This window comes from Archocentrus centrarchus, chromosome 11 (assembly GCF_007364275.1).
Source record: "Archocentrus centrarchus isolate MPI-CPG fArcCen1 chromosome 11, fArcCen1, whole genome shotgun sequence".
NCBI lineage: Eukaryota > Metazoa > Chordata > Actinopteri > Cichliformes > Cichlidae > Archocentrus > Archocentrus centrarchus.
Window position 1 is genome coordinate 3,383,759 of NC_044356.1, and position 140,531 is coordinate 3,524,289.

A 140,531-nucleotide genomic window follows, 5' to 3' on the forward strand; every position below is an offset into this window, starting at 1 on the left:
TGTCTCAAAGCTGTCGCAGTCCAACACCTCCACATAAATGATGTATGGAGCCTAAAGGAGGAGGAGCAGTTAGAGACTGGACAGATGTTCTCTGGCACATCTGGCAGGTTTACTGACAGTCACCTTATCCTTGGAGTTGAGAACCACGGCTTGGGTGTGGGGGACCCTGCAGACGTGGTGCTGGTGCTCGGCGGTGGGCAGCCACACTCGGGCCGGCAGCTTGTGGTTGAGCAGCGACAGCTCCGAGATCAGCCGCTGAGTCTTCTGCTCTTTGGTCGGCAGCGTGGCCAAACGCTTCCCGATGCAGAGCAGAGACTTGATGAACTCCCTCTGAGGACGGAGGCGCTCGGGCTGCAGACGCAGGAAGTAAAACCCGTTTGAAACAATGAGAAACGATGCCGCTATGATGTCCTTCTGTCCACTAAACTCATGATGTATCCTTGACCTGAACTGAACACAGGGCATACTTAAGAATGTAGAAAGCTGTAATGCACAGTTTTCATCTTTTAGGCTAAAAAAACATTTCTTAGTTCATTTCTGTTGATTCTGTTTTCCTTCAATTATTTTAGGATTTACATATTTTCAAATGTAGATCAGTGACTGCAGCACATGAGCTGAACTCCCTTTAAAAAAAAAAAAACGAGTAAGTTCTGTTTCTGAGCTGCCACTCAGCCTGTAATCAGCCACTGTGAACATAAACACATTCAAACACACGAGACTGATGGGTCCCGCCTCGGCACGTCACATGACCGCGCCGCTGCTTCAGCCTGGCGTTGGTTAAACGCTCCTCCAGAGGCTCCACACATGGAAACGTTTAGAGAGAAAATCAAAGGCAGGGAAGACGGTTTAACAACGACCCAGATTCTGACTCATCGAGAGAGAAAACGGGAACAAAGGCAGGAAATGCTCGAGTGATCATCTGACTCTGATTTTTCTCAGGAGCAGCGCAAACATGAGCTGTGACAGAGAAAATAACGACGCTTTAAATTATAAATATTTTAAACAGGAGAGCACTTGTTTTCTCCCTGTTGGTATCTGGCTGTAAACCGACACTCATCCCTCCTCCTTTTCCTCAATTCCTGTCCTCCTCTCCATCCATGAGGAGGAGTCAGGTTTTCATTTTGCCACCTCATCTCGTGTGTCATCTGTTGTTTTTCTGGGTGAAAACCAGACTGATGAAGATCTCCTCCTCTCAGTTTAGGTTCAGGTTTTATTGATCACCTTTAAATGAGCCAGTTTACAGCCTTTAAACTGCAGGTGGGTCAAGAATTCAATCTGAAAACACCCGAGCTGTGGCCATCAGCTCAAAGCTCAGGTTAGACCACAACAATCATTTAAAAAGAGTCCAAAAAGACCAAAAGAAAGTTACAAACAATGAAGGAACTCTTTCTGCTCACAAAATCTGGAAACTAGACCTAAACACCAAAGGCTGATGTGCAGAGCTGAGTTTTTAGTGAGGAAGATGAGTTGATCTGTACATGAAGGCTATAAGGCAATCAGGAGTACCACCAACTGATGGTGGACCCATCTAAGTGAGCAGTGTGGTTTTAGGGAAATGTACACATCATATTTTTCTTTAATCCGACTGTTAACGTTGATTTTTTTTCCACTGTAAATTAAAGCTTGAATTAAAGTGAAAAAATACACGTCTGCTCTATCAGCGTCCTTGTCTGCTCTTACATTCCTGTCAAAGGTGAGAACACGAACAAAGGTAAGGATCTCTGAGGGGAGCGCCTCTATAGAGAAGCAGCTGCGTGACCAGGTGAGCTGCTTCATTCATCGGCTGTTCAAACACAGGCAGAAAAGCACAGAGAGCCTCTCAGAGCGGCGCTTTGACGGGGGTCACCTGTCAGAAATATTTTACGAGCACCAACCAGAAGCCACGGAGGACTCGCTCTGACGTTTCAAACTAAAAATAAAGAAAATATGATTTTTATAAGGTTAACAATCTAAACTCTGATAATTTACATTTACTTACTAAAGCCTTTCATGTGACAATAAATTCTCTGCAGGAATCGTCCACACCTTCGCTCTGAGATTGGTTCAAAATGTTACATCAGTAGCAGCTCACATGGCTTAGGGCAGGGGTCGGCAACCCGCGGCTCATCCAGGCTTAACCTGCGGCTCTGTGCGGCTCACGGAAGTAAATTATAAGTATCCAATTGAAGTGCATTTTATTTTTGTCAGTTTGGTTTTTGTTGTAGTTTTAAATTGTGACATCAGTGTGATCTTGAAATACTAAAATAAAATCATTTTATTTATCTATTTATTTATTTTCGTTTCTCAATATATGCGTCACTCGCGGTAGCCGCTACCGGCTTCCTCGAGTATTTGCGGCTCTCACTGTTTTGTTTTCCGTGGAAACCGGGTTCAAATGGCTCTTTCCAGATTACAGGTTGCCGACCCCTGGCTTAGGTGTTGTGTGCTTGCAGTATTTCATGTAAACAACAGGGGTCAGTAACCTTTGACCCCCCCAGAAGACCAATAGCACCTGAGAGAATCTGCACCTCACCTCCTCGTGCACCACCTCCACCTTTGGGTTACTGCCAGTTCGTCGGAGACCGGCACCAGGCCCGCTGCTCGCCGTGGTGGCGTCTGACTTGGATCTCTGGTGGGTCCTCCTGGACGGGGAAACAAACACCTCCGGCTCCCCAGGCCCGGGGCTCTCAGGTGCGGGGCCGACCACAGAGGCAGAGGGGGCCTCGGAGTTGCTGCTGTTGTGTCTGCGGTGACGGCGGTGGGACGGCGATGACAAGGGGCTCTCAGAAACAGATGCAGACAATGGCCGAGGAGCGTCAGATGCAGGAGGGTTGAGCTCGTTGGACAGGATAAGCTTCCGGAGTTTGGTGCCTCTGGAGTGACGCTGGGTGGAGATGTGCATGTCGGAAGAGTAGGCGCCAAGCAGCCAGGCGGAGAGCAGCGAGAAGGTGATGCTCGCTCTGCAGCGATGGATCTGATGGAGACATGAAGATTTAAATGAGACCTTCCTGAATCCGACAGTCTCTGAACTGGTCTCTATGAAGTGACCCAATTCCAATTTTGTGAAATCCAATTTTTTTTGCGTGGTCGTTCACATTTCCAAATATATGCAATTTGTATGTGATCTGTGTGTGAACTGCAAACGAGCCTAAATGTGTCCCACAGTAGAGGACGCAATAATGTCACACGTAGCGAGCGCGCTCAGTGTTTACGGAAGTAAGTTTGTTTTCCTTCCCGCTTCCGCGTAACGGGACGCAGAATAGTGACGTTTGTCGAGTATCGATGAACCAGATCAGATGAATGCGACCTGGCCGTACACACACAGGTCGCATTTGAAAAGTGTGAACATAGCCTATGTGAAGGACTCCAATGTGTCACTAAGGGTTGTCACATGCTCACCTGAGGACCTCCTTTGGCATACTTAGGTAACATTAGCTTAGAAATGGGCTCCAGCTGGCTATAACTTAGCGACTTAGCAGACCAGCTGTAACCAGGTGTAAGAGGACTCACCAGGTATGGTCTGATGGCGTCGCCCACCTCGGTGTCCATGTGCACGTACATGTTTAGCAGCTGCGGCAGGTAGAAGTCGACCTCGTTGTCGGGGAAGCTGAAGAGGCGATTCCCGATGTACGCCTGCACGCCCGGCTCCTTCGACTTGTACAGATAGGAAATCGCCATGGACACGTCGAACAGCTTTGACTCAAACAGGCGCAGCAGCCACGACTGTTTCGATGACGATGACGGTGAGGAAGACTTCAGCTGAGCTGACGGAGTCGGTTCAGACAGGGATGATGTTTCACCATCTTTCTGCCCTTCCTCCTGTTCCTCATCTTCCTCTTTGATGGAGCTGGTGTCGGGGTTGATGTGCCACGTCCCAGCGCCACGCTCAGCCACATCTGTTGAGTGCTGCTGTTGATCGTCCTGCTGCTTGTTGTCCAGCAGCTTCACTTTGAGGAGCACTTCCTGGCACGCCTTCAGCGCCACCTCTGGGTCAATGACTGGAAGCAGAACAGAGAGGTTAGAAACAATAGAGATGAGAACCAGAAGCCAAAAGAGCAGGAGGTCAAAATCCTCCAAACAAAACCCAAAATGTTCCCTAACATTCAGTCATGGCCCCGCCCACACCTCACTCCAAACTCCGGGACTTAGCCTAAATAGATTTCCCTGAACTGAATATTTTGTACATTTCTCATTGTTAAACTGTTTCTGTCCTCATTACCTTGGTCGACGACCAGGTCCATCTCCATGGCGTCCTCTGAGATGACATCCAGTGGGGGGCTCGGTCCTCGCGGGTCGCCCCCGCTCGATGTGCCGCTGCTGCCGATGCCCTCACTGGCGCTGCTGCTGCCGAGGCTGCCGGTGCTGCCGATGCTCCCGCTGGGGGAGGAGCTGCGGGGGCTGGCGCTAGGTGAGGAAGTCTGCTCGCCGTGGGGGGGCGGGGGCAGCTGCAGCTGTGGCCGAGGGTGACGGTAATGAGGGTGGTGGTGGTGGTGATGATGGTGGTGGTGATGATGGTGAGTGGGGAAGTCTGAGGAGCTCTCAGAGCAAGAGGAAGTGGATGAAGTAGAGGAGGAAGAGGAGGCACTGGAGGGTGAGGAGGGGCAGGAGAAGGTTGTCGGGGAGGAGGATGAGGCAGGAGGAGGGGGAGGAACAGAGTGCGAAAGGCGGAGCGAATGGAGAGCCGGGGACGGGGACACATCGGCATCGGCCATTTTGGAAGAGGAGTCCTACAGAAAGACAAAGAGAAAACATTATGGAACCTGAAGAACATCTGGAGAACCTCAGCAGATCCAGCGACACCTGACAGGGTTAAAGCACCATTTACCAGTTAAACCATCATTCATCGATGAAACTCCACTAAGCTGAAGGATGTGAGAAGTTCTTACAGCTCTGAGACGAGGTCACGCATCAGAACAAATCATTCCAGTAATTTCTGATCAACTGATAACCATGGTAACAGATAAATACATGCTGACAAACAACACGTGAACTTCCTGTTCTCAGTGTTAGCAAGTAACATGCTGGGAGCAGAAACAATGAGCCAGAAACAAGAAGTAATGGGAGATTTAGCAAAGTACGTTTAACGACTTACTCAGCAAATCACATGACTTCTGAAGCCGCCATTTGTATGCAACTGCTGGAGACAAAAGGCAACTGCTGAATTTTGTGAGGTGAACCATATTTTGATTTCAGATAGTTTTGTGAATTTCTGCCAGTATGGCCACCAAAGACACTCGATTTTGCTGTGCCATAAACTGCAGTAATAAAAAGACTTCCACTGACCTCAGGACGGGTCAGAGGTACAGACTCCATCAACAAAGAGAGGTCACAAATGCTGAGTCACTGAGTGTGAACAGCGAGAAGCTGAGTTCAATCTGATGATGAATGGAGAAAAATAAGGGTCAGTGTATCAGAATGGGCGTTGGACCGCCGGGAGACAGGTTAATTTTACCCTCCTGTAGGGGTGTGCGATATATATTGTCTACAATAATATCTTAATTGCCATGTTAACGATGTGAGAGCTGACATTATTCAGTATGCTAATGAGTGGGGAAAAAAAAAAAAAAACACAATCAAAACGCCTCGGCTCCACGCGTTCACTACTTTATGCTTTAGTATCCACAGGTTTCTGTAAGAGCACACGGCTACTTCCGCTGTTCGGTTTTATACTTCCGGTTACCCAAAGTCAGAGCCAGAGTTAATGACAAAATTCGGTTACTTTGTGCTGTAACAGGCGGCTTTATTAGTTGGAACATGAGCTCAGCTTGTGCTGTTGTCTGTTGTCATTACATCAGTCTGTACATTTTTTCAAATTATTTTATTGTGTAAATTTGTTCTTTTTCCCCAAAATTATACTACCCAGTTGCACATCCTATATCGACAACTAACCTGTTCCATCATCAAGTATGAGGAACATGAAAAGTTGTCCAAGACAAACCTAAATCAGGTAAGGTGTCTGGCCAAACACACACTCAGCAAACTTTAGCCCCCCCGTGACCACAACTAGCGGGATAAAGAGGAAGATAATGGATGTATGGATGTTAATATCCTTTGAGTTAAAGTAGGTATGTTACAATCACTGGTCATAACCTAGCGACATTCTCGGAGCTCACCTGTTTGGAGCCTCGGATAATACTGTAACGGACTGGATCAGGACAAGCGCAGGAGGCAAGCGTGAGCTACAAACTCACACTTACAAGCAAAAGTATGAGATTATAAAATTTGTAGAAGCAAATCCAGAGATGAAGCAGAAGCAATTGCAGCGAAATTCGATATTTAGACCCCAAACTGTTGAATATTTTGAAGAATCGGATTTTATCCGTCTTAAGACGGATTTTTTACAAATCAGATGAAATTCCATGGGACATTTGAATCTGACTGAGGCGACTTCTACTGTATTTGTTTTTGTGGTGTATCTTATTTTGAAGGCATGTTTAAATGTTACCATGGTGACCAGAGAGCATTGTGGGCAGAGAGGATGTTATTTATGCTGTGGTGCAATGTTAGAAGGACGCTGCTGATAGAGTTGTATAAGAATACACAGTGGATTCACATTTATTATTATACTTAGAAAATATCTCACTTTTGATTACGGTTGTATTATTTACTTTGACGTATTTATCCGCCACACCTTAAAGGCCGGTCTGTGGAAATATTTTCTAACACTAAACCGATCCGCAGAACAAAAAAGGTTGGGAACCAGTGATTTACTCCACTTGTGGGCACTGTACAGAAAACCCAATGTGCTTGCTCCCTAGGTGGACCTCAGAGCATTTCCATCCTTCCAAAGGAAAGAAGATAAAATTTTTGTTGCTGTACAGGTGTTCTTCCACTTGGTGGCTGCAGCCATAAAGACTAATGTGGAGAATGGTATGCTTCCCCCTGAAGCCAGGGGCACTGCCCTGTTCCTGGAAACTTTTGATGCCATGTGGACTTTGTCAGTTCCAGCTGGCAGCCAACTGCCCTCCTTCCAAGACTGCGGTGACCAGGAGAGACTTCGAAGATGGTATGGCAAAGTTATCCTTTTCAGACCTCGTGGAATCCTGGACATCCTAGACTGCCAAAAGAGGGTCCGCAGGAATCTCCTTTCAGACAAGGACTGGCACTTGCACCTGAGTGTTTTCCGTTACCTGAGTGAAGAGCTCCTGATTTGGCGAAAGGTCACATCTGTCTTGTGCCTTTGAGAGCTTAACCAAGATCATATTGAGAACCTGCATTGCCTCATTTGAGGATACAATGGTTTTAAGGACCCTCCCACCCTGCGTGGCTACGTGGTAGCCCTGAGGTCCCTGGCATCGGCAGCATCAACATCAGAGCTGCTGGATTACATTTCACCCGGAGCAAACTGAGAAACATTGTCCTGGGCGACTGAAGAAAATCCCCTCACTCCTACTGCAGCACCACCTGCTCCAGCCCCCTGCCCCAACAAAAAAAACCCTTTTGCAAAAACCCAAGAGGCCTCCGGTGCACCTGAGAGAGAGAACCCCACCTGGGAGGAGTCCCTGTGCTCATACATGAACAGTATGGAGACTGAAGCTGGAGCTGCTGTTCATAAGATCATAACCCTCAGAGACACAAGCTGTGGATCAGTGAGGATTCCCCACTGCCCTCTCTACTGCCCTGAAGAACTTCCAGCAGGAGCTACACTTTGTCTCTGAACCATCGGTCATCCTTGCCTTGAAATTTGAAAGTTATTTTAAGTGTCAGATTGAATCCATCATGTACACCCCCCAACCTGACCTGGTATTGTGTCTGCATTAATGAAAGCATTTGTTGTAGATCCCGTGCTGAGTGATTCACATGAACCAGCACATTCATGTGTTTTTGGCATTGTAAGAATTTTTCACCTGTGAAAGAGTTTAACAGGAAACCTTTAAAAAGCAAACGAGGAGTAAAACTAAACAAGGACAAAAACCAAAATCTCTCATTTACAATAATATGCCCCTCCCCCTTTCCCTTGTTTACTACAGAGCAGACGCATTTTTCATGATTGCATTTTTTCCTAAATTGTTTTTGCTCCATTTCATTTTGTCTTAATGGATATGAATTTCAGGTTTGTGAGTAATGGCTAATGTTCTGGTTAATATTTCATATTCATATGCATTGATATTGTTTTGGATAATAAAATAATTCTGTCATTTACCATTCTTATCTTTTCAGTTTATTTCTCCCTGATCTGAATCAACCTCTCCTTCGTGATGTCACTGTGTCACAACTGAATATTCATGCAGTCTTCACATGTAATAGTAATCTAATTACTCTTATATTATCATCTACATCATCTCCCATCAATTGAACCAGCCACAAAAGTAGTGATCTGAATGGCAGGTACATGCCTATACATGTCACAGTGCTTCAGTTCAGCGTGTTATACTACAGGTACATAGTAATTGTATTGTGTTGATTTCATTTGCACATATGCATAAACACACAGTCAATATCAGCAGTATGTTTTAGTTTAGGGGTGCCAGCCAGGCATCAAGGATGTAAGGAACCTCAGCACCCTCAGACATAAAATGGAAACAACCCAGTTTAGCTGCAGGTAAAAAATATAAAGATCCAACACAGAAAAAAGCACAACAAAGCAACCAGTCAACACAAGGCATAACACAAATCCACGTATCTCTCTGGCAGGGAAGTCTTTCAGTTCATTCCTCAGAAAAAGAAACAAACACACAATATTTCAGTTCCACAAAGCCTTTCAGTCCATTTACCAAAACAAATCCACTCCGAGATTTTCCTCTCTGTGCTCAGTTCAACATAACAAGGCCAAACAAAAACTCCACCCTGGGTTTTCCAATTTCCAAACAAAACAAAACAAGCGTGCTCCCCACTTCCAACAACGTATGCCAGCTGTCAACAGTTCCAAACAACTCAAATCCACCGAGTTCAACTAGCTGGAGGACTTGCATCAGGTTGTCCAATCCAGGGTCATTCCCTTCAGTGAATCCCGGCAGTTCGTCGCCGATGGGTCCCATCCTGAGGCTAAGTTACCTGCGGAACTACTGAGCGTGGAGCTTAAACTTGGTGCGTGTTTGGCCAAGATCGCACGGATAACGCTACTACACTAACCACTGGTCCATAAGTAAAACAGTATGGGCTGGTTGAACACTGCAGCGCCAAATCTGTGGCATCCCATTGGTCAGCAGCCGGAGGGTGTGAAGGTAAGCTCAAGGGAAATAAACAATCACAGGTGGCCATATTTTAAAGGACAGCCATCCGGCTGTCACAGTAAGAACCCATGATTATGGGACTGCCGAACGCAGCGTGGTTGTCAATCAACTTCTTCGGTTATCGATTTCAGATCGCTGTTAAAAATCTTTTTTCCTTTTTGGAAGTTTCCCCGAGTCCTCTCTCAATTGAGAGGGGCCTTTTCAGTTTTTAGGTTTAGGTCGAAGAGAGTGGGGCTCTGTGTGTAAACACTGTGTTTGGCAGCTTTCAGCCTTTGAACAACGATGGCGGACGCTGGTCATCCGTCGGGAGTGCATTTGATGACGTCACACGTCCAGTGGTTTAATCTCTGTAATCCACTTCCTGTTCAGCTGGGCCAACCGGCTGGTGTGCAGCAGGAGGTTATCTCTCTCTCTCTCTCTCTCTCTCTCTCTCACACACACACACACACACACACACACACACACACACACACACACACACACACACACACACACACACACCAGCTGATACCGATCACTTTCAGATTATCTCCTCAACAGTGAGGAAGTCACATGACATGTAACATCATCATCCTCCTGGGTTCAGCCTCAGCTCATCACTTCACTCAGACACACGGCTTGGCTCATTACTTTCTGTTGCATAAACTAAAGGTGATCCACACGTGAGAGGACAAAACAGAAGCTTCCTGTTTTACAGGAAATGTGCAACACGTTTTTCCTCACAAAGCATCATAGTCAGAAATAATATGGCTACTGGCAGGCGGGGTCAGTGTGGCTTTTATTGTCTGTTACTGATCAGCATCTATCTGTGTGTGTGTGTGTGTGTGTGTGTGTGTGTGTGTGTGTGTGTGTGTGTGTGTGTGTGTGTGTGTGTGTGTGTGTGTTGCTCCCATACAGCCTGTGGATGCAGCCTGATAGCTCTGCCCTCTCATCCAAATATGGTCACTTCTAGTTACAAAAAGCCAACATGGCAGCAGCTAAAAATGTGGCTTCAGAAATCAACAGGTATGGCCATCTTTTAAATACAGTTTTTGAACATGATGTCATCACACTGCAGAGACTCAGTGTGTGCGTGTGTGATGGTTTCCAGATGTGGAGGCCAACACCCGCCCACACATCTGCTGTGTTTGTGTGTGCAACTGTGGTTTGAATCCTCCAGTGTGACTAAAGGCGTCGGCTATTCATGCAAACACATCGGCCAATCAGAGAATAGACATGGCCATGTGCTTAAACTCATCTCACGTACCTGTGACTAGAGGGTTTACAGTCCATCCTCCCACCTGACAAGACCTTATGGTCCACACTGAACTCCTCGATCTGAAACTAGCCGATTTAGCTCCGCCCCCTTTAAAAGACAGCTTCCTGCTCATTCTGACAGTTTGAACGGCGAGTAGGCGGGGCTTATATCCCATTCTATGACTTCACAGAGATCCAAAGTAGAAAAACTGATCTTTAGATCAATCTGACCCCATTATTAGAAATATTAACCCACCCTTGTGAGCTGTGATTGGTCGGTTTGATTGGACTAAACATGGCGTTTCAGCATCTGTGGTCGGTGGCGGCGCCGGGGGGGGGGGGGGGGGGGCTAGGGGGGGCTATAGCTCCCCCTGGAAAAGTCATAGCACCCCTGTAGCACCCCCAAGAAAATAGCTTGTGTCCTGTGTGTGGAGAACTGAAAGAACAAATGATCCTTTATGGCACCCTCAGTAAAATGCTTAGCCCCCCTTAGCACCTACAGAAAAATATTTCTGGAGCCGCCACTGCAAGAAGTGAGTCATCACTTCTTTAGCAGAAGTTAATTAAGGCTAATGCTAACAACTTGATCACGTGACTGATGGAGGTTTTGTTTCTGCTTCAGATTAAAGTAAATCTGCTGTCATGGATTCATCCAAACAACCCATCAGAGCTTCAGTCTGAAGCCTCAGCCCTGACCTCTAACCCCGTAACCCCTCCCCAACCTCCAATCCAGCAGTCACATGACCCCTGGCTGCAAGTGTTTAAAGCTGCTCTGGTTCTTCTTCAGTTTCATTCAGCTCATGTTGGTCCATCAAACACCTGCAGCATCACGGAGGTCTCCTCTGCGCTACTGCCGTCCGTACTCTCGAATACTGCGTGTCACAGACATTTAAATAAGACGCTGTTAATGCTGACCGAATACACGCCCTCACGGTGCACATGCGCATATTAAAAACACGGTTTGTTTCGAATCGATTAATCGGCCTCTGATGCAGAACTACAACCGTGTGTGTCGAGGAGGAGGAGGAGGAGGAGGAGAGCCGCTCCCTCCTGATGAAAACAAACCGGAGGAAGGAGCAGGAGAGGCTCAGCCCGACCCGAGATTAAACCCGGGCCAGCCGAGCCTCTCACGCTATTCACAGCTAGCAGCTAACCCGAACCGAGGCGGAAAAACGGACCGAAGGAAGGAGCACCTACCCGTATACCGAGGCGCTTTCAGCACGCTTTAAAGCTCCGAAACTCGGTCTTCAGTCCGCTCCGTCTACGGCCCTTTGGTCCACGTCCCGGTGCGGCTCTCAGTCCACGACTTCAGGTTCGGACTCGATCCATCCGCTCCGGATTTGTGGCCTGGCTCGGATCGGCTCTGTCTGCTTTAAAGCAGTGGTGACGCAACATCCGTCAAGACAGCAGCAGTACGTAATGACAGGATCTTCCGGCGGGGCTTTACACAATAAAAGCACGTAGAGATAAGAACAAAATCTTAAAAACAAACATCTGAAGGTCAAAAACACCAAAAACATGAAAATAAAACACAGGACATATTAAAAATCTTCCTGTGTTATAAATATTGTGACGCCAGTGACAAAAAGCAGAGGGTTTTATTCATTGCCAATGAAGCTGAGAACAAATAACATGCAGATTCATTTTCCAACAGATTCTGAAATATGGGGTGTTTCACTTTGGATTTCTTTCGAGCTGAAACTGATTTATTAACCTTATTTTTTTTATCTGAACTTTGTCCACATATATAGTAATAATTGTTTGACTTTGAGATTATTGATCGCAGAAAAAGGGTTCGTAGCGGACATATTTATCAATGTTATTGATTAATAACCAGCAGGTTGATTAAACACTTCTCCTTACTCGGGTTCGGGCTGATGAAGCTTTTATTTTGAAGTGAGGCTCGCGTCAGTTCCGGGCTGGGTCTTCTTACCATAGACATACATACGTACGTATACATACGTATACGTTTGTGTCTATGTTTTTTTTAATTTGGTTCTGTTTCCGGAAGGACCAAAAACGTTTCCTTCCTTTCCTCTCCACACAGAAACCCTTTCACAGTAAAAGCCGCATCTGACCACGAGCTGCCATCATCATAACATGATGACGTCTGTCTCTGAGAACACCTCCAAGCAGCTGAGGTCAGCTACAGCTGTTTCTACATTCAAAAACAGACTCAAAACCTTTTTGTTCACACAGGTCTGCACTCACTAACTCTGTGTGTCTGTGAGTGTTAACGTGTTTTATTTCTTTGTAAAGTTTTCCTGTTTTGTCTTCAGGTGTGGTATCTTTCAGCATGTTGACTTTGCGTGTACTGAAACGTGCTGTATGAATAAAACTGACATTGCCAGAACCTTTAATCACATTTCCACGTCACAAGAGCAGAAAATAAAGGGATTCCTTTGTGTTTTCACTGATTCATTTTGATCTTCTGATGATTTGTTGAACTTGATTTTCCATCAGCAGCTTTACTTTCCAAAGTTACTTTCCAAACATAAAATGAGCTCAGGATCAAAAAGAATAAGAAAAATCAGATTTTAGAACCTAAAAATGTGATCCTGTACAATCAGACACAGAGGATTATTCATTGTAAAGTTTCTCTAAGTTTATTCTGTTAACGTGTTTGAGTATATTTAAAAAGTACCTCTTACAGCCCACCAGGGGGCGCAGCTCACTGACGTCACCTTAAATATACTTCCTTGTGTGACCTGAACAGCTTCATAAAAACCATCTGCACCATGAAGTAAGTTCCAACAGATCCAGGATTTCTTTGAGCTCGAGTTTGAGCTCGTTAAGTCAGGATTGGATTCTCTAAGAATCTACACTTCTTACTGAGGCTCCTCAGATACGAACTTCAGACCCTCTGACCATCTAAGCTCTGAGGGACCTTCAGGAGACGCCTTTTTCCAGAGATCTGATTGGTTGGCAGGTGGTGATTTCAAACCTGCTGGTCGCTAATCTGAAGAATTACCTGATCCTCCAGGTTAGAAGTGAACCACCTTCATAACCCTGAAGTTACCTGAGATTCCTGTTAAAATAAAAAACAGACACCAGAGAGCGAGTGAACATCACGTCTTTATTCCATCAACGTAGGAAAATAGATTCACATTAATGTTCTGGCTTCTGTCCTCCATCACGCTTCAGTTTCTGTTCACAACAAAAACAACCAAAACCAACAGGGCAAAGTAAAGGTGCATCTCACTGATCGCTGCCTTCTCCAAACACACCAGGAGGTTCATCCTCCAATCTCAACAACTTCAGGAGTAAAGTGCAAAAAAAAAACCAAAAAAAAAAACAGAAAGAAAGGCGGGGTTACGGAGAAACAAACATTTAAAGGAGAGACCAACGGCCACAGGAAAGCATGCAGGAAGCCGACGGCGTCTTCCTCACAGCAACATCAGGAAGAAGAAAATCTGCACATCAAAAAGCTATACAACAGACAGCACAAAGGAGAAGAACAGATTCATGGAAACGCTGACAAAGCAGGAAGCTCCAGTGCCACTGCTTGCCGGCACAATCGCACCCAGGTCCCGTTGAATCCTGCAAGGCTCCACCCAGGGCCAAAAAATCCACAGGACCTCCTTTAAGGAGTAAACCTGAGCTCCTTCCATTCAGACCACCATCACATCAACTGCAGGGTCGACCTGGACCAGCTCGCTCCGAACAGGACCTCGTCATCTCGTCACGTGCTTTGTAAATAAAGTTTATTGACCGTATGAGGTCCATTTTCTACCTCTGACAATTAGCTGTTCAGACCTCAGAGGGTTCCTGAGAGCCACTCTGTGTGAGCTCCAGTACATTTAAACTGAAGTCAAAACCACATGCACACCACATTTAAACAAGAAGTGACATCAGAAGGCACTGTGTCGTGAGTCTGGCCCTTCAGAGTCGACGCCCGCTACCCGGATCCCGATCCTTTTAATCTTTGATTATGTGACCCGTTTCTGGTTTTGTTTGTTTGAGCATTGCAGCTCCACAGTGAAAGATACCCACAGCCACCTTCAAACCCGGGTTCCCAGGGCAGAACCAAAACTGGGCCAAACTGAGCCAAAACTAGAAGCGTGGTCATACCAATCTGGTTCCTCCTGTGTTCAATACTTGGGTAAAATCCATTCCTGCTGAACTTCCAGACTTTCCAAACTCATTACACAAACTTCTACAGGACACCCTATCTGACCAGTTTGCCCAGTCAGCCCAACATCTTTGCCAAATTGGGGCTTTAGCCATTTCTGACTTCCTGTTTCTGAGTTTGTCTGGGTGTCGACTCAGAGTTCTGCCAGCCTTTCAGGTATCTTCTAAACAACATAAAGTCCAGTTAATGAACTGAACCAATCACTGGGTTTCATATGTAAACCTTCATAATACTGCTAGACATCTGGTCATTTTATTGGGGCTGGTTCCATTTCCTCAAACCTTTTCCTGAAGGAACTCCTACATGTCCAACGATTCAATGAACAAAGTGAGACTTCTTGTGAGACTTGCTCTGAACCATTTCTCAAAGTCCTTTAGGACTTTGACTCCCAACTACAACTGCTAGACCTCTAGTTCTGCAGGGCACTTATCCCAGTTACAAAGTCAGGTGCCAAAGTCCCATCTCTGATTTTACATCACCCCTTTATTCAATCTCTTTTGAATACTGATTTCTTCTACATTGTCAATCTTTTAAATTTTGGCAGAAAACATCCATTGAGTCAGCAACGACATACCTATGATTAGGGTCAGGGTTAGCGTTTGTCTGAGCCAAGCTTCCAGAAAGTAAAAGATGCTACCTCATATGAACAGTAATAATGACAGTTTTAGTTTTTCTGATTCTCCAAAAAGGAGTGGTGTTAACCGAATCCTAACCCTAGATATGCCCCCAGACACCTGCTGGATATTAAGATTTTCCAGACTTTCTGAATCAAAATCCCAAAGCTGCTCATTACTCAGCCAAAACTGGGTATTCACCATTGGTCCTAACTGCAGCTCCCTGCCACCAACCTTCAGCTCCTTTCAGACCAGTGTTAGGTTTCCCAGTTTGGCCCAGCAGTTCCTGCACAGGAAATCATCTTCTTGGGATTCAGTCTGAACTTTTTACACCAACTTTAGATTCCCAAAAGCAACATTTCACTTTAACATCATGTCTGCGATAAAGTGACAAGGACAGAGTTAACAGTGATTGATGACAGAGCGACTTGTTGGTCAACTCAGCAGCAACTTTTCCTAAAGAGTTGCTTTTTTTCAGATCAACAGTTTTCTTGAAGCATCCAGGCCTCAGTCTGCCTCAAAAGAAGCCCCATCAGAAAACAAGTACCAGTTCAGGACCAGCAGGTCAACTCAGTCCTACTCAGTCCTTTATAAAGTATCAACTGAAGTGCAACAAGTCCCATGTCAATACAAGTGAGTCCCCAACTGCGTAATAAGTTTAGTCAAAAAGCTATCCAATGTCAGAAGGTCTGAGTGACCAAGTCAGCATCAGGTCCAAGTCCTACACCTTTCTGACAAACATGAACGTGACTCGAAGCTGCTGGATTGGCTATATCTAAAACCCAGGTCAGGTGACTCCTATGGGGTTTGTGCTACGGACTTCATCTGAGGCAATCTGAGGCCTTTGGAGAAGCAACTTATCTTCCTGTTGATGTAAATGAAGCCCAACCCAGGAAATGTTGCTTTAAACACCCTCCGAATCCCTGCGTTACTGCAGCTCCGATAAACACTCGTATTTTCCTCCTTATTCACACTGCTCGACACATAATAAACAAAGCTGCCGCAGCTCGGTTGGCCTTTCACCAAGTGCAAGCATGAAGCAGAACATTACTCATAAATACTCGTAGATGTATTTTCTGAATGCATATAACAATAAATTCATAACATACACAGACTCTTTAAACAGTGCAACGCTTGTGTCGGGACAGGGCCAAAGCGCGGTGGCTAAACGGGACGCCGAGACATTTCAGTCGGCTGATTTTACACCATGTGGATGTATTTACACGTTGGCACTTCACTTTTAGTGATAAAAACAGGATTTCAGCATCATTAGAAAGCAGCGCTGCAGTGACGAGCGCCAACAATCACCCTCCCATCATACAATAGGCATAAATTTAACAGTCAGGATTTTTTCGGCGTCCCTTTAACCAACCAAAATGAGGACACACTTGGAACATGCCGCACTCACACCTCGAGACGCGAGCGTCGACAAACGGGGGTGGGGTGGGGGGTGTGGCACAGGAGGCTGAGATCATAGGATGGAAAATGGCGAGGACTGCGGCGGCACCGAGGACTGCGGTTTTTAGCACCAGCAATGAAGAAGATGCCCTCGCATGGAGCGAGAGGCTGTTTGGCAGAGGTGAAGAACAGCAATGACTCAGCAATGTGACACTTCCAAAGTCCTCCTGAAGGAACCACAGAAGAAGAGGAGGAGCCACTTCCTGTTCTTCTTCAAGTTCAGGGTATGTTCTGGGGCTGAAATGTTTATTTTTAATTCCTGTCTCAACCATCACGACTAAAAAAATAGATAAAACACATGCAAGAGTCCAACCAGAGCGAAAAATTCTCACATTAACTTTTCCCCTTTAAATTATTTGATGACCAGGTCATTTAATTAGCAATCAATGAACTTGGTCTCTCCTCTGCTAACAAACTGCTTAATGACTGCATAGAAATTTGTGAGATTCATGTTAAAATGGTCATCTTTCATGGACCAAACATTTTTTAAAACAATTAAAAATATTCTGCCTTTAGGCTCAGGCAACAAACTGAAAATGCTGCATCACTGTTTCCTAGAGTGCACTGCACGATAAAGCCACCAGAGGGCAGTATGCACGCGACAAACAGGGTGTCAAGATCAGACAGTGCTTGAGTGAACGGTTCAATATTGCTGATGAGTGCCTGAGCCAAACGTCACATCTTTAAGAACCAAAAACACAAACTTCATTAACCACAGATTTTCTTTGTTTTTTTCTGGTAATTCTATAAACTAATTGGTTAACACACTGGGACTTCCAGCTCTGCTGCTAATCCAGAGTAACGGCCTGAAAACTAAACAATCTTTTCCACTGAACCAGTAAAGCTCCATTTGAGGATTTTTCACATTTTCCCTCCTTTTCTGGAGCTCAAACCCGAGCTGATGTCGGCGTGGTGGTGTCACACTGCTGATCCAGACAGAGCTGTGGTGGCGCTCGCGAGGAGGCGGTCAAAGTTAGTGCAAAGGGCGCATGGCAACAGCGTCTGAAGGAATCAAATCCACGTGGAGAAATTTTTCATACTGCATGTGAGCATTTGTGGAGGGTGACTTTGTGCTTTGCTCTTTGTGCCTGAGCCCACGCTTCAAACCGACGACGCTGATCGGTCAGGGCCGGATATCACGCCATCGCAGCGCTCTGTAGCTGAACCAGAGCCGGACGCGACTCGAAGTCATTTATCAGTTAAAAATTATTCACAGCTGAGGTTCGTTCTTCTTTAACGTACAGTCAGTGTTACTGATGTCTGTGCAGGGGTCACGCTTTCACCTGATTGGCTGGTGATGTGCAGGTTGTCACCGACGGTTTCTCACACTGAACGCTTTAAAAGTGCTATACATATAAAACTATTATCATTAATGATAACATAGGGCCCTTTGTGCTCGCATCCAGCTCAGTGTTTTTATTTCTGGACCTCACAAGATTGAAATACGCCGTGGTGCAGCCCCTCACTTCATCCTGAGCCGTTTCTGCTCCTCCACTTTAATTTCCCTTTGTAACAATGATAGGCCAACATTTTATTTTTCTTATATTTTATACTGTCTCATTTTTAATGACACAACAGTAAGCTTTAGATCTGAATGCTCTTTAACCCTTCTCTCGTTGGCTGCCAGTCGAGGAAGCTGCTTCTAGGACGACTTTTTTCACCACAATATGATCTGCTGACATGTGCTCAGACTCTGCTGTAATACCACTGTGAACCACACGGTGGAGCAAAGTAGTGTCTGCACAAATTCGTTCTATCAGAGGACTGCTGATCGCCAACTTAACAAAAAAAAAAAGAATGAGCAGAAGCAGGTTTGATGTGATTGGTGGATATCCGGCCCTGCTGATCAGTAAACAGCTGACACGAGGAGTTTTAGAGTCTTTGATCGACTAGAAATAATTTAATGAGCAAACTCTCAGAATTTTACTGTAATCAAATAACCTGAAGTAATAAATAAAGTTTCATTCAAACGCACTGTGTAGATCACACCGCACGATTATGGGGGTAATCTGAATTTTTCTCTCAAACACATAAAAAAAAAAAATCACAAACCAGCACGATAAAAACACAAAGCTGTTCAGAACAGGAACGCCGAGCCTCGGCTCACCTGCAGTCTAAACGAGACCTCCTGGTGGGGGCAGGCTGCAGGTGAGCCGAGGCTGAGCTCGTTACAGAGGTCATTTCTCAGGTTTGGCACAGAGAACCTTTTCAAGGCTCTGACCCGTAAGTACCAGACCACGCCTCCTCCTCCTCATCCTTCCTTTCTATGTTTTTGTACGTGGAGCGAAGCAGCAGACGAACAAACGCCAGCACGGAAAATATTCGGAGGAAATGCAGCGGTGAGGGAGGAGCAACACAGACGTGCAGCCGATGGAGGGATTTCATGTTGGCATTCTGGCTTCATGTATCCTCCTGATTGGCTGTCTGCTGCAGCCAATCTGGGATTTCCACCATTGAGGAAGAGGACAGGAGAAGGGTGGGGTTTGTAGCAGGTGAGGTAACAGGGTTAGTGTCCTTCCCTCTGTGAGGAAGTGCTGCTCTCCGCTTGCTCCTCATTCTTCATCACTGTGGCGGGGGAGGAAGAGACAGCAGAGGAGGTGGGAGGAGGCGGTGGCGAGCTGACGTGCAGTTCCACCGGCGTCAGCGTGATCTCCACCTCGCCCTGCTCCTCGTGCAGCGTGGGCAGGGGGAGGCAGGACGGTGAGAGGTGCGTGGCGGGTGGGGCGGCAGCGCTGTTGTTGTTATTGCTTGGTCTTGGAGCTTTCTGGATGACCTCCACCATCGGGGTGCGTCCCGGTGCTGCCAGCTCCCAGCTGGGGTTCCCCGGGCTCTGGAACAGCAGCAGTGGCCTGCCGTGGCGGTCCGGCTCAGGCACCGCGCCCGGCTGGCATTGCACCACCACGCCGCGCTGCTCCACTGCCGGCAGCTGACTAAGAACCATCCCTGGCTGCTCTTGAATCACCAGCTCTAACAAAGGCTGGGAGGATGAGGAAGAGGAGGCCTTCTGGATGACACCGCCGGTCACAGAGGTGATAATCGGGGGGTGGGGGGGAGGCGCAGGAGGTGGCGGTGGAGGAGGAAGAGCAGCTGGCGGAGCAGGGAGGGACTCCTCAGGGCGAGGTTTTCTCGGTCGTCCTCGTTTTCGTTTCACCTGTGGAGTGTTGGAGGCAGAGCTGCCACCGGCGGCACCACCTCCTGACGCCATCGCCTCCAGAGGGCGCTTGACGGTGCTGACTCGAGCCTTCTGGACCACAGAGGTGGGGGTTGAGGGGGTGTGCTGCTGCTGAGGAGGAGGCGGAGGAGGCGGGGCGACCTTCTCCCTATCGTAGGACAGACAGCTCTGAGGCAGGATCATCACGGGGAGAGGCCCGCCTTGCTGCTGTGGCAGTGTTGCCATGGCAATGACCTTCACGCCACCGCCACTGGCAGCAGCAGCAGCAGCAGGGCCTCCAGGTCCAGACGCCCCCCCGACACCGGAGGCATCTTTAGGAGCCAGCGAGGGTGGGGAGGAGCGGACAGAGAGGGTCTTATCCGGGATAGAGCTCCGAGGGAGGATTCTGGGTAACTGCTTCATGAACGCCTCGACCTGCGGGACAGCGAGAGATTGGCCATTCAGGTGAGCGGTAAACAGCTCTGGTCTAGGTGTTGTTTTGGTTACATCCTCTGACCACCACGTGGCATCTTGCTACAGTTCTCTGAACAGTGGCAGCTTTCATTAAGATGTGTTGACCTACCGCAGGACGTATAGATGAAGAAGAGGTGGAGGGAGGCGGAGCATCCAGGGAGGAAGGTTTTCCAGCTGCAGCTGATTTGTCTCCTGGTGGCAGCTTCAGTGAGGATGAGGAGGACGAGTCTCCAAGTTCCTTCTACGGGCAGAAAGACAGGAAGCCGTGAGCAGCGGGACGGCTGGATCAGTGAGATCGGTGATTGTTCAACAAACCTTCTGATCAGAAGCTCCGTCTCCATCAGCTTTGGAGATCACAGGCGTTTTCTTGATGACTTTGTGGGTTTTAGCTGGACCGCCTGCACAAATACGACAGCTGTGAGTGACTTCCTTACAAACAGCAGGTGCAACCGCATTTGTAACATCGTCATCATCAGACCTTATCGTACCTCATCCAAACTTTCCAAAAATGTGTTCTTAGCCACCAAAAACAGATCCTCAATTTCAACAGTATTCCACAAAAATATGTTCCTACTTAAAATATGTAAAAACAGAACCTCTAACAACTGTCCTCCATCTTCACAAGTTGTACCTCTAACCCTGGTCCCCACTGGGCGAGTCTCTCACACACACACACACACACACACACCGGCGAGCGCGGCGGAGGACACGAGTTCGGCCTGGCTGCAGCGAGGGTTCACGATGTGCTCCTGGATCAGGTAGCGAGCGATCTCCACCACCGTGTCAAACGAGCGCTTCAGGATCTTCTGCGCCCAGTCGCAAATCAGCTCACACGCAGCCTCCGTCACTTCCTGTTTGTACGTCTGGACCAGCTCGGTGAGCTCCGCCTGGAGATAAAGAGGAACAAACAGTCTTCCTCATGAACAAACCACAGACTCGTTTATTTAGAGCTACATTTATATTATATGAATTATATCGTGTTTATCTTTGGTAAAAGATAGTTACGTTAAAATAATAAAGATATTTGGATATTCTAAGATTAGATGCTAAATTTACACTGAAAAAAACTGATCAGCAACACAGACAAGTTGATAAAATTTGAATACAAAGAGAGAAACATTTTTAACTTATTAAATCTTTAAGTGAGTCACTGAATAAATTTGGATTTTAAAGAGCAGTTTTTCTAAAATCATTTGTTCAGTTTAGCTTAAGTCAGAGTTCAGACAGAGGGAAATGAAGGGTGCTGCTTATATTAGCACAGTTTGAGTACCGGGTCGTTCTTTAGGTCGAGGTTGGGCAGCAGAGGCATGTTGAGGACCGTCTTCCTCCTGATGCCGCTGTAACAGTACGTGTCAGCCGGAAAGGTTAAGGAACAGTAAATGTCATTCCCGGTATTTCCGACCTGTTACTGTCTGCTCGTCGCATTTAAGATTCATGCTGTTTTAATCTGAAAGGATATTTGGACTGCCCTCTGCCTCCGAGCCGTCTCGCCTTGATGTTGGGAAAAATGTCTCTGATGATCTTCCCAAAGTTGGCGGCGCTCAGAGGACGCTGCTGCAGGTTCTCGCAGTACCGCCTGCAGGACAGAGAGACGGATGGACAGTCAGGCGTCTGCAGGAGAAAAAACACTGACAGACTCTCGGATAACCCGATCTTTATCTATTCAGACTGTAGGCTTCTACTTCAGGGCAAATGTGTGTGAAATGAGCGTGTGTTGGTGTGATTTCTGACTTGTAGGTTTCGTAAACATCCTGTTTGGGAAGGCAGGTGTCTGAATGCTCCTCCAGGTGACTGCGGATCCAGTTACAGGTGTGAAGCTGGTCAGCCGTGTTGAATGAACTCGAGTCACCGCCACTAAGAACAAACACACAAATTCATAATTTACATAACAGACTTCTGCCTTCCTGTCAAAACGATTAATGAATCATAAATAAATATTATTAAAAATTAAAGGAGGAGGGAAATATGTGGAGAAACAACTCCAACTTTTGAGCTGAGAGATGAGAGAAAACACCACAAGTGTGAGATTAAAATGGTAAATTTACAAGAACAAAAAGTGGTGTACTATCTGAGAACAGCATGGTTAATTTATGAGGAAAACACGATATATTCTCAGAGGTTTTCCTGATAACCAACCCTGACTTTGGCACAGGCAAAAAAATCAGCTTTAAATCAGGCAGGTGTGTTTAACCTGAACTTGTCTGACCTCTTGTCTCCAGAGCTCGGTCCAGAGGGCAGTTGGAGGTACAGGTACAGCTTGTCGTTATCAGAGAAACGCTGAACATCTTGCTGTTTAAGAAAAACATAATAAATAGATCACACCTGAACTCAGCAACACTAAATTCTGCAGGTCTGGACTTTAAATTCACAGCACGCTTCTTACCAGGATCTGCTCCACTTTGGTCTGAACATTTTTCCTGAAAGAGGAGAGAGGACGCACCGATCACAAGCATCCAGCAGACAGTCAGAGACTAAAACCAACCTTTCACACTCAAATACATCTTCCTGTTTAATGGACTTCACTCAGACTTACGAGATGTTGCTCTTCAGTTTCTGCAGCAACATGCTGGGCTCTGTGTCGCCCTCCCCTGCCTCCAGGCTGCTCTCCCCCCGCCGGGAGGCCTCGGCCCGTTGGTGATGCTGGTCCTCTGACATCTGGACCAACTAACTGGTGCTGAGAACCACCATCTGAGGGAGACACGGGAAAACACAAGCTGTGAGGACAAAACCAGCAACATCTGGCTGAAGCTCCAAACCTGCAGTTCCTCTGCCGTCCAGCAGAGGCGCCAGCAGTGGCTCAGTCCCCATAGACTCCCATGTTAAACAGCAGAAATAAACATGTTTAATAAAATGTGCTGACGAAATAGTGTAAAAAATAATTTTATCGGTTTGGGGTTGATAATCAATAATAAGTTACTGTGGCACCTCTGGACTCTTTAAAGCTGACTGCACCCTTGCGAACATCTGGAGGCAGCTGTGCACCTGTGGACCTCACAGGCCCCCTGCTGTCCTGCGGGTCCAAACTGGGGCTGGGGGGCTCCAAAGTGCTATTTTTGCCCAGCTTTACTGAACAGGTGTGCGGGGCCGATGGGGGCCCAGAAAGACCCGAAACAGCCAGAAAACGCCCACAAACAGGGCCAATGACCCCCCAGTGTCCCCCTCCTTCGGGAGGCTAATCGGCTGGGACGATTTCATTTTACTGTCCAAATCTGGATGTAAACAGCTGGAATCAGCCTACGTTTAGAGCCATTGGTGTGAGCTGCGGGCCGCTCACTCTCAGCCCGGTAACAGAGTGACTCATGCCGGCTGCGGCAGAGCCGCTCCTGCGAGCGCCGGAGCGGAGGAGGAGTAGCGCGCAGCCCGCTGCCGTTAGCTGGGGCGCCGGTGTGTCCGCCGTGTTTACAGCGCCGATGGTCATGTGCCCAACACACACACACACTCACTCACTCACTCACTTACACACACACACACGCCCAGCGCAACATGTTACAGTGGCGCTAGCAGGCTAATGCCGCCATCCACGTTAGCTACCGGAGGCGGCCCCGGCACGGTGGCTGTGTCGTTCTGAGCAGATGTGAGAACCGGGTCATGACCGAAGCGCCCGCGGGCACCGGTTCCCGGTGAGGAGCCCGGGGTTATCCCGGATAACGGACGTTTACGGGATAGCTGCATGCTAATCGTCATAGGCTAGCTCACAAGCTAAGCTAGTAGCTAACAGATAAGCATTAGCTAGCAAGCACAGAATAACCCATAAAATCGTTTCCACGCGATGTTTTTAATTTCCAAATAATTCCTGATAATCATTAATAAATTCTGTTATTAATGTACGACCCAATAAGCAAGCTCTGTTTTACTATTTATTTTAAAAAAGAAAAAGAAAATACCTGAACCAAGATACAGCAAAAATCCCCTTTCAGATTTTTTTGTGATTGGACGACTTTGTTATGTCTGCCTGACTACAAAGCCAGCGTCTATTCCCATTGGTTAGCTCTCAAGAATCTACCTAGATACCAAAAGCGCGCTTAATCCCATTCGTCGAGCAGAATTGTTTTTTCGTCAGAGATTATTCTGATTGGACGTGTTTTCCTGGTCTCCCCAGTTACAAAACAGATGAATTTATCTGGCGAAATCTGCATAGCAACAGTAAAAGCGAAACCATCTCAAACAAAACGTATTACTACTCCGCCGAGGTTACGCTTTGGTAGGGTTTGCGTCTGTCTGTAAATAGAAAATCCAGATAACACTCTGTAGGGGTACAGAGGTCAGAGGTCAAGTTAACAATCCATTAAAATCTGGCTCATAACCACTTTCAAGGTCAGCGTCATCATTTATTGGTCCAAAATGGACAAAACTATGATTCTTACAGGTGTGGTGTGTATTGTCAACATATAGAAAGCACAAAGATTTAAAATGTCACCACTGACCTCTCCTTAAAGGTCAACAGATTGATCTGAAGGTCAGCATGATAACAATGCTGTATAGAGCTGTTTAAAATGGTTTCTCACTGCTGTCGTTTGTGTTGACAACATATTGGCCGGTAGGGAACAATATATGGGGCTCCTAAATATCATGTCACATTTGACCTCTGGCCTAATTTTTACAGTTCACATCTGCCTTTCAAGTTGACCCCTAAATGAGAGGGAACAAGCTGATAAACTGGTTCTGTTTACAGTTTGAAACTATGTACATGTTCCTGAATCAGTTCTTTCTGCTCAAAAACTTTTTTCACTTCATTAGCACACATTTAAATGTTACGAATGCTGCACGTGTACTTTAGCCACAGAAATGAAAACTATTCTGTCAGATATATTTAAATTGGTTTCAGAAGGGCAAATAAAAGCCTGCATTTTGGTTTTACTGCACGACAAATGTTCAAAAAGAACAAAGAAAATGAGAATAAAGATATCTCGTTCCCTCACAGGAAACGCTGCCCGAGCGCGCGGCCTGGATGAGGTCGGAGTGCTGCAGAGAGACGCAGCGTGCCCGTGCTCTCCACACGGTGCACATATTAAAAAACAGAATTATGTGTTTTCTCATTAACCACACGAATGATTTGGCTAAGATACCCTAATGATCTTAAATAATAATATGAACACGAATGTCCTGGTTTATTAAAAGCTGTGGAAACATGATATAAAATACTCCATCAGTGTGATTGTGGTTTCACTGAGGAACCATCTAAGACAATCAATCTGCAGACCACACAAACAAACCAAGAAAAACGGCACTTTTTATTTAGCACATTTATTTTCCATCATACAAAAGAGACAGCAAACCGAGGACAGGTGAGCAGACGGGATGAGCAGGTTTCATTTTCTGCCGCAGACGCAGATCATCTTCATTCAAACCCGCTGCAGAGAAACAGGAAGGCAAACATCAGATCTACAGAGTTTAAATAAAGCTTTGTTTGTATCTGGCGCGTCATCACCGGCTCAGACCAACAAACATTCAGATTCTCTCCTTGGTTACTTTGTCATCACAGCAGCTGCGATTACTCTCAAAAAAAACTGGGGTGGAGGCCTACAGGACGACCTTTGACCTCCACCCCAGTTTTAATGTGTTTTTCACTTGAGTTATGCTGCTCAGAAATGAGGAAACCTGCAATCATTGTGAAACCACTGTGGATCCATTTCACCTGCACAGGTGCAAATCAAAGACAACAGGTGACCTGGAGAGAGTTATCGCCTCCGTGTTTTTGATTTTAACCTCAGTGAGGAGGTGACGTTTCTATTCAGCCTGCAGTCAGATCTGACATGATCTTTGTGTAGTCCATCTTCAGGACATTGTAGTTATTGATCCACATCATAACATCGAGGAAAAAGCTAATCCTCCTCGTGACCTTTGAGCCTACCTGACCATGTGGGCTATGTCCCAGTTGGTTTCAGACGACAGAGGCCCGAGGATCTCCACGCCCTCCTTGGTGACGATGGCGATTTCGTGCTGAAATGCAAACACGACAGGATTAAAAAAAACGTGTTTTCTCCTCTGAACGACACCCTGCAGGGCGTCTGTTACACCTGAGCGGGTATGGTGTCTGTGTGGCTGAACTCACTCTGTTGTAGGAGCGGGCATCTCTGTAGTACAGCACCTTGAGGCAGCGCTCCACCAGATCCCGCGCCTCCTGCTTGGTGATTTCCACCTTGTTCTCCACCACCTCCCTCATCAGAGGCTGCACACACAGAGTCAACACAACTTATTCACACAAACTCAGCAGAACGCACACGCCACCCTGTAGCTGAGGGTCCGTCTCTGGTTGCCTAGGTAACGCTCCATCAGTCAGCTGTGTCAGTCAAATGTGTAAAAACATTTGCACCCTGACTTTATAAAGTCAACAGAATCAGGAATCAAAGGTGAGCGTTACACCTGAAAATCACACTCACCTGAGCCAGGTATGCTCCAAAGCCTGTGGCCACAGTGGGAGCCTCATAAGCCACGCCCAGTTTGTCAACATAACCTAGGAAACTGGAGAGAAGAAAGACGGCCACCTGGTGAGACACGAGCTCATCCCTGTTTCAGGTTCGACACCTGATTCACTAACACAGGTAAATGCATCCTGGGAGATTTTTTGTTTTTATAAAAGAGAAATTTTTCTGAAACAGCCACAAAAAAACCCTAAAAACAGACTTTTATAGAAGTTATGAAAATTATAACAGGTTATAAAACAACAACAGGGACACAGCTCGCAGGTTGGAAACACCTCAAACTCATTGTTGTGCTGCTCAAACTGTTCCTAAATTTTTTTTACTTTGTGGCAGCACCCATCAACAGCCATCAGGGAACACCGCACTAATCAAAGGGTGTAGATGGTCTGCAGCAAAGCTTAGGCGGGTGGTGCCTGTCAAAGTAACATCCACACGGATGGCAGCACCCATCCATGTGGTCCAGTTCTGATTCTCACGTACCCACTGTTAGTGTTTTCAGTCACCCCGACTGGTCTGCAGCTATACAACCCCATACACAACAAACTGTGATGCTCTGTGTATTTTTGAGGTCTTTTAACTTTCGGGGCAAATACGGTAAAATTAAATTTCACCAAGAAATATTAACAAATAAATGTGCAATAAAGAAAGTTTGACAGAGGCTGAAAATGACAAATTAAAAGTTATTTAAAGACGACTCTCCCAACAAATACATGAGATAATATAAAAAGAATGCATTGTCAAATATGTTTGTATTAGATACTAATAGAAAGTGTAATTAATAAAAAGTACTGTGATAAATTAAATGAGCAAGTTTTAAATTTCACACAAATCTAAAAGAATAAACAAACAAAAAGTGAACGAATAAATTTCTGGATGATTGAATTAATAAATAAAATGTGTTACAGGTGAGAAAAAAAAGAACAACACTCTAGATGAAGTTCTAAAATATCCCTGCAACAAGAAAATGAATAAATCCAAACTTGTTTCTTACTACAAGTGAAAAATGCAGACGAGCAAAGGAGGAGACGGAGAGGCGGAGTTTTCCCTGCGGATGTGCTGATGGACGTCAGGATTCCCGCCTCATCTGTGTTTGTGTTGTGATGTGTGTGTAGTTATGTTGTAAACTGGTATGATGTGCTTGAGAAAAGAAAGACTTGACTAACCGGGACTTAAATGACACCTTAATGTTACATAAAACAGAGCCGACAGCATCAGCTGCTCTGCCAGCTGATTGGTCCACTCGGTCTGTACGCCAACTCGATGAGGCGTCAGACACAGCGGCGACATCATTGCCTTCAGCTTGTCGCCGCTGTCCTCCAGCAGGCTCTCCCCCGCACAGTCCTCATTTATAAAGTGCTCCCCAAACCCGAACATTACGGCTAACAGCCGGATTTCCTATTTCACTGCAGCTAGCCAACAACGAAGAACCACTTCCTGTGAACTCACTGCTGCAGCCAGAGGCAGAGCAAAGTTTTTAGTTTCTTTATTTTCCAGAGTTGCTGCTTTTGTCACTAGCAGGACTGCTAGCAGCAACCAACCAATCAGTGACATCACGCTCTGCACTCGGACAGGACGGCGCTTCCGACACTCCAAAAACTGAAGCTACAGACATGCAGTGTTTAAGCCTGGCTTCATGGACAGAGTTAAATCTGTGACCTTTTCCTAGAGAAGTAACAAGATGTGCGTTTCATGTCCCCTTTAAGCTGCGGCAGGAAGTCTCACCTCTCGTCGTTGTAGAAGCCACCGATGACCACGGTGTTCCACAGCGGGTTCATGCGGCTGCGGCGGTTGTACATGACGCGGGTGAGCCACGAGTGGACGGCCTTCGGGCTGTAGCTGTGCCCGTCACCCAGCAGCTCCTCATCGATCCTGGTGGGAGAACAAAGGCGGTTAGACGCAGCACGAAGGGGTGGCGGCATACATGTTTGTGTGCGTGTGCTGCTTACACCATCTGCTCGATGACCTGTTTGAGGTGCTGGTAGTCGGCGTAGTCACCCGACGCCCCCAGGATGGTGCTGTTGTTCACCTGCAGAGGAAACAATCTTGTTAAATTCATTGAAGCACGCCATCACCTGACTTCTATTGACGGCTGCGTCACCTTCATGAGGCGGGAAATGTTCCTGAAGCGAGCCAGAGAGCCATACGAGCCAAGCATGTCTGCGGCAATCACCACGCCACCAGTGAACTTCACGCCGAGCACCGACGTTCCTGTGACCATCGGGTTCCTGTGGAGGGAGGAAGGAAGGGGCGGATTAAATGAACTCTGTGATGGAAGCTGTGTTAGTAAAGTTTTTTTGACGTGCTCTACAAATCCTAACCAGAGATCTCCGTGAGCTCCAGGCTCAGAGTGCGCTCACACTGAAGGAGTCGTCTAACGCATCATTCACACCTCCTCCAATCAGAGGCACGGGTGATGAAGCAGAATTCAGGTGTGACTCCGCCCACTGCCTGGCAGGTGGGAACAGTGGTGAAGTGGTCCGGAGAAACCACACCATCAGCATCATCGGAAGACAAATGCCTTTTAGTAACTATGTCATTGAAAAGCACTACACTACCCACAATCCTCAACTGATGATGAACGTATTAAATTTCCATCATGTGTGTGTCTGCCTTAGTCTCTCACACACACACACACAGTCCAAACAGAGAATCAGCTGATCACCATGACCAGGTGATCAGTTACCATGGTGAGCTAAGCAGACTCACCTTCAGTCGCCTGTGTCTCACACGGTGCAGTGACAGATCACTGACCCCTGACCTCTAGCTCTCTGTTGCCCAGAGGCCCAGCCCAGAGTCTGACATGTTTTTAATATCAAACACGCGACTAACCGGTCCGCCTGGACCACCTGAGACTCAGATGGACTCTGAGGTCACTGTGAGCAAAAAGCTGCGGATGTTTCCGTGTCGGAGGAGGTGAAGCATCCGCTGGAGCTGCCCTTACTCAGCAGGAGCCGCAGCGCAGTTTAAACCGAAGACGGACACGGACTAAAGGCGTGACCCGTCCGTGATCCAGTTATAAGCAACTGTGAGCCAGCAGAGCAGCTGTTACTCTACGCTAAAAAACATCAATATAAACCAACAGTTAGCTTAGCATCAACTAGCCTCCTCCATGATGATGCAGCACTCAAACCGAAACCCCCCCCACCACGCCGGCTCTGGCTCCGGGGAGCGGCTCACTCACAATGTGTGTCGGACTGGCCCACAGGAGGTGCCCGGCCCACCGCTGCTGCTCCCGGGGAAAGAGTAGAATTGTCCCGGCTTCGGCCCGTCCTCCCACAGACTCAGCTTTGGTCCATACGACTCCATGTTTGATACTGCCGGAAATGACCACAGCGCACTTTCCTGTTGGTGATGAGCAGGTGTGACGTCACTAGGCGGAGCTTGAAAATGGCGTTTGGCCGATAAATCAAAATAAACTCAAACTAATTAATTAAAATATGGAGGTCTATGTCAGGCAGTTTTAACATAAAATCCGTTTCACCACACTTACAGTCCAGATATCTGAAATTTATTCATGACTAGACATATTAGTAAATTATGATATCTCTAATTACATTCTGACTAATCGAAATAACGTCGGATTTACCACTGAACTGAATGGAGGCTTCAATTCAAGATATCTACAATGAATTACTGACTATCTGAAACACATATTTCAGATATCTACAATTAAATTATGACTAGTTATAAAATGAATTCGAGATATCTCACTTTTTGTTCTGACTAGTCATAATTCTAATTAAAGATATCTTGAATGACACCGTAATACAAGATATCTTAAATGTATTTTTAAATAGGAAACATATAGTTTTGACTAGTGCAAATTAAATTCTAGATATCTTGAAAGCAAATAACGACTAGGCAAAGCTAAATTAGAAACATCTAGAACTGTAATTTTGACTAGTAAAAATACAATTTTTCCCAGAACAGCCAGCGCCATTATAGCCACCTGAAATTCTACACTACAGGCAATTACAGCACAAGGGGGCTTACACGCAATCGTTAAATTCAGATATCTAAAAATGTAATTTGAGTAGTCATAATTACGTTTGAGATATCTTGAATTGTAATTACAGATGAGTGACCTTTCAAATGACGAATCCAGCGATGTCATTTGAGATATCTTGATGCAGAAATGTATAAATGTTCTACTTTATTCTAATCTGCTGCCCAGTCTCTCCTACACTGCTAGAAACACTGACACACACCAAGAATAGCTGTTCATACCTGTTCAGTCAGTCACAGTAATCTCACTCTGATCTGCGACAAGCTGAATCCACGTGTCCTTCATCAGACTGTGGTCCAGGAAGCTTTATTGTGTTTAAAGATTTAGAGCTCTAAGGTGCAGCCGTCACCTTAGAAATACACAGCAGCACTGAGAGAGACTCAGCCACAAAATCATTCACTGCAATTCAAATCTTTATTTTACCGCTCTGTGCCCAGAAACCAGCACATTAACATTCATCTCAGCATTCATCTTGCAGATGATTTCACTGTGAGATTTTCTAATGATGTATCAGAAAAGCACCAGGTGACACGTGGCTCCAGGACACAGTCAGTAAGTTCCTGAGGCCCCTAGAAAATAGAGAGCCTGCTCACATGTTTAATTTAGCACCCCTTGAACTTAAAGAGCTCAGTGTTTCTTTAAGATCATGTTCAAACCTTCTGTGATGGCTTAAAGGAATTATGAGCATCTCAAACATGAGTCTGACTGAAAACGAGAAGCTCTCGTTAGAAAACCAACACATCTAAACCCAAAAAACAAGCAACAAAAACCATTCACACACTTCTTTTTTCCTTCTCTTGTCCCAATCTGTGGCTCCTCCAGTCGAGCCCCTCCTGCATCCTCCTCTCTGAAACCTCCTTCAAGATGGAGCTCTGAGACTGATATCAGGACTCAGGCAGGAAGATGGTGTGATTTTTTAGTTTGTCTTCATCAAATGTTAAAAATCTGATCTCATACAAGTCTTAATGTCACTTCTTATCATCTGGCTCATTAGAAACAAACAAACTCTAAAAACTGATGTAAACAGCTTGGGGTCTGCATGTTTAATTCTGTTTAGACTATTAAACCGGTTCATCACTGATCGATACTGATGCTCAGCTCCACAGAGAGAAATGGAGGGGGAGCCACAGATCAGACAGACTGAAGCCAACTGCATCGGATTAAAGGAGTCGTTTCTTCTTCTGCTTCATCATCAGAGGCGTGATTGTAATCTGCAGAGGAAGCAGACTGTCAGATAGCACAAACAGACACGAGGAAGAGAAGAAGACAACATAAACAGGAAACAAAGTCTTCCTCTGACCTCTGACGCAGAGCCTCAGACTCTTCCTCTTCACAATTCGCCCATCCTCTTTGACGGTGCAGATGTACTCGCCGCTGTCCAGCAGCACGGGCTGGTTCAGGACCAGACTGAGGTTTCTGGCCTTGTGAGGGTCCTCCTCTTCCATGTTTGTGCGGCCACGATAAAACCAGGTCTGCTTCTCCAGGCAGTTCGAGCCGCTCTGGTACACGTGGACCATCATAGGCCACGGCTCATGACGGCTCCACTCTATTGTGGCTTTTTTAGGGGGAGGAAACAAGGTTTTCCAGGGCAGCACAGCACACTCAGCCCCTTCTGAGACCTTTACCTGTGGGACTGAGACGACAGCCAATCAAAACATCAGATGGTACATTTGACTACAGACTATGTACAAAAAATAGACATAGCCGCCATTAAGTCACTCACTGATTTGTTGAATTCAGTTTTATTTATATATACAGCATAAGGTAAAGACCCTACAATAATACAGAGAAAACCCAACAGTCAAAACGACCCCCTATGAGCAGCACTTGGTGACAGTGGGAAAGAAAAACTCCCTTTAACAGGAAGAAACCTCCAGCAGAACCAGGCTCAGGGAGGGGGGGTCATCTGCTGAGAGGGGGGAGAGATTAATTATAACTAATGATTAAATGCAGAGTGGAGTATAAACAGAGTAAAAAAGAGGTAGATGAAGAAGAAACACTCAGTGCATTATGGGAACCCCCCAGCAGACTAGGCCAATAGCAGCATAACTAAGGGAGGGTTCAGGGTCACCTGATCCAGCCCTAACTATAAGCTTGATCATAAAGGAAAGTTTTAAGCCTAATCTTAAAAATAGAGAGGGTGTCTGTCTCCTGAATCCAAGCTGGAAGCTGGTTCCACAGAAGAGGGGCCTGAAAGCTGAAGGCTCTGCCTCCCATTCTACTCTTAAGTATCCTAGGAACCACAAGTAAGCCAGCAGTCTGAGAGCCAAGTGCTCTGTTGGGGTGATATGGGACTATGAGGTCTTTGAGATAAGATGGGGCCTGATTATTCAAGACCTTGATGTGAGGAGAAGGATTTTAAATTCTATCCAGGAGCCAATGAAGAGAAGCCAATATGGGAGAAATCTGCTTCCGGACTCCTCCATCCTGGTCTGACTCCAGGACACCCCTGGTCCCACATCGCAGTTGATTTTCTATATGTCACCACCTGCTGGTACAACTGTCATTCTCACTGTAATTGAATAGAATAGAATCATCAATCAACCTAACCCCACATCTTTGGACTGTGGGAGGATACTGGAGAACCCACGCAAACACAGTGAGAACATGCAAACTCCACACAGAAAGGCCTGTGCTAAGGTGGATTCAAACCCAGACCTTCCAGCTGTGAGGCAACAGTGCTAACCACCACACCACCATGCTGCCTGTACATAATAATATATCTGTGAGATGGTTATGATTTTTTTTCTCTAAAGGTTAAAATTTTATCTGTAAAGAAATCCATGAAGTCTCTACTAGTTAAAGTGAAAGGAATACTCGGCTCTACAGAGCATCTTCTAATTTAGTGAGACGCCATTCCCTCTCCAGCTTTCGGGTTATCTGCTTTAAGCTGTGCGGTTGTGAATTATACCACGGAGTCAGGCACTTCTGATTTGAAGCTTTCCTTTTCAGAGGAGCCACAGTATCCAAAGTTATACGCAGTGAGGATGTAAAACTATTGACGAGATAATCGACCTCACTGGGAGCAGAGTTTAGGTAGCTGCTCTGCACTGTGTTGGCACTGAAGAGCATAACAATGAAGGAATTAGATCCTTAAACTTAGTTACAGCACTTTCAGAAAGACTTCTACTGTAATAAAACTTATTCCCCACTGCTGTGTAATCCATTAAAGTAAATGTAAATGTTACTAAGAAATGATCAGACAGAAGGGGGCTTTCAGGGAATACTGTTAAGTCTTCAGTTTCTATGCCATATGTTAGGACAAGATCCAGAGTATGATTAAAGTGGTGGGTGGGCTTAGATGACCTGCTCTGCCTCCTGAGCTACAGCCACCCCTTAATGAGTCTATGGGACAGACTCTCTGCTGGAGCCTCTGCTGGACTGCAGAGGAACTGCAGATTCTGGTATTTAGCTTCATATTTCAGCCCTATAGGTAGGTTCTTACCTCTGACCATTAGCCTCAGTCGTTTCTGATTCAGGACGAGCTTTCTCCTGCTGATGGTGCAGATGTAGATCCCACTGTCTCGGCTTCGGGGTTTTCTCAGGGTCAGACTGAGGTCTCCAGATGTCAGGGGGTCCTCACTCATCTTTGTGCGATCATTGTATGTCACACCTGATTGCTCCTTGCTGTTCGAGTACACGTGGACTGTGTTGGATTTGAGGCCATGGCTGAAGCACGTCCACTTCACTGTGGAGTTTTCTGGCAGGTTAGGTGTGGTTCTAAATCGCAGCTGAACAGACTCCACCCCTTCATCCACTTCCAAGGTGGAGACTGAGAAGAAGAAAAGCCAAAAGTTCAAATGTGAAAAGTAAATGGGAAAGAACCAAAACATAAAAGAAAAAGAAAACATACCCATCTTAAAATAATACCAGAAAAATGCAGCAAAACCTCCGCCAAGGACAAGACTGATGACCATGATGCTCAGGACAGCTGCGGCCCAGGCGGGAATTTGTCCTGTGGGTTAAAGTGCGAACATGACAGTCTGAAGATGAGTGCACAAACACGAGTGTGTGAACAGTGGCCCTCCCTCTCACCTATATCCCCAGCACTGACCTTTGACATGAACCAGGACTACTCTCTGCCTCAGCACGTCAGTGCCTGCGTGGACAGTGCAGATGTAGTGCCCGTTGTCTCTCTCTGAGGGGTACTTCAGGCTCAAACTCAGATCTCCAGTCTTCAGTGAGTCCTCCTGCATCCTCGTGCGTCCACAGAAGAACTCGTCCTGTTTTTTCGGCAGCTCGGTGCTGCTGTTCGGGAATATGTAGACGATCATGGGGATGGGTTCAGAGCGGGTCCACTCTACTGTGGCGTCATCAGACAGTGGAGATGTGGTTTGGCAGGGCAGCTGGACGAACTCTGACCCTTCCTTCGCCTCCACCTCCAACATGTCAACTGAGAGGACAAAAAAAGGTCAGTTTTTCACATATTGCACATTTATTACTTCCAACAGATCACCGTTTTCAGATTACTTCATCAGGAACCCATCAGCAGATTCACCCAGCATAAGTTACTTAAAAATTTAGTTTTATGTCAGTTTTTATACTTCAGTTTGGCACAGATTCAACAAGCTGCTCCATATTTTTATCCTTGGACTCTAAAGCAGCTTTGCATGAGTTCAAAATCATCTTTCTTTATCTGACACTGGGCCTCAGTGTAGCCTGAAACAAGCTGTTTTAGCTCCTCCCCCTTTAACACAAACAAAACCTGGAGCTTGTTAGCTTCGCCTGCTCCTCCTCTGGCTGGTAAACCTACAGAAAAAAATTGGTGATTCTTGATTAGAAATAAATCAGATCTGAAGCTTCATGCTGAGCTCATTTCATTAGAGTCCTGCAAAAAGAAGCCGTTTCCACGGTGGGTGGAGCTTCTGTGTGCTAAGACATGAGGATATCCCTCATCTATGATGTCATTCAGAGCTAGAAAAAGTTGAGTGAAACTGAGTGCCTTTGTGTCTCAACAATGAAACGTGTTTAATGTCCACCTCTGGAACAGGACATAAAGGAAAGCAGAGCATCTAATCTAATGTGTGCAATGATGTTATAAATTAATATTTTTATGTAACTCCTCAACTTGAGCTTTTTTAATTCAATCAAAAAATCATGAGAGCAGATGAATGGTTGCTGCCCGGTGCTGACCTTTGACCTCCAGCTGTACGTTGGTCAGCGTCAGCTGGTCTTTCTCCTTGCTGATGATGCAGTAATAACTGCCGCTGTCCGACACCTGCGGCTTCCTCAGAGTGAGGCTCAGGTCTTTGGGATCCGCCTCGTTTGCCATCATCGACGTGCGCCCGCTGTAACGCTGGTTCTGACCTTCCAGTTCATCTCGGTCTTCGTGCCGCCTGTGGACGGTCATGTGGTTGAGGTCGGGGTCGGGGTGGCTCCACGTCACCGTGGTGTCCTCCAGTAAAAAACTGACCTGGCAGGGCAGCAGCACAGATTCTGCTCCCTCATACACTTCCACCTTTGCAGCCAAGGCATGCTGGGAAACTAGGAGGACACAGTCAGACAGACATCAGTCAGAGAGAGAGTTTCTAAGCTTTTCTGTCACCTTTCTGGTCAGACTGTTGAATGTTTGGTCTTTATGTTTACAGGATGTAAATGAGCCTGAATTAACAGAATAGCTTCTTATTCCTTTTTGCCATCTTTAGCATCAGTTCCTGTTTCTCAGTAAAACAAACTCTCAGAGGAGCAGTTCAGTTTGGCAGCTTTGTACTTCTGTATTTATGTCTGTACCAAACCTTCAACCTGCTGCTAGAAATGCCTTTGCAAAGTAAGAAAACCGCTGCAAAGGAGGGCTTCATATTTTTATTCTCTATTATTTTGTTTTTATTTATTTTTTTGGATTCTCCCTCAGCAGCGCCGCATTATTCATAATTCAAAACAATCCTTCTTTATCTGATACTGGAGCTCAGTGCAGCCCCTCAATTCATTTTCTTTCTGAAATAAGCTGTTTTAACTCCTCCCCCTTTAAGATAGCTTTCATCTGACTGGCTGCCTCCTGCAAGCCAGCTGAAGGGCAGCACCCAGTGTCTGTGTACAGGTGTTAAAACACGACTTCTGCTCCTTTACATTTATGGAAACATCTCTGCTTAATGAAGATGATCTCATTTTCTGCATAACAATTGATTTAGTCTTTCAAACACTCACTGCTGTCATGGACTGCAGGCAGACAGATGTACATTAAACATAAACCTTTATTTGGGTTGAAGGCAAAGGCCAGAAACTCAGAATCCATGAAAAGGAAACACTAAATCCTGTCAGTGTCAGTACGATGCAACAAGGACACAGGCAGGACTGGAGGTATAAATGGACACATGAGACAATCGGGAAAGACCAGGCTAATGAGAGAAACGGAGACTTGGGAACATGGGAGGCAGGAAAACTCAGGGAATTATAAACCAGTAATAATAATAATAACAAATTACAAAACTGAAACTGGAATAGACCCTGTTAAAGGTTTACATGTTCGTCTGAGACCCACATGATTCAAAGGTGCTGCTGAATGAGGAAACTGTGAGTGGATAATCAGAGAAGCAGGAGGCAGCCCAGCAAACACACCCCACTGTTCACCCACAGCTACCCACTGTTATCTTACCGAGCACAAGGATCAAGAACACCCTCATCTTCCTCGAGTAAAGATCCTTTTTAAGTGCTTAGCGTGTTCAGAGTGGCTCCATGATGGCGGCAGGCAGCACGTTGCTGCTTCTCTTCCTCAGAAAACAGAAACTAAAGCAGCTTCCAGAGCAGTGGCAGCAGGAATGTGAAGATTCGGGTCGAGCAGCTTTTGGCAGCGACGTGTGGAGCTGAAACAGAAATGTGGCGAGCAGACATCAGTCTGTTTCTACTCCTCCTCCTCCTCAGGGCTGGCATACACAGGTACATCTTCAACACCTAAAGCAGGGGTAGGGAACTCCAGGCCTCGAGAGCTGGTGTCCTGCAGGTTTTAGATGTGTCCCTGATCCAGCACACCTGACTCAAATGACTGAATTACCTCCTCAGTCTGCAGTCAAGTTCTCCAGAGTTCTGCTAATGACTTCTATATGTGATTCAGGTGTGCTGGATCATGGACACATCTAAAACCTGCAGGACACTGGCTCTCGAGGCCTGGAGTTCCCTACCCCTGCCCTAAAGGTTCTCATCTATATCAGAGCTTCTGATGCCATCATGTCTCTGGACTGAAGAATCTGTGCTCCACCTGCAGGAGTGCTACAGCTGCACAGGCTGGGGCGCCTTTAAAGAGACCTGCGGAGATGATTCGGACAAACTTTCTGACATTTTGTAGAGATGATCTTTCTACCATCAAAACATCGGTGAACAAATCTGTGAAAAGTAATCTGGTTTTTAAACCCAGTGCAGCGTCCGACCTGCATTCAGATGCTGAGGAGCTGAAAACAGACATTCAAAGCCAGAGATCCAAATCTGGCTGAGGGTAAAACAGCTGCAGCAAAGCTCAGCCTGGAAACAGCAGCAGGTCTCTGAGACCCAAAGAACTGAGCACGCACTAAACCCCATGCAGTTTGTTTGTAGATCACATAGAGGAGCAGGAGATGCCACGCTCACCTTGTTGAACCTGATAAACACTTGGAGACATGAAAAGGTTCTCATGCTTGATTACTGTTTGTTGATTCTTCTTCAGCCTTCAGCTCTGACCTGAATAAAATCCCTGTGAGCTAGATTCTGGAAGTTTTAACTAACAGGATTCAGAGAGTGTCCAATCAGGTCTTCTCCTCAACTGGGATTATTATTATTACTCATCCTGGAAACCAGTGTGTCAGAGCAGGTATCAAATCAATCAGTCTTTATTAGTTGGCTATGTACCACAGACCTTCAAGGTGGCTGTAATTAAACCTCTGCTTAAAAAGCCATCACTTGACCCAGCTGTCTTAGCTAATTATAGGCCAATCTCCAACCTTCCTTTTCTCTCAAAGATTCTTGAAAGAGTAGTTGTAAAACAGCTAACTGATCATCTGCAGAGGAACAGTTTATTTGAAGAGTTTCAGTCAGGTTTCAGAATTCATCACAGTACAGAAACAGCATTAGTGAAGGTTACAAATGATCTTCTTACAGCCTCTGACAGTGGACTCATCTCTGTTCTTGTCCTGTTGGACCTCAGTGCAGCTTTTGATACTGTTGACCATAACATTTTATTACAGAGATTAGAGCATACTATAGGTATTAAAGGTACTGCACTGCAGTGGTTTGAATCATATTTATCTCATAGACTCCAATTTGTTCATGTAAATGGGGAGTCTTCTTCACACACTAAGGTTAATTATGGAGTTCCACAGGGTTCTGTGCTAGGACCAATTTTATTTACATTATACATGCTTCCCTTAGGCAGTATTATTAGAAAGCACTGCATCAATTTTCATTGTTATGCAGATGATACTCAGCTTTACCTATCAATGAAGCCAGATGACACACATCAATTAGTTAAACTGCAGGAATGTCTTAAAGACATTAAGGCCTGGATGACCTCTAATTTCCTGCTTCTAAATTCAGATAAAACTGAAATTCTTGTTCTCGGCCCCACAAATCTTAGAAACATGGTGTCTAACCAGATACTTACTCTGGATGGCATTACTTTGGCCTCCAGTAACACTGTGAGAAATCTTGGAGTCATTTTTGACCAGGATATGTACTTCAATGCACATATTAAACAAATATGTAGGACCGCTTTTTTGCATTTGCGCAATATTTCTAAAATTAGAAACATCCTTTCTCAGAGTGATGCTGAAAAGCTCATTCATGCATTTATTACTTCTAGGCTGGATTATTGTAATTCATTATTATCAGGCTGTCCTAAAAGCTCCCTGAAAAGCCTTCAGCTGATCCAAAATGCTGCAGCTAGAGTACTGACAGGGACTAGAAAGAGAGAGCATATTTCTCCCATATTGGCTTCTCTTCATTGGCTCCCTGTTAAATCTAGAATAGAATTTAAAATCCTTCTCCTCACCTACAAGGTCTTGAATAATCAGGCACCATCTTATCTCAAAGACCTCATAGTACCATATCACCCCAACAGAGCACTTCGCTCTCAGACTGCTGGCTTACTTGTGGTTCCTAGGATACTTAAGAGTAAATGGACTAGTTCTTATATAGCGCTTTTCTACTCAATCAGAGCACTCAAAGCGCTTATACAACCTGTTTGCATTCACCCATGCACTCCCATTCATACAAGCACTTCCATCATTAATTAAGCTAAGTGCTTTTTTAATTAACTAGCATTCACACGCATTCATACTCCAACAGAACGGTCGGAGAGCAACTTAGGGTTAAGTATCTTGCCCAAGGATACATTGGCATGTAGCCTGGAGTAGCCAGGATTCGAACCACTGACCTTCCGATCAGTAGGTGACCTGCTCTACCTACTGAGCTACAGCCACCCAATAGACCCAGTAGTAGCTTTCAGGCGCCTCTTCTGTGGAACCAGCTTCCAGCTTGGATTCAGGAGACAGACACCCTCTCTATTTTTAAGATTAGGCTTAAAACTTTCCTTTATGATAAAGCTTATAGTTAGGGCTGGATCAGGTGACCCTGAACCATCCCTTAGTTATGCTGCTATAGGCCTAGGCTGCTGGGGGGTTCACATAATGCACTGTTTCTCATTCACCTTATTTACTTTGTTTATACTCCAGTCTGCATTTAATCATTAATTGATATTAATCTCTGGCTCTCTTCCACAGCATTTCTTTCTCTCCCCTCAGCCCCCTCTCAGCAGATGACCCCCCCTCCCTGAGCCTGGTTCTGCTGGAGGTTTCTTCCTGTTAAAGGGAGTTTTTCCTTTCCACTGTCGCCAAGTGCTTGCTCATAGGGGGTCTTTTGACTGTTGGGTTTTCTCTGTATTATTATAGGGTCTTTACCCACAATACAAAGCGCCTTGAGGCGACAGTTTGTTGTGATTTGGCGCTATATAAATAAAATTGAATTGAATTGAATTGAATTGAAACCCGGAGCAGGAGACTCTCACGTCCTGGTCCTTGATGAGCCTGGAACCAGGAGGTCAGACGTGGATCATGGAGCAGATACTGACTCCAAACTGAACTTTGAAAAAGTGAAAAACAGCTCCAGCATCTGTTTGAGGAAACCTTCGTATTTCCACATTGATAAACCACAATGATTTTATTTTATGATGCTGCTCTTATTGAATCTGTTTTATCCTTTTCCTTGGTATCCTGCTTTGAATATTTATCTGTAAGAGCAGGAACTCAGTCACAGTGCTGAATGGTCTAACAGCTGATCCGGGGTTCCTGTGCTGCAGACACTTGCAGCGGTTGGCTGGTTCGATTTAACCCTTTGCACAGAGGGTCCCAAATTACAGAACGTTTAAAAACAGCATCACTCACAGGAACCAATCACAGCATTGCTGTCCCACATGATGCTGTGTTATTGGGATCTATTTGTCTCTTTATTATGTTGTGTCATAGGGTCAGGGTTCAGTGAGGATGGATGTCTCACTGACTGCAGTGTACATATTCGATTGAGCAATGGGCGTGGACCGTGTGGCTGATGAGTACAGTTGTTGCACAATGGTCCATTAATCATACATAGATATAAATAACAATAATATACTCAGTCCCATATTTAGATTTTATTTATTAATATAAACAACATCTGCCATGCTGATTTTTTCTCTACATATATGAGCACGAGCAGATTAAACAGTAATGCAGCCTGGGCGTGTACTACTGTTAAAAATATATGCACTGAAATCGAGGGCAGAGAAAAATCATCACTTAAATATGAGAAGTTACATGTTTTAAGTTAATTTTATATAAGAATGATGTGGATTAATTTCAGTCAGTTCATCAGTTCAGCTCTGAGTTTTTAATGACTGTTTGCATTTATGACCGCGCAGCTCTTTTTATGCTTCATGTAGAAAAATCTTCCATTTGTAACATGATTAAAGCTTTCTGATGAGCAGGAAAAACTTTCTGCAGTTTGAAGGAAATACTCGAGTAAAGTTCATCAAGTTATCTGTAATTTAACTGCTTTAGCAGAGCAGTCTGTCTCTCTCTCTCTCACACACACACACACACACACACACACACACACACACACACACACACACACACACACACACACACACACACGGGGTTCAGAATTTAATGTAAAGATCATATAATCATATTTAAATGTATTGATTTATATACTTCTATATAAATAAGTAGATAAATAAAAAAGATACTGTTCAAAGATTCATGGGAAACAGAGATGCAGAGAAAACATGAAGGGATCATGTTATTATAGAAGTGAGACTTTCATCTGGTGCCTGATCTTTTGAGAAAGGTACAAAATTCACCAGAATTTAAGAAAACGAACTGCATGATGGTAGAACTGGTGAGTAGAGTATTACCTCCTCAAATGGGAGAGCTAGTGTATTTATTTACTCTACTCATTTGTAAAACATCCTAGTCTTTTTATTGATTGAATAACAGCAAATGATAAGAAGAAAAGAGCAATAGATAAATAAAAATGGAAAGGTTATGAGGGAGAGGAGTAGGGCAGAAGGAGCTGAAAGAGAAAAAAAAATTAGATAGTGTTAAATGAATACTATTTGTGGGTGTGTTTTTTCTTAGAGTGTATGTTGGCAAAGAGAGCTACAACTAATGTAGCGACTTTAAGTTACTGAAGACTGAATTCCATAAATAGATATCAGCAGTAGCATTTTTTAGAGAAGATATTTGTTTCCGTAGATATTTGTTCAATCAATAATTTTGACCATAAAGTGATGTTGATTTGGTTCTTTGACTTCCAGTTTTTGAAAATAGTGGTCTTGGTGATTATTATCTCTGGGTAGAGTATTTCGTTCAAAGGTTTATTTAATACTATGTTGGATAAAGCTCCAAGTACGTGGGATAATGGGCTGTAGCAGTTCAAAAATGAGATAGATCATGTGTGATGTCTTTCCAAAATTGTTTAATAGGTGTCCAAGTAAGAGATCGGAGTGGAACAAATCTGAGAATATGTAAAACCCATCTTAAACATCCTTTCATTGGTATGGTGTATTTGGTGTATTATTCTGTATTGTGTTAGTTGTATGTTTGTATTAGTTGGTGTGTTGAATAAATTTTTACAAACTTTGGTCCAGAATTTGGCACTCGGGATAAACTGCAAATCTTGCTGCCATTTCTGTGATGGGATGCAGATTCTAGTATCAATTAAAAAATAAATCTGTATATTTTTAATAATATTTTTGTTTGTGTGTAGATATCTATAAATTCAGACGCAGGTGAAGACTGATGCAAACTGGGGGCTTCAATATCAATTTTTGATTGATAGAGGCTTTAATTTGATAATATTTTAAAAAAATGTTTCTCCCCAATGCCATACTTTTGGGCCAGATCAGAAATTTTTAATATAGAGTTATTATGAAAAATATGCATGAAGATAAATGTTGTCTTATTTATTGTAAAATCTGGTTGTTCCAGATGGGAGAAAATTTATTGGGAGGTATTTGGTGAAAGTTACCAGGCTGTCAGAATTGTAGCTTTGGTTCTTGAAGCATGGGTGGCGTGTGATGGAATGGGTTATGATGGGTAAGACATGTAAAGAGAAAGATGATGCTAAGGCTGCTGCATCCCAGCTATTAGGAGAAACGGGAAGAGTAGTGTAGTCTGAGATGGTGGTGAAGGTGTTTATAAGGTTAATGGTTAATGGCTGTGGGCAAGGATGGCAATGGATCCTGTGGGTAAAGTAATAAATCATCTGCATATAGACTTATTTTATGTGAATGTTTTGGGACTGGATTCCAATAATATTTTTCTTTTGAGTTCTGGCAATTGGTTCAAAGAAAATAGCAAATAATGACAGAGAGAGTGGATCCTTGGCTTGTGCCTTGATGCAAAGTGAAGTGTTGTGATGTTAGCCCATTCACCACGACTGTGACCATCGGTGACGAGTACAAAACTTTCACACAGTGTAATTATTGTAGGGTCTTTACCTTACAGTATAAAGCTCCTTGAGGTAACGGCTTGTTGTGATTTGGCGCTGTATAAATAAAACTGAACTGGACTGAATTGAATAAATGATTCACCAAAACCAACTTTCTTTAATGTTTCTTTAATTCTTTAAGAATTCCCAATTAAATTTATCAACTGCTTTTTCTGCATCTAATGAAACAATTTCTGTCAGTTGATAAGAATAAGATATATAATAAATAATGTTAAATAGTCTTTGTAAGTTATTAGATGAGTGCCTTCCTTTTATAAAACTGGTTTGATCTGTGTGTATAATGAATGAACTCAGTCTGTTTTTCCACCCCGACTGCCCTTTTTTCTCCTTGTCGCCAGCAGCAGCCCCAGAGCCACGGAGTCGGAAACACTCACACAGAGGAGTGGGAAAACAGAGAGAAGAGGAGTGTGTGAAAATCCACCCTCAGCTGCTTTTTCTGTGGCAAAAGACTACTTGTGATCAATAAAAACTGACTCAACCTTACCACCGTGCTCTGCGCTTGTGTTCAGGTTTACAGAGGGGCTTAACATATTTACAACATGAAGTTTGAATTTTGATTAATTTCTTCAAATTTAATTAAAATGGGGAATTGGGGTTCTTTAAGAAGTTCAGATATGGTTGGTGGTTTATTGCATTCAGCTATTTGGTCTCGGGAGTTGCGGTAAATCGCTTTTCCTAAAAGGTTATCAGTTTCCTCTTGATTAGGTTAAATTTTTTCTGAATATAAATTAGCATAAAAATTTTAGAAAATTTTATTTATTTCTTCAGGTGATTGTCTTGGTTTTCTTTCAGTGTTTCATCATTGAAATTGTTGGGTTGTTTTATTTTGTTTTTTGTTTTTTTGCTTTGTTTCATTTAATTTAATTTGAAGTATTTTTTACTTTTATTGCTGTGTTCTAAGATTCATGTCTAAGAAGAAATTTTGTTCTTTTATTTATATAATTATTAAGCTGTAACTGCATTTATGTAGTTCACAGAGGTGGCAAAAGTACTGACATTCTGTACTTAAGTCGAAGTACAAGTACTTATGTTAAAAAATACTTTAGTAAAAGTCGAAGTACTGGTTCAACTTCTCTACTTAAGTAAAAGTAAAAAAGTACAGGCTCTGAAATGTACTCAAAGTAAGAAAGTAAAAGTAATTCTTTGGAGGATGCTTCTACCTGCTAACCTCATTATATATTATTGTAATAACATAAAATAATAGTACATGAGAATACAAATGTTATTCCAATCTAAATTTTAATCCTAATGAATGCACTCAGCTTGAATCTGTTATGTAGGACACAAACTGTTAAAGGGAATTTAAACACAGGTCTATTCTCTGTGTCCTCCATAGTAGAGGGTGACTGTGCCTCCACCTAAACACCAACATGAGGATACTCAGGGGTTACAGTGGGATTCAGAAGCTGGAGGAACCCTAAGATCAGCTGTAGTGGTTCTGCATGGGGAGAAGAATCACAGCTTTCTATTGTAGCTGCAGTAAATGATGTTGGTGTGCAGGCTGTGATCAGCTGACCTGCTGCTGCTGCTCTGAGGTTTACTGCTCTGTGTGGATGAAGTGAACTCACAAAGATGTAACCCAGTATTTCACAGCTATCTGAGCTGATCTCCATCCCCTACACTGACAGCATACAGGCTGTAGAAATGTGGGATTCAGTGATCTCAGCATCAGCAGCTTTGATTCAAACTCATCTCTGCTGCACTGATGTAACCTGTAACTCTGACCATGAACACAAACACTGTGCTCCAGTCCAACACAGAGCTTTACTGTAAATACAGTACAACAAGCTAACCTATTTATTACACACTAAACTGCAGTATTTTCATACAATCTTTGAATAACACAAAGTCAGCATACTTCAGTTTATTTTCCAGTCCTTACCTTTAATTCTAACCTCTCTTCTTCCTCTCCTGTCCTCTTTCTCCATCTCTGAGTGAACTTCTCTCTCTTTGCTCTCCCTGAAATACAGCAGCTCTTCTTTTAGCTAGCAGACACACTGTGTGACAAACTGCACACACTTTGTGTGTTTGCTGATATTTGTTGAGCATTTAGAAACGTTGCATTTACCTGCCACACGTTACTCCCTTCATGCTCGCTCCTCTTCAGTAGCGCTAGCTAAGCTGTTTATGTGCCGCAGCGCAACTTACGGATTCGGTCCGGCCCGATTATAGCGCTATAAATGAGACATTAATTATATGGGTTTGCGTATTTAATCCCTTTCTACGAGATAAGCCCCGGTGATGGAGGATACACCAGTACGATTGTCTCTTATATGTTATTATTCCTCCGTTTAGGCTCAGATCGTTTGATGTTTGACGGCGCACTGACCGGAAATGCAAACTTCTCTCTGACGTGTTAAAAAGTAACGAGTCTGTTTGAAAATGTAAGAAGTAGAAAGTACCGATACTTGTGTAAAAATGTAGGGAGTAAAAGTAAAAAGTAGTCAGAAAAATACATACTTAAGTAAAGTACAGATACCTGAAAAATCTACTTAAGTACAGTAACGAAGTATTTGTACTTCGTTACTTCCCACCTCTGGTAGTTCATTGTGAATCTGGTTATTTGGATTAGTTGCATTGGAAATTTCTAATTCTTAGTTTTTTTTCCAGGCATCTTTCCTGTTCATTTTCTTTCTTTTTCTCGTGTAGAGTAAGAAGTTATTTTTCCCCTCAGTACTACTTTCCCTGTTTCTGGAAAATTGTTAAATTCACCCTACACATTTTTGAAGAGATTCAAATCAGGGCTTTCTGTGGGCCAGTCAATAACATTCACATTAGTCTTCTGGAGGTCGATCTTCACCAGGACCGACACATGTTTTGGGCCATGTTGGAAGACAAAGCTTGAGGTTCTCTTTCAGAATCTTCACATATCCTTCTTTCTCTATGGTTCCTTCCACCTTGACAAGATTACCAGTTCCAGACACACTGAAGCATCCCCACAGCATGTTTCACTGTGGGGACGGTGTTCTTTGGGTTGTACACCTCTCTTTTCTTTGTCCAAACATAAGCAGGATCTCTGTGTCCAAAGAGCTCTAGGTTCATCTCAGCTGACCAAAGGATGCTTCCAGTGTGCACAATCTCTCTCCAGGTATGTTGTTAGCATACTTCAATCTGAAGGTGTCTATTCTGCAGAAGTGGAGTGTTATTGTCTTCAACCTCACAGTCCATTCCTGTGCAGGGTTCCAGTGATCTTCTTTGAGACTACAACTCACCATTTGGCAAAGTCATTCACTGGAGTCTTGGCAGTTTTAGCCTAATCTTAAAAATAGAGAGGGTGTCTGTCTTGGATTCGGGAGACAGACACCCTCTCTATTTTTAAGATTAGGCTTAAAACTTTCCTTTATGATCAAGCTTATAGTTAGGGCTGGATCAGGTGACCCTGAACCCTCCCTTAGTTATGCTGCTATAGGCCTAGTCTGCTGGGGGGTTCACATAATGCACTGTTTCTCATTCACCTTATTTACTTTGTTTATACTCCACTCTGCATTTAATCATTAATTGATATTAATCTCTGGCTCTCTTCCACAGCATGTCTTTTCTCTCCCCTCAGCCCCCTCTCAGCAGATGACCCCCCCTCCCTGAGCCTGGTTCTGCTGGAGGTTTCTTCCTGTTAAAGGGAGTTTTTCCTTTCCACTGTCACCAAGTGCTGCTCATAGGGGGTCGTTTTGACTGTTGGGTTTTCTCTGTATTATTGTAGGGTCTTTACCCACAATACAAAGCGCCCTGAGGCGACTGTTTCACTCAAGCAACAGCTTGAGTGAAAGTATCATAATAACCACATGCTGGCTGTGAAATGCAAAATCTCAGCTTCCAGAAACCATTTGAATTTTTCTGATAGGACAAACTTTTGTGCAATTACAGTATTACAAAGAGCGCTTGCACAAATGTGTGGATACACTCAGAGTTAAAGGATTAACCCTAACAGAGGCTTGTATCAAATTCTCAGAATTATTAATAATTAACACAAAATTATTAGCTGAAAATGATTGAAGTTTATAAGTGCATCCATTCTGAGTCACACTGTCAGCAGTCATAAAAGAAAGACTATTTCCTGTACTAGACTGTGAGTGCACACACACACACACACACACACACACACACACACACACACACACACACACACTGTGATGTATTCAGACTTGAGAGTCACAAAACAATTTCCTTCAGACCTTAAAACATGTCTTCTCTATGTCGCTCTCTATGTCCCCATAAGGCATAAATGACCCCATAATGTGAATATGTGAACACATATAGGTCCTCACAACATATTGCCATTATTCAGACTTCAGACTCAAAATCAGGGTCACTTAAACCTTAAAACGTCTCCTCCTTGGAGACTCTTTATGTCCCCATAAGCTGGAGACATCCCCCTGATGTGATTGTATTAACACACAGGTCCTCATAAAACAGTAATACCTGGACCACAAACACACATATCCACCCTCAGCAGGTAGGAACCTGCACGCTGCAGTTTCCTACCTGCAGGTCTGCTTGTACAGTCATGGTTGTCATGGCAACCGGGCGGGCCCCTTGTTGCACCAACGAGTCATACTGCCACACCTCTGTTGTCCTGCTGGCCGAAAGTACAGAGAGAGAGACAGGCGAGGGAGGGGCCGAGGTGTCAGGGTTCACTCATAAACTCACTGAAGGTTGCTGTGATGTCATCAGGTGAGCCTCTAGGCGTACACACCGATTCTCAGGTGATCTCGGCTGTTTGTCTTCAACCCGTCTCACCTGTCTTACTTCACCTGAACGTCGTCTTTCTGAGGAAGCAGTCACTGTAAGTCTCTTCTGTCTGAGTCTTCACACTAATGTAAACCTTTCTTTCTCAGGATATCATATCAGGAAGTCTTTTTCTACTCAGACTTTTATTTTGTAGTCTTCTTGTCCTTCCCTCTGCACTGTTTCTGTCAGATAACAGTTGTGTCAATAAAGATTACTGCAGAGTGTGGATGTGGGTCTGTTCCCTGAGATCTTACCGCAGCATTGTTTCAGCTGTTTTAGTGCTCCATGAATCGTCATTACTGTGTCAGTTAAAGTAATAAATTTTACTGATTCCTGTAATTAGGTGAAGTACTCATTAAATTCAGTTGAAATTTGTATTTAATAAATTAAATGCCTAACAGCAGAAACTGGACCTAAGCTTAGATCTGAGCTAAAGCTCATTCTAGTTTGATCAAACAGGCTCTATAAACTAACTGTAAAATAACTGGACTTAAAGCTAATGCTGGGCAATGTAATTTTTCTTCAGCAGCAGCAGGAACAACATGGAGTCGAGAGAGGAGGAGCCTGAGGAAGACACACAGAGGTCAGAGTTCACCTGCAACCTTTTAAATTTTAAATCAACATACAGAAAATAAACTGTGTAAATATCAGTAATCACTTATTTAGAAAGCAAAAGTCCAGCTCATTATGTTGAGGAGTCCTGCTCCTCGCTAGGCTTCCAAAAGATGGCCAATCAGAAGCGGGGGGCTAAAACAGGAGCTAAAACAAGTTTCAGACAGATGAAATTAGGTGTAAATAAAGGCTCAGTATAAGAGAACAGATTATTTTGAGCGCCAAAACATGCAAAACTACTGAAACAAAGATTTGAAAACTTGTTCACAATTAATCTGAAGATGGAGGAAAAACAAGTTTCCCTGTAAAAGAAATCCATCTTTTCCCTTTTCCCTCGTGTTTTTGTATTCTTTAAGATTTTCAGTATCAGTGTGCTTCTGTGTGCAGATCCTTTCTGGAAGATGAAGATCCTGAGAATATCCAGCCCCCCAACAGTACTACTACTACAAGTACTACAACAGCTGATAGTCCTTCAGCTCTGGGCCCAAATCTTGCTGCAGCAACAGATGCTCAATCAGGTACTGACAGAAGTCAGACATGTCAAACAGTATTTATGGCATACTGATGGTATAATCCCTGGAAAATTCACAGCTAACCATCAGTCATGTTTACTTACAAAGTTTTCCCAAGCTGACCCACTGTACTCCAAACTTTAGAGCTCAAGGCATCGCGACATAAATCAAAATCTTTCATGAACAAAAGAACATCATCAGTGAATTATCAGTTTAGCTTATTCTGATACATTTCTCCACAGATGACGAGGAAACAGGAGAAAAACCACTCATTGCTGTGGCAAGTACAAAGAGGACAGAAGGTAGGAAGAGCAAAACGTGAGTTTTGGTCTCAGGTGAGTCCTGTCATTAACTCCTTGACCTTTTTTTGGTTTTAAAGATGAGGAAGAGGTGGAGGAAGAATGTGGGGGAAAAATATCTGCTGGAAGTGAGGAGGGTGAGGAAGACGAGGGGTGTAAGGAGGGTGAGGAAGACTCATTCATTTGTTTCTCCTTCAGATTAAATTTTCTGTTCTCATCATATTCAAAATTTGCCAGCAGATGAACTCCACAAGGTGTCTGATGTCAAGCCAGGTAACTCTGCTAGCTTCCTCCTTCTTTTTCTTCTTTGCCTCTTTCTGAGCTTCCTCTCTGACGTCCTGTCATCCATCAGGTGGTGCTGATTCAGAGGACAAATCACTGACGCCCACCAGAGACAGACCAGGTACACAGGGATGAGAATTTGTGGTTTCAGAGTCCATCCTTAATCTTTCTCTGCTCTAAAATGTTTTATTTTGTGGTATTTTTGATGGCACAAGAAAGAAAAATATGTAAAAACAAAAACAAAGAAAAAGACATGCAAATACACAATACATACATTCATATTACAAGTTCATAGCTTAAAGCTGCACACAAGAGGGAAACAATTAATTAATTAAAAAAACTAATTACAGAATGAATCAAAAATATGAAAATCTAAAATAGTGTAATGTGAGCACTTAAATATAAATAAAAGTATTTAAATATACAATTATAAATATTAATATTAAAATATACAAATAATTAAAAAATAAATATAAAATTAATGAAATAACAAAAATAAAAATAAAATTTTTAAATACAATCATAAATTAAATTGAAAAATATAAAGTTCTATAATGAAAATAGCTATATTAGAAAATAAGTAATTTTACTTTACATATGTAAAATATGAATTATGACATGGATGATGAGTGTGTCTCACTTCCTGTCTGCAGCTCCTCCCAGCACTCTGGCTTTGTCCAGCCCACAACCAGTGAAGAAGAAAGTCCTGATGGCTCCAACTCTCAGTCTGTCCTTAGGTAACAAAATTATAACCGTTACTTCTTATTAAAATTCAGGCCATACTTTTCATTCACCGTGATTTAGTCAGATTTTTGGTGTTTGATTTGATTTCCTGCCCGACCGTCACTTTGAGACGCTGTTGTTTTGTCTTTAGGTCGCAGTGAGTCCACGGTCTCTGATGATCTGCCCTCTGTCTTCCTTTCCCCTTCACCTGAAGATGAAGATGACACGGCACTTGATTTTGATCTGGATGCTATGGAGACGCCCTCTGACAACGAATCGCTGGCCTTCCCCATGTATGACCTAAACGTGGAAGGTGAGAGGTCAGAGATTAAAAAGTCCAAGGTCCAAGGTTTGTGACCACCTGTTCATTTTCTTATCTGATTGTTTCTCAGACGACCTGCGGCGTCTCGGAGTCGCTTCCAGTCGCCATAGAGGTCACAGCTCCAGCCCCAGGCCCAGGTCTGACTCTAAGACCGGTTCCCTGCTGGAGACAGACCAGAGCGGACTGGGCTTTCTGGAAAGGGAGGATGTGGTGGACAGCCAAGGCATCAAGTGGCGCTGTTTTGCCACAGGTGACCCTCCACAGGAGAGCCGGGCCAATATGAGCGTCCTGGAGCCATTTCTCAGGGTGCTGTCTCATGGAGGTACGACCAGCTACCTGTGAACTGGTTAATCTGTCCACCCTGGACCCACCTCCCAGTTTTAACATCTGTTATCATTAATCCAGGTTACTATGGAGACGGTATGAATGACATCATTGTGTTTTCCTCCTGTTACCTGCCAGAAAACAGTCTGGAGAATTACCAGTATGTGATGGACAATCTGTTCAGGTAATAGACACAAATGTTGGCCCTTCTGACACGATGTTTATACCTGACCCCAACCCGCCTGTCCCAGAGTTAGGTACCCACCAAAAAATTAAAAGTCCTGAGTTCATCTTTTTTTTTTTGGGCTTAATGGGAGCCCCTGAGACTCAGAAGCACTAAGGCTTTTGAATTATTGAAAAATTCCAAATATTGACAGAGATATGGTATTTCTAATGAGGGTCATTCCGCCTTTTTTGTCCCAGACATTCCAGAAGTCCATCATGAAGGGTCCTCATATGTAATCCTGTCTAGTTTCCCATTAGTCATCAGAATAATACAAAGTTTTAGCTCTGGGATTTTTTGGCATGCAAACATCTGAGCTCATCAAAATCGATTAAATTATAGGGATTGTAGTGAAATTTGAGTTTCCATGGAAACCAGTGTTGCGTAACACCAGCTTACAATAACACCTGATTAGTAAATGTTTGTATATACTCAGATATTGATGCAATTATTTTTGCAAGGATAACACTTTCAGTGATAGCGATAAAGTGATGCTCACGCTCAACAATCTCATTCATATTTCCCTGAATGTTCGATGTCTAAATTGGTGGCTAACAATACATGGATCATAAATATGAACCAAAGGCACCGATTCTGTGAAGAAAATGTCTTTATAGCACCTTACCTTTGAATTTCACTGTGTGACACTTCATTAGCTGTTTATACTCAGAGACTGATTGGGCAGGTGGAGATAGCACTTTTTGAACCTTCGTAACTGGTAATCATGCTGATCGTATTACGCCTGCGGGAGTCGCGAAATGGGAAATCTTAAGTGCTACGACTTCCCAGTCGGGTCGCACAAATCGGTGTGGTCAAAATTCTTATCTGCACAGTGGCGCCCCTTGTGGGTTTGCGGGTACCAACCAGAATGAGGACCAGTCACAAAGCTAATTTCATCATAGTGTACAGATTACAAACCCATTATCTGCTCCAGTATAACACCAGTAAAAAGCTTTGTGAATGTGATGCTGGTGAAGGAGAACTAACTCTTAGGGAAGTGACCAGATAACTGACAAAAGGCAGTGAAGCTGATCAGCTCAGTGTGGTTTCTGATTGGCTGACTCACCATTGGCTGTCTGTATCAGGTTTGTGGTGGGGACTCTGGAGCTAATGGTGGCAGAGAACTATGTGATTGTGTATCTCTGTGCGGGAGGTCAGAAGGAAAAACTGCCGGGAATCAGCTGGCTCAGAGAGTGTTACACCACCATCGACCGCAGGTAAGAAAAACCAGGAAGCTCATCCATCTATTGTCTTCCGCTTATCCAAAATCAGGTCATGGTGGTAGCAGGCTAAGCTGGTCTCTCTCTACTGCAGCACTTTCCAGTTCCTCCTTGAGGAACCTGAGGCATTCACAGGCCAGAAGAAATAAACTATATTCTCTCCAGAGAGTTCTGGGTTTAACCCAAGGCCTCCTCACAGTTGGACCTAAAAACCTCCAACAGAAGCACCCAGAAAGAAAGACCCAAACACCTCTTTTCTTTAGTCTGCAGGTGATCTGCTTTCAGTGATCAGAGCTGAGAAAATCACTTTCAGCTGTGATGTTGTTTCAGTGTGAGTCCAGTAGAGGGCATTACATCCTCACTGTGAGGCTCCTTTATCTCGTGTAACAGCAAACCAAAGTGTCCACAGCATCAGTTTGCTCCCAACTTTTATTCCACCTACACTATACTGTCAAAAGTATTCACTCACCGTTCCAGATCATTGAGTTCAGGTGTTCCAGTCACTTCCACAGGTGTATAAACCAGCACCGAGGCATGCAGACTGCTTTCACAAACATCAGTGAAAAAATGGCTCGCTCTCAGGAGCTCAGTGAATTCCAGCGTGGCACCGTGACAGGATGATACCTGTGCAACAAATCCAGTCCTGAAATTTCCTCACTGCTAAATATTCCACAATCAGCTGTTAGTGGGATTATAACAAAGTGGAAGCGACTGGGAACAACAGCAACTCAGCCATGAAGTGGTAGGCCACGTAAAATCACAGAGTGGGGTCAGTGGATGCTGAGGGTCATAGTGCACAGAGGTCACCAACTTTCTGCAGAGTCAATCACTACAGACCTCCAACCTTCATGTGACCTTCAGATCAGCTCAAGAACAGAGAGCTTCATGAATGGGTTTCCATGGCAGCTGCATCCAAGCCTTCCATCACCAAGCTCAATGCAAAGTGTTGATGCAGTGGTGTAAAGTGTTGATGCAGTGGTGTAAAGCACGCCACCACTGGACTCTAGAGCAGTGGAGACGTGTTCTCTGGAGGGATGAATCACACTTCTCCATCTGCCAATCTGCGGGAGGAGTCTGGGTTTGGTGGTTGCCAGGGGAACGGTACCTGTCTGACTGCACTGTGTAAAGTTTGGTGGAGGGGGGGGTTATGGTGTGGGGGTGTTTTTCAGGAGTTGGGCTCGGCCCCTTAGTTCCAGTCAAAGGAAATCTTAATGCTTCAGCATACCAAGACATTTGGGACAATTTGATGCTCCCAACTCTGTGGAACAGTTTGGGGATGGTCCCTTCCTGTTCCAACATGACTGCACACCAGTGCACAAAGCAGCTCCATAAAGACATGGATGAGCCAGTTTGGTGTGGAAGAACTTGACTGTCCTGCACAGAGTCCTGACCTCAGCCTGAGAGAACGCCTTTGGGATGGATTAGAGCGGAGACTGTGAGCCAGGCCTGCTCTCCAAAATCAGTGTCTGACCTCACAGATGTGCTTCTGGAAGAATGGTCAGAAATTCCCATAAACACTCCTAAACCTGTGGAAAGCCTTCCTAGAAGAGTTGAAGCCGTTATAGCTGCAAAGGGTGGTCCCACATCATATTAAACCCTCTAGATTAGGAATGGATGTTACTCAGGTTCATAGACAGATGAGCAAATACTTTTAGCAATGTAGTATCTTTTATTTCATTGTTTTATCCTTTTCTCTCCAGCTTCCTCCCACAGTCTGAATACATACATGTGTTAGGTTTGGACACAAAGTAGGTGTGAATGGTCATCTGTCTCGCTGTGTTAGCCCTCTGGTAACCTGTCCAGGTGTACTCTGCCTCTCACCCTATGACAAACCTAACCCTAACTCTAATTGTGAACTGGAAAAGCGGAAGAGAATGGATGGATGGATGGATGGATGGATGGATGGAATATCCTTTATGTCCCTGTCATTTTCTATTTATTTATCAAGTCTTCTGTTATTTTCTTTCTGTAGGTTGAGGAAGAACCTGAAGGGTTTCTATGTGGTTCATCCCACCTGGTATATTAAAGCACTCATCACCATCATCAAACCCTTCATCAGGTGTGCAGCTTCATCACCACTCCTCTGATACTGCTGTGACAGATCATCATACTGTTAGTAAAAGTTGCTGCTTTAGCACGTTGGCCCTGCCATGTGGGCTTTCTGGATCCAGAAGTGACCATAATCAGATGAGAGGGTGGAGTGTTAGCTTGGTTAACAAACTGTCTTATCCATAATTTTCCTCCTCTTCCTCCTCAGCACCAAGTTCAGCAGGAAGCTTCAGTTCATCAACAGCTTAAAGGAACTCTCTAATGTCATCCCCACTGAGCATGTACAGATCCCAGACTGTGTCAGACAGTGAGTGACATCATCATTTATTTATTCAAACCTGACAGAAAAAAGGTGTTGCTCAATTTTTTAAAACTATTTTTTCATAAATGAATTAATAAACAGCAGGAAGAAATTATTTAGCTCAGCTGTAAATATGACATATGGTTTTAATTTCCCTGCAGGTATGATGAGAAGCGGTCCAGGTGAGACTCCAGGTGGTGCTGCAGAGTCATGTTTATGTAAACCTGTTCCTCTGTCATCCAGCAGGGGGCGCCTCAGTCTCATGTGATGAGACTGTGTCAGCGTTTGAGCATCCTGGATGTATCAGAATCACTTTTCTCAAGACTTTTAACTTTATCGACAGTCCTTCTGGTGAGCAGTGTTAACAGGGACTTTTGGGTCCAAGAACTTCACACTTTAAATATAAAATAAGGGTCCTGCATCCTGCTATTTCAACGTAGATGTGACATGAGCCAGGAAAGAACAAGTGCTCCCTGAGATTATAACTTCATTTCTGTCTGATTTTAACCTAAACACATGAGTCACTGTGCATTTCAGCGTCCCTGAAGAATCCAGTTATGGACAGTTACAATTTTGTTTGTGGAACTTAAAGTATTAAGATAAAAGATGAGTGATATAAAACACTTCTCCCTCTGAAATCCAGGTTCTGTATGGTGGGTCTTTAAAGGGAACAAACCTTAGAAAGATATACAAACATTGTCACTCAAGTTTAAGTTTAAAGTCAGAACTTTGAGAGGTCTCAGTGTCAGGTATTTTCAGTCAAAGGGTTTCATTTTTAAAAAAAGGTTTTTAAGGGTTTTGACACATTTCCTGACACTTTCAGAGTTGAACTATCAACCCTGCCTGCAGTCATTCTTTGCTTTAAAATTAAATGTTCTGGGCTGCTGAATAAACTCGTGATGGTTCTGTAATCCGGTCTTTGTCTGGTGTTTGCGTGTGACACTCGTGTTTCCTCAGCCCCTCCTTCAGTAAAAACATCAAATTCTCTCAGCCATTTCCACAGATGACGTTTGGAAATCAGAGAATATGCTGATGTGAGAACACATGAGGGGAGGTGCTACCTCAGTTCCAGGTACCGACGTCAGTGACCTCTTAGCTGGAGTATCAACACACAGACCTGACAAACATTAATGTTTAATAGCATCATCTCTATTTACTTTTTTACTCTGGGACTCCTTGAGAGTAGCTGTGCATGATTCACAATTCTAAATAATGCTTATTATAGACACAAATTCTCATTGCAGCTGCTCCACGCTCACCTGCAAGCTGGAGGTCACCGAGCACAGCATCTACAAAAAGCAACAACAGGATCCTGAAACCAGGGAAAACTGTCCATAGAAGTCACAGAGTGAGTTTGGCTTATTGCTGGTGATGCCAACCAAGCTCTCACCCCGGCTGTGCAGGACACAAACAGCTCAATATACCAAAATTCTCTTAATTCTGTTTTTATGTAACATCTGTGTCAGTATCTATAGTAATGTGTGCATTCCAGCTCAGTACACAAAGTATGAAAACTTAGGTGCTGGGTTCACATCATATCTACTTTGTCAACATTCCCAGTGTCCTTCGGTTCTTCTGCATTTTGAGACCACCTCCTAGCATCCTCCCATTTTGATGGGACAACCCTCAAACTTTATTGTGGATACTTGGAATACACACACATATATAAAATCATATAAACTGGATGTTTTTTCCTACGTGTGTCCATCTGGTGTTAATCAAGTTGCCAGATTGCGTATGAAATGCAGTCTACATACACAATCTACACTTTCAACCCATCTGTCAACAGAACCCCATTCAAGGTATGTTTGCAGCTGAAATTAAATATCTACACTTTTATACTTTGTCGCCAAAGTCACTTTACACATGAATAAATCCTTTGGAAAGAAGTAATTGTGCAGCTGCCTACACATCCTCTCTCCCCACCCAAAAGAAAAGAAATTCCTGGATTGTGAAACCTGTTTGTTGGTTTTGATGAATGTGAATCTGTCTGAGTTATCAGGTCCAGCTGGTCTGATTCACATCACTAAGGCAAACAGCAGAGTGGGGTTTGTGTGAACACCTTTAGTGCTGGTGCAGGAGAATGAACACAGTGGTCATTTATAAAGAACAGGAAAACATGTGTGTGAGTGTTCCTGTTTTACTGCCTTATGGGGACATAAGCCATACAGTCACCTTGTGGGGACTTGCCTCCCGTTTAGGATCCCTGTAACATTTACAGTTAGGACTTCAGTGAAATGTCCTCTGAAGTGATGGAAACATGATTGTGTGTGTGTAAGTGGTCTGTACGAAACCAGCCGCTGGTCAGGAAATGGAGGCTGACAGGAAGGAAGTGAGGTCGCTGCTGAGGAAACTCCATAAACAGGAACACAGAGCAGACTGTGTGTCAGTCACAGTCCAACTTAAACTTGTTTTTCTGCTTTTACTCAATTTGTCAAACACTAAACATAGAAAGAAACTATCAGCTGTGTGGAAAGTAACACATTTATTAAACCCAGTTTGTGTGCATTGTTTCTCTTTATACTGCTTTATACTTGTTCTGTGTTGTGATTGTTAGTGTATACAGTCAAATTTTCCCAGGACTGCATAGAGTCCTATGAACCAGAATGTTGATGACGTAGTAGCTCATCAAGCTCAAGAGCCATCACAATTCACAGGTTACTGTAATGTGTGGCATACAGAAAGAAAGTGATGAGGTTTTTTAATCATTGATTGATCCACCGAGAAGTCATCATTTTGTGCAAAATTTCTCAGCTTTCAGAAACTGTCTGATAGGACAAACAATCGCGTAATTTCAGTAATTCAAAGTGTGTTTGATCAGACGTCTCAGCGGTGATACGCTTGGTGTTAACCAGCTGTTCACGGCAGGTAAGGGCACGTAACAGGTGCATTACCGGCGATCGCCCGCTGTTATAGAGTTAACATGCTGACTGAGGCCTGTAAAGTCTGAGCCCGTTAGACATCCACTCCTGGTATTATTATAGGATTGTGTTAACACACACCTGAATACCACGCCAGCAAAATGCCAAAACCTCTGCTTTTATAAAGGTGCTCATACCTGCTGATGATCAATTAATCAAGTGTATTTAATTAGCAACACCAGGCTGCTACTTACCCTCGTAATTTCTAAAGAAGCAGTAAAGGTGTACTTAGTTTTTTAACAGACAGTTAAAACTTTATCACATGACTGTATAAACAGAAGGCACACATACAGACACTCTTAGGTGGATGGACACCTCACCATAGCATGGCATGAGCCAACCTATCGGAAAGTACAGCCTTACTGCTTCCATAAGACGTAGGAAGGTAAGTAGAAGTCAGGTGCTGCTAATCAAAAGCACTTGATTAATTGGTCAATTGCTTCTGTGAGCACCTCTTTAAAATAAATTTAGAAATCACAGACTATAATCTGTCCCAGAAACAAGCTGGTGATGGCAAAGACAGCATCAAACTCACAAAATTAATTCAAGGGTGCATATTGCTTTCAATAATACAATAGTGCTTTAAGAGGGTGTCTTCAAAATGAACTTTGACAATAAACTGCAAGGACACACAGATATCTGTACCCACATATTTCAACTTTATTATCGTTGATGTGTCCATGGCAGTGATGTGTCTTTCATCAGAGAATTCTGGGGCAAGAAAACACAATTTTAACTTCAGCTTTTCGCTGACTGTGTGCAGTAAACAAGAGTCAACTATTATTATTATTATTATTATTATTATTATTATTATTATTATTATTATTATTATTATTAATGTCAGAATGAAATCACAGGAGCTGGGAAACATTGTGTTAATATAATGAACTGATTTTAAGATTTTCAATTTGAAGGTCAAATTATTGGCTAAACTGAGATGCTAAAAATCTCTCAGTAGTTCGTGTCTGTCTGTGTTGGTCATTGTTTCCAGTCTTCTTTGTGTCACCATGTTGTGTTCTAAAAGCCTAAAATCTGCAAATTGCACTTGTCTGCAGATCTTGTGCACATCACATTTGTTTAATTTTCCTTAAATGCTGTAATGTGCATTGATTTTTCCATGTTAAATAAATAAATAAAATAGCCCCAAAACAAACTGTTCAGGGAAAAAAGACTGTTGATCCAGAGGCTCTGGAGTGGATTTATGAGACTTGGTGAAGGTCTGCAGCTTCAGACTGCTGTTATATACCCATGTTTAGATGTAAAACACACACACACACACACATATACACACACGTAGACACAATCAAAAGTGTTTTAATAAAAGATTTTATTTTTATTTTCTAAATCTCAGCAGCTGAAAGGAAACACTTCTGTGGTTTCGAGCTGAAACTTTTAATCTGGTGTTTTTTCTAATGGAAGTTTTGAGCTGTGTGTTTCTGTCTGAAAGTGTGGAACATTCATGACATCACACACGTGTGTTCAGCCCGTGTGTGTTTCCCACACACTCAGCCTGTAACGAACCAGCAATGACCGCCTCCTTCATTTTTCCACTCGTCCTGCTTCCTCCTCCTCAGTGCTGGGCTGGCGTTTCCATGGAAACACCCAGTTTAAGCATCATTATTACAGCTCTGCGGTTGGTGCACAGCTGCATGTAATAAAATGTGAACACAGCCAGTGAACAGGGTCATACATATAGAAACACACATGCTGCCTTCACTGACACACTCAGCACGAGGTGTTTCTAATTCATTTGTCCACAGAGTCACACTTAATGTTTTCATATGAAACAATGGATAAAAGAATGATAGTGAAATCACAGATAAGTCTTAAAACTGCTGCTGTCTCAATTAGAAGTTATATTTTGTTGTTTGAGCTCGTTCATAAGTTAAAATGAAAGGAAAAGAGCACCTGCAGCCAAAAATGAAGGAGCAGGGAAAATAAACTGCAGTCTTACACTATATATTGACATAAGTATTCGGCCATCTACACATCAAACCTACAGAGGCTGAATTCAGAGAACAGGTGTGGCCCAATACTTTAGTCCATATAATTCAATTCAATTCAATTTTATTTATATAGCGCCAAATCACAACAAACTGTCGCCTCAAGGCGCTTTGTATTGTGGGTAAAGACCCTACAATAATACAGAGAAAACCCAACAGTCAAAACGACCCCCTATGAGCAAGCACTTGGCGACAGTGGGAAGGAAAAACTCCCATTTAACAGGAAGAAACCTCCAGCAGAACCAGGCTCAGGGAGGGGGGGTCATCTGCTGAGAGGGGGCTGAGGGGAGAGAAAGACATGCTGTGGAAGAGAGCCAGAGATTAATATCAATTAATGATTAAATGCAGAGTGGAGTATAAACAAAGTAAATAAGGTCAATGAGAAGAAACAGTTCATTATGTGAACCCCCCAGCAGACTAGGCCTATAGCAGCATAACTAAGGGAGGGTTCAGGGTCACCTGATCCAGCCCTAAACTATAAGCTTTATCATAAAGGAAAGTTTTAAGCCTAATCTTAAAAATAGAGAGGGTGTCTGTCTCCTGAATCCAAGCTGGGAGCTGGTTCCACAGAAGAGGGGCCTGAAAGCTGAAGGCTCTGCCTCCCATTCTACTCTTAAGTATCCTAGGAACCACAAGTAAGCCAGCAGTCTGAGAGTGAAGTGCTCTGTTGGGGTGATATGGTACTATGAGGTCTTTAAGATAAGATGGTGTCTGATTATTCAAGACCTTGTAGGTGAGGAGAAGAATTTTAAATTCTATTCTAGATTTAACAGGGAGCCAATGAAGAGAAGCCAATATGGGAGAAATCTGCTCTCTCTTTCTAGTCCCTGTCAGTACTCTAGCTGCAGCATTTTGGATCAGCTGAAGGCTTTTCAGGGAGCTTTTAGGACAGCCTGATAATAATGAATTACAATAGTCCAGCCTAGAAGTAATAAATGCATGGATTAGCTTTTCAGCATCACTCTGAGAAAGGATGTTTCTAATTTTAGAAATATTGCGCAAATGCAAAAAAGCGGTCCTACATATTTGTTTAATATGTGCATTGAAGGACATATCCTGGTCAAAAATGACTCCAAGATTTCTCACAGTGTTACTGGAGGCCAAAGTAATGCCATCCAGAGTAAGTATCTGGTTAGACACCATGTTTCTAAGATTTGTGGGGCCGAGAACAAGAATTTCAGTTTTATCTGAATTTAGAAGCAGGAAATTAGAAGTCATCCAGGCCTTAATATCTTTAAGACATTCCTGCAGTTTAACTAATTGATGTGCGTCATCTGGCTTCATTGATAGGTAAAGCTGAGTATCATCTGCATGACAATGAAAATTGATGCAGTGCTTTCTAATAATACTGCCTAAGGGAAGCATGTATAATGTAAATAGAATTGGTCCTAGCACAGAACCCTGTGGAACTCCATAATTAACCTTAGTGTGTGAAGAAGACTCCCCATTTACATGAACAAATTGGAGTCTATGAGATAAATATGATTCAAACCACTGCAGTGCAGTACCTTTAATACCTATAGTATGCTCTAATCTCTGTAATAAAATGTTACGGTCAACAGTATCAAAGCTGCACTGAGGTCCAACAGGACAAGAACAGAGATGAGTTGGTTGGAGATTGGCCTATAATTAGCTAAGACAGCTGGGTCAGTGATGGCTTTTTAAGTAGAGGTTTAATTACAGCCACCTTGAAGGTCTGTGGTACATAGCCAACTAATAAAGACTGATTGATCATTTTTAAGATTGAAGCATCAATAATTGGAAAGACTTCTTTGAACAGTCTAGTAGGAATGGGATCTAATAAACATGTTGCTGGTTTGAAGGAAGTAACTACTGAAGTTAACTCTGAAAGATCAACTGGAGCCAAAGAGTCTAAACAAATACCAGCAGTGCTGAAAGCAGCCGAACATGAAGAATAATCTTTGAGATGTTATGAATAATTTTTTCTCTAATGTCTAAAATTTCTCGCTAAAGTCTTTAAACTGCTGGCCAAAGACAAAGGAAGAGGAGAGAGGGAAGGCATGTTAGGAGGCAGCGAGATCGAAGGAAAAGCAACAGCATGGAGGTGAGAGTAGGGAATTTAAATGTTGAGACTATGATTGGTAAATGGAGAGAGAGCTGGCTGAAATGATGGAGAGAAGGAAGGCAGATATAATGTGTGCAGGAGATCAGGTGGAAGGGAAACAAGCTCAGGAGCATCAGAGGTGGATTCAAGCTGGTCTACCATGATGTAGATAGGAAGAAAAATGGAGTAGGGGTAATTATGAAGGAAGAATACACGAACAGTGTTGTGGAGGCAAAGAGAGGGTCAGACAGGATCACATGAGGTTGAAGCTAAAATTCAAAGGGTGATGCTGAATGCCGTCACTGAGTATGCCCCACAGGTTGGAGGTCACAGGAAGGAGCACACAGGTGGACTACATCTCATGCAGAAGGTGCAATCTGAAAGAGATCTGAGACTGGAAGGTGGTGTCAGGGGAGAGTGCAGCTAGGCAGCATTAGATGGTAGTCTGTAGGATGACTCTGACATCAGGAAGAGGAAGTGAGTGAATGCAGAGGTGAGGATGAAGAAGGAAGAATGTTGCACAGAGTTCAGGGAGGAGCTGAGACGGGTGGTAGGGAAGAGGTACCACATGACTGGGAAAGAACAGCTGTAGGGAACCTGCCAAGAAAGTGTTTCCTCTGGACAGAGGAGAGGGAGACTTGGTGTTGAAATGAGGAAGAACAGAAAGTATTCAAAGGAACTGGGTAGCAAAGAAAAAGTGGGATAGTCAGGGAGATGAAGAAAGTAGACAGGAGTGCCAGGAGAACAGGTGAAAAAGGCTTATAATGAGTTTTATCTGAGGCTGAACACTAAGGAAGGAGAAAAGGACTTGTATTGATTGGATAGGCAGAGATTGAGCTGGAAAAGATGTGCAGCAGGTTGTGGTGGTTAAGAATAGCAATAGAAGTATGGAGTAATAAGTGAAGAGGGTGTGTTGAGAAGGTGGAAGGAGTACTTTGAGGAGCTGATGAATGTAGAATGAGAGAGTGGAGGACAGATGGAGGAAAGTTAATGAATCAGGATGTGCAGAGTATTAGAAAGGAGGAAATGAGGGCAGCTATGATGAGGACAAAGAGAGGAAAGGAAGCTGGTCCAGGAGGCATACCTGTGAAGGTAAGGAGAGAAGTCAGTGAACTTTTTGACCAGATTGTTTGACACAATCTTGGAGAGTGAGAGGATGCCCGAGGAATGGAGAAGGGTGATGTTCATAGCTGTAGTAACTACAGAGGGATAAAGTTGATGAGCCATACCATGAAGATCGGGGAAAGAGTTGTTTATGCTGGGTTAAAAAGAGAGGTGATGATCAGTGAGCAGCACTTTGGCTTCATGCTGAGAAAGAGCTCTACAGATGTGATGTTTGCTTTGAGAGTGTTGATGGAGAAGTTAGAGAAGGTCAGAAGGAGCTTCACTGAGTCTTTGTGGATCTAGGGACAGCAGATGAGAGAGGAGCAGAGGTACTGCATGAAGAAGTCAGGAGTAGCAGAGAATTATGTGAGGGTGGTGCAGGACATGTATGAGGACTTAAGTGTGTGGTAGGAGTTACAGATGGGTTGAAGGTGGGGGTGCTCAGGGATCTGCTCTGAGCCCCTTCTTGTTTGCAGTGGTGATAGACAGGCTGACAGATGAGGTCAGGCAGGAGTCTCTGTGGACTAAGATGTTTGCAGATGACACTGTGAGAGCAGGAAGCAGGTGGAGGAGAGCCTGGAGAGGTGGAGGTATGCTCTGAAGAGAAGAGGAATGAAAGTCAGCAGAATCAAGATAGAATACATGTGTGTGAATGAGAGGGAGGCAGGTGGAAAGGTGAACATTCAAGGAGCAGAGACAGTGAAGGTAGATGAGTTTAAATACCTGGGGTCAACCATCCAAAGCAAGGACGGTGCACAAGAGAGGTGAAGAAGAGAGTGCAGGCAGGGCGGAGAGTGGAGGGGTGATCTGTGACAGAAGGAGGGCATCAAGAGTGAAAGGGAAGGCTCACAGCAGGGGTCAAACTCAGTCACAGGATGGGCCAAAATTGAAGACACAGCCTGAGTCGCGGGCCGAACAGGATTACAAATAATAATTTTAATCAGCAATATAAATTTGAATGGCCAGAATACATCAACGTTTTCCGCAAAACATTACAAATAATATATAAAATTATATTTTTCTTCAAAAATAAAACCACGAAAAATGAATATTTCAAGTTGATGAAAATTTGGCGTAACTTTGGGTCCAACATTGGGGGGGTGAGAGGTTATAGTGATTGGATCAGATTATTGGGGGGGTCATAACCCCCCCACACAAATTACACGCTTGACCTTTACTTTTCATGAACTGACAGATTTCCTCAGGTCACCAAATGTGACCAAATTCAGAAACTATTTCCTCTGAACATGCCGGTGATTTAAATCTTTGTCTTATTGTTCTCTGTCTGTGTTAAGATGCTCGTGTTCTGTCTTCAGGACTTTGCTGCGCAGCGTTTCCTGCTGTGTGACGCAGTGATGCACTGTCAGCTCACCTGTGCAGGTCTCCCTCTGCATCTTCTCCCGTATCTGCTCCCTGCACATGGCAGGTGAGGAAAAGAGACACGTGGTTTATGTCCGATGTCAGCGATCAGGTCCTTTGCCTCGCCTGTTTGGAAAAATCCATTTTCCACTTTTCATTTGGTCATTTTTGGGGATCAGGCAGCATAAACGTCACTGTAAAAAGTGCTGACTGCTGTTTTTATCCGCTGATCACTGATCAATGTGTCATTAGTGCACAGGTCTTGGCCTGTGCGGCAGCTGTCACAGTGCATTGTGGGATTTGTAGTATACGTGATGGGAGAGCAATTTACCCGCGGGCCATTAATAAAAGCAATATGAAATCATCTCGCGGGCCGTATAAAATGATATCGCGGGCCGGACGTGGCCCGGGGGCCTTGAGTATGACACCTGTGGTTTACAGGATGGTGGTGAGACCTTCTGTGATGGATGGTTTGGAGACAGTGGCTCTGACACAAAGACAGGAGGCCGAGCTGAAGATGCTCAGATCTTCACTGGGAGCGAGCTGGATGGACAGGATTAATTTAATTTGATTTATATAGCACCAAATCACTACAGTCACCTCAAGGTGCTTTATACTGTAAAATAAAGCCCCTACAATAATACAGAGAAACCCCAACAATCAAAATAATCTTACTAATATTAAACCTGATGTCATTATTCTTGAAAGACTTCCACTGTAATCTAATGCTGTTTACCATCCATCCTCTTCATCACATTAACCCACGATGACACATTTGGTGAGAAAACTGCAGATTTATTCAGCCATCATGAAACACACGTTACATAACAAGAAGGAATAAAGTCGATGTGTTTTTCTGCCTCTGCAGATGAACGGGTTACATAACAAAACCAAAAACTGAGGATACAAAAAGGAAGCAGCCACATAACCCACTCATTCATATCACTTGAACACCAAATATTACATTTCATTGCATTTGAGATTTTTTTAATGACAGGCTCCGTTTTAAAGAAGCATTTCCTTAAAATCTGCTGCTGATGCGTCTGCAGGTTTTTTACAGGTTTTACAGGTTTTAAAATCAGGTTGTGTACCTTAAACATCAGGATTCAGCGGCAGAAGTCCTGAGATATGAAATTTTATCATTTCATTAATGCAGGAGATCAGAGCTAGCGTCACAAGGCTTACCTTTACTAACATGATGTGACTTTTCCTGCAGAAGTTTTAGTCAAGTTGACACAGGATTAAAATGTTACAGATGTCTGAACAAATACTCTCGTGTTCCTGCCTCTTAAACCACCTCTGTTTAATATCTTATCCAGTTTATTACTCAGTGCACAGAAGATTATTTTCAGGATTCAGCTTACTGTAAGATTCAGAATTCAATCATTAAAATCAGACTCTTAAAAACGGAGTGGCCTGAATGCTTTTTTACATCAGTCATCTACAAAACAACTGAAACCGGACGCAGCTTCAGGTTCACTTCCAGGGTCAGCGTGCTCCTCGGACCTCGCCGGGCTGGGAGGCCGTCATTGAAACAGCAGGAAGCGGTTTAAAATCTACAACTTTGCTTTGCATGCTCACAGTTTTAAAACCAAAACGACCACAGCTGATTGGTCGACAGGTTTCTCAAACATAAACATGTTTTAGCCCCTTTAACTGAGCTCAGAAGAAAACTCCTCTGATCAATAATGAAGTATTTTAATTCAGTCTAATCGCCCACGGTTTGACAGCATGTAGAGCGCGTTGGACGACTTCCAGCTGCAGGAAGGCTGCTGGTTGGGTGACATCAGATTAAAGTTTATCAGGATATTTGTAAGTATTAAGACCATCACTGTCTGAAGGAAAATAGCAAATGAACTATAATAAACTTTTTCTACATGAAGTCCTGTGGGTTCGGACAGCTGTACCCACAAAGGCTCAAGGTGCCAAAAGTCACAGAAAAGCTTTGAGATCAATACTCAGAGTACAATAATCGCACCAACAATACAAGCATGGTTCAATAGAATCAGCATATTTCAGATACAAATACAACAAAATAAAATCTTAAAATAAAATATAAGAAGTACTCAGGTCTGAATCTCTGTTTTCACCTGCTCTCCAGTGTTGCTGGACTGCAGGCAGAGACTGAACAGGAAGAGGAAGACGGGAACTGTGGCTGAGATAAACAAAAGGAACAGGGCTTCAGCAGCTGGCGGCCGATTCGGAGAACATGTCTGAGTTTCCAAGAATCAGAGCGGGAATAATTGAGCCAAGAAGTCGACTAAAACCTGAAGACTTCTTCCTCTCCACCGCCCACTTTCAGAAGAACATAATAATCACATAAAACGTTTGTAAAGTCCTCAGTCACAGCAGTCAGAATGGTTTCTCATGTGGTGATTTCTGAAATGTTTGATTATTCAAAAAAGCCAATTAAATTTTTTCTAAACTCGTCTAAATTAGCTTTGCATGACTCCCATATCTTATACAGCTGATCCTGTCTGAAATAAGCCATTTCAGCTCCTGTCTCTTTAAGGTAGCCCTCTCTAAATGCCCACTTTCTTCTGATTGGCCAGTGCCTGGAAGCCTGCCAAGTGGCAGTATCCAGTACCTGTGAGCTGTACTTGGTGGGTGTTTTGTGCCTGTAATAGATAATGAACTCTTATAAAAGTAGAACAAGCTGTTGGAAGCTGAGCATTTAAAGCCATCTAAACCTTTTCTCTCGGGGGTGTAACTGAAATCTGGACATGTTTGAATATCCAACATTTTAATGTTGCATATCACAGAAAATAAGGAAAAAGGTCCCATTTTCAGCTATTTTGGGAAAAGTGTGTATGTGACATCACTCACAAAAACATATCACTGAAATTAGGAGACATCATTTGGACGTCTCACAAAAACCTAAAATAATCTGTATGCCTCGGTGGAGAAGACATTGAAGCCACGAAGTGGCCGGCTTAACCTTGAAGGACCTAAAATGATCCAAACCTTAAAGACTCCACTGACAGTCTGTAAAAAAAACAATTCTGACTGCAGAGAAAAGTTTCTGGTGGAGATGCACTTTTTAAATCACTAAAAAGTTTGTTTTCTTTTGTCTGCCTCTGAAAAACACCCTGAAAGCCAGACTTCCTGTGTCTTTGAACACGTCAACAACACTGCAGGTCCGAACACAAACTAATCAATGAACAACAGGCTCAAATCTCATCAAGGAATCAAGGCGAGGTGCAGCTGACAAAAAAAAATAAAAAAATCTCCAGATGAACATCTGTTCATCAGTCTTGGTTCAAAACCATTTCTGATGAGTTCAGGTGGCTGTAGGTTTAAAGAGTTTTATTATTAACACCACATGTCTGAGTTTACAATCATGAGTTGTTTTCAGTGGAAACCTGGAACAATAAAGACTCATTCAGAGAGGAGTGGGGAGTGTATAACCTCCCATGCTCTGTGTAGTCCAGTGAATGCACCGCAGCCAGAAGCTCAGATTTCCAGGTGTTTTGGTTCCTGATATCACCACTGCAGGGAGGAAGGACATGACTTACTGGTTTCCATGGCAACCACTCATCACTCATTTGAATTTCCCCGATGAGTCACCGCTGCGTTTAAAGCATTCACGTAAAAAAAAAACGTCCGAGCGTTTTTAGACCCGTTTTCTTACTTTGGTGTTCATGAGCAGTTAGAGAACTGATTCCAATAATCAAGTAATCCTCGACCGGAGTTATGTTGGAAATGGTTTAGTGACTCTCTTTTTGATGGGATTGTTTGCACATTAAAAAAAGGACCAGACATGTTTAAAAGATCAGAAACAAACAGGGTTAAGGCCCTACAAGGAAACATATTTGGTTTAACACGTGGAATTAGTTTACATTTGAAGATTAGACTTGAATAACAACGTGAAACACAGTTGGCTGGTTAGTCAGTGCACAGAAGCCGGGTCATCATGTAGCTCAATGTGATAGTTGGAAAACATTTACATAAATAAATATATTGTGGACATTTGAGACTCATATTAAATTATTAGAAAACTGTAAAGAGTTTGCTTTGGGGGTGGGATGGGATTCATTTTAAACCATGGCCTAAGATTATAAAGATTGTTTCTTGAAAAGTGCTGGAATTAAACTTGTAGGAAAAATTATCTTCAGTTTTTGTCAGCCAACTCATTTCAAAGATTACAAAATTTATTTCCAATGAACCCACAAATGCTATTTTTTTTCTAAATTGATTCATCTTTACAAGAACATATTAAACAAATTTAATCTGAGAGTTGAAATCCACTCTGTCCCAGTATCCCCCCAAACATCCTGAAGGTTGGAAAACTCCAAGCTCATGATCAGATGGACATTTGGAGAGATCATACATATCAATCAAAAACAGCAAAAGATTACACTACACAGTAATAACTGTGATGCTTTATCGTCTATCAGATGCAGCATGAAATGTTTTAAGCAGTGTACTAAAAGAATATCTAACCCATGACCCAAAGGACCCAAAATGTGTCAGCTGAAGTCCTGTTTTGGGTCCTTGAACCACAGTCTGAGTAGCTGAGTGATGGTAGGAAATTTTTGAAATGTGTTTAAAATGAAAACTTCAAAGAACTGGTGTTTCTGAGTGGAAGTTCTGGACTGTGCACCCAGTCCTCTCCGAGTTAAGCAAAGAAACTTTTATATGGGAACAATATAAACATACAACATCGCACACATGCATGTCTGCATTTCTACCTTTGTGAGGGCCCTCACTGATATAACCTGAACCCAGATACCAAATCTGAACTCTCAATCAGCCCTTTGAAGGTATGTCCTCACTTTGTGTGAATGTCCTTACAGGATCTAAAAATGACAGAGGTCCCCACAAAGATACATACGTAAATGCATACGCATACACACACAGAGTCCAGTCCAGTGTAGCAGGGATTCATGGAACCTTCCCGTCTCCTTAAAAAACAAATAAACAAAGAGTCTTTTATAATTCAGCACCAGCAGTTTGACTGGCCAGATTGAGGCATCCTGGGAGATGAAGTCAAATGATGTCATCACTTTGGCCATGTGACTCCTGAACATATCCAAGGGTTGGAAAACACCAACAAACCCCAAGAAATGAAAGGTGTAATAATCCTTTAGAAACTGAACACAAATGGGGCTTTAGCAGAATGAGGCCTCCTGGGAAATGAAGTCCAATAAGGAAACACTCCACTCAGGAAAAAAATGGCTGTACGGAATCCGTAATTTAACACTTTGGAGCCAGTAAAACTCCTTTGTTCAGTTTTTCTTAAATACAGACATCCTGTCATTTGTTTGATACTGCAAATAGAAATGGATGCTGGGAAATGGAGTTAAGTGATGTTAAACATAATACTAACGGGGAAACCTCTTCAAGTTTGTCCTCTAGTGTTCAACAGCATGTTTTATTTATCCGATCTAAAACATTTGTTTTATATAGGTTTTCTTAAAAAGTGGCAACTCATTTTCAGTCTTGGTTAGTAAAAAAAAAATTTATAAAGTGATTTTTTTAGGTCAGGCCAGTGCCTTCTGTAGGTGTTGGAGGTTCAGCGCTTTGTACAAGGGCACTTCAGCAGGGTGGGGGAGGGAGTCGAAGCCTCTGGCTGGCAGTTGAACGCTGGAGGAGAGGCTCAGTATGGAGGAGGAAGAGGCTGGTCAGCTGGTCTGGGTCAATGTCATACAATCCTAAGAAACAAAAAGACAGGAATATGTCAAACGCTGCTAACTGATTTAAAAATGTGGCAGTCAGCGCCCCCTGCAGGCTGCAGAACTTAAATCTAAAGGGTTCAGGATGAAGATTGATACACTTAATAAATAAAATTAAGAACAAAAGGCTTCCACCCATAAAAATAGAAAAAACTCTAAAGAAACGTAACTAGAAGCAGTGAAATGACTGACCTGAAGGTGTTTGTGTAGGTACTTACAGGGTGGGTGAACCATCTCAACACCACAGTTTGATATTTTTTTTCTTTTAAAGAAACCACCAGCATTATTTGTATAGTTATGTTTACTGCCATAAAAAGTAGCTAACTCAGAAAAAAGGGGTTGTTTGTTTAGTTTAACCAGAAATGTAACATTTACATTTCTGTACATTCATTACACGTATTCTGTAACAGATCAGCTACACCCGACTTTGCCAATGTTTAAATGCTAAACTCAAGGGAAAATAAAGAAAATGCGTCCTTCTTAATCTCTGTGGACCATTTAGAAGAAGCGTATTCATCAGATTAACCACATGAAATCTAAGTGCTAAGGTAGTTAATATTTTGAAGGTCCTACTCTGTTTTTAAAGGAGAACTCTTCTGTTTTACTTTGTTTTGTCATATGTGCAGTATATCTGCATAATGGTCCAATATATAGGAGACAGAAGGATACAGTTCTGGTCTTAATTAACAATGAAGGTAATCAATCTTTAAAAAAAGTCCTTACTTTAACCCCATCCATGATCTTTTCTAAAATCTAACTACAGAAAGCCAAGTCCTCGTTACGGATTTTTCTGCTTCAACTTTTAACCAGCTTTTTGGTGGCACATCATCAGCAGCTGCACACTCTGAACAAGTGGGAAAGAAGACAGAAGCTGAGCGGACATCAGGGGATCGTCTGCATGCTTACCGGCTATAACAGGCTGTTCCTGCCATTCATATTTGGGCCTTTAGACCTCATCTGCTCCTGAACCGACCCCGACTGTAAAATAGCAACAAAATATATTTTATTATACTGCTCAAAAAAATTAAAGCAACAATTTGAAAACACATCAAGTGCAAAAAATTGCTACACTCTGATTAAAAAGAGTTCCTTGGAAATAATTTGCATCATCTATTAAATATTATATCTCACCAAAAAGAAAACAAAGTTATGATGGCTGTAATATCAAAAAGGCACAGACGTTAAAGAGGTTTAAATTTGGGCCCAAATTTGTAGATTTTATACACACACTATACTCATCCCCACAAGCGGCTATCAGAGTACCGTATTTTCCGGAGTATAAGTCGCACTTTTTTTCATAGTTTGGCTGGGGGTGCGACCTATACTCCGGAGCGACGTATATGTGACATTTATAACACATGAACCAAAATACTCCAGCCACTTGACATCTCCGTGAACTGCAGCTTTAAGGCAGTCTTGCGTAACCTGTGGGCGCAGTGGATGATGGATGGAGAGCACAGCTTAACGGCAACTGGGAGAATGCGCCACCCAACTTTCCTGGAAGTCATTGGATGGATCAAGAAAACATGGGCTTCAGTGACAAACCATCCTGTTGGGATTCAGAAAGGCTGGAATAATTGGAACTGCAGCTGACGATGAGTCTGACTAACGCGACACAGAAGAGGAAGTGGCGCTTCGTCTACGGAGTGTACGGAATTGTTTAGAAGTGACACCGAGGATGAAGAATTCAATGGATTGATGGTTTGGTTAACTTGTTAGTATGTTCTTTATGCTATGGTTATCTGAATAACTTAATGTTACGTTAACATACCGAACATGTGTTCGTTGTGCGTCATGTAGCTGAATGTGCTACGTTAGCATAACGTAGGCGTAACCGTGTTCGTCCTGTTCTTTAATCCATTATTATTTTAAATTGCCGTTCAAGATGGAATTTCTGCTCTGGGTCTTGGATTCTATCAACCCCCCCCCCCCAAAAAAGTGCGACTTATAGTCCAGTGCGACCTATATATGTTTTTTTCTTCTTTATTATGCATTTTTTGGCTGGTGCGACCTATACTCCGGAGCGACGTATAGTCCGAAAAATACGGTAAACGGCTTCAGATCGGCAAAGTTTAAGCTGGAGTACAGATGTAGACAGGGATGTCCTCTGTCACCCCTTCTGTTTGCAATTAGCGTTGAGCCATTGGCCCAAATCATCAGGGACAATGATGAAATTAAGGAGATTTTGATTGGCACAGAAGAACATAAAATATCACTATATGCAGATGATGTTCTAATATATTTAACCGATCCCACAACATCAATTCCATGCCTGAAGGGAATGATTTCTGTTTATGAGTATTTTTCTGGCTATAAAATAAATGTTAAGACAGAGGAAATCGATGTTTATAACAGTATCCCACTGGGGGTAAAACAACAACGTGGTTTTAGGTGGCCTAGAGAGGGCATTAAATATTTAGGTATCAATATCCCCCTTTCATTAAATGATTTGTTTCACGCCAACTACAGTAAAACACTGGATATAATTATTAAGGATCTAGAGCAGTGGACGGCGTTGCCTCTGTCCTTCATTGGTCGCTTTGAAACCATTCGCATGAATCTTCTACCGAGATTATTGTATTTGTTCCAGATGTTGCCAATTGGAATATCAAAATCTATGTTCACTGATTTGTATAAAATAATATTAAAATTCATATGGCAGAGCAAGCGCCCCCGTATGAAATCTAAAATGTTACAGAGAAGTAAGGCAGAAGGGGGGTTTAATCTTCCTGTTTTAAAATATTATTTCTGTGCAGCACAATTAAAGCCTTTAATTTAATGGATTCAAGGGGATTCCCACACAAGATGGTTGAACACTGAACAAACGACATGCCCTGAACCATTAAAAGGTATTGCCATTTTTAGATATACCAGTAAAGGAACTGCCAATGTAGACTAGAACCACATTTAACATTTGGAACAGAGTACGAGTTGCATTTAAGTTGCCAAGAGGATTATTAATATTAACAAGTATTGGACATATTAAATCCTTCACTCCTAATTCCTTAAACAAAGGTTTTACAAAATGAGCTGATCAGGGGCTTATGTTTCTACATCAGTTAATCAACGGGAATAAGCTTATGTCATTTGAAGAGTTATGTAGGTACTTTCCTCTCCAGAAAAGTAATTTCTTTAGATATTTATAGGTATGTTTTTTTCTGACTACACATTGCGACTGGGAAAAAGTATTAAATCCCATACCAATACAGAATATTCTAATTCAATTCCAAAAAGGTGAACGGGACAAGAAATTGATAACAAAGTTATATAAGATTTTTCTGTCAATTAATTTTAATAGGGCCATTTGGACAAAACAAAGATGGGAGGGAGAGATGGCCAAAATTATTTCTGATGAAATATGGGAGGGGCTCTAGACTGAGGAACATCAGGCTCCAAACTCAAATACACGGCGGGAATATAAATGGAAAATTATTAGTAGATATTTCAGGACCCCAGATGTAGTCGCTAAGATAGATCCTAATACAACATGTTTGTGTTGGAGAAACTGTGGCTCAGCAGTGCCCAATCATACACACATTTTTTGGTCATGCCCTAAACTACAAAACTTTTGGGATGAGGTGTATGAGGCCATAAACCAAATTTTTCAGGAGGTTATACCAAAGGACGTAACAGTCGCATTACTTGGTATTATACCTGCTGGTGTGCAAGGACAAGCTAAATCATACCTTTTAAATGTCCTTTTCTCAACAGCTTTGAAATGTATCACAATTAGATGGATGCAATTAGAACCACCCTCCTATAACTCCTGGGTTCAAAAAGTAAGGGAACTGTACCAAATAGAAAAGATAACACATTTATTAAGACTTCAAAAATCTACGTTTAGCCTATGGTGGGGTCCAGCAGAAGCCCTATCCATGTAAAGGTCCAATGAGATGGGGTTTTGGTTTATGGTGCCTAGCTTTACCATCCAAACTGAATCCCTCTTGTTTCTCTTTTTTTATTTATTTACTTTTTGTTAGGATTGTATGATGATGCTGAACCCACATAAAAGAGTAAAATGTTATGCTGAGATGTTTAATTTGTGGAAAGATTCTACATTATTAACATGTATGTTAATTATTGCTGATGCTGGCTGTGTAACTGCTCTGTTAAAAAAATTAATAACAATTTAAGTTTAAAAAAAAAAAGAGTTATTTTTTACTGTAGTCATACAGTAAAAACAACAAAAAATGATGACAAAATAAAATGAGATTAAGAAAACAAAATGAAAAACAAATACAAATACAGCAAAAGAGCTTCGGAATTATAAATTTATTATTTTTACTCATGCTTACATTTCACAATCACATCTTTTAATAATGAATAAACTTTTTAAAATGTTTTAAAAAGTATAATTATAATTATTGTACTGTACTTTTACTGTATTTTTTAATTTAAAAACTGGTGTGGCTCCACGGTACAGCGGTTGGCTGTTGGTTCTGTCCCAGAAAGACAGAAAAGCCCTTTGGTTTTGGTTTTTATCATATTTAACTTTAACTGGTCTTCACTGATGATTCTGCATTTTTCTAATGAGTATTTTCACCTCTCTGTACTTTACTGATTTATGATTGATTGCTGTATTTATTGATGATAGTCTAATTGAGTTCAGTCAAGTTTCTTCAGTCAGTTTGTTTTTCTGGCAAATTTAGATTTTCTTTCCATCACATAACAAAAGAATGGAAGGAAATAGGGACAGCCATATGTGCTCCACTGACCTCATCAGACAGGAAGATCACCTGCTGACTGACCAGATGATTCGATGATGTCACACTGCCCCAGCTGCTGATGCTGCTTTTTTGTTTAGCTGAATTTAATCTTTGTATGTTTACCATTGTTTTTATTTTATGTTTTTTTTTTTTTTTCCATTTAGTGTGTTTATTCCCTAACAGTGTGCTGAGGGAGCTGAGGGAGAGAGCGATGAAGACCTACCAACCAAATCATCCAGTGTAAGCTCAGGGTCTACACACATTTCTGTCTGAAAACAGTGAGGCAGCTCAGATTAATGAGAGGAGGCTGAAGGAGGACCGACACGGTTCTGATATCAGGGAGAAGTCACTGATAGAAGCTGCTGGGCCTGCGTGGGGTCCTGAGGATGGAGACTCAGGTGGAGCTCATCTGACTGACCATCAGATCCTCCATGTGTTCATGAACAGACAGCTCAGCTCATTTCTGCTCTCACTAAAATCAGCAGCACTGAGGAGGAAGTAACACTGAGCGTGAGGACAGAGAAGAGTTCAGGGCAGCGCTCACAGCTTTGAGCTGATTACACACTTGTTCTGATAACATCTCCCCTCCTAAACATGAACTCTCCTGGTTGCAGCTATCACAGCCACAACAGGCAGCAGACAGGATTATTTTCACCATTCGATTTTGTGTAATTTGCAGTAAATTGTGTGCCGCAGACTTTGTAATTCACATTTGTGTGACTCATTTAAGTATTCTGCTACTGAAATGGAAACTCTTATAAATACATCTGCTATAAGGCCGGCCGCAAAAATACTCCTGCCTTCAGTCACAATCAGACTCTAAACATTGGTATATAAAATTCCAGCTTTTGTCATGAATATTTTTCACAGGCTGCTCTCGTTTTAAGTGACCCGCAGAAACAGCAGGGCTAAAACAAGCTGGTGAAGTAAGATGTGCATTTTGTAGTCCAGCTTCTGCACATTGTAGTTTAAACACAAATTCTCAGAGCACTGCTGTCCCCGTTTCCTAAGTCTTTATCAGTGCTCCTACCCAGCGGTTAGGAAAAGGAGACAGGAAGGACTTCTGAAACACACCAACAGTCTTGATGTTGGACTAAATCCTGAGTTCGTGTGTTTGTTGGGAAGCTGCAGCTTCACTTTTATTTGATGTTTTTTCTTCTAACTTTCGCTTAATCCCACAATTCTTACCTTAAAATTTTAGAAAAAGACCTGATATATTGTTAAATATGACAAGTATAACATGACAAATAAACAGAGAGGACTGGTTTCTAACCGGCTGCAGGCCCTCTGCCATCTCTCCAGAGCCGATGTGCGTAAGGTGGATGAAGTTAGTCGGTTCTCCTATCATACTGCGATCAATCTTCCTCCTCTTCTTCTTCTATGAAGACACAGACAAACATTCCCCACATTATTAAAGAGTCTCTCATGTGTGTGTTATTATTGTGTGATACTATGCTTATCTATATTTGAGCAAGATGACAAAAGCCAACAGATAAAACATCCTCCTACATAAGGAGTTAATCATAGAGGTCCACAGAGATATCTGCTGGGAGTGATACTTTTCATATTATACATGCTTCTTCCTTTAGGTAATTATTATTAGACAATACCCATCTCTGATGAGGATATCATCCATCCATTAATGAAAATTTAAATAAATGTAAAAGATAACATTACAGCCACATTTCATAACAGAAACCCTTCAGCAGATGTTTTATTACCTTCGGCAAAACCACTTTTTCCCTAATTTGGAGGCTTTGCCCTAAATTTTGATCCAAATACTTTTAGTCACCCCTGGATTCATGTTTTCAATATTAACAATACTCATTAAATTAAATCAACTGTAAGCATGCTGTAAGAAGTTCATATTCTGTGATTATCGTTAACATTTCTACAAATACATTTTGGTAACCACATCCTAGAACAGACACAAAACATTTCCATGGTAAACAAATTAGAGAAAATACTGCACTCTGTACATGGGTGTATACTACATAACGTCTTTCTATTTATATAATCTATAGTGATAAGGTAGATATAATACATACTTACAAAGTATTCACATCATATTAAAGTCATGTGTATACAGGATAATTACTACATAATGCGCCCATACTACATAATATCAATGCATTATGTATGACTATAATCATAAGGCAACCATGTTGTTTACATTTGAGCAATATTGCTGAGCAGTAGGTATGGCTTTAATATTGCTCAATGATGAGTCATAGTCTGTTCTATTTATGTTCACGAGTCATCCCTGACCAACAGCCAATCAGAAGTTGGTATCACAGGCTAATCAATCAGGCTACAGCCTAGAACTGATGTTCTGATAACCAGACTGGATCTTTACCTGGAAGTTTCTCACTATCAGCTACTGCCAGCTGTTCAGTGACTGAGGTCAGCTGATAGATATGGGGAATCTGCACTTTCTCCATTTTACTCAATAATGGTCAAGTAGATACAGTCAATCACACAGCACAATATGATCACTAAGCCAATCAGGCATGAAAAAGAGGCTGCATATCATTAGCATATATTATCATAGCATTAGCAGCCTGAAATCCTCCATGTTGTTTACTCTCCACTTCAGATAAATACAGCCAAAATGTACAAAGGTACTAAACTTCCAGAAATATGAATATCGTGTTGTACATCTTTGAAAAACACATACGCCAAATTTCAGGCTCAACTCCTTGTGCTTTTTGAGTCAACAGACTGGAAAGGTAAAACCCAGGGATCTAGCTAGAAGCAATTCACAGCCCGGCGGTATCAGTCGACTGGGTGGGGGTTCCCACTGGCTTTCTGACAGCAGTTCCGATAGCATACTGGTGACATTCCTCAGGCCCTGTCTTATCTCAAAGACCTCATAATACGTATCACCTCAATAGAGCACTTCGCTCAGAGACTGCTGGCTTACTTGTGGTCCCTGTGGTAATCGAAAACCAGAGGTGAGAAGTAATGAAGAACAAATTCTTCATTACTGCACATAAGTAAGTAGACTTTTCAGGTATCTGTACTATTTTCTAACAACTTTTTACTTTTACTCCCTACATCTTTACACAAATATCTGTACCTTCTACTCCTTACATTATCCAAACAGTCTTCTTACTTTAAGTTTAAGACATTTGAGGGGAGTTTTCACTGCACGCTTTCAAACATCAAATTGATTTGAGCCTAAATGGAGGAACAATAACACATAAGGGACGATTCTGTTGGTGTATCCATCACCAGGGCCTATCACATAGAAAGAGATGGAAGAGGCAAAAACATTCATTTTATACATCATTTATAGCGCTTGTAATGATGTTTTTGGTGCAGCTGTGGTCACAATACTTACACACCTGACTAGTGTTATGGAAGGGGGGCGAGCATAAATGGAGTAATATTTTAAAGTGGCAGGTAACTTCAAATGCAGCATTTCGAACAGCTCATCAAATACCAGCAAACACACAAACTGTTTGTGCGCAGTTTGTCACACAGTGTGTCTGCGAGCTGAAGGTCCAGCTGCTGAATTTCCCAGAGTGAGAAAGTTCACTCAGAGATGGAGAAAGATGGAAGAAAGAGGAAGCAGAGAGGTTAAAGGTCAGGACTGCTCAGTGACATCTGATAAACTGGGAATTTAAAGCTTATATTTTTAAAATCAGATACTGGATCTGTGTATGATGTGAAGTTTTTCATATACTGAAATGTCCTGCAAAATAAACTGAGGTACACTACCTCTGTGTTATTCAAATACTGCAGTTTAGTGCAGGATAAACAGGTTAGTTTGCTGTACTGTGGTGCGTTTGCAGTAAAGCTCTGTGTTGGACTGGTGCAGAGTGGCTGTGGTGTTCATGGTCAGTTCCAGGTTACATCAGTGCAGCAGAGATGAGTTTGAATTTAAGCTGATGATGCTGAGATTCATTCATTCAATTCAACCTTCACACCAGCTGCATGCAGTCAGCATGAAGACAGTATAAACAGTACAGTACTGAGTAGGGGTGGCTGAATTCAGTTCATGCACACAGAGCAGCAGCAGCTGATCTCAGCCTGCACACAAAGAAAATCTGCTGGAGCTCTCAGCAGAAATGACTGTGATTCTTTACCCACACTGAGCCACTACAACTGGACTGAGGGCTCCCCCACCTGCTGAACCCCCTGATTATTCTCATTTTGGTGTTCAGGTGTTCCAAAGAACTTGTGTCGCCTGCTCAATGGCTCGCCAGAAAGTATATTCATGTACATGAAAGTTAAGTGTTGAGCAGTTAATATTTAAGGATAGATTTTACAGTAATTGTTCTTCATGGGGTACTGTATAAAATTCTATTTAATACATGAAAGTTATTTCATTCAATATTGATAAAGATTGTGTATCTGTGTCTTTTTTTCACTTTCAGGTGTTGTGTGTTTTTTGTATGTATTTTTTTAAACAGGTGCAGGAGTTGGTGAACCCTTGTATGTTTCTGCCTGGGCTCTGTCCCCTTTTCTTTTCTCAAGAGGAGCCTACAGAGAGCTCATCTTGGAAAAGCCAATATGTTTGGCACAACAGTGTGGGCTTATAAAAATAAATTGATAAGGATATCTGACATAGGAAATCCAGAGATGAGACAGCTGAGAATAAATGATGGAAAGAGTGATTAAACTAGCATCAAAGGAGACGGTGTTATGGTTCCTGTGCTCTGCAGCGATCCCTCAGCGTCTCCCTGAGCTCTACAGGTCTGCGTGCTATCATCATCAGCGTGGATCACCGACTTTGTTATAAAATCAAAATCAGAAATTAAAAAAAGAAAGCATCAAAATCAAATAAAATCATTTATAACAAAGTTTGGCTACATGTCCAATGTGTAAAATATAACCGCTGATAGCTCTCTATGCTGCATTCAGGGACGCTCTGAGCCCTGGCAATCAGCCACTAAACGCCTCATTAAAATCCCATTCTGCTCCCAGCTAATCCGGCTGTGTGGAAACACTTCTTGGCCACAGTCACCATCATTTAGGTCTGATTTAAGAGGCTTATGCTCCTCAGGATTATCAGAGTTCTTATGTAACGGCAGCTGCAGGTCGAAAAGACTGGAACAGAGGTCAAAGTTCATTGATCAAAAGAAATCCAGAATTTCTGGAAAAGGAGACACAAAGTTCCTGGAACAAGTTCAGAAATTTAAAAATGAAAACAGAAAGCCGAGAGACTAAAAGTTGATCATGAGGGGTTTTTTTTTTTTTTTGCTTTGTTGGATTGTTTTCATATTTTCAAAATAAATCTGCACAAGGATTTTAAAAATAAATCTTTGGCATTTATTGAAATCTGACAGTGACTTCTTTTAAATATTTAACTAATTGTTCTCATATTTTATTGATTCCTCAGGATCTAAATAAGCAGTCTGACATTAATTAGAACAGAAGTGTACAGAGTGTGGGTGGCTTTCAAATGCAGTAAGACAGTAAATGAGGTAAACAAAGAGTTTGATGCTGATCAGATCTTAAAATGATAAGTGTGTTTGTCAGTGTCTCTGCTGATTGGCTGAAGTTTGATTTGTTCATCGGTTTTTCAGCTTGAAAGAATGAAGCGTGAAACACCTGAAGCATCAGTTAGACGAAGCTTTACAGCAGAGTTAAGAATCCGTGTTTATCTTCTTCAGCATCTTTTTAGCTTCACACCGAGCGTGACTGCAGATTAGACGCTGAAATCAGATGAAACTTTCTAAACAAACACAGACAGATATCAGACACACCGTCACTCTCCGCTCTTAAACTCTTCCTCTGAATCTTTCCTGAATCAGACGTCAGGCTGACGAGCCTGCTGGCATCCTGTGGTCGACCAGCTGGAAGTGAATCATCGCCGCTCAGCCTGCACGCTGCCTCCTGCCTCCTCCGCAGGGACGGCTGTTGTCGTGGCAACAGCAGGAATAAAACAACAACTGGGCAACGATGGCTGACAGACTGGAAGAGTCCTCTTTAACTGAGCAGGATGTTACAATAATGGCCATTAGTCATCCAATCAGAGCGAAGCACACTAAGGGCTCTGCCTACATCCTGTTACATCTGAGGTAGAGGTGAAACACCCCGGGGACCCCACATTTACTTGATTACACTGTTTTTGGTAGATTTGTACCTCTGTTGTCCTTTTTTGTCCTTTTGTGATCTTTTTATTTTTTGGGGGGCTGTTTTTACTTTGCATTCTTGTCTCTCTCTCTCGCTCTCTCTGTGACTTCCTTGTGGAGATTTTTTATGTTTTTTAAAAAATATTTTTAGGTTGGCCTTTTTACTCTTTCTATGAATAAACTACTGCGCAGAAGATACTCCACTGTATTTGTCTAAGCAGCCAGACGAATGCTGAAGCTAGTTTAAAACTAACTGCTCCCAGATTTACCCCTGAACAGATGTCTGGTTACACTAAGGCTTTCTCTGTGGTCATTCTGCATCGTTGTGGGTAAACTGTGTCTGTTATAGGGCTGCAACGATTCTTCAAGTAACTCAAATAATTCGATTATAAAAAATCCTCGACACAAATTTGTTGCTTCGATGCTTCATTTAAACTCTGCAGCTCAGGTGTCTGTGTAATCGGACTGGATCACCGCCGAGACGTTTTTCCACGCCTCCAATGCTCTCTACACCCGTGTGTCTGAGTGTGTGTGTGTGTGTGTGTGTATTGTGCTCACTGTGCTGAGAATTTCAGCAGTTAGCTACCAGAATGGATCCCAAGCCCCACATATTGCTAGCGAGCGCTGCCATTAGCACTAGCAATTGTTTGGTACCAACAGGGAACACCTGTACTGAACACCTGCTCAGTACAAATTATTGATGCTTTAATCCCTGATTAGTGACTAAAAATAGACCTGCAATAGAAACGTATTTAGGGGGACGAGTGTGAATACAAAGCATTATAACATTTAGCTTGTGCAGCCCCCAGTTTTTCATCAAAAACTCTGATAACACAACAGCAGCAGCTGTTTTACGTGCTGTTTGTCTGCACATGTGCAAAACAACGAGCTCAGGTGGAGCAAAAGGAAACGTTTTTCTATTGTCCAAATCAGCAGCGCTTGTTCCTATAACCACCTTAAAACCTTTGCTGGGAAACAGCTGGAGCTCCTTCATCAACCACCTGATCAGTAAGTGAAGAACAGAGAACTTTGTAGCTCTCCATTCATTCTGTTTGTTTCACAGCGAACTGTAGTGCGGACAATAAAATATGCAGATGAACTGTTAATAAGACAAAATATCGATTACTAAAATCGATAGCTGGAGCTCTAGTCTGTTATTTCACTCTCCCTCAAATTTCTCACAGCAGTTTTTTCTTCTTGTTTTAAATCTATTTTAATTGTTCATTCAACAACGTGAAATTAAAAATGCCCAAAGTCTGTGAAAGAGACCTGAATTTGTCTGGTTGTGCTGAGCAATTTGTTGTAGTTATTTTTGCTCTAGTTGACTCTTTTGGATTAAACATAATAATAATAATAATAATAATAATAATAATAATAATAAATCTTTGGGGGTTGTTTTAGAGATTGATGTATTCATTTTCCATCCATCCATCCATCCATCCATCCATCCATCCATCCTCTTCTGCTTTATCCGGGGCCGGGTCGCAGGGGCAGGAGCCTAAGCAGAGAAGCCCAGGCTTCCCTCTTCCCAGTCACCTCCTCCAGCTCATCCGGAGGGACTCCAAGGCGTTCCCAGGCTAGCCGAGAGATATAATCTCCCCAGCGTGTCCTGGGTCTACCACAGGGCCTCCTCCCGGTGGGACATGCCCGGAACACCTCACCCAAAAGGCGGTCAGGAGGCATCCTAATCAGATGCCCGAGCCACCTCCACTGGCTCCTTTCGATGTGGAGGAGCAGCGGCTCTACTCTGACCCCTCCCGGATGGCTGCACTCCTCACCTTATCTCTAAGGGAGAGGCCAGCCACCCTTCGAAGGAAACTCATTTCTGCCGCTTGTATTCGCGATCTTATTCTTTCGGTCACTACCCAAAGCTCGTGACCATAGGTGAGGGTAGGAACGTAGATCGACCGGTAAATCGAGAGCTTCGCTTTTACAATAAGCTCCCTCTTCACCACGACAGACCAGTGCAGCGTCTGCATCACTGCAGAAGCAGCCCCGATCTATCTGTTGATCTCCCGCTCCCTTCTCCCATCACTCGTGAACAAGACCCCGAGATACTTGAACTCCTCCACTTGGGGCAGGAACTGTTCTTGAGACGGAGAGGGCACTCCACCCTTTTCCGGCTGAGGACCATGGCCTCAGACTTAGAGATGCTGATTCTCATGCCGGCCGCTTCACACTCGGCTGCGAACTGTTCCACTGCGAGCTGGAGGCCCCCCCCGATGAAGCCAACAGGACCGTGTCATCTACAAAGAGCAGAGATGAGACTCTGAGGCCACCAAAGAAGAAGCCTTCCGCCACCTGGCTACGCCTAGAAATTCTGTCCATAAAAATTATGAACAGACTCGGTGACAAAGGGCAGCCCTGACAGAGTCCAACACCCACAGGAAACGAATGACTTATTACCGGCTATACGGACCAAGCTCTCACTGCGGTTGTACAGAGACTGAATGGCCCGCAACAACAGGCCAGACACCCCATACTCCCGCAGGACCTCCCAAAGGATACCCCGAGGGACATGGTCAAATGCCTTCTCCAGGTCCACAAAGCACATGTAGACTGGTTGGGCAAACTCCCATGCACACTCGAATATCCTTGAGAGGATAAAGAGCTGGTCCAGCGGTCCATGACCAAGACGAAAACTGCATTGTTCCTCCTGGATCCGAGGTTAGACTAACAGACGGACCCTCCTTTGCAGCACCCTGGCATAGACCTTACCAGGGAGGCTGAGGAGTGTGATCCCCCCGAAAGTTGGAGCACACCCTCTGGTCTCCCTTCTTAAAGATGGGGACCACCACCCCGGTCTGCCAATGCAATGGCACTGCCCCAGATCTCCACACGATGTTGCAGAGGCGTGTCAACCAAGACAGCCCTACAACATCCAGAGCCTTCAGGAACTCAGGGTGAATCTCATCCAACCCAGGGGCCCTGCCACCAAGGAGTTGTTTAACTGCCTCAGTGACCTCACCCCCAGTGATGGTCATCTCCCTCGTCCCTAGACTCTGCTTCCACTACAGAAGGCGTGTCAGTGAGATTCGGGAGGTCCTCGAAGTATTCCTTCAACCGTCCGACTATAGCCTCAGTTGAAGTCAGCAGCACCCCACCCGCACTATAAACCGTGTGAGTGGAGCATTGCTTTCCCCTCCTGAGTCGCCTGATGGTTTGCCAGAATCGCTTCGATGTCATCCGAAAGTCTTTTTGCATAGCCTCACCGAGCACCTCCCACACCCGAGTTTTTGCTTCGGCCACTGCCCGAGCTGCATTCCGCTTGGCTTGCCGATACCTGTCAGCTGCCTCCGGAGTCCCACAGGCTAACCAAGCCCGATAGGACTCTTTCTTCAGCTTGATGGCTCCCTTCACCTCCGGTGACCACCATCTGGTTCGGGGGTTACCACCATGACAGGCACCAACCACCTTGCAGCCACAGCTCTGAGCAGCAGCCTCAACAATGGAGGTGCGGAACATGGTGTATTCGGACTCAATGTCCTCAGCCTCCCTCGGAATGCTGTTAAAGTTCTGCCGGAGGTGGGAATTGAAGATCTCCCGGACTGGGGCTTCTGCCAGACGTTCCCAGCGCACCCTCACAATACGTTTAGGTGTGCCAGGTCTGTCCAGCATCTTCCCCCGCCACCTGATCCAACTCACCACCAGGTGGTGATCAGTTGACAGCTCAGCTCCTCTCTTCACCCGAGTGTCCAGAACATACGGCCGCAGATCTGATGATACGATTACAAAATCGATCATCGACCTGTGACCTAGAGTGTCCTGGTGCCATGTGCACTTATGGACATCCTTATGTTCGAACATGGTGTTCGTTATGGACAAACTGTGGTTTGCACAGAAGTCCAATAACAAAACACCATTCGGGTTCAGATCGGGCAGGCCGTTCCTCCCAATCACGCCCCTCCAGGTCTCACTGTCATTGCCCACGTGAGCATTGAAGTCTCCCAGCAAGACTATGGAGTCACCAGATGGAGCACTCTCCAGCACCCCGGCCAGCGACTCCAAAAAGAGTGGGTACTCTGAACTGTCAGGACCCATTCCCCAGCCCGAAGGCGCAGGGAAACAACCCTCTCATCCACGGTGAAAAGTCCGACGTACAGGCAGCAAGCTGGGGGGATACAAGAATACCCACCCCAGCTCACCGCCTCTCACCGAGGGCAACTCCAGACTGGAACAGAGTCCAGCCCTTCTCCAGGAGACTGGTTCCAGAGCCCAGGCCATGCGTTGAGGTGAGCCCAACTATATCTAGCTGGTATCTCTCAACCTCACGCACTAGCTCAGGCTCCTTCCCCACCAGAGAGGTGACATTCCATGTCCCAATAGCCAGTCTTGATAGCCGGGGATCGGTCTGCCAGGGCCTCCGCCCTCGGCCACCGCCCAACACACACTGCACCCGACCCCTACGACGCCTCCTGCGGGTGGTGGGCATACAGGAGGGTGGGCCCATGTAACCTCTTCGGGCTGTGCCCGGCCGGGCACCACGGCTAATGCCCGGCCACCAGACGCTCTCCCTCGAGCTCCCTCCCCAGGCCTGGCTCCAGGGTGGGGACCTGGTAACCCTATCCCGGACAGGGTAAACTGTTCCCTTGTTGTTACAAACATAGGGGTCTTCTGAACCGCTCTTTGTCTGGACCCTCACCGTTTGCCATGGGAGACCCTACCAGGGGGACAAGCCCCCGGGCAACATAGCTCCTGGGATCACTGGGACACACAAACCGCTCCACCACGATAAGGCGGCGATTATTTTATTTTGGGAGTGTTTTGATTTTTTTTAAATATGTTTTAAACTCTTAGTTTGACTCTTTGAATTCCTCTTCCATGCAGCAGTGCAGACCCATCACTCCTAAATTTACTCCCTAACATTTGTGTGTCTGTTCTTTTCCATGGCATTGGTTCTTTTGTACTGTTTTTCTGGTCATTCATTTAGTTTTTCTGGTCATTTCATGTCTCTTTTGAATGGTTATATTGATCTTTCCATTAGATTTACAATTTTAAACAACCACTCAGTCCACAGTCGTCCCATTCAGACATCCTACCACACTCCAGTCAGATTATTTCCAAGACTTCAAACTTTTAATCAATTATTTTCTTAGAATTTTTAATGGTTTTCACATTTCTAAACCTTCCAGAAAATTCATCAAACTCCAGGTAACAGGAACTGAACTGATATCAGATTTAAAAGGCACTCACTAAGCAGCTTCACGGAGTCTGAAGCTGATCTGAGAGCAGCTTTATTGCATAACACTGAGACGCTGCTGAGCAAACAGCAGAAGAAAAAAATCTCCTGGCAACAGCTGTGTTGAGTAGATAAACAGCAGCTCCCCACCACCCTTATCATCATCATCATCATCATGTAATCAGTGAGTCAGAGCAATCAAAGCTGGGGACAGGCTGGAATTTCAAAATAAAAGGCTGAGGATCAGACCCAGTGCCAGCTGTGTTTTATGGTGCAGACTGGCCGACAGGAGGCAGGTGACATCATCCACATGTCCTAAACAGAGCCAATAGTCCCTGAGCGGGGGCCTTGTGCGGAGCTGCGTATTATATCAAGCGCTGCAGTGTTTACATATGAATGAAGTCAGACAGGTTCTGACTGACAGAGAATTAAAACAGTTCAAGTAAAACTTAAAAATTACTTTCCCAAAAAGACAAAAGATACACAATCACAGTTACGGCCAGTTCCCCAAAAGGTTCTGAAAATAAAATAAAAGCTGAATGCAAAAATCTTGTTATTTTTGCTCTTTTTCATTGTACAGCACTTTGTTGCAGTTGCTGTTTTTAAAGTGCTTTAAAAATGAATAAAGTAAAGTAAAATCATTTAAAGCTGATATTTAAGTGGAAGTAGCACAAAGACAATATATTAAATCCGGGTGATTTGCTCCTTTTTCGGAAATATTTGTTCATTTTATTTGATATTTTTATTGTATAATTTATGTGGGATGTAATTTCATGTGAATAAACCTTTTTATTACATTGTTAAAGTACACTGTTCAAAAAAATTCAAGAGACACTTTGAAAACACATCAGACCTCAATGGGAAAAATCCTGCTGCTATCATTACTGATATGGACGGGGTGATGTGTTAGGAATGAAAGGATGTTACAGCGTTTAATAGAAATGAAAATGATCAACCTACAGAAGATGAACTCAACGACTCCCCAAAAATCAAAGTGAAAAAAAAAGCTGCAGCAGGAGGCAACCTGAAATTCACTGCAGAAACTTAAATGGTACTCAGCAGATTGTATGGCCTCCACATGCTGCCTGACAACATCGGGGCTCCTAATGAGATGATGGATGGTGTCCACGGGGATCTCCTCCCAGATCTGGACCAGGGCATCACTGAGCTCCTGGACAGTCTGAGCTGTAACCTGTCAGAGGGGCTGAAACATCCCAGAGGTGCTCTATTGGATTTAGTTCAGGTGAGAGTGGGGGCCAGTCGGTGGTATCAATTCCTTCATCCTCCAGGAACTGCCTGCATACTCTCACCACATGAGGCACCAGGAGGAACCCAGGACCCACTGCACCAGTGTAGGGTCTGACAGGTCCAAGGATTTCATCCTGATACCTGATGGCAGTCAGGGTGTTGTTGCCTGTAGAGGTCTGTGTGTCCCTCCATGGATATGCCTCTCCAGACCATCACTGACCCACCACCAAAGCCAGTCATGCTGACCGATGTTACAGGCAGCATAACGTTCTCCACGGCTTCTCCAGACTCTTTCAGGTCTGTCACATGTGCTCAGGGTGAATCTGCTCTCATCTGTGAAAAACACAGGGAGCCAATGGTGGACCTGCCAGTTCTGGTATTCTATGGCAAATGCCAACCAGGCTCCACGGTGCCGGGCAGTGAGCACAGTGCCCACTAGAGGACGTCGGGTCCTCAGGCCACCCTCATCAAGTCTGTTTCTGAGTGTTTGGTCAGAGACATTCACACCAGTGGCTGCTGGAGGTCATTTTGTAGCTCTGCAGTGCTCATCCTGTTCCTCCTGCACAAAGGAGCAGATCCCAGTCCTGCTGATGGGTTAAGGATCTTCTCCTGTCCAGCTCTCCTAGAGTAACTGCCTGTCTCCTGGAGTCTCCTCCATGCTCTGAGACTGTGCTGGGAGACACAGCAAACCTTCTGGCAATGGCACGTATTGATGTGCCATCCTGGAGGAGTTGGACTACCTGTGCAGCCTCTGTAGGGTCCAGGTATGACCTCATGCTACCAGCAGTGACTCTGACCCTAGCCAAATGCAGAACTAGTGAAAAACAGTCAGAAAAGATGAGGAGGGAAAAATGTGAGTGTCCTCCACCTGTGAAACATTCCTGTTTGGGGGGTTGTCTCATTGTTGCCCCTCTAGTGCACCTGCTGTTAATGTCATGAACACCAAAGCAGCTGAAACCGATTAATGACCCCCTCTGATACTTACTAACCACATCAGTATCACAGAAGTTTCACTGTCTTGATATTGTGATTAAAAAGTGTTCCTTTTATTCTTTCGAGCAGTGTATTTGACCACCCACTCTTTCCTCGTGTTTACTTCTGTCATAGCCTCTCTTATTAAGCCCAGTCATGTTAATAATTAACCTTATTAGCTGGCAGATGTTTCACTATTTTTTTAAGCATTACACAATTTCTGTTCCTCCCGTTAAAAATTTATTGAAAAGTGTTGCTGACAACAAATTTAAAATTACCTGAACAATTTTCAAAAAAGCTTCTTTTTCCTGTCTGTATTGTTTTTATGAATGTCTGTAAATGTCCTCATTTACATTTTTCACAGCATCATGACTTTATTGGAAACAGTTGTACAAAGAGATGAGGAGAAAGTAAAAATAACGTGATTGAAAACATCTCTTCCTGTCCCACAAACGTCCATTTGAAGCCTTTTTGTGCAGCTGGAGCCGCTGCTGGAGTCTGAACCTGCTGAGTTTTACAGTCGAGCCTCACAAAGAGACTCAGTCTAACTTCCTGAGTGAAGTCACTGCTGGCATCGGTGTGTGTCTCACTGTGTTTATTAAAGGTGTATTGTTGTGGTGCCACAATGGAACAAACAGAAAACTATAAATACAGGCAGAGGAAGGCGGGAGGAGGAAGAGGAGGAGGGTCTCTGGAGAGGAACAGCAGAACTTCCTCATCACCATGAGCATACAACACATATACAACACAACACCATCATTCAGATGCACACACTCATCACTGAGAACCAGTGACTCTGCAGATCGGCCTCTCTGCTGATTAACTGTTGGTTTAGTCTGTAAATGTGTCATGGAGACCTCCCCGGTCTCTGCAGCAGTCTGTTACATGTAGCACACTGTTGTTTATGATCTGTTTTTTTGATGTGACATGAAGAGTACAAAAAGGGAACTGAGAGGCTGCATTAAGAGGTCAGAGGTCACAGAGAAAGGGGAAGTTGTGCTACCTCTTAAGTGCATGTGTATTTGTGAGCTTGTATCACTATGTTATTTGGAGCACTGTATATTTTAGGGCTTGTGAGGACTTTTGTGGAAGAATATACTTCCTCCTGGACAGACATGCAAAGGCTTTGAGGGTTCCCCTTTAGGTTTCATCTGCTTAGTTCAATTGTATTATTATGTAGCACCAAATCACAACAGCAGTCATCTTAAGGTACTTTATACTGGAAAGAAAACAGCGTACAATATTATTACTCAAGAAAGAACGATCCAGTGCTCCCTAAAGCTAGGACATCTTACTACTCATCATTAATTGAAGAAAATAAGAACAACCCCAGGTTTGTTTTCAGCACTGTAGCCAGGCTGACAAAGAGTCAGAGCTCTGTAGAGCCGAGTATTCCTTTCACTTTAACTAGTAGTGACTTCATGGATTTCTTCACAAATAAAATTTTAACCATTAGAGGAAAAAAAATATTCATAGTCATCTCACCGATACATCTTGATGTACAGCTACTTTCAGCACTGCTGGTATTTGTTTAGACTCTCTCTGATTGATCTTTCTGAGTTAACTTCAATAGTTACTTCCTCCAAACCATCATCGTGTCTGTTAGACCCGTTTCCTACCAGACTGCTCAAAGAAGTGCTTCCATTAAAGTCTTCTTCACACAGTAAGGTTAATTATGGAGTTCCACAGGGTTCTGTGCTAGGACCAATTCTATTTACATTATACATGCTTCCCTTAGGCAGTATTATTAGAAAGCATTCCATATGCAGATGACACTTTATCTATCAATGAAGCCAGATGACGCACATCAATTAGTTAAACTGCAGGAATGTCTTAAAGACATTAAGGCCTGGATGACCTCTAATTTCCTGCTTCTAAATTCAGATAAAACTGAAGTTCTTGTGCTCGGCCCCACAAATCTTGGAAACATTCTCAAAACTTGGAGTCATTTTTGACCAGGATATGTCCTTCAATGCACATATTAAACAAATATGTAGGACCGCTTTTTTGCATTTGTGCAATATTTCTAAAATTAGAAACATCCTTTCTCAGAGTGATGCTGAAAAGCTAATTCATGCATTTATTACTTCTAGGCTGGACTATTGTAATTCATTATTATCAGGCTGTCCTAAAAGCTCCCTGAAAAGCCTTCAGCTGATCCAAAATGCTGCAGCTAGAGTACTGACAGGGACTAGAAAGAGAGAGCAGATTTCTCCCATATTGGCTTCTCTTCATTGGCTCCCTGTTAAATCTAGAATAGAATTTAAAATTCTTCTCCTCACCTACAAGGTCTTGAATAATCAGGCCCCATCTTATCTCAAAGACCTCATAGTACCATATCACCCCAACAGAGCACTTCGCTCTCAGACTGCTGGCTTACTTGTGGTTCCTAGGATACTTAAGAGTAGAATGGGAGGCAGAGCCTTCAGCTTTCAGGCCCCTCTTCTGTGGAACCAGCTTCCAGCTTGGATTCAGGAGACAGACACCCTCTCTATTTTTAAGATTAGGCTTAAAACTTTCCTTTTTGATAAAGCTTATAGTTAGGGCTGGATCAGGTGACCCTGAACCACCCCTTAGTTATGCTGCTATAGATCTAGGCTGCTGGGGGGTTCCCATGAAAATTGAATTGAAATTGAATTATCTCACCGGCGGTGGTTTAGCCACCACACAGCAGCCCATCTTGTGCCAGAAGTCGCTCATGCCGATGCTCCGTCTGTCCAACGGCCGGATGCTGCTTTCTGCTGCTGCCCTGCAGGCCGGAGGAGGAACTACAGCCTGAGGGTAATCCTGGGGCATTCAGACAAAAACTTCACCGACACCAACACTCAGAGGACTAAAACCCTCCAAATACACCCCCGCCTCAGACTGAAGAACAATCAGATCAAGTCAGGATGTCCAGGGATTAACTGAGTGGGTCTTCAGCAGGCAAAGGAAAACGTGTTCATTCTGTAAATCTAACAATAAAAATCTCCAACATTTGTGTTTTAAAATCCAGACTGTGCAGAGTTCAAAGCTGCAGCTTGATCTGTGAAGACAGAAAAAAAATAAAAAAAAGAAATTACAAACATGTTTTTATAATTATTTTCATTTCAAAATGTATAAATTAATTTTTTCTTTTGGTGTTTTTAATGATCGATATAATTTTCCATACAGATTTCATAATAATCCCACAGTTTTAACAGCACAAAGAAAAAGAATTTCAGTTTCACTGAGTCACTGAGAAGCTCACAGATGAGTGACGGTGTTGAGAAACCAGCTTGTGTAAGTTTATCTTTGGCAATCTCATTTTTTTCCTAATAATCTTTTCTCACTTACAAACGTCTCACATTGCATAAATATGCAATCCAATAAATTTCTCTCTTATCACCAAACTCATTTTATATTAATGGACTTTACACTGTAACACTAACTAAAGCTGTTTCTCTAATCACAATATCTCCTTTATTTTGAAAATCCTTGCAGATAAATTCAGTTATTGTATGGCAAAGCAAAAAAAACCAACAGAAACACCTGAACCACAGCGGCTGTCACAGGTAAAGAGTCATACACAGCAACCGTCTGATGTATTTGTATTTTGAAAATATCAAAAACTTTAACAAATATGTCAGTTTGATTTAAAAAAGCTTGGTTGTTGCTTGTTTTTGAGTAATTCATGTTGCTACAGTTTGTTAAATCTGTAAGTTAATTATTTAATCATGCTGACAGGAGTAGGAAAAATACTCTCAGGCTCCGCAGGTTAAGACATAAAAGCGTGAATGACCTGTAATTTCAATCATAATTGATTTTGTATTTATTCTGTTGTTACTATAATTTATTCTGAAAGGTCACATGTTGGACCGATGGTATCAATACAGCAGCACAAATGGAGAAAACTCCAGAAAACTGATCCAGAAACAGCAGATACTCACAGACAAATCTGCGGTGTGCTGAATGAAGAACATGACCATGAAATAACTGAGACTACAACAGCGTCTGAAACCCAAAAATGTCCTTCAGCATTCCTCACATGGCAGGAAAACGGGAACACGCTCTGTCACCGAGCTGCATGGGAACCAAACCCTCAGAGACGTCAACACGGGAAACACATCAGGCATGACTAAACACTGGGTGTGGTCCAAACTCTCTCTCACTCTCACACACACACACACACACACACACACACACACACACACACACACACACACACACACACACACACACACACACACACACACATACACCCTTTTAATGTGTGTTTCTGGGCGTTTCTCTCTAACTGTTGGTAAGATGAAGCAAACTGATCCTGAAACTTGACTCTAAATGTTGATTAAATCACTCAGACCTGACCTTTGACCCCTCAGATGGGATGTTTACAGACCAGTTATCAGAGTTTTTTCCTTTTGTTGTAGTTTTGTTTTTTTTCACACTTAGTTTCAGTTTCTAGTTCAGTTGTAGTTCCTCTGGTACAGACTACCAGCTCACTGCTTTAATAAAACACAATTAAAGTCGCTCATGAAGACAAACGCTGAGCTGCACGATACTGCAATACAGTCACGAGTACCAGCAGACTTAAAAGATGATTAAAAGCACTTCAGCTCTTGAAATATAAAAAATTAATCACAATTTTATTGCAAAAAAACAAAAACAAATCATGTTTGCTTTTATAGAGAATCTACAAAAATGTGAAACACTACACTAACATACTGATTTTCAGCTGTACTGAGCCACATGTGCTGCTTCAGAGTAATAAAACTTTAACAGACTTTTAAACTTCTAACCTTCTCCTTGACCTAAAAGCATTGAGTGACCCCGTAGAGGACCACAGGCCGGTCGCATGTCTGTGTAGTCTCGGCTTTTTGTGGTTCTGCAGAGTGGGACATCCTTCGGCCCGTGAGTCTGTGATGAAGTGACGTCAGCTCTAAATTTAAACGCTGCTCGGATGCAGAGAGTCGGGTTCAGCTCCTGATTACACGCAGGACTAAAGCAAGTTCCTGCTCTGGAGTCCGTCCAGCACATTTCAGCAGACGATAAGGAAAGAATGTGGAGGCCAGAAACATGTAGCTTCACGCTCCACATCCACCCCGATCAGCAGAGAGGAATTCAGCCCACGGCTCCGACACCTGAAGGAGGCCCAGAGAGGACTTCCTGCATTCTTCTGTGTGAATCAGATGATTACGTTTACATCATGTTTCATCCTGACCGAGCAGCAGAAAGAGGGCGATTCTCCTGAAGTCTTCACACCAAGTGAAGTTCAGCTTCTCTTCAACAGCCTGATTAAATCGGGCTGACGCAAAACCTCAAACACCCTGAAAGTCTGTCAGGAACAAACGCTGTGTTTGGACTGAGACTCAGATTCTGGGTTTTTATAAACGTCAGGTAGAAATAATCCAGACGCTTCCTCTGAAAGCCCGACAGATGAGCTCCAGCAGAACCTTCTTAACTTTGCAGGTTCTGAACACAGTTTGGATGCAGCCGGAGTTTCGGTGACCTCCACCCACAGCCACGGACGGCTGAACCGTTTCCTCCCGAGGCTGAGGGGATAAACGGGACCTCTGCTGCAGAAAGCTCAGAGGTTTCTGTGGCTGAATGATGTGAAATCAACAGGAGGTCAGGGCAGATGTACGACTTTAATCTGGACTAAAATGAAAAGTTATATTTTCTTCTTTTTGTGATTAAAGCTAACAACTAACATTTGACTGAAAATAAATGAAAATCAAACGTCGACACAGACGCGGGTGGTACGCTCTCAGACTGCCTGCAGGAGTGACTGAATGAGCAGATGAAAGGCTTCATGCGAGCTGCTGTTCAAACTGTGTGTGTGAGTTTCTGGGTTTGTTAGCAGAATATTTGTCACATGATGTCAGCGTGAGGAGGAAAAACAGCTTCTCCCTCCCCGTCTGTCTGCAGGTGGTACGGTCCGGCTGCTGCAGGTCTGGATTTGGGAAGTGAAACAGCGTCTGCTTAATTCATGTGAGGAAGTTTGAGGTGGAAGTGAACTACAGAGTTTCCATCCTGTTTACTGATTTCATCGCACATCATGACAGTTTAAAAATCTCAGAGACAAACAGAAACCAACCCGCAGACATCATGTGATCACCATCGTCACCGCTGACCTCCTGATCTGACATCAGCTGAACATTCATCAGCCCGAAGACTGAATCAGGCGAAACTCCAAGAAAACAACAGCAACAACGACCTGTTTGTGTTTGTGGGACGATGGCCCGCAGGTCACATGATCACACTTTAATCAGCTGAGAGAGGACGGCAAAGACGACTTTATTTAAAGATGCCTGCTGAACAGTTTTACACTCATCAGTGACTCATTTTACCAGCTTTGATATCTGGAAGTCATCGAGCCTGAAGTTTAATGATTTAGTCCTTCAGATGCTGAACAACCAATAATTCTTAGCCACTGTTTTTGAACCTCCTGAGTCATCATTTTAAAGCTGAATAATCTCTCCTGCATACATCCTGCTACACAATTCTGTGTTTTTATCCTTGAACTCTGCTACAGCATCTCTGAGGATCACAGATCAAAGTAATGCTTCTGTTTCTGACACTGAACCTCAGTTCTCAGCTCCTCTGTCTGAAACAAGCCGACTGAGCTCCTGTCTCTTTAAGGCCTTCCTCAAGGCCTTTCTTCTGATTGGCTAGCCCCTGGAAACCTGCTGAAGGGCAGATGCTCACTTTTTTCTAATGTAGAAAAACAGTGACAACATTTCTGATTTCATATGACGACATAAAAAGAATCTGTGACACACTGATGTTTAAAAAAAACAAACATCAATACACTGACCTCAGTATTTCCTGCTTTTAATATAAATATCCCACCCTTGGATTATCCACACAGGATTACAGTCTATAATCTAATAAAAAATATTCAATACAAATATTTCCACGTTTATCCTCTGTTTTAGCTTGGCTACCAGCACTTGACTCGTCTTCCTATTTCCATTCACACATTTCTTTTTTCCTCAATTAATTTGTTTGAGTTTTATTTCTTTAACCCATCACAAAATTTCAGGATTAAAAATAGTCCAATATGCCGATGACACCCGACTGTGTGTGTAAGCTGAGGTAAATAATTTAAAGTCTTCCCTGAGAGCTGAATTCTTAGATAACAGGCAGAGTGAAGTGTTTCATTTTCTGCTTTCTGGATTCACTTCCTCCTTGCTAAACTCAGACGCTCACTTCCTGCTGCTGCTTATCTCAGCTGATAAGAAAAAATATGAGGGCCTCCTCATTATGCTGAGGACCGTTTACAGAGCTGAAAAACAGGCGAATAAATAAATTCCCATCTTTGGTGACAGAAACTATGAAAGTGATTAAAATATTCTCTATATCCTCCATTCAGGGCCAATAACTGTAAAAACACTCAAAGCAGCCTGTCTGCATGCTCACAATATAGTTTTATTTATGCAGCACATTTCATTCCAAACTCAATGAGCTCACCATAAAAGATAAAAACATTAAAAAATGTTGGTCTGAAGCCTTTAAGGCAACAAAAACATCAACACAAAGAAATAAAACACGTTAACACTCGCAGACACACACACACAGTTAGTGAGTGCAGGTCTGTGTGAACAAAAAGGTTTTGAGTCCGTTTTTGAATGTAGACACAGCTGTAACTGACCTCAGGTCAGCAGGACCACAGCAACTGAAAGCACCCTCAGCACCCTGAGATCTGATTCTGGAACAGTGAGAGGTGTGACCGGGTTATAGACACTGGTCAGAGGTGCACTGGGGGCCAAACCACTGAGAGCTTTATGAACTGAAGGACTTTAAAGGTGATTCTGTGTTGAACTGGGAGTCAGTAGGTGCCCTCAGTCCTGGGGTCAGGGGTCATGTTCCTGTGAGGACCCTGGTGCTGCGTTCTGAATGAGCTGAAGTCATCCTGCTGATGATTTGCAGAGTCTAACCTGCTCGATATGAAGCGTGGACCAATTTCTCAGAGTCCGTCTGAGGAGTTTTCTAACTTTAATATATCTTTGATAGAAAGTTCTGATGACCTTATTGATCATCAAAGCTGAGATCGTGGTCCAGAATGATGCCTGGGCTCCTGACTCCAGAGACAGGGATGATAAATATGAACATTTTCTGTCTGACAGCTGTTTCTGTGCTCTGATTGGCTCCGAACCCTGATTGGTCCTCATCATAAGGAGTGTGGGATCAAAGTTATTCATTCAGTTGTTTGAAAATAACTTCATCAAATATTTTACTGAGGAATAAGAGACTAGAAATAGATGTATAATTATTAATTACCAGTGGATCTCAGTGATTTTTCCTGAGGAGCGCTGTGATGGCAGCCTGCTGTTGGTAATATTTACTAAACGATTTATAGAACAATGAGATACCGATGTGGACAGTTTGATGGCGATGGGGTCGAGTAAAGAGGTACTGATGAGTTTACAGGTGAGGATGAGGATGCTGAGACTGAGATAAATGACTCAGATATTACCCCTAATATTAGAAACTTTGTTCTTGCAGAAAGAAGCACATTTGTTACACTTAATTGCTGAAAGAAATTCCATTGCCACAGTTTTGGAGAGATAAGTTAATTAATGAAAAGGCAAATTAGACTGATTATTGCTAATCAGCTGGGAGACGTAGGACTGCCTGTTGTAGCAGTAAAGTGCATTTTTATAGAATAGAAAATAACTTTTTCCTCCTTATTAGGAACTTGTTGGGCTTGCAGAGAGGAGCGAAAGTTTGGGGAGTTTACAAATCCATGCATCACGTTTCTCTTTCCTCTCACTGTCAAAGGGTCACATTTAACTTTCTATCAGTGAACTACACCTCAGTAAGTTAAGGCAGAGTAGAGCCATCAGATGTCCTACGACAGGCTGCAGCAGATTTCTGTGAACAGAAACCTCAGAGTGTCTCTGTGTGCGTTACACATGTGACGACTAACTTAAATAAAAGCAGAAAGTCTCATGAATGCCTGTATGAACCAGTCTAAGAAACGTGGAGCTCATGTTGAGTCTGATGGCAGCATCATGTCTCTAAAGCTGTCACAGGTCCGTGTTTCCAGCTGTGCAGCACCCCCTCTGCTTTAACATCAGTCTGTAAACATCTGGACCTGAGGAGAGCAGCTGCTGGACTTTGGGAGAGGAACGCTGTCCCATTCTGTCTGATTCCAGCTGCTCAGCAGTCCTGGGTCTACTTTGTCCTGTTTTTGGTTCCTGATGCTCCAGATGTTCTCAGCTGGTCAGAGGTCTGGACTGCAGCTGGTTCAGCACTCGGACTCTTCTGCTACGAAGCCGTGCTGCTGGAATAGCTGCAGGATGCAGTTTAGCAGCACCCTGCTGAAACATGAAGGCCTTCTCTGAAGATGACAGCAGCTGGATGGGAGCACCTGCTGCTCTGGAACCTGGATACACCTTTTAGCACTGATGGAGCCTTTCCAGATGTGCCAGCTGCCAGCTCCACTGATGCACCTCAGTACCATCAGGGAGGCAGGCTTTGAAAACAGCTTAAACAGCTCTTTAGTCCATGTTTGGATCAATCTGACCTCAGATCAGTTTCCATTTTGCCTCAGTCCGTTTTAAATGAGCTTCGGTGCAGAGAAGGTGGTCCTGTTTCTGGTTCCCGTTCACAGCTTCTTCTTTAAGCTGCACGTGTGGACGGCACGCTGAGCTGGCACACATGCAGCGCTGCCCGAGGGCCCAAAGATCACGGCTGTCCAGCACTAATATTCAGCCCTTTCCTTCCTTGTCCACAGATGTGTCTTCAGATTCTCCTCACTGATATGATTACTGTAGATACAGTGGAGCTCTGAAATTTGTCCACAGTTTGCAGATGCAGGTTTTTACAGACTGGTGACCCTCTGCTTCTCTACGGCACTCTTTTCAAACTTTTCCAGCTGTTTGTTGCTCCCATCCCAACTTTTTGAGATGCGTTACTGCCATCAAACCCAAAATGAGCAAATATATTTTTCATAGAATAGTAAAAAGCCTCAGTTTAAACATTTAATGTGTTTTCTACGCTCTGAATGAAATATGGGTTTATTAGATTGGTAGATCTATTTTTATTTACATTTTTGCACAGCGTCCAAGCTCAGTCAGATTGTTTCACTTTAGACAAGTAAAAATTCTGAAAGTACTGAAAAATGAGCTCACATTAACCCTTTCAGTTTCTGTGACCTCAGGCCGGCTCCATCCTCTGTGCTTACACAATGACTCAGACCAACATAAAACAATAGCAACAAAGCCTCATGAACAGAAAATAACCGAGCTGGCTTTATAAGAACCCCGTGAGCTCATTTTAAAGATACCGACTTAAGCTGACAGCTGGTTTTGGTTGAAATGACTGAAAACATTTCATGGATCCACCAATGTGGAGAGAGAGCAGTCAGAGTGGGAGAGCGGGCATCAGCTGAACAGGGCCAGCAGAGAGCGAGCGGCCTCACAATGAGCTCTTTTCATTCATTCGAAGGGAAAACTTTCCGGCTTCATTCACGGCCGACTCGCCTGTTTTAACACTCTCAGGTCTGCATCACACCGACGCAGCTCAGACCAACGTCTTCCCGCTTCAACGGGTCAGAGGTCGAAGCGCGAGATGAGATGTTAGCTCATTAGCAGCTCAAGTTTGCAGTTTGGTGACTGATTTCAAATCATTTTCCTCAGACATAAAACATGTTTTGTTTATTATTATCTACATTAGATGTTGTCAGTTTTCTACCCTTTAATAAAGCTAGGCTACCTGTGCTAAGCTAAGCTAAACATGGATACATTCAAAAATGAAATTATTCATTCAAAACATGTCTAAATAAAGCAAATGATGATCTGTGAAATGTTGGGAATTTAAATAGTTTGGGTCTTTGTCACTAATGTTAAAAATCTATAATGTAATCTGAGCCATTAGCATCTGAAGTCTCTGGGAACGTTATCAGGCTTTGACTGCAGCCTCGAGCTTAAACTGAATGTATTTACTGTCCACACACTACAAAATAATGTGGAAACTAACAAAAAGCTTCCAGAAATAAAACACAAACATAAAAACTGAAACTTCAGTGAAAGCTTCTCACTTCTGAAGTAAAAACACCAAATAACTAATCATAATGCCTGATTACCATCAGCTGATGCTTATCTGCTGCGTCAGGCCCCTGTTCTTAGGATAAATGTTCAAGAATAAAAGTAATACAATGAAGGGTTCAAAAAAACAGGTCAGTTATTTGTCTGTGTCCCTGGACGATGAAAGGGACGCATAACGAGAAAAACAAGTACATTTATTGGTCTTAGTGTTATTTTAACATCGGTGTGTCTGTGCAGGATGTTGGTGTCCCAACACGTCCAGAGGAACAAGTCAGGTCAACATTCAGGGAGTCACGCTCATTTCAGATTACCGTTAGAGGAACGTTAACCGTTTCAGCCCTGACTCAAACCACTCGCTGAAGACTCAGAGTCTGGAAACACAAACAGCTCCCAGATTTGATCACATAAATCAGATCAGAATCTCGGTTACAGCGTGATAAGACTCTGAGCCGAAGCCCTTCGGGACCACGGAGTCCCAAAAGGATCAGAGTCAGTGAGGAGGACCCGAACACATCTGCGGCGGTCCGACCGGCCGGAGGATGAGCTCAGCGCAGCGTGCAGCTGCCACAGAGGTGACAACTGATGATGCATCACTGCTGCTCAACCCAACCCGTTTGCACACAAACCAAAGTCCTGCCAACGCACAGCTTCACGTGTGGATGAGCAGCAATGAGTCAGAGCCGCCCCGAGAACCACAATCTAACCAGAGACAAGCTGGAGATCACGAGAAGCTCGAACAAACCAGCAGCTCAGAAAACTAACCACAAAAATTACACAAAGGTGACACAGAGAGCCTCCAGAAAGCAGCCGTGCAGAGCCCGACCCTGACCTCTCAGGGGGCTGATGTGAGAAACGTCTGCAGACCGTCCAGGCTTCAGGGGTCACACTGAGATTAGACCGACACAGAGCAGTCCACAAATTTACTGAGAAAAACAAAACCAAAGCCCTGAAGAAGCTTCCTCAGCCGCTGCTGGCTGCAGATCCATGCCTTATCTGTGCTCACTGCACTGCAGTGGAGCTTCAGGGCTTTCTAAAATGTCCTGATGCATGTGAAGGCAGCACAGAGAGAACAGAGCCTCGCAGTGTTTCAGACGCTCCTTCCTCTAAACCGACGCCAGATCCTCACACTTCAAACCCAGAAACCCCAACGGACTCCATCGCAGCCAAGGACGAGGAGGGAGCTCTATTTTTGGCTCAGAGTTTCCGTCATCATCCTCACAGCTACAGCAGTCAGTCTGAACCCTGTGACCTCTGACCTTTAACCTCCACACTCAGCTGAAGCGTTCTCTTACAGATTTTTTACTTTCTGTACTCGATTGTTTGCTGGAAATGTGTGAAGCACGTCCAGCTCAAAATACCAGAATGAATTTGAAGCCTTTTCAGGCCGTATCCAGAAGTCCAGCGAGAACCCTGAAGACTTTACTTTTCCTGTCTTTGCACCAAACTCCACTCAGAAACAGATTACACACACCTCCTCTGCTTTTACACCAACGTTCAGTCTGCTTACAGCAGTACATGTTACAAAGACGCCTCAATCTGACTGCAAAACGAGTTTAGAGTGAAGGACACAACCTGTGAAATGTTTCCTTCTGGATTTAGTTTGAAGAGAAAAAAAAAGAGAAATCTGCAGATTTCTGAGTGAAATCTGGTCTAAAACAGAAAAAATTAGAATTGCAGGTTTATGACTGATCCTGATATCTGTAGTGCAGATTCCACTTTTCCTGTCCCAGAGTCCACTCAGAAATCTGCAGATTTGACTCCAGACTAACCAGATCCCTCATTCTGCAGCAGGTTTATGAGGCTGGTGTCCAGCCATTAGGCTAAGCTAAGCTAACCACACAGAGAAATCAAATTCATGATGTGACACTGAGCTCACAGCAAAGGCAGACCTCACACAGCGAGACCTGATTCACAACGTAAATCTGGGCTTTGTGTCCCCTGAAGGAAGCTGAACTCTGAGCCTGAACACTCTAAAACATGAAGGTCAAAGACACCAGAAAACTGAAGGTCCCTAAAGGCACCAAAGGTCCCTAAAAGCCGCACACGAAACCAGCTGCAGGTCTGCCAAAAGTATGTGGACAGAGAGCCACAGAGTCTCAGTCTGCGTTAAACTCCTGTCCTCTGTTAATCATTCACAGACAAACCTTTGTTCAGCTCGACCTGTTAACTCCAGCTCACTGTCTCCCATTTTAACCCGGGTCAGACTGAGTCCCGGTCTGCTCTGCATTCAGGCTCAGCTCGATGAGAAAAAGAAGAAAGAGGAGTAAAAGCAGTAAAAGGAGGTGCGGACTCACCCCGGAGCAGCGACAGCAGAGGCTGAAATGAAGCAGCTGCGGCTCTGAGAGCCTGTCTCAGTCTGAGGTGTGGCTCCAACCAGGAAATCCATCCTCTGCTGCTCCACAGCCTTCATCTCCGCCCGTCTCCTCCCTCTGGGGTCAAAGTCAGGCAGAGAGCGCCCCCTGCGGGACGACGGGCAAAAACACCGCAGAGGCAACAAAGGGGTGCAGAGACGACGTCTCTGCACCAAACTCTGGTCAGAAAGATGCAGATTTGTCATTCAGCACCATCCATCAATCCATCCATCCATCCAACCATCCATCCATCCATCAATATCAATCCATATCAATCCATCCATCTATCCATCAGTATCAATCCATCCATCCATCCATTCATCCAACCATCCATCCATCAATATGGTAAATGGACTAGCTCTTATATAGCGCTTTTCTACTCAGTATGAGCACTCAAAGCGCTATTACAACATGTTTACATTCACCCATGCACTCTCATTCATACAAGCACTTCCATGTTTGCTAAGCTAAGTGCTTTTTTAATTAACTATCATTCACATACATTCATACTCCGACGGGATGGTCGGAGAGCAACTTGGGGTTAAGTATCTTGCCCAAGGATACATTGGCATGTAGCCTGGAGTAGCCAGGAATCGAACCGCTGACCTTCTGATCAGTAGGTGACCTGCTCTACCTACTGAGCTACAGCCACCCCAATATCAATCTGTCCATCCATCCATCAATATCAATCCATCCCTCCATCCATCCATCCATCCATCCATCAATCCCAGTTGTCTTAGTGCGAGAGGCAGGGTACACTTTACACCTTGTACGGGTCACCAGCCTGCCGCAGGGCTAACACATAGAGACAGAGACACCTAATTTTTATTTCTGGAGCTGTGAGTCACGCTTCAGTTAGGGTCAGGGGTCAGCATTAACCCTCACCCTGCCACAATGAATTTATTAATAATGATCAATGAAGTTTGAATTTACTGAAAATCTGGAAGTTTCTGTGCCCTGCGCAAAGAAACACTGTGTGTGTGTGTGTGTGTGTGTGTGTGTGTGTGTGTGAGATCAAGTCTTCACAGTGAGACGAACACACCGGAAACTGACTGTTCTTTCAAAATAAAGGGATATTGTTTGGTTACAAACTCAGATCACATGCAGGAAACTTCAGTTTCAGTTATTAAAGTTAAATTTAAAGAAGATAAAAGACAACTTTTATTTTATTTTATGTTGTATAAGCGCTTTGAGTGCTCTGACTGAGTAGAAAAACGCTATATAAGAACTAGTCCATTTACCATTTTACCATTTATTTGATTGTTAATATGTTAATATAGTTTCTTTAACAATGTGTAAACAATAACACTAATAATATTAAAAGTACTGTAATACATATGTATTTATACTTGTATACTTTCTAAACTTGCTATGGTGACACTGAAGTAAATGACTGAATAAAGAAGGTTAACTAATAATAAAGATTCGTTTTAGGCTAAATAACACACAAAATAACACATAAATTAATTTAAAGAAATAAATGTAAGTAAATGAAATCTAAATAAATAATTTAATTATTTGAGACAAATTCTTAATAAAATTAAATAAACAAACCATTCCAGGACTTTTATTGTGAAATCGCTGGCCGGAAGTCTTGGAGCGCATTGAGGTAAGTTTGACGCAGGCGCAGAGCTTATTTTAACCTGCGACGGTGGAGCGGCAGCGGCTGATCCCGGTACCGAAAATCCACAGAACAAAGAGCAGAAACCAGAGCGGAGACCTCAGTCCTGCACCGGAAACACGCAGGTAAACAAACAGGTAAACAAACAGGTAAACAAACAGGTGAATGTGCAGTTTAAATCTGTGCCGGTTAAAGATGGAGCTGCAGGCAGACCTTACAATGAGGTCAGCTCGTGTAAAAATAACGGCGTTAATTTTAACGAGTTTAAATATTTCCGGTTATTTATCCGGTCATAATTTTTTGTTTAGAATTAAGGGCTTACGGTCGCTCTGTTCTGCGCCTGCGCACCGGCCAACGCCTCAGACAGCATCTTGAGGCGTCTGCAGCTGAGACAATAATCAATCACTTATTGCTTTAATTGTGGACGCACTGATCGATCATTGTAAATGTATCTGTTACAGGATCCGGGTTTATGTTCCGGGTCCAGGAATAAAATGGACCGAAAATAAAACGAGCAGGAATAACATGAAGGGTCAGGATGAAGGCTTATTTCAGCTCCTGAGACCACATGATCCAGGTCCTGTTTCAGGACCTCAGCTGGCCCACAAAAATAACTGGGGGAGGGGAGGGGAGGGGAGGGGGGTAGTCCTAAACAAAAGCCCCTGGAACACCACCGACCCGTTCACATCCCTAAACGGCGACACACCCGCCGAGGAACAAACTCTGGACCAAAGAGAGAGAGAGAGAGAGGTCTAGCTCTCTCTCTCTCGTCCTGAGTGGATGCAGCAGCTCGGTCTGCGTTGAGGTTTTATCTGCAGTCGGGTGTAGATGATGAAGAGGGTGAAAATCTGCACTGAAAACGATGATTTTGTGTTTTGTTTCAGACACGATGGAGAAATCAAGCAGCCAGTACGACTCCTTCTTGTTCTGGAGGCAGCCAATCCCGGCGCTCGACCTGTCTGAGCTCGAGGACCTGGGTTTGATTGACTGCCAACCAGCCAACAGTGGAAAAAGAAGAGAGAAGTTGGAGGTGTGGAGCCGAGATGAAGAGGTGAGGCTGACACATCCTCAGAATGTAGCCTCATCCGCGTCACGTTTCCTCCGAGACTCCAGATTTCTGAAGCGTCAGGAAGATGTTTACACATTAACGCTGAAAACACGACTGAGGCTGTGTTTAATTTGGTGAAGCTCAAAGAAAATTAGGGCGTTTAACGTGAATGTGGAATATGATTAAACTGACAAAAGAAGAACTGGTGTTACTCAACAGCCCCCATATCCCTTTCAAATTAAAAGCGCTATCCTTTCAATGGACAAAAACACTTCATTTCTTGACACTTTTATTGTGAAAAGTTTATATGAAAACTCATTAATTTTTAGCACGTGGGAAAAATGGTCATAAGATTATCCAAAGCTCTGACAGCAGTTTATTAATTTAGAAATGCAGATGTAATAAAACATCTCGTGATCCTGGAGCTGAGTCACAATAACAGAGTCACCTGCTCCGGGTTTCATACCTGCTCTGGATCAGTAATAATAATAATCCCTGTAGGAGCCAGTTCAGGAGCAGATCTGATTGGACAGGGTCCCATCCTATCTGAGTCCTGTTAATTAAAAAGTCCAGAATCCAGCTCACAGGATTTTTATTCAGGTTAAACGGTTCTAAAAGTCTCCAGTTGCTCTGTCTGCAGAAACCCGACATAAACTGAAACTGAGGCGGTTCTTGTCATTCTGTCTGACTCCTGCAGGGGGAGCTGTCTGAGTTCTCCTCCTTTAACTACTGGAGAGCGCCAATCGCCGCCGTGGACGCTCTGCTCGCCGACCTGCTGCTGTGAAACCAGCGGATCTGTGACCTCTGACCCCGGATCACTCAGAAAAATTGTGAGGCTGCTTTTAATCGTATTCACACTGGAACAAAGACGGGAGGTGTGAACTGTCTGTGACTGCAGGACGTCGCGTTAATTTCAGTTAGACTTTAGAGGCCTCTTCTCATCTCAGAGTTTCCTTTATTTCCTGCAGGAAAACAGGTGAAAACAGGAAGTGTGATGTACGGCGATCCCTTTGAGTCTCTGCTGAACTGAGCTGTTTCAGCTCAGTGTCTCTGAAGCTTCTGAACCCTTCAGGTCTGACTGAGCGCTCTAATTTCTGATGTGAAAACTCTAACTTCCTGTCACCTGGTGTGATGTGAAACATCTGGAATGAGATTAGAGAAACCCTCGGAGACGAAGTTTCCCTGCAGGATGAGGGGAAACGTGTGGTCAGTGTTGAGAGAAGAGGCCTTTAATTGGCTGCTTTGTGAATGGACTTCTGTTGAGCTCAAACACTTTGTTCTGTTTCATCTGTGCCTTTTTTCTTTTCTCCACAGCTGCTCAGTTCAAACTCACCATCTGCCCTGTTTGTTTATTTATTTATTTATTTATTTATTTGTGTTGCTGTGTAATCGAGCCTCAAACTCCTGCCAACAACAGTAAAGAAATATCCAGAATTACTCGCCAGTTTGTCTTTATTGATTTATGGCAATAAACACATGAAATAAAGTCACATGATCGTGTAATTAAAAATGCTCTGAATAAAAAGAGAACTCGTCACACAGTCATGAGTACACCTCGTTACTTTAACAAACTGAGTGAAGTTTCACTCGTTTTCCTTCATGTACCAGATTATTTTTAATTATCAATTATTTCAGTTTTCAGCTGGGAAAAACTGAACTGACACATTCACTTCATGAAAACTGTTGGCCCTGAATTAAAGAAACATGTTTTTTTTTAAAGATCATTTTTGTGCCTTTTTCCAGTGGCAGTGGAGAGCACGGGGGCAGGTCAGACTCGAACCCGGGCTGCTTCAGTTCAGTTCACATTTCATGAGCAGTTATGGTTCCCCTGCTTGGTTTAATCCAGTTTTAGTAAGTACCGGTTTGAACCATTGGGAGGCGCTGGAGTCACAGTCTGAATGCCTTTAATAAAAAAAGCATCATATTGATCCTGAAGCTTCATCAGCTCGTCTGATGCTGGCAGCAGGTAGTCTAACAGAGCACCTGTATTACTTCAGTCACTTCTGTAACGTGGGTTAGGCTTCCACAGGAACGTGTCCTGAAACAATCATTAGGACGATGTTTTATTTAAAAGTGTTTCAGGGTCAAACAGACCTCCATACAGTGGTTTAAGGCGCCTGAATAAAGTTTACAGTACAGAAGAATGGAGGAAATATTGATGTTTTACATCAAGTACTCTCAGGCGGGTACTCCATAACATGTAAGTCCTGCACTTGGAAATAAGTCAAATAATTATGAAAGTATTTCAGGAAGATGACCTTAAAGAATTAAGTGGAACACCTGTGAACAGCTGCTCTAAATTATTACCTGCAGATTAACCGATACATGAACTGCTCTGTGTGTTTTGAGGGTAAAAATCTGCATTTGCAGTGATGTCAGAGGACTGTTGCTGGAGCAAAAATGGGAAAAGGAACCAAACACATTTCAGTTTCTTTGCTGGAAAAAATCCTGAGGACCACACGGAGGATTTTAAAGCTTTGTCTGTCTTCACAGATGACAAACAGAGGACGTAGTCCATCATATGAGCGCTCTCCCTTTATCAGTCAGTCCCTACACTCACCTTCAAGCCCCCACCTTTCACCTTCCCTCCTTCCTCTTCAGCCAGTAGTAGCACAGTTTCCACCAACAGCACTGGAGGCAGTGGTTAACCTGGGCTGGGACCGAGCTGGTATGGAAGTCTCATTCCTGATCATCTGCATGTTTAATTTGGTAGAGATTTTATGCCAGATGCCCCCCTGGTGTAGCTCCAGGTTTGGGACCGGCAGTGGGAGTACCCTGGCTTGTGGCCTCACCCCCATCGCTGGATTACAAACGTTCATCTCACATTTGCCAAAAAACACCGAACTGCTGAGGTGGTATAACTTGGAGACATTTCCTGTTTTCATTGTTGTACTTATGCTAATACTTCAGAGGCAGACACTGTTTAAACTGTGTAAAATTTGTCTTATTGTTGCTTCACATGTGATTTACACAGTCAGTTCAATTCACTTTTATTTATATAACACCAAAACACAACAAACTGTCAAAGTGGTTTATATTGTAAGGTAAAGAACCCACAATAATACAGAGAAAACCCAACAATCAGCAAGCACTTGGCAACAGTGGGAATAAGCGAACTCCCTTTTAACAGGAAGAAACCTCCAGCAGAACCAGGCCTACAGCAGCATGACTAATGCTGTGTTTCCACTAGTACCTACTCAGCGCGGGGCGTCTAGACTCGCCACGGTCTTGTTTTGTTTCCATTACAACTGAGTACCATCTCAATGTGGGTGGAGTCAATATAGCAACGCAGGCAGTAGCCTCATGATGTAATTTGCATGTGGCTCAAAACACAACACAGAAATGGATGAGACAGAGACAAGCTAACATAGCTAAGGCCAGTTTACTACTGTCGTCATACATAAGGCCCCGTACAATGTTTTAATGGATGATGATTATCATTAAGTATTAAAATATGTATGTTGTGTGCATGTTTCAGATGGTTCTCTTGTTGCAAAACTATCACAGTAAACTGTTGGTCTGGGCATTTAACCGTTGCTTTGCATGCCTCCAGTTTCTTGCTCTCAGGTTTTAAAAATGGCGCAGTGGCATGCTGTTCTTCCGTGTCACATTATCGGATCGCCTCGGATCACTTGGAACCCCAGCTCGGGTGATTTGTGTACTTGTATTTATCGGTTTGTATGCGTACTTTTATTTTGTATTCGTAATTTCTTAATATTTGTTTTTGTATTTGAACACACATTTACAAGTACCGGAAGTTACGCACAAAACCTGATTTACAACTTACAAAAAAATTACAAATCCAGCATTATGGACACACATAATTTAAGTCAATTTTTTTCTCCATAGACAAACTTTGGTCTCGTCTGTCCAAAGGACATTGTTGCAGAAGTCTTGTTGTTTGTTCAGATGCAGCTTTGCAAACCTAAACCATGCTGCCAGAAAGTTGTCAGACAAATAAATATTAAAGTACAAACACCTGAAAATTCTACTTAAATAAGGTAATGAATTATTTGTACTTCCCTGCGTCCCACCTCAGCTGAGATGGAGCTCTTGGGCTTTTGCTCGGGCTAAATTTGCTGGGACGTGCACTCCTGTGAAGACTGACACTGTGTCAACACGCCTGAATGCTCCAGAACAACAAACTGCTAAAACCTTTCATAGAGGGGCTCACACTGGCTGATGATCAGCTAATCAGTACATTAGCTGAGCAGCACCTGGCTGCTTCTGACCCTCCTATGGACACAGAAAGGCTGGAGTAAAAGTAATTTTTCACATATGAACATCTCTGTTAATAATGTCAAAAATTACTCTCACCGCATTGCTTTCTTCTTAAAATCATCTCAGACTCTTTCTACCTGCATCTGATGCCTGTTGGCATTATGGGTAACAGGGATTCCAGGTCAGGTCAGCTCTTGTAGGAGCTTCAGTCGAAACAAAAATGAATTCTTTCACAGATCTGTGTGACTTAACATCACATCAGAATCGGTTACAGTAAGTTTATGTCAGCCACTATTTGTTAAGGATTCAAACAACATTCGACTGGTTGGGAATGTTCTGCACAGATGCAACACAGATGACACATGACCTCTGCAGCTCTGTGCATGCAGCATGTCAGCATTAAAACTGATCAGGAAAAGCGTTGATGTCACTGCTGTTCTGCAACAGGCTGACAGCAGCTTTTCATTTGGTAGCCCAGTGAGTTAAAGTAAGCCAGACTCAGGTCCACTCGTCTCACTCATGCTCTCACGTCATTAAAAATTAGGACTGTACTATCATTGAGTCTCAACAGTTATATCAACCAATTATTCAACAATTCACAGACCTGAACATCAAATAAACCCAAAGGTGCACTGTTTGAAAGCTCTTTCAGAATAAATATTAAATATTTATTATTTAAAAGTCCAATGAAGAGGAAAAATATTTAATGAGCTAATACCAAATATACACACAGTTCCAGGAAACCTGTGGCACAAAAATGCTCAGATTTTTGAAAATACTACATTTCCAACTCGTCGGGCTCTTTTTTTAACAAAACAAGCGGGAATTCGTCTCTTCAACTGGATGATCTGTGGTCAGCGTCAATCCTGGCATCTCAGCCTTCCGATGTTCAAACTGACCTCAGGTCTGTTCTCCTCCGCTGGCAGAGAGCCCGCCCCCTGGGAGGTTAACACTCTCCGGCTTCCACCTCCGGTGTCGTGGGGCCGCCATCTTTGTACCACATAAAACATTAAAAATACATGTTTTAAAAAGTGTTCTGAACAGGTGAGTGCACCTGTCTGGATTCCACCCGCGCCAGGAGGCGTACGGTCGCGAGAACCTCGAGATAAGAAGGTAAAGTCACTTTATTTGAACTTGCTGCAGCCTACATGCGTACAGGCTAACGGCTAACAGAGCTAGCAGACTTCAAAAGGAGCGCACTTCCTGTCAAGACTTTCAGCATAAGATAGTGTTCGGTCCAGCTGGGGATTCCTGCTGCATTTCCACTACTGATCAGGAGCTCTTCGACTGTTACTCAGCTGAAAGGAAATTCAACTGCGACTGTTACATTAGTTATAATGTGAATTTTACCTGTATTTTAAGAAAAATAATTCTTCAAACGTTTCCATGTGATTTAATGTATGGTTTTATTTGTAACTGTATGACATGAAAGTTAATTGAACAACATTAGATGAATACAGTTCACTTTAAGATGTTTTCTCAGAATTTTCAGAAAACATTTTAATACGTAAACAGTTAAATTTCAACATTAATCTGAAGAAGAACTTCTCTGTAACAGTGCCGAGTGCAGTCCTAAAACTTACAGAAAGCAGTGTGGTGGTTTGACAAATCCTTTAAACCACAGGACTGGTCTTATTTTGAAGGTTACACCCACACCATCCGGCCGCGTCTCGCTAACTTTTCGCCGTAAACAGGCTGCGAGAGTCGGACAGGGTTCGGAGCTCCAGATGTCTGATGTCCGCGATTCGGTCTGGTTTCGGCTCTGAAGTGTGCGCCTGACTGCGCCCATTTTCCCGCAGCACGAAGCGATAAAAGCGCACAGAACTCGAGCACACACAGAGAGAGGCGGCTAGCAGCGGTGCTAACGTTAGCGGCGAGGAGCAGCGCGGCCCCAACAAACCTGGACCCGGTGAGTAGCCGCTCCGCCGTCTGCGGCGGGACGAAAGCCGCCCGTGTTCTTCAGTTCGTGCCGGTAAAAGCCGGAAAACAGTACGTGGTGGCCGGTCCCTGCACACGAGGCTCCAGTGAGCGGTTTGATGGCGCGCGCTCCGAGAACGCTACTTAACCGGATGTGGAAGTAGTTTTTTCTCCGCGTGTAAAATAGGAAATTTCTGTGTGACTTCCCCCGGAAAACCAACAACTTAATATCAAACGGTTTCCTGTCGGTGCTGCTGTACCCGTGTCGGTGGTTAAGGTGGCGGATAAAAGGCTGGAGACGGTGCGCGGGGCAACGCGGCTCATGGCGGACTTTTTCTGCCCGTGAATGTGCCTAAAATGGCCTCTCGGCCGCGGGGAGATACCTCGTCCTTCTCCGCTGTTTCGCAATCACAAGTGCTGTGTAACGACTCGGGTTCCATTGTCGGACATGGCTCGGGCCACCGTTACCGTTAAATAAAAGCATCCCGTCCAGTTTAAGCACTCACATCCCGCGCACAACAGCCCCGAGAATTTGAAATAACCGCCCTCTGACGGCTCTTTAGCAGGGTTTTGTAGTTCACTTTGTTAGCGCTGCGAACCTCGCAGCTTTGAATCCATTATCGGACACACGTAGGGTTTTCTTGTTTTCTACTTTTTTATCTTTGTTGTTTAAGTAGAGCTGCTCATCATCTGCACTTGAGAAGATGTTATTTGAAAACGCACTCCGCGTTTGAGCTTGGTACATAATTACAAACGGACAACTTTAAAGTTAATTTATACTTCACGGACAGAAGAAGGTAAACAGCTCGTGTCCGATAATGGACACCTAGCCATTAGCTTCACGTTAGCGGGTGGCGACTAGGGAGGCCGACAGACCCACAGTGGAAACCCGATGATGGACAAGACTGGATAAAAACTTTATTATTTTTATTGTAGCTTGAAGGAGGTTAATCATGCAGACTGAGTGAGGTTTGGTTTGAAAGGAATGGTAAATGGACTAGTTCTTATATAGCTCTTTTCTACTCAGATATGAGCACTCAAAGCGCTTATACAACACGTTTTACATTTACCCATGCACACCCATTCATACAAGCACTTCCATGATTACTTAATTAAGCTAAGTGCTTTAATTATCTAACATTCACTCACATTCATACTCCGACGGAACGGTCGGAGAGCAACTTGGGGTTAAGTATCTTGCCCAAGGATACATTGGCATGCAGCCCGCAGTAGCCAGGAATTGAACCACTGACCTTCCGATCAGTAGGTGACCTGCTCTACCTACTGAGCTACAGCCACCCTTTGTTTTTATTTATGTTTTATACACAGAAGAAGCATTTTATATTACTTGCTGTTAAAATACAAAGTAAAGGCAGATTAATGTTTCTATTGCCAAAAAAAACAAACAGCCTGTATATAGAGGATGGACAGGGCCACTGTGGCATGCTGGCGTATCTGGATGGGAGCACTACAACATCAGCCGGTGCTACCTAAACACACAAGCTTTTGTGTGAAGCTGCAGGAAGTGTGGTGTTGATTCTTTTGTATTGATCCCTCTTTGTGGCAGATGTCGCTGGTTGATTTGGGGAAGCGGCTGCTGGAGGCGGCTCGGAAAGGTCAGGATGACGAGGTTCGAAACTTGATGGCCAATGGAGCACCATTCACCACTGACTGGGTGAGACGCCGCCTATAGTTCTGTATTTTTATGGAATTAGTAACAGAATATGTTTCTGAGAGTAGGAAGCTGAAATAAAAGTTGTTTCTGAGCCCCAGAGGTAAAAACCTCAACCTGATGTCAAATATTTTGGCTCCTCCTCACTTTATGTAACTCGCCTACAGCTCGGGACGTCCCCGCTCCACCTGGCCGCTCAGCACGGCCATTACTCCACCGCCGACGTCCTGCTGAGGGCCGGCGTCAGCAGAGATGCCCGCACTAAAGTGGACCGGACCCCGCTGCACATGGCTGCTGCGGAGGGACACACAGTCATCGTGGAGCTGTTGGTCCGGGTAAGAGGGGCTCATTTTCCATTGGATGGTTTCATGTGTGGAAATGTGAAAGTGTGGCTCTCCGAGTTTAATCAGAGTATTTGACATGTTTGAAACTACCTTTCAGAACGGTGCAGACATCAACGCTAAAGACATGCTGAAGATGACGGCGCTGCATTGGGCGGCACAGCACGGGCACCACAGCGTGGCCGAGACGCTCATCAAGCACGGCGCCGACGTGCACGCGCTCAGCAAGTTTGACAAGACGCCTTTCGACATTGCCGTGGACATCCAGAACACAGAGCTAATGCTGCTGCTGCAGGTGAGACAAACACCTCAAACGTTGTCAAGAAGGGGGGGCAGAACAGGGAGGCTTGCAGGGAAACTCTAAGAAATATTTCAGTCTGACAGAAAGCATCACAGACATGTTTGTTTTATAGAGAACAAAGAGTAAGACACGTGACGATAACTGCTGCTAGAAGCTCCACAGTGGCTCTCACTGCTCTGTGTCACAGAAGGTGATCATCAGAGATGTCAGGCTCTTTGTTCTACCTGTCAATCCTCTTCCCAAAACCAAATTATCTTTGGTGGCAAATCTTCAGTTTAGTTCAGTTTTTTCTCCCAGGAGTGAATCGTCCTTCCAGACTAATAATATAGAGGATCTTTCAAAGGAAGATCTCGGTGCAGGCAGGTAAACAGCTCCAGATATGCAGATGAGAGGCTGGGATGAAGCTCACATTGTTACAGAGAGCTGAGAAGGATGGAGCCGGTTTTCCCCGTGAAATGCTGTGGGAAAATCTCATGAGTGCAGGAAGTATCCGCTTGAAGGCTGAAAAACAGATCTGATCTCTGTTAAACACCTGATGTTACACCCAGTTCAGGAGTCAGTCTGAAAGTCTGTTTTAGTTCAGTTTGAGCAGCTGTGAGCATCAGGACGGCGAATCTGTCATACTTTAATAAACTGCAGCAGTTTAGAGGAGCACAGACCAGTACTGGATCTACACAGCGCCTGTAAATTCTTCGCTGTGTGTGTGTGTGCAGGAGGGCATGCAGAACCAGGTGAACATGAACCAGGTGAGCATGAACCAGGTGAGCATGAACGTGGAGACGAGCACCACCACCAACCAGCCGCAGTTCATCATCCAGGGAATACCTGCCATTCCGGGGGGTGTGGTCAACCTGGCTGATCTTCTCAACAAGGCCAATGCAGGTGGGAAGCGCGCACACACACACACACACACACACCCAAACACGTGCACACTGCTGGTTTTAAGTATCACGGTTCTTTTCAGGAGATTCTGAGGAGGCGATGGCCGCCAGCGCTCTCGACTCCAACATCCAGCACGCCACCGTCGTCAACGAGGGCGGTCAGAGGGTCATCACCATAGTAACGGACCAGCATGGAAACCTGCAGACGACCGGAGGGATGGCGCAGCCGTTCTTTGTCACCATGCAGCACGGACAGCAGAGTATGATGCATATCTTTGAGTAGGAAGTGTCAAATCCTGAGGGCGTTTACATCCTGGCCTTTTTTTTTTAAAATTATTTTTGATCCTTTTCCGCCTTTTTCAGTGCTCGCTGTGCCGGCCAACACGGTGACTGAGGAAGTGGTGACGGAGGAGCCGCAGCCCCCGCCCTCCAGGAAGAGGAAGCTGGAGGTGACCAACAACCACAACAACACAGGAGAGACGGTGAGCGGAGCTTCCACGGCTTCAGTTAAGCTGATCAGTGAACCCTCTGAGCCCCACGCGCCGCTGTGGATACACAACAGTCGTGCCTACCAGCAGGAACAACTCGCTCATGTTTGTTTGTGACACGTAGCAGGGTCGGGATGCTGTAAAACACACAAAGAGGTTAAAGTTGAAGTTCTTTTAAAGACAAATCAGGCTTTCCATTCATTGATATCTATACACAGAGGCATCATCTGGGTTTGTACGGCTTACGTTTTGACCTGTTCTTGAATAAAAGGTCAGTCTTAAAAAATCTGAGAAACATTCCAATGTTGAGCAGCATTTATGTGGTATTTTACTGTGTTTAGTGCGATTGTGTCACACAGTTACCGCTTCTTTAGTCTGACTCTGTGTTGGGACAGTAAATGCAGCTGCGCTGGCTGATGGCAGGTAAAGATGCGAGGTCGCCTTCATATGAACCTGCACAGCGTTTACCTGAACACGTTTAAAGTTAGAAGAGACTGACACTTTTTTCTTCAAAATAGCTCTACAGCGCCACCTACAGAGCTTTAACAAAGAAGCCCTGATTCTGTGTTTCATGTACACGTATGAAATTTGGCACACACACGTAAAGGTCCCGTTATACTAGCTGCAGTTGTCATGCTGGGTGCCAACAGTGCTGTCACCACAGCTCTGTACCAGTTCAAGATTCTAGCCAGAAAAAAAAATCAGCCCGGCACGTGTGTGTGAGCTAATGCTAATTAACTTGCTTCTTTTGCATAAAACACATCATTGGCTGAGGACTTTGGCTTTCCAGGCTATTTCCAAAAGTCACAGCAAAAAATTGCTTTAATAATCGCTTTTTTCTTTTTTTTGCTGGGAAAAAAAGTTGCTAGGGGGCGTCTAAAAAGTTGCTCAATCTAGTGACTAAGTTGGCAACACTGAGCTCATTATGTTCAATGGAAAGCTCGAAATTGTCATTTTTTGCTCCACTTCTTCCTCCTCGTTTTCATGCTGGTCACCATTTTGTTTTCTGTAGCCACGTGAAATCAAACATGAACAGGACCGCGGTGAGATCACGCGTGCACATTGTGGACAAAACCCACGAGTGCCCGCTGCAGTGTTCTTCTGAACAGTAGAAAACCTCCACCTCTGTGCTGGTACAGGAGGACGAGAAGTCAAAACCAGAACCAAAGACTTTAGTTTTTTTAAAATGGTGGTTAAAACATGCATGATCGTGCACTCGTGTCTTCAGCCCTGCGTCGGCTGCAGCACCCACACGAGGTTACAAAATCTGAGAGGCGCGTGACCGGCCGGAATGACTCCAACGCCAGTGTGACGCCACTTTTGCCGTGTGCTGCCCTTTGCGAGGGCAACAGTGGCGAGTATAACGGCCCCTTAACGTCCCCATGCCTGTTGGAGCCTAAACTCAACAGAAACTTATTTTATGCCGTTCTGTAACTCTGGGCGATCGCAGCTGAAGCCCAGGTTTCCTGCCCTTACTAGTCGCAAACAGCTGGCTAAGACGTAGCGTATCACCACCGAGGCTTTTACCGTAACTCCGCGACCGTTTGTCCTATCGGAAAAATTCAAACGGTTCTTGAAAGCTCAGAAATTGCACTTCTCAGCCATGTAGGGGTATTATGGGATTTGTTGCTGGAACGGTGGCACTTTGGAAGTACGTTGTGCCACAGCCAACACCTTCGGGGTTATAGGGTTAAACAGTTTTGCTGCCATTTGTAATTTTCCAGGCTTTCCCTGTCATTGTGCCACTCAGCTGTAATTTAATTAGATTTGAATAGGAGTACATTTTGAAGCTGGCAGCGGGTTTGGGGGTTCAGAGACGGTTGTGACTGGTTTTCTGCTGAAAGATGAACGATTTTAAATCTTCTCCAGGAGCTGTTGCAGAGGCAGCTGCAGGAGGCCAACAGGAAGGCACAGGAGTACAGACAGCAGCTGCTGCGTAAGGAGCAGGAGGCCGAGGAGTACCGGATCAAGCTGGAGGCCATGGCCCAGAGTCAGGCCAACACCGGCAGCACAGCAACCGGCACCGCCAACGCTGCTGCCAGCCCTGAGGAGGTGGTGGGAGGAGAGGAAGACGAGGAGGAGGGAGCCGGCGGCGTGGTGGAGGAGGAGGGTGAGATGGTGGTGTTGCAGGAGGGGGGCATCATCATGGAGGGGGAGGAGGGTCAAGTGACGCTGGTAGAGGCAGGGGGAGAAACAACGGAGGTGAGCTCCTAATGGAGAGGAGGAGGCAGGCTGTGTGCGCTGTTCTGACCCTCCCCCCATAAAGACCTGAACCCAGCGTGAAAGACCTCCATGTACGAGGAGAGGGCGCACCGATGGAGGGAGGAGTTCAGCTCGGCACCGTATGGAGTCCCCGGATAATTTGATGTAGAAATACATTTCATTTCTTTTTCCAAAACACCTCCTATAAAGGGATCCAAAATGGCTGCTGCATGAAGGAAATGGACGGCCTCGGGAGGAGGGGGGACCTCGTTTGTCATAACTGCGGTTCATCTGTTGGCAGCCATTTGTGTTTCCTGAAAGTCGCTTTAACACCCAGCTTTCCTCCCCGCCTGGCGCTGATGAAGAGGAGGCCAGATGTTTTTCCCCTTGATAAATTATCCCAGTTAAACCCTCTGATGCTCCTTTACTTAACGCCCTGTTTGTTCTGACCTGGGTCCACGCTGTGCGGCCTGGCACCATCCACCAGAGGGCGCTGTGAAAGGATTGCTTGGACACTACCGTCTGCATCTGTTTGTTCTTCCGATGTGACCTCATCATTGAACGTTTCCCCTTCGCTTCAGGAGAATGACACAAGGAGCATCTTGACTAATTTCCTGTGCATCATTTGCTTTTTTGTTTTGAATATAGGAAAACTTGTGTTTAACCCCAGAGTGAGTCTGTGAATCCTGACATGAGCTGAACCAGGTCCATGATGGAAAGTGAATGCCTTCGTTAATTATGATGATTGTTATTTTCAGGTGGTTCCTGAAGGCGATGTCACCTGATCAGGGCTGACTGAAGTCACGTGATGTGCTGAGGCTCTGATTAAACCCCAAAGATGATCAGTTTATTACAATAAACGAAGGCTCTGCAAAGATGTTGTACTTAGCTTCATTTTGGAGGATCTGCTCATTTAAAGTGGACCTGCTCTGCTCTGTGAGCCACTCAATAATCCTTCCTTATCTCAGTCTTATCTTCGTCCTCTGTCTGAAATTAGCTCTTTTAGCTCCTCCTCTTTAAGGCACCTGATAGGCTGGACAGGAACAGAAGGTGGGTGTGTTGTCTGTGACATCATAGAGATCCAAGGGTAGGATGAGTTAAAATGAGTGTTCAGCACAGTTTGAGCTTTGGACTCACAGGGATCGCTGTCACACTGAGCTCATTATTAGAAGCTTTGGTCATGTTTGACACGAACGTCCACCACAGAAGCAGGAGGTAACAGGAAGAAACAGGAGGGAGCAGGAAGAAACAGGAGGTAACAGGAAGTAACAGGAGGGAGCAGGAAGTAACAGGAGGGAGCAGGAAGTAAGGGGAAGCGGAGCATGTCCACTTTAAAAAGATGCGTCGGGCTGGAGATAAAGCGACTGCCTTTGTTGGTGCGTTTATGAACAGTTGGCTATCTGAACTCTTCAGTTCGAGCTGCGCTTCAGTACAGCTAAAACCACATCTGTGTCATGCCTGTGTCTGCTGGACCTTGTTAGATCACCATGTTGGAGCAGAAAGACCATCTTCTCTGCTGATTACATCACATTTTGATGATGTCACATTTGAGTATGGAGGAGAACTCGTTAAAGTTTGGTGCGGTGTCTTTTTGGACGGGCAGCTGTACAGCCATCACTGCTGCAGCGTTTCTTTATCATTTTAAGTTGTTTGATCATAAATACCGAGATTAACTTCTTCCTGTGTAGCCCTCAGTCAGGACAGCCCGTGCAAGGCGACAGTAAGCTCCTCCCACCCTTCTCATCAGTGGTAGCATTTGAAAAACAGTCTGAAGCAAATTTTTCAAATGTTTCCAACTCGTGCTCAAGATTTTCATCTCATTTAGCTGCGTGTAATCAAACAGCTGTCCTACAGAAAAGCTTCTTCATAATTCATACAGTTCCTGTTAGACGCCATGTAGCACTTCCTGACGGGGGGGCAGATAGTGCTAAATGCTAACTCATACCTGGCAAAGGAAAAGATGAGTGGAGGGGACCAGCATCACAGGTCAGGTGTTCCTACAGCTCAGAGAGAAGTGTCAGCCAATCAGCTGAGGCTCACCTAAGCTGGGGTGGGATCTTACCTTTATTACTCCAGTACCACTCACCCTGTCATTTTAGAGACAGGTGATGTCACACCTGAGACTGTAGGTGTTCTTGTGTGAAAGGCTTCTGTTGGCCGAGTCCAGCCCAGTCTGCTCCCTTATTGGTGCCTACCTATGAACCTACCTGTGCCCTCTCCCTCACCTGCATGTTTTCACTTATTTTTATAAGCTCAGTGATGACGACTTTTTTTCTATGTATATATAAAGTTGTATTTTTGTAAACTGTACCTGAATGCTTAACGATGATGATGATGGCTGCCTGCGTACCTGTGATCTCAGGTGTAAACGCTTCTTTCTTTTAATAAAAGCTTGTTTTATAAGCCAGCGATGAGGCGTTCACTGACCTCAAAGGAAAAATGCATTTATAAGCTTTCTTCTGTTCTTTGACTCATGCCCCTTCCTCCAGTCATTCTTATTGCGTCATTGAAGGCAGAAATAATCAGAGGGGAGGGCGTAAAATCCTTGGAGTCCACACAAAAAGTGACAATAAGAAATTATGGAAAGAAAGTGAAAACATTACAGACCAAATTTACAAAAAAACTTTATTTTTTCCATGTAAATTTATTAATAAACTGTTGAAAAAGTGAGTTTAATTGATACGGTCAGGCTTACAAACCTTTTCCATGCAGTTTTTATGAGTAACAGCAGAAACACAGAGAGGAACAACATTAATGAAAAGCTGAAAACTTTTTTTTTTGTGTGTGTTTTGCCTTCAGAAAACCATCCATGCGTTCTCTTCCACTTATCCTGTTTAGGGTTAGGAGGCTGGAGCCTATCCCAGCTGTCACAGGGTGAGAGGCAGGGTACACCTGTACAGGTCACCAGCCTGTCACAGGGCCAACACAGAGAGACATTCACGCTCACGGGCAGTTTGGAGTCACCAGTTAACCTAAACCCAGTCACTGCATGTCTTTGGACTGTGGGAGAGCAAACTGCACACAGACCCTGGCCAAGGTGGAATCAAATCTAGGACCTTCTTGCTGTGAGGCAGCAGTGGTAACCACTGCACCACCGTGTTCAGAAAACATTTTTTTAAAATTGATGAAGCACCTAGACCGATCAAATCCAGGGAGCATGTCAGCTCTCGCACCTCTTTGGGTGTTCTTGTTATTCTGAGGCACTTCTGAAACGAGGCGACTGTAGCTCGTTCTCAGGAAGGAGAGGCTCAGAAAAAGTTTTCTTAAAAACAAATTTAATAAATCGTTGGCAAAGCTCCTCGAGATGACTGCCGCTGTGAATAATGAACAATGAAATGAAATTGTATCTGCACAGCGCAGTTAGCCAGCTGGCTGTACCTGATGTGAGTTTATGTTTTATTTATTTTGAAAATGTGAAACTGGGACGGTAGATCTACTGCAGGGCTTCTGTAGATAAAAACAATATAATATAGATGATCTTTGAGGTGGAGCTCCTGAAAGTAAAATATTTTTATTTGAATTTCTTTTTTTATTCCACTTATTTGAATTCATGTGTTAATCATACACAGGATCACAAAGGGTCTTTTCCTGGGATTAAACTACACCTCCCATGAGGCTTTGCGGCGCGGCCTGGATTTCATGTCGTAACCGCCCATTTCGTAGGATAATACCCGATCAGCTGTGATTGGCGTGCCCACCGTCCAAATAGCGTCAACTGCGATCCGCACGTCCAACCCTGTAGGGTGGGGGGCGGAGCCGCGCCGGAGTGGGCAAGGCTCGAGATATCATGGAGGATCAGTAGGCAAAGTGCTGCCAGCAGAGGTGGGCAGGCACAGCTCCGACCCCCGGAACTCTCAGCCATTTACCGCCGCACCAGCTGCTCCAGCATGGACATGAAGAAGAGGATCACTCTCGAGCTGCGGAACCGGAGCCCGGCGGAGGTGAGCCGTTCAGACTTTAATGACTTGCCAAGTGTCGCCCAACAGGAGCCCGGTGTCCGGGCTGCCCGCTCCGCTCCCGGGCGTCACTGCGCCTGGATGTTCAGCTGTTAAAGCGCAGATACCGCCGGGATGACAGTCTCTTAGAGCCAGTCACGACCGCAAGTGGACCGTCTCAACTCGGTCCGTCCGCCCCCGCCCGAGCTAGCAGCAGGTTTACGGTCCTAATCCCAGCGGGACGTTCACCTCGTAGCGTCCCAAACACCGTAACGGATCAACGGGGGGAAGGTAACTTTATTATCGCCGGCACCGGTTTTAACGCAGGGAACGGCGTGAGGAGGCAGGTTACGGGGGATTAGATCAGAGTCGGAGCGGTTGTAGACGGTCAGTCCCGGCCGGTTTGGGGCTCTTAGTCCCGGAATAAACCGCTACGTGTCGCCGCTTCTCTGAGCGGACATTTTAAATCTCCGGCGGGTCAAACGTCCTTCCACGGACATTTTACCGAGTCGGCCGCCGGTACAGCGGCACGGAGTTCATTTCATTTCAGCGTCGTTTTATCCTTTTCTGAGGCGGTGCGACGGGCAGTAACGCGTTACCGATTTACCGTTACCGAAGCGGATTAACCGGCAGACATTTTCCCCCTCCTGTCTGACAGAAGCGGACATGAAATCCCTACGGCCCGTCAGTGTAACGAGATTACCGGGTAACGGGGCGCCGGCGTTACTCTGAGGGTTTAGAGTACGGCAGATTAGGATGGATTACTGCTCATGTTCCTCTGATAATCTCCGTTACAGCGCGGATAGTAAGTGGAGTAACGGAACCGGCGTGTGCGTGTTACAGAGCTGCGCGCGCATGTGTGTGTGTTATATAAGCCGCAGCAATTGAATAACACGCTCCGACCCACCGTCGTGTTTCACGGAGGGTGGGGGTGGGGGTGGGGGTGGGCGCAGATGGTGATGGGGACTGCGGGACTGCGCATCCCCACCGGCCGCAGATTAAGGCGGGTTAAAGCGCGCGCACTGCGTGGGGGGGGGGAGGAGGAGGCGCTGTTATATAAACAGGAAACAGGAGAAAAGCTTCAGAATGACAAACAAACAAACATGATCACCAATCAATAAAGAGTTTGATCAGATTATTGATCCCCTGGAATGACCTCCGTGACTGCAGCTGTATGGAGGATCAAACATGGATAAACTGCTTTAATTCCAGCCTACAGAGGACAAAAGGGGCTAAAATTAGATGTAACTTATGAAATACCCAAATAAAAAATTACTGCATGGTGTTTTATTTCCATATTTCTTTTATACTTTTACATTTTATTCTTGTCATTTCCTGCTCCGTGCATACAAACCTGATTTGTTGTAAGCCTACTTCCTGTCCCGGCTGCACATCTGAGGAACTGTTGTTACCTGTTCAGGTGCATCTCTGAGCTGTCATGCTCTCAGTGATGTCAGTAAAGAAATGTGAAATCTGTGCTGGTTTGTTTCCTGCTGAAGCCCAGTGTGTGTGTGTGTTTGTGTGTGTGTGTGTGTGTGTGTGTGTGTTAAATGCAGACACAGGTAAGCTTGAACTGCAGCCACACACCTGTACACGGTTTAATGCAGGTTCATATTTGCTGTTTTATTTTGCTCAAGTAATGCAAGTAAAAAACAAAATGTAAGCATTTAGGTCAGGGCCTTTTATTGTGAAAGAAAGGAACAGGAGAACTTCCATTTCCTGCATGAGTGCAACACATCAGGTCTCCTTGGACATTTCTACGAGGTGTGTGTGTTGATTAGGTTTGGGGGCTAACCTCAGGCTACAGCTGATTGGTCAAAGAACATTTGATAAAACAAGTATTTAAGATGGGGTTTTCTAAATGATTCAGATTATTTGATTGCAGATCATAATGTGTAAACATGTATTAGAATAAATTACTAAACAGCACATCAGCTCACACATCTGAGCAGCGTCATTATGGAGAAGTTAACAGTGAGTCCTATAACGGTGCTGTTAGTGTCACTAAAATAAAAACAGAGCACAGTGAACTTTAAACCTGACCTCACCTCTGCAGCAGAGTAAGAACACACATTTTAATAAATTCTTTATTATCGAAGCACAGCAGTGACAGGCTATCACACCGTCCACACCACCGCCTCCTCGCCAGCCTGCAGCCTCTCATCCAGCGTCCGCTCTGCTCCTCCTCCCAGTTCTGCTCCGGATTTCGCTCCATTTGCTCGGATTAGTTCTCCACACTCAGGACTCTCTGTTCACTTCAGCTGCACTTCCCCTGCTGCTCTGCACAGCCAGCAACCTGCTCGCTTCTCCACATTTTATCGAACTGCAGCCCCCTGCATATTTATCTCAGTCACGTGTAGCTCGTGTACGGCACTCACATCAAAATGTGTGTGTATACATGTTGCTGGGCACCCCAGCATGCCACCATCACTGTTTTACATGCCTTTGTACGGGGTCAGAATGACATCCTCTATGGTTCTAGTATTAACTCAGACTCAGAAATATACAAAATCAACATCATAATAGTAATAACAATAATTTAGATTTGTATAGCACCTCTCAAGAAACCTAAGGATGCTCTACAAAGGAGTATAACTAAACGAAAAAGCTAGAGGTTAAAGACCTTGTTGAAGAGATGAGTTTCGAGAGGTTTTTTAAGAGTCCAATGTGGGGACGTTGCTAAGCTCAGGGGGAGAGAGTTATAAAGGATGGGGGCTGCCACACTGGAGCCTCTGTCCCCAAAGGTTATGGAGGCTGGTGCGAGGAACAGCGAGCAGACCCGTGGAACCTTGAGCCTGGCTAGGACTTGCTGAAAATCCTGAACAGGACCCCATTACAGTTATCCAGCTGGGTGCTGACAAAGGCATGGATAAAGGTCTCTGCTAAAGGGTCAGTGAGTGATGGCCCAAGTCAAGAGATGTTATTAGGTGGGAAAAACCTGCTTCAGTCACAGATTTTAATATGAGCCTGGAATAAAAGTGTGGAGTCCAGAATGACACCCAGATTGTAAACCTCAGGGATGCTGAGATGGGGGAACAATCTGTGCCAATGAGTAGATCTCCAAACTTCTGGAGCAGGGCTCTGGGGGCCACAACCAAGACCTCTGTTGAGCTTGAATACATTAGATGACATCTCTGTTTTGATTTCATGCAGACAAGTTAACAAGAATAACAAGTTGAAAAAATGTAGCAACAAAATAACCAGGTCCAATATGCAGTGAAAATCAGGCAGATGAGCACAGAAAGCAAAGTCTGGTTACACCAACATCCTCTCTGTCCCGAAGTAAAAGGACAGAGAGGAATTTATCTTCCATACAGTCAGCTGTAGATTGGATTAATAATGTTCAGTAATGATCAGTAAATTGTGGTTCTTAAGCTGTGCTTGTGTTATGTTGAGGGATGGTACTGATGTCACTGATCAGGTGATGATGTCCCATCATGCTTTCCTCCATCCTCAGATAGCGGAGCTGGTGCTGGACAACAGCCGCTCGGCGGACGGCGAAGTCGACGGTCTGACCGATGAGTTCACGGAGCTCGAATTCCTCAGTATGGTCAACGTGGGTCTGACCTCGCTCACCAAGCTGCCCTCACTGCCCAAACTACGCAAGGTGCTACGCAGTGTCACCTGTCTGACATCAAATACCTGTTCAAACACTTTTCCATCAGGTGGTTTCAGGGGGAAGAAGAAGAAGAAGTCGTTTGTACATTAAATGCTGTGTTTGATTTAGAGCGCATCCCCTGTAGGTCAGAGCGGAGTCTTTAGAAGACAGAGCCTTAAAGGTTCCTGGATGGTGATATTTATGTCCAGCGGGGGGCGCCTTTGTGCTTTGACTCCACACACGTGTGTCTGCGGCTATACGGTGGACCAACACCGCCAAAATTCATGTTTGGCTGTTAAATTAATAAATAAATCAATGCATAGTGGAACCAGCAAATTAATAACAGAAATTTCAGGAGGAAATTTTTCATCAAAGCCTACATTTATTTTAGATTTCATGCCCATAATGTGGTTCTCCTGACTCTTCTCTTATGGTTCTCTAGATGATTCTTATGGTCCTGGCTGCTGTTATTGCTCCTTACTGTTACCTTACTGACTTTTCTTATGTTTCTCCTGAAGGTTGTTATAGTCCTTCTGTCTGTTTACAGCGCTCTCCTTCATGTTCATGTTGCTCTCCTGAAGGTTCTTCAGGTGTTCCTGACTATAATGGTTCTTACGGCTGTCCTGACTGCTTAAGGTTCTCCTTGTGTTCTCTCTGTTTCTCCTCAGTTGGAGCTGAGTGATAACAACCTGTCAGGTTCTCTGGAGATGCTGTCGGAGAAATGTCCAAACCTGACGTACCTGAACCTGAGTGGGAACAAGATCAAAGAGTTGAGCACTGTTGAGGCGCTGGTGAGGTTCTCGTACCGCTGCCAGCTGTGTGTACAGCGAACACGCTAATGTTTTAATGTTTTAACGTGCCGTTTCCTGCCACAGCAACACCTGAAGAGCCTGCAGAGTCTGGACCTGTTTAATTGTGAGATCACGTCTCTGGAGGACTACCGGGAGAGCGTGTTCGAGCTGCTGCCTCAGGTGACCTACCTGGACGGCTTTGACCAGGAGGACAACGAGGCGCCTGATTCTGAGGCAGACGATGAAGGTGAGGCTCGGCTCAGACAGAAGGCGGACCTCTTCCTCCTCCTGGTCTCTGTGTCATTGTACTCTGTGTTTGCAGATGAGGATGGCGAGGATGGGGCGGGGCCAACTGGCGTGTATGACGATGAGGAAGATGAGGATGAGGACGGCTCAGAGGGTGGAGAGGCGGGACTGGGCTTCCAGGTGAACCGGGGTAACCAGGTGAGCAACTCAGACTTCATCCTGCAGGTGGAGCTGCAGGTGGCTCGGATACCTGAAAAATATTATATCAGTTTTTTGATCAGTTTGGGTTCAGGGTTAAGGGGGCTGTGGTTCAGGTGGTAGTGGATCATCTACTGATCAGTCGGTGGTTCGGTCCCCGGCTCCTCCAACCTGCCTGTCAAGATACTGAAGCCTGACTTTCCCCGATGCATCCATCGGAGTGAGTGTGTGAACGCTGAAGTGAATGTTGTTTCATTTTCAGTCAAATTCCTTTCCTCTTATGGCGTTTTTGTTCACTTCCTGTCTGACTCAGATGGCTCTCCGCCCAAAGTGATGTCACCTCAGAGCTTCCTTATTGTTGTCCAATCAGAACCTTTTACTTTTTCTCAAGTTAATCCGCTGCTCTTTCTCTCTTCTCTCTGTGCTTCATTTTAGGATGAGGATGAGGAAGATTATGCAGAGGAGGACGAAGGTGAGCTTGTGATATCGTGTTGCAGCTGTATGTAGGGCCCAGGTGGGTGGAGCTTGCTCTGATTGGTCTGTTCTGTTTCTACAGAGGATTTGGCAGGCACTCAAGGACAGAAGAGGAAGAGAGAGGCAGACGATGATGGCGAGGAAGATGACGATGAAGATGAGTAATCCTGCAGCTGACCCTCGTCTGTGTGGCGTCCCGTCCTGTCACCCGCCGCCGCCGCCACCAGCAGCGTCCCCCTGAGATAGTTTGCGTTTGTGAGTCACGTGTTTATTTTTAGAGAATTTCTGAGAGATTTTGTCTGAACCCGTCACTTCCTGCTGAAGACGCCACGTTTCCCTCCTCTCCTCGCCTGAACTCTGACCTTCGTCTGACCCTCGTCTGACCGCCACGCCGGTCCGCAGCTTCCTGCATCCTAAGTGGGTTTCAGCGCCTCCCAAGGCACGCAGACTGGAGCAGACAGGGATCAAACCACCAACGCTCTGATTAGTAGATGACCTGCTCGACCTCCGAAGTCACAGCCGCCTCAATTTAAACTAGCAAAAAGAAAACAACAAGCAGTCGGCGATTATCTGAGTCCGATCGCCCGGACGCCGCCTCGCTCTCTGCTCTGGGTTTAATTGGTTGCTTACTGTGAGTCGGAGCTGCCGCCATCCAACAAGTGTGGCGTTTCACCTTCCTGAGGAGCAGGAAGCTCTCTCCCCCTCTCCTGCAGTCCTGACCTCTATTTCTTTTTACACTTTTACTGTTTGACCTTTGACATCAGAGGCCATTCTGCAGAAACAGGAAGTCCAAGCATCCTCGGGAGGCTCATTCTTTGTTCTTCGCCCACTGAATCTCATCCTCAGTGTTTAAAACAGACCAGAGAAGAAGAAGCCGGCTCATGCTGCAGCCGCACCGCTCTCTGGTGTGTGACAGGAGAGGAGAGCGCCCCCTTCAGGATGTCACATGTTTCAACCAGGGATCACAGGGACTCGCCTGCTGCAGCTCAGGTCCACATTGCGGACCCTCCTGGTGTGTGTTTGATTTGCTGTAGGGGTTTTACAGGTGTGGATGGGCAGGGTGGGAGGAGTTATTAGTTCTGTTGTGTTTGTTTTTGTTTGTGATCAGAAGCTTTTACTGATTTTAGACGTGAACCCGAGCGGCTCGTCCTCAGGCTGCCCGTCTCTTCGTGACGTTCAGGCTGCCGTCGTGCCACACTTCAGGCTCCGCGTCCTACAGGAGAACCTAAACTTTGACCTGAAGTCGTCAGCCAATCCCAGCCAGCACCTTAGTGTCATTTAGTGGCTTTGATTGGTTGTGTTTATCCAGGTGCCTTGAAAACATAAATGTCTGGAGTTGTACTGAAGTCCCTCAAATGAAACCCATCATTTCAAATTAATCAAACTTTATTTACATAACAGCTTTAATACAAATCAGACCAGATTAATGAAGAACCTAATGCTGAGGGGAACGCATCACAAAGTAACTCACCGAACAAAATATAACGTTCTCAGAAAACCTTCTTTAGAGAAGAATCAGTGATACAGTGACATTAAGATAATAATGATTTATAAAATTAACAGTGAGTCTGAGGACACAAAGATAATCAGATTAGGCTGAGCAGATGTTTGTGTGATCCGGCAGCGCTGGAAACACACACACCTGTTACAGCTTCTGGGAACTCCTGAACAGAACAGCGCTTCTCTTCATCTCGTGGACTCGTTTGCAGGGGGCGGAGCCTTAAAATGGGGCACACCTGTCACATCTAATTCAGGTGTCGTGCAGCTGAACGTGACGCAGAGCGGGAACGTTAACTAAACTCGACCAGGCAGAAAGTTTACGGAGAGATTGACACGTGAACCTGAAGAAAGATGAGGACGCGTCAGCCATCTGGACTCCTCTTTCTCCGGTTCCTTCCTGTCCTGCCACTTCCTGTTTGGTCCTCGCTGAGCAGTACAGCTCTGACTTTTAACAAACTGCTGTGAACTGTGAGCTTTTCTCACATTTACACTCCTGAAAGCAGCACACCGTTTTATATCCTCTGATGTTCAAGACTTCAGGTTAAATCAGACATGCTTTTAAAAGGTCATGTGATTCAGTCAAAAGCTCCTGAATAACCACTGGAATAAAAACTGTGGTGAGATTTGTGTGTGTATTTTAAGAAGTTTTTATTTTGTCTTCACATAGTTGAGTCTACTTTGTTTCTAATGTAGAACACGCAGTTAGTTTGGTTTGAATCCATTTAATGTTAAAGCTGGAATATTCAGGAGTCTTCTAATGATAAAAATATCAGTCTGAGGTGAAGGAGGCATCTGTGAAATAAACTGAATTTATGTGGATTTAAACGCTTCTTTAATGCATTTCAGGGACTAAACGACCACCACGAAACAATTCGACTAAAGCACAAAAAACGTCACCCGGCGGTCGAGTGAGACATCGAAGTTACGTTTTATTGAAGCGAACGGGAGCGCGACAGAATCGGGAAACTGCGTTTGGTTATTTCCCCCAAGAATAAAAACCGATGTCACTCGGTTACGTTCCTCGTGGTCGCCCCGCAGTTTGAACGCAGCGCCGGTTCTCTGCCGGGAACTGAGGTCCCGTTGCCGTGTTAGCGCCCCCTGTTGGTTGTCACAGAGACACAGAGCTGTCTTTGAACCGGTGTGTTGTCGTTCAGAGTGTAAAGGTCAAAGGTCATGAGTGTCTGATCTGTTGATGTCAGGGTTAACTTATCATATCTAAGGCAATACTGTAAATAGACTCAGGTTTTTATTTTTTTAAAGATATTAAAGATGTGTTTTTTAAATATTCATTTATCTGCAGCGAGGTAATAGTTAACCCCATATTTGACCTTTGACCCCTCACCCTGTCTGTAGGGACAAAAAAAGTTTGACTTTTTGTGGTGTTAAAAAAGTGTTTGAGTTTTAAATAAAATAAAAAAAAAAAACAATAAAAAATGGAAAACTGGAAACTGGAGCCTGATGATGTGTTCAGTTCAGTCAGGAAAAACTGGAAAGTTAGTACCACCGAGTCCATGAAACCCTCTGAACAGGAAGTGTCTGTAAACACCTGAGCTCAGGTGTGTGGTTCTTTGGGCTTGATGCATTCTGAGAAATAATCAAAGCCCCGAACCTGCGATCATAGCCTGTAAGACGCAGAGCAGGGCTCAACTGCAGATTGTGCCCTCTGCATCGTCTGACAGGAACCGTGTCTTCACCTGAAGGGTCAAAGGTCGCTGAAGCAGGTGAGTTTCATTATAGGCAGTGAACAGAAAGAATTTCCTTATTTGTTTCCTTAATTTCCCCCCTTCAGTGCTTCTTTGTTCCTTATTTTTACTTTCCTTCAATATTACCTCCTTCCACTATTCCTTTCCTCCCTACATCCTCCCTTTCTTCCTTATTACCCTTTTCCTCACTTCATCCTTCCTTCCCTCCTGTGCTTCCTTCCCTTCCTTCCGCTTTTACTTCCTTAATATTAATGTTTTTTTTCCCATTCATGTTTAAATTTTTTACAGAAATGTGAACCTAAAAAAAAAAAATGATCACAAAGTAAATTATCAATATTTCTTTTTGTTCCTGTGAGTGACTGCATTTTTCCAGTGTTAAATGATCAGGTGATTACACTGTGACACGATGTTTGTCTTTGACAAGCGAGTCTTATTTTCTGACTCTTTTTATTGTAAAATAATAGAAAATGTCCATTATTCCTGCCAAACGATGCTTTTGTGGATTTTAGAATGATTTTTTTGCCCCAGAACCCATAAACACATAAAATACATCAATTTATTGTTATTTTTTCTCTTATTTGAACATTTACCATTTTAACAGACAATTTTTGAAGAGAAAACAACTTGAAAAAAGGTTAAACCCTAAATGAAAACCAGTAGTAACTGGCTTTATAGGTGAGAATGATGCATCCGTTTATAATATACAATATGTTATTAGTATATAAAGCAAAGTTTTGGGATCAAAAATAAATTTTTAGCTTCTTTACATATACAGAACAAGAAAATGTAGTTTAAACCCAAAGACAAGAGAAAAGTATACATTTGTTATCAATGTAATTGATTGATTTGATCTGCAGTTTGGTTTATCGTCCTGAGGGGGGCGCCATTGTCCTGCAGAGTACATTCATCCTCCCTTAAACTAACGCTCAGCTTTTTTTTCCTTCCCTATCTCCTTGTCTCCTTCACTCCCTCCTTTATAAAGTGTGTCATTGGGCCTCTTCATCAGTTGGTGGAAATGAACTCAATCAGCCAATCAGTGGGAGGATCTCTGAGCTTCAGAGTCCAGCGTTTGAATAAACGGCCAACTTATTGATCCTTTTACTCAGTCAGGATGTAATCGATGACTCAAATCTCTCTGACGTCCAGGTGAATAAGGACGATATTCACAGGCCGCGTTCCAGAGTGGGTGTGGTTTAAAATACCTGCTGCTGCTGAGGCTCTCTGACGTGTTTCATTTTAAATTAAAATGTCTCTCAGGAGGGTTACTCGCTGGCTCAGGAATACGCCTCGCCTCCATCCACGGTTAACAATAATCAGTCACACGTTAAATGGTTTAAGCGGCAGGTTTTTGGGTTTCCACGGTGACGCTTCCAACTAAAGAGTCTGGTCAGTACGTGGGCTGCTGTGACATCACCCGCTGGTTTCTGAAGTTTGGAGGCCTCAAGATCAGTGGTTCTGGTGAGGGAGGCCCCAAGATGGCGCAGTGTGTGCACCTCCTGTGATCAGCTTCAAGTGCCGAACTGCTTTTTTCTCTTAATACTGTCGCGGACTGCTCTTTTGTTTTTGTTTGAAATCCCTAACTCGGTAATCCATTAGGTGGTTATTGACTGAGTGATAATCCAAACGTACTACAGAGGAATATGTCTGCCAAGAATAAACGAAAGGGAGCAAATGCTGCTAGTTCAACGAGAACGAGTTAGCTGCGAAGATCGTAAATGTCGTAATGGAAGGCTGTCACGACTACACTGAACGTTGGAGCAACTTTGATAATGAAAATTTTCCTCCTCTACCGCTCACCCCACGGGTGTGCGATAGAGCCTGCTCCAAAAAAAAAGATATAAAGTCTGAAAAACTGAACGGTGACAACATCATTGAAACACGCTCCAAGCTAATCAATGAGAGAGCTGATGGTCTGGAATTGGAGTTGGGGGAACAGGATCGATACACTGGAGAAAGAAATCGATACCAGCATGGCCGAAGTTAAAGACTTGAAAGAAAACCTTTATCTCATCAGAAACAATGTTTCACAAACTGACAATCGTATGGCCCATCTCATGAATCGGGTTGCTGAGATGGAGGCCTATTCCAGACGCTGGAATCTGAAGTTATGTGGACACAGCGAGAGGGAAGATGAGGATGCTCGCCTGGCAGCCCTTAAAATCTGTCAGGCTATCATTCCTGAGGAAAAGAACACGCTTGTATCTTTCTGAGATGTCGCCCACCGCCTGGGTCCCAAGAAGAAGGATCAGAGTGCTCGTAGACCGATCATCATCAGGTTCCTATCCCGGCGGCTACGAGATGTCTGGTTTGGAAAGCAGCAAAAAAAAAAATCACCATTTCTTCACAACAAGCTACGCTTCACTGAAGACCTCTGCAAGTCCGACCACGAGAAAAGCAGCTTCTGTGGCCATCAGTAGCCAAAGCTAGGGAGAATGGGGGGGGGGGCTATTTCGTGGGAGGCCGTGCCTTTATTGAGGGAAAAGAAATACTCCTCCCCCCTCCCCAACCATGAGATGATGGCTGGTCCATAACTATTATTTGATGTTAATGGATGAGTAAATCTGCAGTAAAATTGACATTCCCAACTGTTCAATAATGTCTTCATTATCTAAGACTTCTGTTTATTTGTCATAGTTTGCAGTCCTTACTAGGGCACATGCTCTTGGTTTATCCAAATCTTTCAAGCACTGTGTTCTGCAGTTAAGTTAAAAAGTCTTTTGACCCTGTACCGCTGTGACAGCATTAGTTACTTCACAATCTGTTAGTGAATTTTGAGTACTGTTGAGTTCTGACTTTTCCATAATCTTGTTAGTGTACTCATGTCTTTATCTTTTGTTTCCCTTAATGCCAGGGGCTTACGTTGTAGTATTACATGAAAAGCCTTATTTTTATTTTCTAAAAAGATGAATACTGACTTTGTCTTTTTTGAAGAAAGCCACTCTACTTCTGATGATTATAATTTCTGAAAGTCTCAGTGGGGTAACAATATTTGGATGTCTCATGGCTCAGCACGTGCAGGTGGTGTTTGTGTGGGTTATATTTTCTGGACTTTTCCACCATAAATAATACAATAAAAATCAGATGGATACAACACCACCTGTCCTGTCCCACCTCGTTATGGAACTTCATCCCTAATTATATATATTTAAGGGATATGAAAACAATCCCAGTCAAACTGTCTGCGTTCCACAAACAATGTTTGATATCCTGGCTATTAATCTATAAGCACAATTATTCTCCTCACAAATATATAATTTGGCATAGTAGAGATATATTGTATAAGAACAAGTCCCTCTACTATGACAACTGGAAAAAAAAATAATGTATGTGAAGCAGCTATTTAATAATCAGGGGTCATTGTTCAGTTACACTGAATTTCTGTCTCATTTTAAATTTCCAGTGACTGCTGAGGAATTTGTGATTGTCTTTGATGCGTTCCCTCAGGCCTCATTATGATCATGAAAGGCATCATTAGTCATAAACCTGATCCTGTCTCACACAGTTTAATGGACACTTCTGTTGCTGGGATTTGTCTCTTGTCAACTTCCAAAAACAAGAATATCTGCTCTCTTTTTCAACAGCAAATAGTCTCTCAGCCCTGTGCCGGTGTTTACTGGAATAGGTATATGCACAGAATTAACTGGAAGAAGGTTTGGTCTCTACCTCACAAATTCTTTGTCACAAAGTTAAAGAGGTGACTTATAAACTTATCCACAGATGCTACCCTACCAAACAGTATATGTAGGGGGCGGGTCAGGGTATGAAACTGCTCGCTCATTGGCTGTTAAAGTGTGGACAGACATCAGGACGTTTTCCCTGAGACTTCTGCTGCGATTGGTTTTCTTCACATGTGACCACTAACCACACTTGTCAGCCATTTTGGATCACGTGACCATGGCGGTGGTTGTGTAGGGTTACTTGAATATGGCTGGTCTACCTAAGGGTCTGCAGCCAGATGGAAGTTACGTCCATGTTTTATCCCGTCTATTGAAGACCTCACTTGCAAAGTCTATCCTTCCTTCCTTCCTTCTGCTCTCTGTTTACGTTTTAGTTTTTCAACAGTTTTTGAAACAGGATTTTACAAAATGATCTTTAATGCTTACTTTTTGTTTGAGCTGTTTATAACTTTGTGTTGGATCAGTGCTGCAGAAATAAAGTTCGTTTTCAAAATGATTTTGACAGCAGTGAAGCAAAATGAAAGTGTGGCTCACCTCTTAACAATCAGCGGGAAGAGGCCTGACTCAGGGTGTGACTAAAGCAGATCTTCAGATTTCAAAATGAGCTCTGACTGCTTCACAGACTTCCTGTCTGTCCTCCATATTTCTTCCTGCTAGGAGACAAGTGAGTGAGGAAAGGAAATGAGGATGGAGGTGAACCTTTGACCTCCTCCTCCTGCTGTTTTGTAATATTTAAACAGATAAAACTGCTAAATTATCTTTAATGGAGGCAACAGCTGTGACCACACTCTCTCCTCCTCCTCCTTCTCCCCCGGGAGCTTCCTGTCCTCCCCAGAGGGAAAACACCTTCAGCTGTTCAACACTTGTTCAGGCTGTTTCTGCTCTGATTGGTCTCTGAGGGTCAGGTGATCACAGAACAGTCTTCTCTTCCTCATCACTTTGACATGAGGTGAAGGAAAGTCTGAAGGAAACTGGACTACAAAAAGATCGCCTTACTTCTTCAGCACATCAGTTCTTGCTAATTACTGCAAACCAACCATCACTGTGATGAAGTTATTTTTCTTCTCCAAATGTGCATTCAATGTGATGTTCATGCTGCTCAGAGAGCAGCTGTGGGTCCTTCAAACATGGTGTCAGTTTGTTTTCATCAGGATGGAACGTCGCCATGAATTCTGGGATGACATTAACTCTCATCCTCTTGTGAAGGATGCTCCAGCTGAAGGAGGTGATAAAGGGAGCATTAAAGCTCCTTTCTTTATTTCAAAGTGGTCCGATTGGCTGCAGAGACTTCAGGAAGTCAAAAACCCACAGAGGAAACCCACTATTAGATGGCAGCAGGTGTTCATGTCCAGTCACAGCACAAAGTCTTTCACGTTGAGTTCCAGAAGAGAATGAAACCAACAGCCAATCACAGAGGGGGGTCTGTCTGTCAGTCACTGTCAGAGGTGGCAAAAGTACTGACATTCTGTACTTAAGTCGAAGTACAAGTACTTATGTTAAAAAATACTTTAGTAAAAGTCGAAGTACTGGTTCAACTTCTCTACTTAAGTAAAAGTAAAAAAGTACAGGCTCTGAAATGTACTCAAAGTAAGAAAGTAAAAGTAATTCTTTGGAGGATGCTTCTACCTGCTAACCTCATTATATATTATTGTAATAACATAAAATAATATTACATGAGAATACAAATGTTATTCCAATCTAAATTTTAATCCTAATGAATGCACTCAGCTTGAATCTGTTATGTAGGACACAAACTGTTAAAGGGAATTTAAACACAGGTCTATTCTCTGTGTCCTCCATAGTAGAGGGTGACTGTGCCTCCACCTAAACACCAACATGAGGATACTCAGGGGTTACAGTGGGATTCAGAAGCTGGAGGAACCCTAAGATCAGCTGTAGTGGTTCTGCATGGGGAGAAGAATCACAGCTTTCTATTGTAGCTGCAGTAAATGATGTTGGTGTGCAGGCTGTGATCAGCTGACCTGCTGCTGCTGCTCTGAGGTTTACTGCTCTGTGTGGATGAAGTGAACTCACAAAGATGTAACCCAGTATTTCACAGCTATCTGAGCTGATCTCCATCCCCTACACTGACAGCATACAGGCTGTAGAAATGTGGGATTCAGTGATCTCAGCATCAGCAGCTTTGATTCAAACTCATCTCTGCTGCACTGATGTAACCTGTAACTCTGACCATGAACACAAACACTGTGCTCCAGTCCAACACAGAGCTTTACTGTAAATACAGTACAACAAGCTAACCTATTTATTACACACTAAACTGCAGTATTTTCATACAATCTTTGAATAACACAAAGTCAGCATACTTCAGTTTATTTTCCAGTCCTTACCTTTAATTCTAGCCTCTCTTCTTCCTCTCCTGTCCTCTTTCTCCATCTCTGAGTGAACTTCTCTCTCTTTGCTCTCCCTGAAATACAGCAGCTCTTCTTTTAGCTAGCAGACACACTGTGTGACAAACTGCACACACTTTGTGTGTTTGCTGATATTTGTTGAGCATTTAGAAACGTTGCATTTACCTGCCACACGTTACTCCCTTCATGCTCGCTCCTCTTCAGTAGCGCTAGCTAAGCTGTTTATGTGCCGCAGCGCAACTTACGGACTCGGTCCGGCCCGATTATAGCGCTATAAATGAGACATTAATTATATGGGTTTGCGTATTTAATCCCTTTGTACGAGATCAGCCCCGGTGATGGAGGATACACCAGTACGATTGTCTCTTATATGTTAATATTCCTCCGTTTAGGCTCAGATCGTTTGATGTTTGACGGCGCACTGACCGGAAATGCAAACTTCTCTCTGACGTGTTAAAAAGTAACGAGTCTGTTTGAAAATGTAAGAAGTAGAAAGTACCGATACTTGTGTAAAAATGTAGGGAGTAAAAGTAAAAAGTAGTCAGAAAAATACATACTTAAGTAAAGTACAGATACCTGAAAAATCTACTTAAGTACAGTAACGAAGTATTTGTACTTCGTTACTTCCCACCTCTGGTCACTGTCAGCAGTGCTGTCTGTTGCACTTTTTCACTTTCAGTTCTGGTCGTCTGTTTCTGGTGATGCGTTTGTACCAAAGTCAGACTGTCACACAGTACAATTCCAGACAGTCTGTACAAAGAGGCGACCCGACGCATTTGATATGAACTAAAAAAAGAGGCATCTTGAAAACCCATCAGCTGGAATTCTCCCGACACCACTGACAATAAGAAAAGGTGGAGGAGCTTATTGATGCTGTTTCAGGGCAGGTGAAGCTGATTGGTTCAACTTCACATTAAGAGTCAGGAAGAAAGATGAGAGCTCAGAGAAATCAGAGGATTTCCTGTTAAGTTCTGAAAACGTGTTTCTGCAACTTGATTCCAGGTGTCTGTTAGGGGAGAATGCTGATTGGTTTACAAATTGATGTCTGGTGTGAAGGCACCATGAGACAACATTTACCTGCAGTTCATCATCTCTCACAATGTTTCATTTAGCTGAAGCCTTTTAGTTCTGATGAAAAAAAAAGAAAATGACGTGGGCTTCATAGAAAATTGGCAAAGTTTCTGGGGAAAACCTGGTCTTGTTAGGAGAGACGGCATCCATCCTACTTTGGATGGAGCAGCTCTCATTTCTAGAAATCTGGCCAAATTTATTAACCCTCCTAAAACCTGACTACCCAGGGTTGAGACCAGGAAGCAGAGTTGCAGTCTTACACGCCTCTCTGCAGCTTCTCTCCTCCTGCCATCCCCCCAAAACCCCATCCCCATAGAGTCGGTGCCTGCTCCCAGACCACCAAAAAGCAAAGCTAAAATCAGCAAAAAGCTATTTAAGCATAAAAATTCAAAAACAATAAATAATACAGCTTCATCAACTGCACCAAAAAATAAAACAATTAAATGTGGATTATTAAACATTAGGTCTCTCTCTTCCAAGTCCCTATTAGTAAATGATTTAATAATTGATCAACGTATTGATTTATTCTGCCTTACAAAAACCTGGTTACAGCTGGATGAATATGTTAGTTTAAATGAATCAACACCCCCGAGTCACAGTAACTGTCAGAATGCTCGAAGCACAGGTCGAGGAGGAGGAGTAGCTGCAATCTTCAATTCCAGCTTATTAATTAATCAAAGACCCAGACAAAGTTTTAATTCTTTTGAAAGCCTGACTCTTAGTCTTGTCCATCCTAACTGGAAACTCAAAAACCTGTTTTATTTGTTATTATCTATCGTCCACCTGGTCCTTACTCAGAGTTTCTGTCTGATTTCTCAGACTTTTTATCTGATTTAGTGCTCAGTTCAGATAAAATAATTATAGTGGGTGATTTTAACATCCATGTAGATGCTGAGAATGACAGCCTCAACACTGCATTTAATCTATTGTTAGATTCAATTGGCTTCTCTCAAAATGTAAAGGAGCCCACCCACCACTTTAATCATACTGTAGGAGTCGGTGGAAGGAGACACGAGCAGGTATGTAGTCTCAGCTTTATTGGCGGTAAACTCACAACAAGCTAGAACTCAAAATATAACTGCCTGCAAAAGGAGGAGTCAAGCCCTTTTATTCCAGGCCTCTCTCTCCCGCCTTTTCCAGATCTATTCCGGTCTCTCTCTTCGCAATAAGAGCTTGGGGCATTCTGGTGTGAAATGTGCATATATGTGGCCACCACACAGGCCCCCCCTGAACACACAGAATGGCAAACAATACAATAATAAAAACAGCAACCATTTTCAACTCAACATAGCAAAAATAAAATACCACATCAAGAGTATCTCCTAGGGGGTTTAACAAGGCGGCCGCTACGGCTGTGCTTGGCGACCACAGGTGGTGAAAACGAGGGAGGGGCATAGCCCCGACTACGGCGAGACTGCCCCCTCGCAGGGGAAAAAACAGCAGCTGGGGGCAGGTCCTCTGAGTGAGGCATAGAAACGGGAGGACGACTGCGGCGCGGAGGTTGGGCCAACTCAATAGGACCATCCGGAAACATGTGAGCAGGCTTAAGGCGATCCACCGAAACCCGCTCCTGACTACCTCCCAGCTCAACCAAAAAATCCTTAGGTCCCACCTCTAGCACACGGAATGGACCATCATAAGGAGGTCGAAGTGGAGAACGGTGCGCGTCATGGCGGATAAAAATGTACTTGGCAGACATCAGGTCCTTTGGCACATATGACTGTGGAAGGCAGTGATGCGCCGCTACTGGGGCCAAAAACCTATCATTCCCCGGGAAAACCGGCCCGCTCCTTTTGTCGGCCCCCGAAGCAGATGCACCAGGAAGGAATTCCCCTGGAACCCTCAAAGGCTGGCCCAGGACCAGCTCAGCTGAAGAAGACTGCAGGTCCTCCTTAGGTGTCGCACGAAGGCCCAGCAGGACCCAAGGAAGGCGGTCAACCCAGCTGCTGTCCACCAGCGCAGCCCGTAAGGCAGCCTTCATGGTACGGTGGAACCTCTCGCAAAGGCCATTGGCCTGCGGGTGGTACGCGGTAGTGCGATGGAGTCTGACGCCAAGGTTCTCCGCCACAGCAGTCCACAGCTCAGACGTGAACTGAGGACCCCTGTCAGATGTCAAGTCAAGCGGTACGCCAAACCGAGATACCCAGGAGGAGACGAACACACGAGCAACATCTGCTGAGGTGGTTGACGCCAAAGGAACTGCTTCAGGCCACCGAGTCGTCCTGTCCACCATTGTCAGGAGATGGGTGAAACCCCGGGAAGGGGGAAATGGACCTACCAGGTCTACATGGACATGTTCGAACCTTCTCTGGGGTATGGGAAAGTGCTCCAGAGGGGATTTGGTGTGTCGTTGCACTTTGGCGTGCTGACAAGCAACACATGAGGAAGCCCACGCCCTGACCTCTTTCCGGAGGCCGGGCCACACAAACTTGGCCCCTACCAACTTAACTGAGGCTTTAACTCCTGGGTGCGAAAGAGAATGAACTGCCTCAAAAACCCGCCGACGCCAGCAAGCAGGAACCAAGGGGCGAGGCCTGCCCAATGAGACGTCGCAAAGTAGGGTTACGCCACTATCCTGAAATGAGACATCTTCCAAACGCAAACTGGACTCGGCCACCTTAAAAGCCTGAATCTCCGTATCCGTAAGTTGGTCGGCAGCCATGGCAGAGTAGTCCACTCCCAAATGCACAGAGCTAACCTGCGCCCTGGACAGACAGTCAGCCACCCGATTACACTTGCCGGCGACGTGCTGAATGTCAGTGGTAAACTCTGAAATAGCAGAAAGCTGCCGTTGCTGCCGTGCAGTCCATGGTTCTGAAACCTTTGCCATGGCAAATGTGAGAGGTTTGTGGTCTACAAAAGCAGTAAAGTCACGGCCCTCAAGCAGGAACCGGAAATGACGCGTCGCGAGAAAAAGGGCAAGGAGCTCCCTGTCAAACGTACTGTACTTTCTCTCCGCATCCCGAAGCTTCCTGCTAAAAAAGGCGAGGGGCTGCCAAGCACCACCCACCCATTGTTCGCACACGGCCCCGACTGCAAAATCGGAGGCATCGGTCGTAAGGGCAACAGGCGCCTCGGGAGACGGGTGGGCCAGCAGGGCAGCGTTGGCAAGAGCAGCTTTGGCACTGTCAAATGCCTGCACCCGCTCAGGTGTCCACTCTATCTCTTGGTTGCCTTTCTTGCCCTTAAGTGCATTGTACAGAGGGTGCATGAGGTGAGCAGCCCGGGGGATGAAACGGTTATAAAAGTTCACCATCCCCAAAAACTCCTGCAGGGGCTTCACTGAGGAAGGGCGCGGAAAAGCAGAAACCGCCTCCACCTTAGCGGGCAGGGGAAACGCCCCTTGGGGCGAAACGAGGTGTCCCAAAAACTCTATGGCCGGCAGACCGAACTGGCATTTAGCTGGATTCACAATCAAACCGTGCTCACTGAGACGCTCAAACAACTGGCGGAGGTGCACTGAATGCTCCGCGGCGGAAGGGCTGGCAACCAGTATGTCATCCAGATAGACGAACAAAAATGGCATACCACGCAAAACGGAGTCCATGAGGCGCTGAAACGTCTGTGCCGCGCCCTTCAGACCGAAGGGCATTCGCAAAAACTCGAAAAGGCCAAAAGGAGTGATAACCGCGGTCTTGGGCACATCACGCAGATGGACAGGAACCTGATGGTATCCCCTCACCAAATCCACCTTTGAAAAAATAGTTGCCCCCGCAAGATGAACCGAAAAATCTTGAATGTGGGGAACCGGGTACCTGTCATTAGTCGTCGCATTATTAAGGCGCCTAAAATCCCCACCGTCAGCTTTAGGGACCATGTGCAACGGGGACGCCCACGGGCTGTTTGAGCGGCGCACAATACCAAGGCGCTCCATGTTTGCAAACTCCTCCCTGGCTATCGCTAACTTCGCGGCATCGAGACGGCGTGCACGCGCAAAAACCGGCGGACCCACAGTGGTAATGTAATGCTCCACACCATGTTTAGCTACGGCTGCAGAGAAGGTGGGAACCGTGAGGGTGGGAAACTCGGCAAGCAAACGCTGGTACTCATCACCTGTGGCAAGCATGTTAGCGAGGGGCAGGGGGCCAGGACTACCAAGTGTACAGGGGTAGGTATCAAAAGACACAGCATCTATCAAGCACCTATTAGCTACATCGACCAACAACCTGAAAGCACACAAGAAATCAGCGCCGAGTATAGGTACTGACACAGACGCTATCACAAAGTCCCAGTTAAACTGACGTCCCTTGAAACACACAGTCACCAACCTCATTCCATATGTGCGAATGGGGGTACCATTCGCCGCGTCCAGCAGGGGTCCGTGACATTGTCCCAAGGCGTCCGCAGCTGAAGCCGGCATGATGCTACGCTGAGCACCCGTGTCCACAAGCAGACGGCGTCCCGAAGCAGT

The 140,531-nt window shown here is 44.0% G+C and overlaps 9 protein-coding genes across 20 annotated transcripts in view; 4 read left to right on the forward strand and 5 right to left on the reverse strand.

The window, feature by feature from the left end:
• The window catches only part of LOC115788039 (phosphatidylinositol 4-kinase beta-like), a 23,018-nt gene extending 11,233 nt beyond the window's left edge, over nt 1-11,785 (reverse strand). The window contains exons 1-6 of the mRNA XM_030740905.1: nt 11,586-11,785; nt 4,199-4,706; nt 3,490-3,977; nt 2,513-2,953; nt 124-351; nt 1-51 (exon numbers count right to left, since the gene is read on the reverse strand). The exon at nt 1-51 is cut by the window's left edge and continues 198 nt beyond it. Of these exons, the coding sequence (XP_030596765.1) occupies nt 1-51; nt 124-351; nt 2,513-2,953; nt 3,490-3,977; nt 4,199-4,691 (1,701 nt within the window). The 5' untranslated portion in view covers nt 4,692-4,706; nt 11,586-11,785. The remainder of the gene's footprint in view (nt 52-123; nt 352-2,512; nt 2,954-3,489; nt 3,978-4,198; nt 4,707-11,585) is intronic.
• A 1,665-nt stretch (nt 11,786-13,450) lies between these two features.
• rfx5 (regulatory factor X, 5) lies at nt 13,451-24,163 on the reverse strand. 2 transcript variants are annotated; one of them, XM_030741368.1, is made up of 11 exons: nt 24,102-24,163; nt 22,751-22,905; nt 22,601-22,634; nt 22,424-22,506; nt 21,949-22,071; nt 21,677-21,793; nt 21,488-21,566; nt 20,906-21,104; nt 20,533-20,615; nt 20,327-20,458; nt 13,451-20,178 (listed from the first exon to the last, which is right to left on the reverse strand). In XM_030741368.1, exons 2-11 carry the CDS (start codon nt 22,870-22,872, stop codon nt 19,099-19,101), a joined length of 2,052 nt encoding a protein of 683 aa, XP_030597228.1. In that variant the 5' UTR covers nt 22,873-22,905; nt 24,102-24,163; the 3' UTR covers nt 13,451-19,098. The 2 variants fall into 2 exon arrangements, with proteins under 2 accessions (XP_030597228.1, XP_030597229.1); XM_030741369.1 differs by lacking the exon at nt 24,102-24,163 and adding an exon at nt 23,143-23,331.
• A 1,267-nt stretch (nt 24,164-25,430) lies between these two features.
• On the reverse strand, nt 25,431-29,978 carry psmb4 (proteasome 20S subunit beta 4). The gene is made up of 8 exons (XM_030741024.1): nt 29,821-29,978; nt 28,738-28,864; nt 28,586-28,665; nt 28,362-28,508; nt 26,598-26,679; nt 26,270-26,386; nt 26,069-26,157; nt 25,431-25,568 (listed from the first exon to the last, which is right to left on the reverse strand). The coding sequence occupies exons 1-8, from the start codon at nt 29,943-29,945 to the stop codon at nt 25,556-25,558; spliced, it is 780 nt and encodes a 259-aa protein (XP_030596884.1). The 5' UTR covers nt 29,946-29,978; the 3' UTR covers nt 25,431-25,555.
• Nucleotides 29,979-31,063: 1,085 nt separating this feature from the next.
• LOC115788607 (uncharacterized) lies at nt 31,064-37,427 on the reverse strand. The gene is made up of 7 exons (XM_030741712.1): nt 37,238-37,427; nt 35,779-36,129; nt 34,700-35,038; nt 34,499-34,600; nt 34,091-34,417; nt 31,946-32,278; nt 31,064-31,856 (listed from the first exon to the last, which is right to left on the reverse strand). The coding sequence occupies exons 1-7, from the start codon at nt 37,263-37,265 to the stop codon at nt 31,777-31,779; spliced, it is 1,560 nt and encodes a 519-aa protein (XP_030597572.1). The 5' UTR covers nt 37,266-37,427; the 3' UTR covers nt 31,064-31,776.
• Nucleotides 37,428-48,180: 10,753 nt separating this feature from the next.
• On the forward strand, nt 48,181-56,104 carry LOC115788374 (BCL2/adenovirus E1B 19 kDa protein-interacting protein 2). 4 transcript variants are annotated; one of them, XM_030741364.1, is made up of 15 exons: nt 48,183-48,376; nt 48,848-48,904; nt 49,321-49,451; nt 49,688-49,747; nt 49,825-49,908; nt 49,982-50,017; nt 50,097-50,147; nt 50,680-50,763; nt 50,901-51,062; nt 51,142-51,393; nt 51,477-51,579; nt 52,704-52,835; nt 54,811-54,897; nt 55,096-55,194; nt 55,350-56,104. In XM_030741364.1, exons 1-15 carry the CDS (start codon nt 48,255-48,257, stop codon nt 55,372-55,374), a joined length of 1,485 nt encoding a protein of 494 aa, XP_030597224.1. In that variant the 5' UTR covers nt 48,183-48,254; the 3' UTR covers nt 55,375-56,104. The 4 variants fall into 4 exon arrangements, with proteins under 4 accessions (XP_030597227.1, XP_030597224.1, XP_030597226.1 ...); XM_030741366.1 differs by having other exon boundaries at nt 48,851-48,904; XM_030741365.1 differs by having other exon boundaries at nt 48,184-48,376; nt 49,985-50,017.
• Nucleotides 56,105-65,419: 9,315 nt separating this feature from the next.
• cdc42se1 (CDC42 small effector 1) lies at nt 65,420-101,902 on the reverse strand. 3 transcript variants are annotated; one of them, XM_030741076.1, is made up of 5 exons: nt 101,810-101,902; nt 91,150-91,528; nt 76,295-76,399; nt 71,222-71,293; nt 65,420-70,294 (listed from the first exon to the last, which is right to left on the reverse strand). In XM_030741076.1, exons 2-4 carry the CDS (start codon nt 91,297-91,299, stop codon nt 71,225-71,227), a joined length of 324 nt encoding a protein of 107 aa, XP_030596936.1. In that variant the 5' UTR covers nt 91,300-91,528; nt 101,810-101,902; the 3' UTR covers nt 65,420-70,294; nt 71,222-71,224. The 3 variants fall into 3 exon arrangements, with proteins under 3 accessions (XP_030596936.1, XP_030596939.1, XP_030596937.1); XM_030741079.1 differs by lacking the exon at nt 101,810-101,902 and adding an exon at nt 93,261-93,280; XM_030741077.1 differs by lacking the exon at nt 101,810-101,902 and adding an exon at nt 92,412-92,549.
• A 1,577-nt stretch (nt 101,903-103,479) lies between these two features.
• On the forward strand, nt 103,480-105,969 carry mllt11 (MLLT11 transcription factor 7 cofactor). Of its 3 annotated transcripts, XM_030741199.1 has the most exons (4): nt 103,480-103,612; nt 104,372-104,538; nt 105,233-105,365; nt 105,504-105,969. In XM_030741199.1, exons 2-3 carry the CDS (start codon nt 104,377-104,379, stop codon nt 105,317-105,319), a joined length of 249 nt encoding a protein of 82 aa, XP_030597059.1. In that variant the 5' UTR covers nt 103,480-103,612; nt 104,372-104,376; the 3' UTR covers nt 105,320-105,365; nt 105,504-105,969. The 3 variants fall into 3 exon arrangements, with proteins under 3 accessions (XP_030597059.1, XP_030597057.1, XP_030597058.1); XM_030741197.1 differs by having other exon boundaries at nt 105,233-105,969; XM_030741198.1 differs by having other exon boundaries at nt 103,487-103,624; nt 105,233-105,969.
• Nucleotides 105,970-109,689: 3,720 nt separating this feature from the next.
• Nucleotides 109,690-118,965, forward strand: gabpb2a (GA binding protein transcription factor subunit beta 2a). 3 transcript variants are annotated; one of them, XM_030740765.1, is made up of 8 exons: nt 109,690-109,869; nt 112,241-112,348; nt 112,513-112,680; nt 112,787-112,981; nt 113,701-113,869; nt 113,952-114,128; nt 114,232-114,350; nt 116,226-118,965. In XM_030740765.1, the coding sequence occupies exons 2-8, from the start codon at nt 112,241-112,243 to the stop codon at nt 116,568-116,570; spliced, it is 1,281 nt and encodes a 426-aa protein (XP_030596625.1). In that variant the 5' UTR covers nt 109,690-109,869; the 3' UTR covers nt 116,571-118,965. The 3 variants fall into 3 exon arrangements, with proteins under 3 accessions (XP_030596625.1, XP_030596626.1, XP_030596623.1); XM_030740766.1 differs by lacking the exon at nt 109,690-109,869 and adding an exon at nt 110,413-110,665 and having other exon boundaries at nt 113,955-114,128; XM_030740763.1 differs by lacking the exon at nt 109,690-109,869 and adding an exon at nt 110,415-110,665.
• Nucleotides 118,966-120,289: 1,324 nt separating this feature from the next.
• On the forward strand, nt 120,290-128,748 carry anp32e (acidic (leucine-rich) nuclear phosphoprotein 32 family, member E). 2 transcript variants are annotated; one of them, XM_030741384.1, is made up of 7 exons: nt 120,315-120,499; nt 123,951-124,100; nt 124,760-124,882; nt 124,967-125,129; nt 125,205-125,326; nt 125,762-125,798; nt 125,883-128,748. In XM_030741384.1, the coding sequence occupies exons 1-7, from the start codon at nt 120,446-120,448 to the stop codon at nt 125,963-125,965; spliced, it is 732 nt and encodes a 243-aa protein (XP_030597244.1). In that variant the 5' UTR covers nt 120,315-120,445; the 3' UTR covers nt 125,966-128,748. The 2 variants fall into 2 exon arrangements, with proteins under 2 accessions (XP_030597245.1, XP_030597244.1); XM_030741385.1 differs by lacking the exon at nt 123,951-124,100 and having other exon boundaries at nt 120,290-120,499.
• Nucleotides 128,749-140,531: the final 11,783 nt, after the last annotated feature.

Bases quoted from the DNA above. Each gene is read 5' to 3' on its own strand.
- rfx5 (XM_030741368.1), bottom strand. From the start codon at position 22,872: ATGTCAGAGGACCAGCATCACCAACGGGCCGAGGCCTCCCGGCGGGGG. The intron at 22,635-22,750 runs GTAAGTCTGAGT...CTCCTCTTTCAG, and splicing joins AAACTGAAGAGCAACATCTC to GAAAAATGTTCAGACCAAAG. The intron at 20,459-20,532 runs GTTTGTTGAACA...TTCTGCCCGTAG, and splicing joins ACGGAGCTTCTGATCAGAAG to AAGGAACTTGGAGACTCGTC.
- cdc42se1 (XM_030741076.1), bottom strand. From the start codon at position 91,299: ATGCCCCAGGATTACCCTCAGGCTGTAGTTCCTCCTCCGGCCTGCAGG. The intron at 76,400-91,149 runs GTGAGATAATTC...GTGTCTTCATAG, and splicing joins TGGTGGCTAAACCACCGCCG to AAGAAGAAGAGGAGGAAGAT. The intron at 71,294-76,294 runs GTTAGAAACCAG...GCTATTTTACAG, and splicing joins TGGCAGAGGGCCTGCAGCCG to TCGGGGTCGGTTCAGGAGCA.
- psmb4 (XM_030741024.1), bottom strand. From the start codon at position 29,945: ATGGAGTCGTATGGACCAAAGCTGAGTCTGTGGGAGGACGGGCCGAAG. The intron at 26,680-28,361 runs GTGAGACTTCCT...TCTTCTCTCCAG, and splicing joins GGCTTCTACAACGACGAGAG to TTTCCTAGGTTATGTTGACA. The intron at 26,158-26,269 runs GTGAGTTCAGCC...TTTGCATTTCAG, and splicing joins ATGCCCGCTCCTACAACAGA to CACGAAATCGCCATCGTCAC.
- mllt11 (XM_030741197.1), top strand. From the start codon at position 104,377: ATGGAGAAATCAAGCAGCCAGTACGACTCCTTCTTGTTCTGGAGGCAG. The intron at 104,539-105,232 runs GTGAGGCTGACA...TGACTCCTGCAG, and splicing joins TGTGGAGCCGAGATGAAGAG to GGGGAGCTGTCTGAGTTCTC.
- LOC115788607 (XM_030741712.1), bottom strand. From the start codon at position 37,265: ATGAGGGTGTTCTTGATCCTTGTGCTCG. The intron at 34,418-34,498 runs GTATGTTTTCTT...TCTTCTTCTCAG, and splicing joins CTGGTATTATTTTAAGATGG to TCTCCACCTTGGAAGTGGAT. The intron at 31,857-31,945 runs GTCAGAGGAAGA...CTTCCTCTGCAG, and splicing joins TCTGAGGCTCTGCGTCAGAG to ATTACAATCACGCCTCTGAT.
- LOC115788374 (XM_030741364.1), top strand. From the start codon at position 48,255: ATGTCATCAGGTGAGCCTCTAGGCGTACACACCGATTCTCAGGTGATC. The intron at 49,748-49,824 runs GTAGGAAGAGCA...TTGGTTTTAAAG, and splicing joins AAGTACAAAGAGGACAGAAG to ATGAGGAAGAGGTGGAGGAA. The intron at 50,018-50,096 runs GTAACTCTGCTA...GTCATCCATCAG, and splicing joins GGTGTCTGATGTCAAGCCAG to GTGGTGCTGATTCAGAGGAC.
- anp32e (XM_030741384.1), top strand. From the start codon at position 120,446: ATGGACATGAAGAAGAGGATCACTCTCGAGCTGCGGAACCGGAGCCCG. The intron at 124,883-124,966 runs GTGAGGTTCTCG...TTCCTGCCACAG, and splicing joins TGAGCACTGTTGAGGCGCTG to CAACACCTGAAGAGCCTGCA. The intron at 125,130-125,204 runs GTGAGGCTCGGC...CTGTGTTTGCAG, and splicing joins TTCTGAGGCAGACGATGAAG to ATGAGGATGGCGAGGATGGG.
- gabpb2a (XM_030740765.1), top strand. From the start codon at position 112,241: ATGTCGCTGGTTGATTTGGGGAAGCGGCTGCTGGAGGCGGCTCGGAAA. The intron at 112,982-113,700 runs GTGAGACAAACA...GTGTGTGTGCAG, and splicing joins AGCTAATGCTGCTGCTGCAG to GAGGGCATGCAGAACCAGGT. The intron at 114,351-116,225 runs GTGAGCGGAGCT...AATCTTCTCCAG, and splicing joins ACAACAACACAGGAGAGACG to GAGCTGTTGCAGAGGCAGCT.